Source organism: Procambarus clarkii, chromosome 9 (assembly GCF_040958095.1).
Source record: "Procambarus clarkii isolate CNS0578487 chromosome 9, FALCON_Pclarkii_2.0, whole genome shotgun sequence".
Lineage (NCBI taxonomy): Eukaryota > Metazoa > Arthropoda > Malacostraca > Decapoda > Cambaridae > Procambarus > Procambarus clarkii.
Genome location: NC_091158.1, coordinates 37,980,765 through 38,124,943, shown reverse-complemented (window position 1 = coordinate 38,124,943; position 144,179 = coordinate 37,980,765). Strand labels below are relative to the sequence as shown.

General features: G+C 34.8%; 1 protein-coding gene across 1 annotated transcript; it reads left to right on the top strand.

Moving 5' to 3' along the window:
* The first annotated feature begins 23,843 nt into the window (after positions 1-23,843).
* LOC138362881 (selection and upkeep of intraepithelial T-cells protein 5-like) lies at positions 23,844-122,878 on the top strand. The gene is made up of 23 exons (XM_069321456.1): positions 23,844-23,896; positions 24,085-24,271; positions 26,084-26,209; positions 28,177-28,302; positions 30,943-31,068; positions 33,033-33,158; positions 35,123-35,248; positions 37,219-37,344; positions 39,286-39,411; positions 41,382-41,507; positions 43,449-43,574; positions 45,517-45,642; positions 47,613-47,738; positions 49,680-49,805; positions 51,748-51,873; positions 53,817-53,942; positions 55,884-56,009; positions 57,944-58,069; positions 60,011-60,136; positions 62,077-62,202; positions 101,679-101,781; positions 122,639-122,781; positions 122,873-122,878. Exons 1-23 carry the CDS (start codon positions 23,844-23,846, stop codon positions 122,876-122,878), a joined length of 2,760 nt encoding a protein of 919 aa, XP_069177557.1.
* Positions 122,879-144,179: the final 21,301 nt, after the last annotated feature.

Here is a 144,179-nt window from a genome sequence, read left to right as displayed (position 1 = left end):
CACTAAACAGTAATACGGAAATATAAATTTTCAGGTTAAATTTTTATTTTACCTTACGTTTGTTAGGTAAAACGTGAGGTGTTAAGATAGTGATTACCTGTGGCAGTCATGTTCACTAACTCACATTGCTGTTTAAATCGAGGCAGACACCTCTATGTCCAGTGCCAAATAAATTGAGTTATCCTCAGCAGAAGCGGTGAGCTTTACTTAGGTCAAGCTGCCTCGCTGTTGCCGCGGCTGCCCTGATGACTTCATTCCTCCAACAGCTGATTTTTGACATCGGCCATGTTCTTAGTCTCCTGTCTCTCACTAATAATAACCTTGACGTCGCACTCACTCACTAAGGCTCCTCTCCAATGAAGTCTTCAAGTACTCTCGTTCCTATCATAGTAGTAAGAGCTGTATCCTCAGGCTGCTCCACTACCGCCAAATGTGTTGTATTCTCATAAGAGTACGTTGCCCCGCGGGACCTCCACCTTCCTCTGTAGTCTTTGAATTGTATAGCCTGCACTGTTAAACTATGCCAACATGTCCACTGTCTCCACTGGTTGTGTCAACATTTATCATATATAGTGTCACTGGAGATTAACATCTTTTCTGATTGTCTGATAAAATAATAGCAGCAATCACTGGTGTGGCTCTCGTGCTAAAAGGGTATTTGGCACTACACTTACCCGTCGTCCTGTTGAATGCTATAAATCTCTTCTTACCTTTATTTCCTTCTGTACAGCAACATATATGGCCACGACCCACTGGTTTATGGGTTGCGTCGGGACTGCCTCAAACACTTGACGGACGATCCTCACTCTTCGCATTATACACAAACATCTGAAAGGGATGTAATCACATCCCTATTCTGACCAAGGCTGCCCTCTTGGGTTCCACTAACGACAGTCGCTCCACCTTGTCACTTTTTGCTTTTCCACCCTGTCAAAAATGTTGTCAGCCTCTCTCTTGTTATGGTCAAAGTACTCTTAATGCTCCCTCTGGTAATGTTCAACTTCCCACACTATCGCAAAACTGGCGATCTTCTCCTGGAGTGCTGGCGCCTACGTCTGCCCTTGTCCTCAGCTGTGAGACATGTGATTCAATTCGCAAATCTGTTGTCCCGTCTTGGTGCTCGCTGATGACGTCACTGCATCACTATTGCTGATTGGCTGCGACTAGCTGCTTTACCCACTTTTGCCTCTCATTGTATAGCGACTAAGTCGGTGCCACAGCACTCGACGAACTCTCGTCCTCTTCCTCTGATCCTCGGTGCTATTTTGTTTGGCCATTCACCCGTTGCCAGTACTTTAAAACTACATTTACCTCACAGGTGTGCCTTGTGCACTTTTATTATAATTTTAAGCATTCTTTGGGCCGTCTAGTAGTTCATTCGGTGGGAATAAATCACTCTTGATGAATGTAAGGCCTTAATTTAGACGGTGATCATAATACAATATTTTCATAGTTGAAATATTTAGTCACAGTGGAACTGTGACTAAATATGACTAATGTTTAATCTACCATACGGATAAATAGCTTATTCTCCTGTTTAGACAGTATTTAGAGTACTGATGAGGCTCACCATTCATATATTGATGTAATGGACAATAAGAAAGCTGAATTTGCACACTGAATATGGGCAAACAGGATACATTTTGTATGTATGTTGATAACAAAACTTAAAGCCAAGTTTTCCTTAATTTATAAATTTTCATTTTTTTTTATGAAATGATAAAGCTTTCCATAATATTATATGTGATTTTGAGTTTTCTTAATTTGAGTTAAAATAACATAGAAATATGACAAAACCCAACCTACCTTACCTAACCTGAACTAACATAACTAAGCCAGTAATTCATATATATATATATATATATATATATATATATATATATATATATATATATATATATATATATATATATATATATATATATATGCGAACAAGCCTGAATGGTCCCCAGGACAATATGCAACTGAAAATTCACACCCCAGAAGTGACTCGAACCCATACTCCCAGGAGCAACGCAACTGGTATGTACAAGACGCCTTAATCCACTTGACCATCACGACCGGACATAATGAGGTGATAGCCTAAGCTATTTGAACCACCCCACCGCCGGCACTCGGATAGTAATCTTGGGCATAGCATTTTACCAAATCACCTCATTCTTTGGGGCACACGTGAGGAACACAAATGCGAACAAGCCTGAATGGTCCCCAGGACAATATGTAACTGAAAACTCACACCCCAGAAGTGACTCGAACCCATACTCCCAGGAGCAACGCAACTGGTATGTACAAGACGCCTTAATCCACTTGACCATCACGACCGGACATAATGAGGTGATAGCCTAAGCTATTTGAACCACCCCACCGCCGGCACTCGGATAGTAATCTTGGGCATAGCATTTTACCAAATCACCTCATTCTTTGGGGCACACGTGAGGAACACAAATGCGAACAAGCCTGAATGGTCCCCAGGACAATATGCAACTGAAAACTCACACCCCAGAAGTGACTCGAACCCATATTCCCAGGAGCAACGCAACTGGTATGTACAAGACGCCTTAATACACTTGACCATCACCACCGGACATAATGAGGTGATAGCCTAAGCTATTTGAACCATTCCACCGCCAGCACTCGGATAGTAATCTTGGGCATAGCATTTTACCAAATCACCTCATTCTTTGGGGCACACGTGAGGAACACAAATGCGAACAAGCCTGAATGGTCCCCAGGACACTATGCAACTGAAAACTCACACCCCAGAAGTGACTCGAACCCATACTCCCAGGAGCAACGCAACTGGTATGTACAAGACGCCTTAATCCACTTGACCATCACGACCGGACATAATGAGGTGATAGCCTAAGCTATTTGAACCACCCCACCGCCGGCACTCGGATAGTAATCTTGGGCATAGCATTTTACCAAATCACCACATTCTTTGGGGCACACGTGAGGAACACAAATGCGAACAAGCCTGAATGGTCCCCAGGACAATATGCAACTGAAAACTCACACCCCAGAAGTGATTCGAACCCATATTCCCAGGAGCAACGCAACTGGTATGTACAAGACGCCTTAATCCACTTGACCATCACGACCGGACATAATGAGGTGATAGCCTAAGCTATTTGAACCACCCCACCGCCGGCACTCGGATAGTAATCTTGGGCATAGCATTTTACCAAATCACCTCATTCTTTGGGGCACACGTGAGGAACACAAATGCTTGTTCCTCACGTGTGCCCCAAAGAATGAGGTGATTTGGTAAAATGCTATGCCCAAGATTACTATCCGAGTGCCGGCGGTGGGGTGGTTCAAATAGCTTAGGCTATCACCTCATTATGTCCGGTCGTGATGGTCAAGTGGATTAAGGCATCTTGTACATACCAGTTGCGTTGCTCCTGGGAGTATGGGTTCGAGTCACTTCTGGGGTGTGAGTTTTCAGTTGCATATGTCCTGGGGACCATTCAGGCTTGTTCGCATATATATATATATATATATATATATATATATATATATATATATATATATATATATATATATATATATATATCCTTCTGTAAAATCACTCCTGATGATGTATTAATATACGAAAGTACTTAAGGAAATTCCTGTTTCATTTTTCCTCCGTGGTGTATATATATTTATATATATATATATATATATATATATATATATATATATATATATATATATATATATATATATATATATATATATATATATATATACATGTCGTACCTAGTAGCCAGAACGCACTTCTCAGCCTACTATGCAAGGCCAGATTTGCCTAATAAGCCAAGTTTAAATGAATTAATTGTTTTTCGACTACCTAACCTACCTAACCTAACCTAACCTAACTTTTTTGGCTACCTAACCTAACCTAACCTATAGAAATAGGTTAGGTTAGGTTAGGTAGGGTTGGTTAGGTTCGGTCATATATCAACATTAATTTTAACTCCAATAAAAAAAATTGACCTCATACATAATGAAATGGTTCGCTTTATCATTTCATAAGAAAAAAATTTGAGAAAATATATTAATTCAGGAAAACTTGGCTTATTAGGCAAACCGGGCCGTGCATAGCAGGCAGAGTACGACGTTCTGGCTACTAGGTACAACATACATATATATATATATATATATATATATATATATATATATATATATATATATATATATATATATATATATATATATATATATATATATATATGACAATGTCAGACCACAGAGGAAAAATGAAACAGGAATTTCCTTAAGTACTTTCGTATATTAATACATCTTCAGAAGGAGTGATTTTACAGATCGAGTGATGGGCATAAATAGGCAGGAGAGAATGGTGAAGTGAGGTGAGGTACAAAACGTGGACAACGTAGACGGCCCATTGGCCCATCAGATGCAGCCAATTGGCCCATCTGATGTAGCCCAATGGCCCATCTGATACAGCAAACATACACAGGCAGAATACATAGATAATTATAGCATAAAATGGTAAATATATACAATGAATTAGTGAGACAAATGTGTTCCAATGATCATTGGAACACATTTGTCTCACTAATTCATTGTATTAATTGGCTGTTGATTGCAGGTGTTGACTTCTTAATGTGCAGTGCCTCGCAAACGTCAAGCCGCCTGCTATCGCTGTATCTATTGATGATTTCTGTGTTGTTTACTATGATTTCTCTGGCGATGGTTTGGTTGTGGGAAGAGATTATATGTTCCTTAATGGAGCCCTGTTGTTTATGCATCGTTAAACGCCTAGAAAGAGATGTTGTTGTCTTGCCTATATACTGTTTTTTTTGGAGCTTACAGTCCCCAAGTGGGCATTTGAAGGCATAGACGACGTTGGTCTCTTTTAAAGCGTTCTGCTTTGTGTCTGGAGAGTTTCTCATGAGTAGGCTGGCCGTTTTTCTGGTTTTATAGTAAATCGTCAGTTGTATCCTCTGATTTTTGTCTGTAGGGATAACGTTTCTATTAACAATATCTTTCAGGACCCTTTCCTCTGTTTTATGAGCTGTGGAAAAGAAGTTCCTGTAAAATAGTCTAATAGGGGGTATAGGAGTTGTGTTAGTTGTCTCTTCAGAGGTTGCATGGCGTTTCACTTTCCTTCTTATGATGTCTTCGACGAAACCATTGGAGAAGCCGTTGTTGACTAGGACCTGCCTTACCCTACAGAGTTCTTCGTCGACTTGCTTCCATTCTGAGCTGTGGCTTAGAGCACGGTCGACATATGCATTAACAACACTCCTCTTGTACCTGTCTGGGCAGTCGCTGTTGGCATTTAGGCACATTCCTATGTTCGTTTCCTTAGTGTAGACTGCAGTGTGGAAACCTCCGCTCTTTTCCATGACTGTTACATCTAGAAAGGGCAGCTTCCCATCCTTTCCCATCTCGTAAGTGAAACGCAGCACGGAACTCTGCTCAAATGCCTCCTTCAGCTCCTGCAGATGTCTGACATCAGGTACCTGTGTAAAAATGTCGTCAACATACCTGCAGTATTTGGCCGGTTTCAAGTTCATGTCGACTAAGACTTTTTGCTCGATGGTACCCATGTAGAAGTTTGCAAACAGGACACCTAGGGGAGAACCCATGGCGACCCCATCTACTTGCTCATTCATGTGCCCATCCGGGCTCAAGAAGGGTGCCTCTTTAGTACAAGCTTGGAGTAGTTTCCTTAGAATATTTTCGGGTATGTCAAGAGGAGTACAGGCTGGATCACGATACACTCTGTCGGCTATCATCCCGATTGTCTCGTCCACAGGTACGTTGGTAAACAGCGATTCTACGTCCAACGAGGCTCTTATCCCTGTGGCCCGTGTGCCCCGCAGTAAGTCAACAAATTCCTTTGGAGACTTCAGGCTGAAGGCGCAAGGAACATAAGGAGTCAGCAGGCCGTTGAGTCGCTTCGCCAGTCTGTACGTGGGTGTGGGTATCTGGCAAATGATTGGCCGAAGTGGGTTTCCAGGCTTGTGTGTCTTGACATTTCCATACGCATATCCAGGTTTATATTCCCCAATGATCTTCGGCAGGTGGATTCCGGATTTCTTGGCGTTCACAGTTTCGATCAGTTTGTTGACCTTTGCTTTCAATTCGGCTGTAGTGTCCTTCGTTACCCTTTGGAACTTAGTTTGGTCAGAGATTATGAGGTTCATTTTCGCCAGATATTCGTCTTTTTTAAGAATGACATATATTGGCGACTTGTCACCTCTCCTGACAACTATCTCCTTGTTCTCACGAAGGCTTTTAGCTGCCGCTTTGAGCTCGGGGGACAGTATGGTGCTTCTGTAATTGCCTCGATTCTTTCCTCCTTCTGCAATAAGTTCTGCTTGTAAGGTATCTTTGGCAGTGACCTTCGTTTGTGACTCGAGGTCGAATATGTCGTCCAACAGAATTTCCAACTCTACTTTCTGGGCCATCTCACACGGTCTGGACATAACGTGACAGGTTATGCCCAGATTTAGGAGAGTGACTTGGTCCTCAGTGAGGTTAATTCCTGCAAGGTTCAGGAAGCCATCTCTTGGTCGTGGAATTGCCATAGGTCCTCCATATAATGTTGTAAGTTTCTGGATAATCCTTGTTTCAGTGCTGAGGTGATGTCGGTCTGTGAGGATGTCGAGGTGTTGTTCAATGCGGGTATGGATACTTTCGTCGATGTTGCAATTTCTCCACTCGTTTGTAGCATGAAGTAGTTGCGTTTTGTTGTCTTTGATTTCATTCTCTGCCTTGTATATCTGATCACGAATCAGATCCTGGCGATATTTTATCGTGAAGGCTTGATTCCTTGCTGCTGGGTCGTGCGCTTTAATATTAGTATATTTTGGTAGCAGTCTTTCTTGTAGACATATATTATTAAATATGACCGAAAAAGTAAGATTAATAATTCTAACACGAATTTTCTCAATCTTTCGTACATTTCTTTTCACTGTTGGAGGTAATTCAAAAATGAATTCTCCAAAATTCATTTTTATTTCTAGTCTTATTAACCTTACTTTTTTGGTCATATTTAATAATATATATATAATCCGCTCCGCTCCGAGGACATTATCAGGTGGGGAGTTTGACTGGGGCGGTACATCTGTCAAATGATAACGCAGGTGTCCTAAGGCCAGCTCAGCGTGGACAGAAACCTCGCGTAGAGCAAAAGGGTAGACTAGATATATTTCGTACTAGACTAGATATATTTCTAGTCTAGTACGACATATTTATATATATATATATATATATATATATATATATATATATATATATATATATATATATATATATATATATATATATGTATATATATATATATATATATATATATATATATATATATATATGTATATATATATATATATATATATATATATATATATATATATATATATATATATATATATATATGTCGTACCTAGTAGCCAGAACGCACATGTCAGCCTGCTATGCAAGGCCCGATTTGCCTAACAAGCCAAGTTATCATGAAATAATTGTTTTTCGACTACCTAACCTACCTAACCTGACCTAACCTAACTTTTTCGGCTACCTAACCTAACCTAACCTATAAAGATAGGTTAGGTTAGGTTAGGTAGGGTTGGTTAGGTTCGGTCATATATCTACGTTAATTTTAACTCAAATAAAAAAAAATTGTCCTCATACTTAATGAAATGGGTAGCTTTATCATTTCATAAGAAAAAAATTAGAGAAAAAATATTATTTCAGGAAAACTTGGCTTATTACGCAAATCGGGCCTTGCATAGTAGGCTGAGTAGTGCGTTCTGGCTACTAGGTACGACATATATATATATAAATATATATATATATATTTTTTTTTCTAGTCTAGCACTACATATATATATATATATATATATATATATATATATATATATATATATATATATATATGTATATATATATATATATATATATATATATATATATATATATATATATATATATATATATATATATATATATGTCGTACCTAGTAGCCAGAATGCACTTCTCGGCCTACTATGCAAGGCCCGATTTGCCTAATAAGCCAAGTTTTCCTGAATTAATATATTTTCTCTAATTCTTTTCTTATAAAATGATAAAGCTACCCATTTCATTACGTATGAGGTCAATTTTTTTTTATTGGAGTTAAAATTAACGTAGATATATGACCGAACCTAACCAGCCCTACCTAACCTAACCTAACCTATCTTTAAGGTTAGGTTAGGCTAGGTAGTCGAAAAAGTTAGGTTAGGTTAGGTTAGGTAGGTTAGGTAGTCAAAAAACAATTAGTTCGTGAAAACTTGGCTTATTAGGCAAATTGGGCTTTGCATAGTAGGCTGAGAAGTGCGTTCTGGCTACTAGGTACGATATATATATATATATATATATATATATATATATATATATATATATATATATATATATATATATATATATATATATATATCAATCTTTGGACAACACCCACCAGTGGGACTCGATCCCAGAAAGCACAACTACCTTCCAGTAGCTGCCATAACTAGTACGCTTTAACCCACTACACCATCAGACCCTACAAAAGAAGTAGATACTTCGAGATATATATACATCTCAAATATCTCCACTTCCTGAGGGCACTAGACAAGTGTGAGGTTAGTCTGCGTTTTTCATCAAGCCACTGTCAATGTGAGAGAACTCGTGTCCATGCTATAAGCCTATACTTGCATAAACCACAAGTGAAGATTAACAATCTTTGGACAACACCCACCAGTGGGACTCGAACCCAGAAAGCACAACTACCTTCCAGTAGCTGCCATAACTAGTTCGCTTTAACCCACTACACCATCAGACCCTACAAAAGAAGTAGAGACTTCGAGATATATATACATCTCAAATATCTCCACTTCCCGAGGGCACTAGACAAGTGTGAGGTTAGTCTGCGTTTTTCATCAAGCCACTGTCAATGTGAGAGAACTCGTGTCCATGCTATAAGCCTATACTTGCATAAACCACAAGTGAAGATTAACAATCTTTGGACAACACCCACCAGTGAGACTCGAACCCAGAAAGCACAACTACCTACCAGTAGCTGCCATAACTAGTACGCTTTAACCCACTACACCATCAGACCCTACAAAAGAAGTAGATACTTCGAGATATATATACATCTCAAATATCTCCACTTCCCGAGGGCACTAGACAAGTGTGAGGTTAGTCTGCGTTTTTCATCAAGCCACTGTCAATGTGAGAGAACTCGTGTCCATGCTATAAGCCTATACTTGCATAAACCACAAGTGAAGATTAACAATCTTTGGACAACACCCACCAGTGGGACTCGAACTCAGAAAGCACAACTACCTTCCAGTAGCTGCCATAACTAGTACGCTTTAACCCACTACACCATGGGTTAAAGTAGAAGTCTCTACTTTTGAAGGGTCTGATGGTGTAGTGGGTTAAAGCGTACTAGTTATATATATATATATATATATATATATATATATATATATATATATATATATATATATATATATATATATACATATATATATATATATATATATATATATATATATATATATGTATATATATATATATATATATATATATATATATATATATATATATATATATGTATATATATATATATATATATATATATATATATATATGTATATATATATATATATATATATATATATATATATATATATATATATATATATATATGTATATATATATATATATATATATATATATATATATATATATATATATGTATATATATATATGTATATATATATATATATATATATATTTATATATACATATACATATATATATATATATATATATATATATATATATATATATATATATATATATATATACATATATATATATATATACATATATATATATATATATATATATATATATATATATATATATATATATATATATATATATGTCGTACCTAGTAGCCAGAATGCACTTCTCGGCCTACTATGCAAGGCCCGATTTGCCTAATAAGCCAAGTTTTCCTGAATTATTATATTTTCTCAATTTTTTTTCTTATGAGATGATAAAGCTACCCATTTCATTATGTATGAGGTCAATATTTTTTTATTGGAGTTAAAATTAACGTAGATATATAACCAAACCTAACCAACCCTACCTAACCTAACCTAACCTATCTTTTTAGGTTAGGTTAGGTTAGGTAGCCGAAAAAGTTAGGTTAGGTTGGGTTAGGTAGGTTAGGTAGTCGAAAAACAATTAATTCATGAAAACTTGGCTTATTAGGCAAATCGGGCCTTGCATAGTAGACAGAGAAGTGCGTTCTGGCTATTAGGTACGACATATATATATATATATATATATATATATATATATATATATATATATATATATATATATATATATATATATACATATATATATATTTATACATATATATATATTTATATATATATATATATATATATATATATATATATATATATATATATATATATATATATATATATATATATATATATATATATGTCGTACCAAATAGCCAGAACTCACTTCTTGGCCTACTATGCAGGGCTCTCTTCTTACTTAACTAAGTTAGCAAGGACTATGTTGTTTCTGGCTAAGTGTAAACATTTTGGCCTATTATGCAAATAATTATACTGGTTTTTTGGCCAAGAATGCAAACTGGCGATTGTTTGTTTGTGTATCACATGGTCACTGTAAAGTAAGATGTTGTCCATTGAATGTAGGAAGATATTTAGATAAAAATGTCAAATGGGGACGATGTACAGATTAATAATGGCCTTAGGAATTGTTTGTACTAGAAATCAGTAGCAAGTGGAGAGATATGGTGTTTGAACACTTAGCCGGCATACACTATTATTTAAAGCAATTTTGTGTTTATAGAGAGAAAGAGAGATATAGATTAATAGTTCTCAACTCCTTAAAACATACATAACTGAAACATGCTCATGTCTGAACATTTTGTCCTGCCTCAAAATCACATTGAACAAATAATGTCTAATCCCAGGCCAGCATCCTGTCTGATAAGGATCCTTGGTGGCTCGACCACCAGAAGTTACATCCTGTATACCACTACACTCTCATTTGAACCTAATAGTACTTACCTAACCTAACTTTTTATATAGTCTGTATATGGTAGCTTATCGCGAAGCGATAAGCTCCATCCCCTAGGATAGGTTAGGTTAGGTTCTCTAGGTTCAACGCAACCCCCTGTCCCATCATGCCTGGAGGAGACAGCTGGTTGCCCGGAGTAGATGGTAGCAGTGTCAGTTGAATTATATAAATATCAAGTAGTCGCAGGCTACTCTCACATTTTACATCCACTGACGGCCAACCAACACACGCTTCACTGCTCTTCCATCCAATAGAAATTTAGTAGCCACATTCCTACTAACATTTGGAATATTCAGGTGCACAAAGCTTTTAAAACCATGGTATCCATATTTCCCTTTAAATCTTTTACATCTTCGATTACATCAAGATCCCAAATAGAAAAATATGTAGATAAATATTGTTCAATTGGCATACCTTATACTTTAGAACCATTTATAATTAAATTAAGAATAGGCTATGACCTCAAAATTGTAAATGTTTATGCTATTAAAATATGGATGGGTTCTACTCAAGAAGGATATCCTGCAGCACCCCAATTTCAATTTATACTAAGAGTCGTTGTTGAGGAGGAAGAAAATTATTGTTCCTCTATGTTTGTGGAATTATTCTCTAACATTGACCAAAGAGACATCATGTTCTGTGAACATAATTTCAAGTATCCCCATGATCCAGTGCCTATCACGGGATATAGGTCCTACGCCAAAGATCCTTCCATATTTCTCATGATGATACAAGCTACCAATCAGGAACGAGAAGCTCTGAGAGAGATGATGATAGCAGACGGAATATCGATTCCATCGCCATGTAGCAAAGTTGATCAGGCAGCGGTGAAAAAACTTATGTCCATAAAACAATATTTTAATCGGCATTATTATTTTAGGTACATGATGTTTAAAAATATACGTTGGAAATTAACCCGAGATGTGAGAGATTACGAAGCATGGCTTAAAAATAAAAAATGGCTTAACTACGTTAATCGCAGGATGATTCGACATAAACCCTATTGTTTACATAAAAGCTATTTTTTGGTCGACCCTCATCAAGATATAATTTATAGGGACCCCAACTATGAACTTGAATCTTTTTGGGTACGGGAATGTGATAAATTGTTTAAAAACAATCAATTTCGGATTTTCAGTGATGGTGATAAAAAATGTAATGATATATGTTGTATTAACCTAGGAAACTTTGACCGAATTTATCATTTAAATTATGCAAAGAGCGAATTAATTGCTCGAATAGTGGTGAAAGAATATGGATCATTTTATGTAGAAAAGAAATATTTTGAATTTTTCATAACCCGAAATCCCCATCTCTTTATGGACATCATTCAAACGGGAGAAAAGGAAGAAATCTGTCGTTTTATTATAGAAGACGAAGGTTTATCATCATCACCACCACCACCATGTAAAAACACCAACAACCCAAATAGTTTGCAGGCAATGTGCGTCAATCAATTTGTGAATTCCTTTTTGGATATTACTAGAATGGGATATTGGACCATGGCATGCTTACGTAGAGCAATATACACCAACCCTAATATTCCTCATTTATTTAAACGCCAATTAATCAAGGAAGTTCAACGGAATCTAATAATTAGATCATGGGAAAGAGCAGTAGTAGAAAGCATTCTGTACTTTTTTAAGCTATTTTACTGAATTGATTATGTTATAAAATATTTGTTTATTATTCTTATAATAAATAAATCTAAGGTTGGGGGCAAATAATGAAAAAACATTGATGAATCTTAATAATGTAAAATAATGCCCAACCAATTAATTCACATATCTTTCTTTACATTAGAATGGGAACTTAAGTGACTGACTGGACTCTGGCCGATGGTAGATTTAACCAGTTCAGTTATCATTTTCTGTATTTCAGAGTTACGTACTTCTTCCGTTAGTCGCAAGGCAACATTTTGTAAATGATCCACACTGTCTTGAAGCCTCGACAATTTAGTTAGCACCTCAATAACAGTTATATGGGTGGTTAATTCATATTGGGGATATTTACTCAAATCTATTGAAGGTTTCGGTAATCTACCTTCGGTTTCCAGGTAATCAAGGCCTTTTAAAATACAAGTAACGTGTTCGTCTTTCGTTTTGTATATATCCTTGTAATCCATCTTATGTGGATAATTTTCTTCTAATTCTACCAATGGCCACCACTTACCATTATTATTACATGATACCAACATTTTTTTGGTAGCTAGGAGTTCATCATTTGAATAAAAGGTTACTAAAATATGTTTAAGTTTTGCAGCATCATATTCTTTTCTAAAGAATAAAATATAGTTGATCATTTCGTTTACTGACGACGTCATTATGTATTCGTTTTGGGTAAATGAATGGAATAGTTAAATGAAATTCTAAATTTTTATTACTTATATACACTTCTTGCAAAATTTTTATTTCTAATTAGTGATTTCGAACCGATTAATAATGTATATTTCATTAACCAAAACTGTTCAATGATGATGGTGATGGTGGTGGTGGTGATATTTCCTCTAAATTAAATAATTAGGGTAAAAAAAGGGAAAAGAATGAGATACTGAATATATTTTATTATATTATTTCCACAAATCAATTTATTGTATTATCTTACCCCAACCAAAATTTGGCCCAGACTTGATTTATTAAAAAAAAAAAAAAACTCAAATAGACAAACCGATAAAATAAAATTGACCCCTCCACCTCAATACAAAACAAAAAAAGATGGTGGATAAAGATTTTTTTTTTTTTTTACAAATCTGACTAATTAATTAACAATTTTTACATAAATTGGCAGCAGCATAAAAGAAACTGCACAAAGAGAAGTCCAGCTGACCCATCCCCCTACGTAAATTTAAGTGTTCTCGTTTTTGATAAATGAATGGATGGATAGTTAGTGAAATTGCCAATTTGTTTTTCCTAATTTGTGATAATATTTGCTGAAAACTTTGTTCTGGTTGAATCTATACTTAAATTTTTTTTCACACTCATTGTACATAAAGGGATTTACTCCTACTAACATTCGGAATATTCAGGTGCACAAAGCTTTTAAAACCATGGTATCCATGTTTCCCTTTAAATCTTTTACATCTTCGATTACATCAAGTTCCCAAATAAAAAAATATGTAGACAAATATTGTTCAGTTGGTTTAAATATTACTTTAGAACCATCTATAAGTAAATTAATACCGTTTAACCCCCAAATTGTAAATGTTTATGCTATTAAAATATGGATGGGATCTACTCAAGAAGGATATCCTGCAGCATCCCAATTGCAATTTATACTGCGAGTCGTAGTTAAGGAGGCTGAAAATTATTGTTCTTATATGTTTGCAGAATTCTTCTCTAACATTGACCAAAGAAGCATCATGTTCTGTGAACATAATTTCAAGTACCCCCGTGATCCGGATTACTTAATAGTGCCTATCAAGGGATATAGATCCTACGCCAAAGATCCTTCCATATTTCTAATGATGATACAAGCTTCCAAGCAGGAACGAGAAGCTCTGAGAGAGATGATGATAGCAGACGGAATATCGATTCCATCGTCATGTAGCAAAGTTGATCAGGCAGCGCTGAAAAAGCTTATATCCATAAAACAATATTTGAATCGGCATTATTATTTCAGGCACATGATGTTTAAAAATATACTTTGGAAATTAACCTGAGATGTGAGAGCTTACGAAGCATGGTTGAAAAATAAAAAATGGCTTAAATACTTTAATCGCAGGATGATTCGACATAAACCCTATTGTTTACATAATGGGAAGGCATATTATCATCAAGATAATATGCCTCGTCAAGATATAATTTATAGGGACCCCAGCTATAAACCTAATGCTTATAATTATGGGGTAGACGAATATTATAATAAATGGTCTGAAAATTATACATTTCGGGTTTTCAGTGATAGTGATAAAAGGTGCGATGATATATGTTGTATTAACATAGGAAAGCTTGACAGAATTTATCATTTAAATTCAGGGAAGAGCGAATTAATTGCTCGAATAGTGGCGAAAGACTATGGATCCTTTTATGTAGAAAAGGTAAACAGCGTACTTTTCATAACCCGAAATCCCCATCTCTTTATGGATCTCATTCAAACGGGAGAAAAGGAAGAAATCTGTCGTTTTATTATAGAAGACGAAGGTTTATCATCATCACCACCACCACCACCATGTAAAAGCACCTACAACCCAAATAGTTTGCAGGCAATGTGCGTCAATCAATTTGTGAATTCCTTTCTGGATATTACTAGAATAGGATATTGGACCGTGGCCTGCTTACGTAGAGCAATATACACCAACCCTAATATTCCTCATTTTTTAAAACGCCAATTAATCAATGAAGTTCAACGGAATCTAATGATTAGATCATGGGAAAGAGCAGTAGCAGATGAAACAACTACTGAACGTTTATTTCAAAATGTAAAATTTGGCAGCCTCATAAAAACTACACAAAGAGAAGAAGTGACGTCGTCAGTAAACGAAATGATCAACTATATTTTGTTCTTTAGAAAAGAATATGATGCTGCAAAACTTAAACATATTTTAGTAACCTTTTATTCAAATGATGAACTCCTAGCTACCAAAAAAATGTTGGTATCATGTAATAATAATGGTAAGTGGTGGCCATTGGAAGTAGAAGAATTTAATTATCTAAGAAAGATGGATTACAATGATCTATACAAAACGAAAGACGAACATGTTACTTGTATTTTAAAAGGCCTTGATTACCTGGAAACCGAAGGTAGATTACCGAAACCTTCAATAGATTTGAGTAAATATCCCCAATATGAATTAACCACCCATATAACTGTTATTGAGGTGCTAACTAAATTGTCGAGGCTTCAAGATAGTGTGGATCATTTACAAAATGTTGCCTTGCGACTAACGGAAGAAGTTCGTAACTCTGAAATACAGAAAATGATAACTGAACTGGTTAAATCTACCATCGGCCAGAGTCCAGTCAGTCACTTAAGTTCCCATTCTAATGTAAAGAAAGATATGTGAATTAATTGGTTGGGCATTATTTTACATTATTCAGATTCATCAATGTTTTTTTTATTATTTGCTCCCAACTTCAAGATTTATTTATTATAAGAATAATAAACAAATATTTTATAACATAATCAATTCAGTAAAATAGTATTTTCATTGAATCTGTTCTTATTTTCACATACAAAATATCAGTGCTTTGTGTCTCTTACACAATCCCAATAAATATGTCACCACTGTTTTAGACACGTGAACGAGTTTCATTAAATGGCAGTGGTCGTCACCGTCACTAAACCATACAAAATGTATGAATTGAGTTGGCCAATGCTCCTCAATGTGTGTATGTTACAAATACCTGGTAACGTTGGTTGAGTGATTTTTTTCTACATAGGCTGGGAGGGATGAGAGTAGAAGGCAAGGAGGGAGATACTGCACATTACCTCACCCCTAACACCTCCCCACCTCCTTCCCTCTCTCCTGCTTGATACCTGCTCCTTAAGATCCTTCCTTTCTTTTCTTTAGTATTAAAACCAACCATCCATCTATAGGGGTTCATATGTGGGCCACAATTTTTGTTACCAAGTTGTCCATACCTCTGGGCATCCTCTCTTTTTATTTTCTGGGGTAGAAGATATTTATCATTCTTCGATCGACGTGAACGACGACAGAGATGTTGAGAGACTTCTTTCATCTACGAAAAAACAAAATCAGTTACATCGTTATCCCTTTAGCATACTATCTAAATATTTTTAAAATTAATTAACAAAACGTCTGATACAGAACAAAAGCCTAGAATTATTAAAACAATCCTTTCTAAAGAATTAAATAGTGATACAAAAAATTAAACAAAACGTTAGTCGCAAGGCAACATTTTGTAAATGATCCACACTATCTTGAAGCCTTGACAATTTACTTAGCACCTCAATACCAGTTATATGGGTGGTTAATTCATATTGGGGATATTTAGCCAAATCTTTCATTTACTGACGACGTCATTTTGTATTCGTTTTTGGTAAATGAATGGAATAGTTAAGTGAAATTCTAAATTTTTATTACTTATATACTTCTTGCCCAAATTTTATTTCTAATTAGCACCGCCTTATAAGACAATATGCCGATTCCCAGTGAAAATGTAGTGTTTTTAGTAAAAGAAACTACACAAAGAGAAATCCAGCTGACCCATCCCCCTACGTAAATTTATGTGTTATCCTTTTTAGTTGAATGGATGGATAGTTAGTGAAATTCTAAATTTTTATTACTTTTATACTTCTTGTCAATTTATTTTTCCTAATTTGTGACAATAGTTGCTGAAAACTTTGTTTTCGTTGAATCTGTACTTAAATTTTTTTATCACTCATTGCACTTAAAGGGATTTTTTTTTTTGGCTTTAATGTACTCACAAATAGTTGATCAGCTAACATTTTAAACCTCAAATTCTAAAGTTATATATATATATATAGATATATAAATTTAGTAGCCACATTCCTACTAACATTCGGAATATTCAGGTGCACAAAGCTTTTAAAACCATGGTATCCATATTTCCCTTTAAATCTTTTACATTTTCGATTACATCAAGTTCCGAAATAAAAAAATATGTAGACAAATATTGTTCATTTTATATAAATATTACTTTAGAACCATTTATAATTAAATTAAGTCGATTCCATCGTCATGTAGCAAAGTTGATACACCTACAACCCAAATAGTTTGCAGGCAATGTGCGTCAATCAAATTGTGAATTTCTTTTTGGATACTACGAGAATGGGATATTGAACCGTGGCCTACTTATGTAGAGCAATCAACACCAACCCTAACATTCCTCATTTTTTAAAACACCAATTAATCAACGAAGTTCAACGGAATCTAATGATTAGATCGTGGGAAAAAGCAGTGGTAGATGAAACAACTACTGAACTTTTATTTTTTTAAGAACAAATTTAATGAAATTGTTTTTTACTGAATTGAAAATATTTGTTTATTATTTTTATAATAAATAAATCTAAAGTTGGGAGCAAATAATGAAAAAATATTGATGAATCTTAATAATGTAATAATGCCCAACCAATTAATTCACATATCATTCTTTATTAGAAAGGGAACTTAAGTGACTGACTGGACTCTGGCCGATGGTAGATTTAACCAGTTCAGTTATCATTTTCTGTATTTCAGAGTTACGTACTTCTTCCGTTAGTCGCAAGGCAACATTTTGTAAATGATCCACACTATCTTGAAGCCTCGACAATTTAGTTAGCACCTCAATAACAGTTATATGGGTGGTTAATTCATATTGGGGATATTTAGCCAAATCTATTGAAGGTTTCGGTAATCTACCTTTGGTTTCCAGGTAATCCAGACCTTTTAAAGAACAAGTAATGTGTTTGTCTTTCGTTTTGTATTTATAGTAATGATCCATATCTGGATCATTAAAGTTGTTTAATTCTTCATATCCCAATGGCCACTTTGGCCACTCGTCACCATTATTACATGATTTCACTATTTTGTTGGTAGTTTTGAGATCATCATTTGAATAAAAGGTTACTAAAATATTTTTAAGTTTTGCAGTATCATACTTTTTTCTAAAGAATAAAATATAGTTGATCATTTCATTTACTGACGACGTCATTATGTATTCGTTTTTGGTAAATGAATGGAATAGTTAAGTGAAATTCTAAATTTTTATTACTTATATACACTTCTTGCCCAAATTTTATTTTTAATTAGCACCGCCTTATAAGACAATATGCCGATTCCCAGCGAAAATGTAGTGTTTTTAGTAAAAGAAACTACACAAAGAAAAGTCCAGCTGACCCATCCCCCTACGTAAATTTATGTGTTCTCCTTTTTGGTTGAATGGATGGATAGTTAGTGAAATTCTAAATTTTTATTGCTTTTATACTTCTTGCTAATTAATTTGTGACAATAGTTGCTGAAAACTTTGTTTTCATTGAATCTGTACTTAATTTTCTTTTCTCACTCATTGCACATAAAGGTTTTTTTTTGCTTGAATGTACTTACAAATAGTTGATCAGCTAACATTTTTACCTCATTTTTTTTTTTAATTTCATTTAACAATTCCAAGGTTATATATATTATATAGAAATAGAAATTTAGTAGCGACATTCCTACTAACATTTGGAATATTCAGCTGCACAAACTTTTTAAAACCATGGTATCCATATTTCCCTTTAAATCTTTTACATCTTCGATTACATCAAGTTCCCAAATAAAAAAATATTTAGACAAATCATGTTCATATGGTGTAGATATTACTTTAGAACCATGTATAATTAAATTACAAGATATTGTAATTGTAAATGTTTATGCTATAAAAATATGGATGGGATCTACTCAAGAAGGATATCCTGCGGCATCCCAATTACAATTTATACTGCGAGTCGTAGTTAGGGAGGATGAAAATTATTGTTCTTATATGTTTGTGGAAATCTTCTTTAACATTGACCAAAGAACCAGCATGTTCTGTGAACATAGTTTTAAGTACCTCGATCATTACTTAAAATTGCCTATCACGGGATATAGGTCCTACGCCAAAGATCCTTCCATATTTCTGATGATGATACAAGCTTCCAATCAGGAACGAGAAGCTCTGAGAGAGATAATGATAGCAGACGGAATATCGATTCCATCTTCATTTTGTAAAGTTGATCAGGGTGCGCTGAAAAGGCTTATGTCCCTCAAACAATATTTGAATCGGCATTATTATTTTAGGTACATGATGTTTAAAAATATACGTTGGGAATTAACCCGAGATGTGAGAGATTACGAAGCATGGTTGAAAAATAAAAAATGGCTTAACTACGTTAATCACAGGATGATTCAACATAAACCCTGTTGTTTATATGATGAATATTTTTATGATATGTATGAAGATAGAATTTATAATACATGGTCTACACATTATACATTTCGGGTTTTCAGTGATGGTGATGAAAAGTGTGATGATATATGTTGTATTATGCTACGAAACCTTGACCGAATTTATCATTTAAATTCGGCGAAGAGCGAATTAATTGCTCGAATAGTGGCAAAAGAATATGGATTATTTTATATAGAAAAGGTAAAACGCATACTTTTCATAACCCGAAATCCCCATCTCTTTATGGACCTCATTCAAACGGGAGAAAAGGAAGAAATCTGTCGTTTTATTATAAAAGACGAAGGTTTATCATCACCACCACCACCATGTAAAAACACCTACAACCCAAAAAGTTTGCAGGCAATGTGCGTCAATCAATTTGTGAATTCCTTTTTGGATACTACTAGAATGGGATATTGGACCGTGGCCTAAATCTAAAGTTGGGAGCAAATGCTAAAAAAAACATTGATGAATCTTAATAATGTAATAATGCCCAATTAATTAATTCACATATCAATCTTTACATTAGAAAGGGAACTTAAGTGACTGTCTGGACTCTGGCCGATGGTAGATTTAAACAGTTCAGTTATCATTTTCTGAACTTTAGAGTTACGTACTTCTTCCGTTAGTCGCAAGGCAATATTTTGTAAATGATCCACATTATCTTGAAGCCTCGACAATTTAGTTAGCACCTCAATACCAGTTATATGGGTGGTTAATTCATATTTGGGATATTTAGCCAAATCGATTGAAGGTTTCGGTAATCTACCTATGGTTTCCAGGTAATTAAGACCTTTAAAAATACAAGTAACGAATTCGTCTTTCGTTTTGTATTGATCATTGTAATCCATCATATCTGGATAATTAAATTCGTATAATTCATATGGCCACTCATCACCATTATTACATGATGCCACTATTTTTTTGGTAGTTTGGAGATCATCATTTGAATAAAAGGTTACTAAAATATGTTTAAGTTTTGTAGTATCATACTTTTTTCTAAAGAATAAAATAAAGTTGATCATTTCATTTACTGACGTCGTCATTATGTATTCGTTTTTGGTAAATGAATGGAATAGTTAAGTGAAATTCGAAATTTTTATTACTTATATACTTCTGACCAAAATTTAATTTCTAATTAGCGACAATAGTTGCTGAAAACTTGTACTTTTGATAATGATTAGTTCCCCTTTTTATACCCTTCGACTTAATACTAAATAACCGCAATTTTTGTTATCTCAATATTTTATTGAGAATGCTCTTGGTCTTCTTTCATCTTTAACACAATATAAAAAAAATACAACTGTCTTCATCACACATATGGGCTTTTTTTGTTGCTGAGTGACTTCAAATATTCAGCCTGGTTGATTCTCTGACTGAATTCTTCACCACATATATTTATGAACAGTCAGTAGGTGTACGCAAACCAAAGTAATGGTTGAATCTGGATATAGGTTTTTTTTTGGTTGCCTCTGTAGTTCAATTTTCTCACACACCTCCCTTATATGTTTAAATGATTTTCACTGATATGGGTTCCTTAATAGGCGTTGGTGGTGATTGATAAAGAGAAAGTGGGGTTCTATGTGGCAACTACTTCATCTTGTAGTGTCAGACTTGGGGATAAAACGAAGGTGGGGGGAGGGGGGTTTATGATGGTGATAGTAGTGACGCCCACAAGTTAAGGGAAAGGAGGAGTTGATGATGAAGGTAGTGGTGGTGGTTCTTCTTCAACGATCCTGGAGAAGAAATTGCAGGTGCTGCCTCCATACGGGACAAGTCCAACTGACACTGATATGTATCAATTGACAGCACCCTATGTCATCACCTTCCTTCCCTCCCCCCCCCCCCCCATCTCAACATAAACAATGGGTCAAGTCATTTTTAATCGACCAATTAATGACCGACCCACTTTCTTTGCTAAAACGGCAGTTGATCAGCAAACATTTTTACCTCATTTTTTTTTCACATGATTCATGCTATTATTGACCAATTGAAGAATATCATTGTATTCTAATTTATATTATTAATATGTGCATATTAATTTTATTTAACAGTTCTAAAGTTATATGTATAGAAATATAAATTTAGTAACCACACTCCTACTAACATTCGGAATATTCAGTTGCACAAAGCTTTTAAAACCATGGTATCCATATTTCCCTTGAAATCTTTTACATCTTCGTTTACATCATATTCCCAAATAATTAAATATATCATCAAATATGGTTCATATGGTATAGATATTATTTTAGAACCATTTATAAATCAAATACCATTTAAACCCCAAATTGTAAATGTTTATGCTATAAAAATATGGATGAGATCTACTCAAGAAGGATATCCTGCGGCATCCCAATTACAATTTATACTGCGAGTCGCAAATAATGAGGATGGAAAATTTTATTGTTCCTATAGGTTTTTGGAAATCTTCTCTAACATTGACCAAAGAAGCATCATGTTCTGTGAACATAATTTCAAGTATCCCCATGATCCGGATTACTTAATAGTGCCTATCGCGGGATATAGGTCCTACGCCAAAGATCCTTCCATATTTCTGATGATGATACAAGCTTCCAATCAGGAACGAGAAGCTCTGAGAGAGATGATGATAGCAGATGGAATATCGATTCCATCTTCATTTTGTAAAGATGATCAGGCTGCGGTGAAAAGGCTTATGTCCCTCAAACAATATTTGAATCGGCATTATTATTTCAGGCACATGATGTTTAAAAATATACGTTGGGAATTAACCCGAGATGTGAGAGATTACGAAGCATGGTTGAAAAATAAAAAATGGCTTAACTACGTTTATCGCAGGATGAAACAACATAAACCCTATTGTTTATATGATGGATCTTTTTATAACGAGCCTCGTCAAGATATAATTTATAGGGACCCCAACTATGAAATTAGATCTCATTTGGGGGTACCCAAATATTGTAATGACTGGCGGGATAGAGATTCTATTTTTCGGGTTTTCAGTGATGGTGATAAAAAGTGTGATGATATATGTTGTATTAGGCTAGGAAACCTTGACCGAATTTATCATTTAAATTCGGCGAAGAGCGAATTAATTGCTCGTATAGTGGTGAAAGAATACGGATCATTTTATGTAGAAAAGGTAAAAGGCGTACTTTTCATAACCCAAAATCCCCATCTCCTTATGGACCTCATTCAAACGGGAGAAAAGGAAGAAATCTGTCGTTTTATTATAGAAGACGAAGGTTTATCATCATCATCATCACCACCACCACCACCATCACCATGTAAAAACACCTACAAGCCAAATAGTTTGCAGGCAATGTGCGTCAATCAATTTGTGAATTCCTTTTTGGATATTAATAGAATGGGATATTGGACCGTGGCCTGCTTACGTAGAGCAATATACACCAACCCTAATATTCCTCATTTTTTTAAACGCCAAATAATCAACGAAGTTCAACGGAATCTAATGATTAGATCTTGGGAAAGAGCAGTAGCAGATGAAACAACTACTGAATTTCCGGTAGAAATTAATGAGGGAAACCAAAGGTATGATATTTATGGTAGTATAATATATGGTTGGTAGTATAACACTGTAATTCAATCAAAACAATTTTTCAAAGAAAAACACCTGGCCTATTTGACAAATCTGGCCTTACAATACACAACTTCCATATATGAATTTAATCAGTTCCTAGAGACATGTTGTAGCAGTGCAGCCAAAGGAGAAGAAGAAGAAGAAGAAGAAGAAGAAGAAACACAATTAGATAATCCCAATTATTGTCGCTAATCAGAAATTAAATTTTGGTCAGAAGTATATAAGTAATAAAAATTTCGAATTTCACTTAACTATTCCATTCATTTACCAAAAACGAATACATAATGACGTCATCAGTAAATGAAATGATCAACTTTATTTTGTTCTTTAGAAAAAAGTATGTTAATACAAAACTTAGAAAGATTTTAGTAACCTTTTATTCAAATGATGAACTCATAGCAACCAAAAAAATAGTGGCATCATGTAATAATGGTGATAAGTGGCCATATGGATTAGACGAATTTAATTATCCAGATAGGATGGATTACATGGATCAATACACAATGAACCACGAATTTGTTACAGATATTTTATAGGTCTTAATTACCTGGAAACCAAAGGTAGATTACCGAAACCTTCAATAGATTTTGCTAAATATCCCAAATTTGAATTAACCACCCTTATAACTGGTATTGAGTTGCTAACTAAATTATCGAGGCTTCAAGATAGTGTGGATCATTTACAAAATGTTGCCTTGCGACTAACGGAAGAAGTACGTAAAACTCTGAAATACAGAAAATGATAACTGAACTGGTTAAATCTATCATCGGCCAGAGTTCAGTCAGTCACTTAAGTTCCCTATCTAATGTAAAGAATGATATGTGAATTAATTGATTGGGCATTATTATATTATTAAGATTCATCAATGGTTTTTATTTATACTTTTAGCATTTGCTTCCAACTTTAGATTTATTTATTAAAATAATAATAAACATATATATTTTATAACATAATCAATTCAGTAAAATAAAAGTCCAATAGTTGGTTCTTCTGCCACTGCTCTTTCCCATGATCTAATCGTTAGATTCCGTTGAACTTCGTTGATTAATTGGCGTTTTAAAAAAGAATGAATATTACGAATGGTGTTGATTGCTGTACGTAAGCAGGCCACGGTCCAATTATTAATATCCAAAAAGGAATTCACAAATTGATTGACGCACATTGCCTGCAAACTATTTGGAGGTGGTGGTGATGATGATGATGATAAACCTTCGTCTTCTTTAATAAAACGACAGATTTCTTCCTTTTCTCCCGTTTGAATGATGTCCATAAAGAGATGGGGATTTCGGGTTATGAAAAGTACGTGGTATACCATTTCTACATAAAATGATCTGTATTCTTTCACCACTATTCGAGCAATTAATTCGCTCTTCGCCGAATTTAAATGATAAATTCGGTCAAGATTTCGTAGCCTAATACAACATATATCATCACACTTTTCATTACCATCACTGAAAACCCGAAATGTATAATTTTTAGACCATTTATCACAATATTTGGGTAAAAAAAAAAAAGAATTACATTGACGTTCATAGTTGGGGTCCCTATAAATTATATCTTCACGAGGGTCGTTACAACCAAATTTTTTATGTAAACAATAGGGTCTATGTTGTTTCATCCTGTCATCAATGCAGGTAAGCCATTTTGTATTTTTCAACCATGCTTCGTAAGCTCTCAAATCTCGGGTTAATTCCCAACGTATATTTTTAAACATCATGTGCCTGAAATAATAATGCCGATTCAAATATTGTTTGAGGGACATAAGCCTTTTGACCGCAGCCTGATCAACTTTGCTACATGGCGATGGAATCGATATTCCATCTGCTATCATCATCTCTCTCAGAGCTTCTCGTTCCTGATTGGAAGCTTGTATCATCATCAGAAATATGGAAGGATCTTTGGCGTAGGACCTATATCCCGTGATAGGCCATAAGTCATAATGACAGGGGTCCTGGAAATTCTGTCCACAGAACATGATGCTTCTTTGGTCAATGTTAGAGAAGAGTTCCACAAACATATAAGAACAATATCTTTCATGCTCCTTAACTACGACTTGCAGTATAAATTGTAATTGGGATGCCGCAGGATATCTTTTTCGAGTAGATCCCATCCATATTTTTATAGCATAAACATTTACAATTACAATATTGTGTCTAAGAAATGGCTTTAATTTAATTATACATGGTTCTAAAGTAATATTTAAAAGATAAGAATTATCTTTGTCTAAATATTTTTCTATTGGGGAACTTGATGTAATCGAAGATGAAAAAGATTTAGAGGGAAACATTGATAAAATGTTTTTTTAAAAGCTTTGTGCAGCTGAATATTCCGAATGTTAGTAGGAGTGTGGCTACTAAATTTCTATTTCTATATATATAACTTTAGAACTGTTAAATAAAATTAATATACACGTATTAATAATATAAATTAGTCAATAATAGCATGAATCATGTAAAAAAAAAAAAAGGTAAATTTGGCTAAATATCCCCAATATAAGTTAACTACCCATATAACTGTTATTAAGGTGCTAACTAAAGATAGTGTGGATCATTTACAAAATGTTACCTTGCGATTAACGGAAGAAGTAGGTAACTCTGAAGTGCAGAAAATGATAACTGAACTGGTTAAATCTACCATCGGCCAGAGTCCAGTCAGTCACTTAAGTTCCCTTTCTAATGTAAAGAAATATGTGAATTAATTAGTTGAGCATTATTACATTACTAAGATTCATCAATGGTTTTTATTTATACTTTTAGCATTTGCTCCCAACTTCAAGATTTATTTATTATAAGAATAATAAACAAATATTTTATAACATAATCAATTCAGTATAATAACTTAAAATACTACACAGTGCTTTGTGTCTCTTACACAATCCCAATAAATATGTCACTACTGTTTTGGACATGTGAACGAGTTTCATTAAATGGCAGTGGTCGTCACCGTCACTAAACCATACAAAATATATGAATAGTGATCGTTATCCAATTTGCCAATGTTTCTCATCTCGGGGTCTGTGGTGTGTTTGAAATAAAAGTTCAGTAGTTGTTTCATCTGCTACTGCTCTTTCCCATGATCTAATCATTAGATTCCATTGAACTTCATTGATTAATTGGCGTTTTAAAAAATGAGGAATATTAGGGTTGGTGTTGATTGTTCTACGTAAGCAGGCCAGGGTCCAATATCCCATTCTATTAATATCCAAAAAGGAATTCACAAATTGATTGACGCACATTGCCTGCAAACTATTTGGCTTGTAGGTGTTTTTACATGGAGGTGGTGGTGATGATGATGATGATGATAAACCTTCGTCTTCTATAATAAAACGACAGATTTCTTCCTTTTCTCCCGTTTGAATGAGGTCCATAAAGAGATGGGGATTTCGGGATATGAAAAGTACGCGGTTTACCCTTTCTACATAAAAGGATCCATAGTCTTTCGCCACTATTCGAGCAATTAATTCTCTCTTCGCAGAATTTAAATGATAAATTCTTTCAAGCTTTCCTATGTTAATACAACATATATCATCACACTTTTTATCACCATCAATGAAAACCTGAAATGTATAATTTTTAGGCCATTTATTACAATATTCGGGTACCCCCAAATGATATCTAATTTTATAGTTGGGGTCCCTATAAATTATATCTTCACGAGGGTCGTTACAACCAAATTTTTTATGTAAACAATAGGGTCTATGTTGTTTCATCCTGTCATCAATGCAGGTAAGCCATTTTGTATTTTTCAACCATGCTTCGTAAGCTCTCAAATCTCGGGTTAATTCCCAACGTATATTTTTAAACATCATGTGCCTGAAATAATAATGCCGATTCAAATATTGTTTGAGGGACATAAGCCTTTTGATCGCAGCCTGATCAACTTTGCTACATGGCGATGGAATCGATATTCCATCTGCTATCATCATCTCTCTCAGAGCTTCTCGTTCCTGATTGGAAGCTTGTATCATCATCAGAAATGTGGAAGGATCTTTGGCGTAGGACCTATATCCCGTGATAGGCCATAAGTCATAATGACAGGGGTCCTGGAAATTCTGTCCACAGAACATGATGCTTCTTTGGTCAATGTTAGAGAAGAGTTCCACAAACATATAAGAACAATATCTTTCATGCTCCTTAACTACGACTTGCAGTATAAATTGTAATTGGGATGCCGCAGGATATCTTTTTCGAGTAGATCCCATCCATATTTTTATAGCATAAACATTTACAATTACAATATTGTGTCTAAGAAATGACTTTAATTTAATTATACATGGTTCTAAAGTAATATTTAAAAGATAAGAATTATCTTTGTCTAAATATTTTTCTATTGGGGAACTTGATGTAATCGAAGATGAAAAAGATTTAGAGGGAAACATTGATAAAATGTTTTTTTAAAAGCTTTGTGCAGCTGAATATTCCGAATGTTAGTAGGAGTGTGGCTACTAAATTTCTATTTCTATATATATAACTTTAGAACTGTTAAATAAAATTAATATACACGTATTAATAATATAAATTAGTCAATAATAGCATGAATCATGTAAAAAAAAAAAAATAGGTAAATTTGGCTAAATATCCCCAATATAAGTTAACTACCCATATAACTGTTATTAAGGTGCTAACTAAAGATAGTGTGGATCATTTACAAAATGTTACCTTGCGATTAACGGAAGAAGTAGGTAACTCTGAAGTGCAGAAAATGATAACTGAACTGGTTAAATCTACCATCGGCCAGAGTCCAGTCAGTCACTTAAGTTCCCTTTCTAATGTAAAGAAATATGTGAATTAATTGGTTGAGCATTATTACATTACTAAGATTCATCAATGGTTTTTATTTATACTTTTAGCATTTGCTCCCAACTTCAAGATTTATTTATTATAAGAATAATAAACAAATATTTTATAACATAATCAATTCAGTATAATAACTTAAAATACTACACAGTGCTTTGTGTCTCTTACACAATCCCAATAAATATGTCACTACTGTTTTGGACATGTGAACGAGTTTCATTAAATGGCAGTGGTCGTCACCGTCACTAAACCATACAAAATATATGAATAGTGATCGTTATCCAATTTGCCAATGTTTCTCATCTCGGGGTCTGTGGTGTGTTTGAAATAAAAGTTCAGTAGTTGTTTCATCTGCTACTGCTCTTTCCCATGATCTAATCATTAGATTCCATTGAACTTCATTGATTACTCAAATCTCTGAATATGTTAGATATTAAGTCACTGCACATTCTCTCTTGTGTATTATACATATATAAAACGCTGAACTGTAATGCCAATCCTGACCTCAAAAGCTTCATTGAAGGTTGTAACAGTACCCATGAGCACCACACCAGGAATAAATACAGTTTTGATATTCCTAGAGTACGACTTAATCAAACTAGAAATGCTCTACAAATCAAGGTACCCAGAATGTGGAATGACCTTCCCAACCATGTTAAAGACTGTACCTCTCTCAACCAGTTTAAGATAAAAACTAAACACTACCTAATAAATTCCCTGTAACCCACCTCACTCCTTTATTGTCAACCCATGTCTGTTATTTTATTTTATTATTATTATTTTTTTTTAATCAACACTGTTTGTCAACCTATTGTATTTGTGCTGCTTTTTCAGTCATGTTCCCCCTTTTTTTATCTTTATTTGTATTTGTTTTCAACACTTTTTATTCTTTATGCTCAATTAGTATTAAGTTCTAGATATTAATGTTTTTCTTGCCCGAAACGCATTGCGTAATAGTGGCTTTAGGCATTGTATGTACTAGCTCTATCTATATATCAATCCATTAATGTAACATCACTTGTATGTATGTACCTTACCTGAATAAACATATTTATTTATTTATTTTATTTTATTTTTATTAATTGGCGTTTTAAAAAATGAGGAATATTAGGGTTGGTGTTGATTGTTCTACGTAAGCAGGCCACGGTCCAATATCCCATTCTATTAATATCCAAAAAGGAATTCACAAATTGATTGACGCACATTGCCTGCAAACTATTTGGCTTGTAGGTGTTTTTACATGGAGGTGGTGGTGATGTTGATGATGATGATAAACCTTCGTCTTCTATAATAAAACGACAGATTTCTTCCTTTTCTCCCGTTTGAATGAGGTCCATAAAGAGATGGGGATTTCGGGATATGAAAAGTACGCGGTTTACCCTTTCTACATAAAAGGATCCATAGTCTTTCGCCACTATTCGAGCAATTAATTCTCTCTTCGCAGAATTTAAATGATAAATTCTGTCAAGCTTTCCTATGTTAATACAACATATGTCATCACACTTTTTATCACCATCAATGAAAACCTGAAATGTATAATTTTTAGGCCATTTATTACAATATTAGGGTACCCCCAAATGATATCTAATTTTATAGTTGGGGTCCCTCTAAATTATATCTTCACGAGGGTCGTTACAACCAAATTTTTTATGTAAACAATAGGGTCTATGTTGTTTCATCCTGTCATCAATGCAGGTAAGCCATTTTGTATTTTTCAACCATGCTTCGTAAGCTCTCAAATCTTGGGTTAATTCCCAACGTATATTTTTAAACATCATGTGACTGAAATAATAATGCCGATTCAAATATTGTTTGAGGGACATAAGCCTTTTGACCGCAGCCTGATCAACTTTGCTACATGGCGATGGAATCGATATTCCATCTGCTATCATCATCTCTCTCAGAGCTTCTCGTTCCTGATTGGAAGCTTGTATCATCATCAGAAATATGGAAGGATCTTTGGCGTAGGACCTATATCCCGTGATAGGCCATAAGTCATAATGACAGGGGTCCTGGAAATTCTGTCCACAGAACATGATGCTTCTTTGGTCAATATTAGAGAAGAGTTCCACAAACATATAAGAACAATATCTTTCATGCTCCTTAACTACGACTCGCAGTATAAATTGTAATTGGGATGCCGCAGGATATCTTTTTCGAGTAGATCCCATCCATATTTTTATAGCATAAACATTTACAATTACAATATTGTGTCTAAGAAATGGCTTTAATTTAATTATACATGGTTCTAAAGTAATATTTAAAAGAAAAGAATTATCTTTGTCTAAATATTTTTCTATTGGGGAACTTGATGTAATCGAAGATGAAAAAGATTTAAAGGGAAACATTGATAAAATGTTTTTTTAAAAGCTTTGCGCAGCTGAATATTCCGAATGTTAGTAGGAGTGTGGCTACTAAATTTCTATTTCTATATATATAACTTTAGAACTGTTAAATAAAATTAATATACACGTATTAATAATATAAATTAGTCAATAATAGCATGAATCATGTAAAAAAAAAAAAATAGGTAAATTTGGCTGAATATCCCCAATATAAGTTAACTACCCATATAACTGTTATTAAGGTGCTAACTAAAGATAGTGTGGATCATTTACAAAATGTTACCTTGCGATTAACGGAAGAAGTAGGTAACTCTGAAGTGCAGAAAATGATAACTGAACTGGTTAAATCTACCATCGGCCAGAGTCCAGTCAGTCACTTAAGTTCCCTTTCTAATGTAAAGAAATATGTGAATTAATTGGTTGAGCATTATTACATTACTAAGATTCATCAATGGTTTTTATTTATACTTTTAGCATTTGCTCCCAACTTCAAGATTTATTTATTATAAGAATAATAAACAAATATTTTATAACATAATCAATTCAGTATAATAACTTAAAATACCACACAGTGCTTTGTGTCTCTTACACAATCCCAATAAATATGTCACTACTGTTTTGGACATGTGAACGAGTTTCATTAAATGGCAGTGGTCGTCACCGTCACTAAACCATACAAAATATATGAATAGTGATCGTTATCCAATTTGCCAATGTTTCTCATCTCGGGGTCTGTGGTGTGTTTGAAATAAAAGTTCAGTAGTTGTTTCATCTGCTACTGCTCTTTCCCATGATCTAATCATTAGATTCCATTGAACTTCATTGATTAATTGGCGTTTTAAAAAATGAGGAATATTAGGGTTGGTGTTGATTGTTCTACGTAAGCATGCCACGGTCCAATATCCCATTCTATTAATATCCAAAAAGGAATTCACAAATTGATTGACGCACATTGCCTGCAAACTATTTGGCTTGTAGGTGTTTTTACATGGAGGTGGTGGTGATGATGATGATGATGATAAACCTTCGTCTTCTATAATAAAACGACAGATTTCTTCCTTTTCTCCCGTTTGAATGAGGTCCATAAAGAGATGGGGATTTCGGGATATGAAAAGTACGCGGTTTACCCTTTCTACACAAAAGGATCCATAGTCTTTCGCCACTATTCGAGCAATTAATTCTCTCTTCGCAGAATTTAAATGATAAATTCTGTCAAGCTTTCCTATGTTAATACAACATATATCATCACACTTTTTATCACCATCAATGAAAACCTGAAATGTATAATTTTTAGGCCATTTATTACAATATTCGGGTACCCCCAAATGATATCTAATTTTATAGTTGGGGTCCCTATAAATTATATCTTCACGAGGGTCGTTACAACCAAATTTTTTATGTAAACAATAGGGTCTATGTTGTTTCATCCTGTCATCAATGCAGGTAAGCCATTTTGTATTTTTCAACCATGCTTCGTAAGCTCTCAAATCTTGGGTTAATTCCCAATGTATATTTTTAAACATCATGTGCCTGAAATAATAATGCCGATTCAAATATTGTTTGAGGGACATAAGCCTTTTGACCGCAGCCTGATCAACTTTGCTACATGGCGATGGAATCGATATTCCATCTGCTATCATCATCTCTCTCAGAGCTTCTCGTTCCTGATTGGAAGCTTGTATCATCATCAGAAATATGGAAGGATCTTTGGCGTAGGACCTATATCCCGTGATAGGCCATAAGTCATAATGACAGGGGTCCTGGAAATTCTGTCCACAGAACATGATGCTTCTTTGGTCAATATTAGAGAAGAGTTCCACAAACATATAAGAACAATATCTTTCATGCTCCTTAACTACGACTCGCAGTATAAATTGTAATTGGGATGCCGCAGGATATCTTTTTCGAGTAGATCCCATCCATATTTTTATAGCATAAACATTTACAATTACAATATTGTGTCTAAGAAATGGCTTTAATTTAATTATACATGGTTCTAAAGTAATATTTTAAAGAAAAGAATTATCTTTGTCTAAATATTTTTCTATTGGGTAACTTGATGTAATCGAAGATGAAAAAGATTTAAAGGGAAACATTGATAAAATGTTTTTTTAAAAGCTTTGTGCAGCTGAATATTCCGAATGTTAGTAGGAGTGTGGCTACTAAATTTCTATTTCTATATATATAACTTTAGAACTGTTAAATAAAATTAATATACACGTATTAATAATATAAATTAGTCAATAATAGCATGAATCATGTAAAAAAAAAATAGGTAAATTTGGCTAAATATCGCCAATATAAATTAACTACCCATATAACTGTTATTAAGGTGCTAACTAAAGATAGTGTGGATCATTTACAAAATGTTACCTTGCGATTAACGGAAGAAGTAGGTAACTCTGAAGTGCAGAAAATGATAACTGAACTGGTTAAATCTACCATCGGCCAGAGTCCAGTCAGTCACTTAAGTTCCCTTTCTAATGTAAAGAAATATGTGAATTAATTGGTTGAGCATTATTACATTACTAAGATTCATCAATGGTTTTTATTTATACTTTTAGCATTTGCTCCCAACTTCAAGATTTATTTATTATAAGAATAATAAACAAATATTTTATAACATAATCAATTCAGTATAATAACTTAAAATACTACACAGTGCTTTGTGTCTCTTACACAATCCCAATAAATATGTCACTACTGTTTTGGACATGTGAACGAGTTTCATTAAATGGCAGTGGTCGTCACCGTCACTAAACCATACAAAATATATGAATAGTGATCGTTATCCAATTTGCCAATGTTTCTCATCTCGGGGTCTGTGGTGTGTTTGAAATAAAAGTTCAGTAGTTGTTTCATCTGCTACTGCTCTTTCCCATGATCTAATCATTAGATTCCATTGAACTTCATTGATTAATTGGCGTTTTAAAAAATGAGGAATATTAGGGTTGGTGTTGATTGTTCTACGTAAGCAGGCCACGGTCCAATATCCCATTCTATTAACATCCAAAAAGGAATTCACAAATTGATTGACGCACATTGCCTGCAAACTATTTGGCTTGTAGGTGTTTTTACATGGAGGGGGTGGTGATGATGATGATGATGATAAACCTTCGTCTTCTATAATAAAACGACAGATTTCTTCCTTTTCTCCCGTTTGAATGAGGTCCATAAAGAGATGGGGATTTCGGGTTATGAAAAGTACGCGGTTTACCCTTTCTACATAAAAGGATCCATAGTCTTTCGCCACTATTCGAGCAATTAATTCTCTCTTCGCATAATTTAAATGATAAATTCTGTCAAGCTTTCCTATGTTAATACAACATTTATCATCACACTTTTTATCACCATCAATGAAAACCTGAAATGTATAATTTTTAGGCCATTTATTACAATATTCGGGTACCCCCAAATGATATCTAATTTTATAGTTGGGGTCCCTATAAATTATATCTTCACGAGGGTCGTTACAACCAAATTTTTTATGTAAACAATAGGGTCTATGTTGTTTCATCCTGTCATCAATGCAGGTAAGCCATTTTGTATTTTTCAACCATGCTTCGTAAGCTCTCAAATCTTGGGTTAATTCCCAATGTATATTTTTAAACATCATGTGCCTGAAATAATAATGCCGATTCAAATATTGTTTGAGGGACATAAGCCTTTTGACCGCAGCCTGATCAACTTTGCTACATGGCGATGGAATCGATATTCCATCTGCTATCATCATCTCTCTCAGAGCTTCTCGTTCCTGATTGGAAGCTTGTATCATCATCAGAAATATGGAAGGATCTTTGGCGTAGGACCTATATCCCGCGATAGGCCATAAGTCATAATGACAGGGGTCCTGGAAATTCTGTCCACAGAACATGATGCTTCTTTGGTCAATATTAGAGAAGAGTTCCACAAACATATAAGAACAATATCTTTCATGCTCCTTAACTACGACTCGCAGTATAAATTGTAATTGGGATACCGCAGGATATCTTTTTCGAGTAGATCCCATCCATATTTTTATAGCATAAACATTTACAATTACAATATTGTGTCTAAGAAATGGCTTTAATTTAATTATACATGGTTCTAAAGTAATATTTAAAAGAAAAGAATTATCTTTGTCTAAATATTTTTCTATTGGGGAACTTGATGTAATTGAAGATGAAAAAGATTTAAAGGGAAACATTGATAAAATGTTTTTTTAAAAGCTTTGTGCAGCTGAATATTCCGAATGTTAGTAGGAGTTTGGCTACTAAATTTCTATTTCTATATATATAACTTTAGAACTGTTAAATAAAATTAATATACACGTATTAATAATATAAATTAGTCAATAATAGCATGAATCATGTAAAAAAAAAATAGGTAAATTTGGCTAAATATCCCCAATATAAATTAACTACCCATATAACTGTTATTAAGGTGCTAACTAAAGATAGTGTGGATCATTTACAAAATGTTACCTTGCGATTAACGGAAGAAGTAGGTAACTCTGAAGTGCAGAAAATGATAACTGAACTGGTTAAATCTACCATCGGCCAGAGTCCAGTCAGTCACTTAAGTTCCCTTTCTAATGTAAAGAAATATGTGAATTAATTGGTTGAGCATTATTACATTACTAAGATTCATCAATGGTTTTTATTTATACTTTTAGCATTTGCTCCCAACTTCAAGATTTATTTATTATAAGAATAATAAACAAATATTTTATAACATAATCAATTCAGTATAATAACTTAAAATACTACACAGTGCTTTGTGTCTCTTACACAATCCCAATAAATATGTCACTACTGTTTTGGACATGTGAACGAGTTTCATTAAATGGCAGTGGTCGTCACCGTCACTAAACCATACAAAATATATGAATAGTGATCGTTATCCAATTTGCCAATGTTTCTCATCTCGGGGTCTGTGGTGTGTTTGAAATAAAAGTTCAGTAGTTGTTTCATCTGCTACTGCTCTTTCCCATGATCTAATCATTAGATTCCATTGAACTTCATTGATTAATTGGCGTTTTAAAAAATGAGGAATATTAGGGTTGGTGTTGATTGTTCTACGTAAGCAGGCCACGGTCCAATATCCCATTCTATTAATATCCAAAAAGGAATTCACAAATTGATTGACGCACATTGCCTGCAAACTATTTGGCTTGTAGGTGTTTTTACATGGAGGGGGTGGTGATGATGATGATGATGATAAACCTTCGTCTTCTATAATAAAACGACAGATTTCTTCCTTTTCTCCCGTTTGAATGAGGTCCATAAAGAGATGGGGATTTCGGGTTATGAAAAGTATGCGGTTTACCCTTTCTACATAAAAGGATCCATAGTCTTTCGCCACTATTCGAGCAATTAATTCTCTCTTCGCATAATTTAAATGATAAATTCTGTCAAGCTTTCCTATGTTAATACAACATATATCATCACACTTTTTATCACCATCAATGAAAACCTGAAATGTATAATTTTTAGGCCATTTATTACAATATTCGGGTACCCCCAAATGATATCTAATTTTATAGTTGGGGTCCCTATAAATTATATCTTCACGAGGGTCGTTACAACCAAATTTTTTATGTAAACAATAGGGTCTATGTTGTTTCATCCTGTCATCAATGCAGGTAAGCCATTTTGTATTTTTCAACCATGCTTCGTAAGCTCTCAAATCTTGGGTTAATTCCCAACGTATATTTTTAAACATCATGTGCCTGAAATAATAATGCCGATTCAAATATTGTTTGAGGGACATAAGCCTTTTGACCGCAGCCTGATCAACTTTGCTACATGGCGATGGAATCGATATTCCATCTGCTATCATCATCTCTCTCAGAGCTTCTCGTTCCTGATTGGAAGCTTGTATCATCATCAGAAATATGGAAGGATCTTTGGCGTAGGACCTATATCCCGCGATAGGCCATAAGTCATAATGACAGGGGTCCTGGAAATTCTGTCCACAGAACATGATGCTTCTTTGGTCAATATTAGAGAAGAGTTCCACAAACATATAAGAACAATATCTTTCATGCTCCTTAACTACGACTCGCAGTATAAATTGTAATTGGGATACCGCAGGATATCTTTTTCGAGTAGATCCCATCCATATTTTTATAGCATAAACATTTACAATTACAATATTGTGTCTAAGAAATGGCTTTAATTTAATTATACATGGTTCTAAAGTAATATTTAAAAGAAAAGAATTATCTTTGTCTAAATATTTTTCTATTGGGGAACTTGATGTAATTGAAGATGAAAAAGATTTAAAGGGAAACATTGATAAAATGTTTTTTTAAAAGCTTTGTGCAGCTGAATATTTCCGAATGTTAGTAGGAGTTTGGCTACTAAATTTCTATTTCTATATATATAACTTTAGAACTGTTAAATAAAATTAATATACACGTATTAATAATATAAATTAGTCAATAATAGCATGAATCATGTAAAAAAAAAAAAAAATAGGTAAATTTGGCTAAATATCCCCAATATAAATTAACTACCCATATAACTGTTATTAAGGTGCTAACTAAAGATAGTGTGGATCATTTACAAAATGTTACCTTGCGATTAACGGAAGAAGTAGGTAACTCTGAAGTGCAGAAAATGATAACTGAACTGGTTAAATCTACCATCGGCCAGAGTCCAGTCAGACACTTAAGTTCCCTTTCTAATGTAAAGAAATATGTGAATTAATTGGTTGAGCATTATTACATTACTAAGATTCATCAATGGTTTTTATTTATACTTTCAGCATTTGCTCCCAACTTCAAGATTTATTTATTATAAGAATAATAAACAAATATTTTATAACATAATCAATTCAGTAAAATAACTTAAAATACTACACAGTGCTTTGTGTCTCTTACACAATCCCAATAAATATGTCACTACTGTTTTGGACATGTGAACGAGTTTCATTAAATGGCAGTGGTCGTCACCGTCACTAAACCATACAAAATATATGAATAGTGATCGCTATCCAATTTGCCAATGTTTCTCATCTCGGGGTCTGTGGTGTGTTTGAAATAAAAGTTCAGTAGTTGTTTCATCTGCTACTGCTCTTTCCCATGATCTAATCATTAGATTCCGTTGAACTTCATTGATTAATTGGCGTTTTAAAAAATGAGGAATATTAGGGTTGGTGTTGATTGTTCTACGTAAGCAGGCCACGGTCCAATATCCCATTCTATTAATATCCAAAAAGGAATTCACAAATTGATTGACGTACATTGCCTGCAAACTATTTGGAGGTGGTGGTGATGATGATGATGATAAACCTTCGTCTTCTATAATAAAACGACAGATTTCTTCCTTTTCTCCCATTTGAATGAAGTCCATAAAGAGATGGGGATTTCGGGTTATGAAAAGTACGCGGTTTACCCTTTCTACATAAAAGGATCCATAGTCTTTCGCCACTATTCGAGCAATTAATTCTCTCTTCGCAGAATTTAATTGATAAATTCGGTCAAGCTTTCCTATGTTAATACAACATATATCATCACACTTTTTATCACCATCACTGAAAACCCGAAATGTATAATTTTTAGGCCATTTATTACAATATTCGGGTACCCCCAAATGATATCTAATTTTATAGTTGGGGTCCCTATAAATTATATCTTCACGAGGGTCATTACAACCAAATTTTTTATGTAAACAATAGGGTCTATGTTGTTTCATCCTGTCATCAATGCAGGTAAGCCATTTTGTATTTTTCAACCATGCTTCGTAAGCTCTCAAATCTCGGGTTAATTCCCAACGTATATTTTTAAACATCATGTGCCTGAAATAATAATGCCGATTCAAATATTGTTTGAGGGACATAAGCCTTTTGACCGCAGCCTGATCAACTTTGCTACATGGCGATGGAATCGATATTCCATCTGCTATCATCATCTCTCTCAGAGCTTCTCGTTCCTGATTGGAAGCTTGTATCATCAGAAATATGGAAGGATCTTTGGCGTAGGACCTATATCCCATGATAGGCCATAAGTCATAATGACAGGGGTCCTGGAAATTCTGTCCACAGAACATGATGCTTCTTTGGTCAATGTTAGAGAAGTGTTCCACAAACATATAAGAACAATATCTTTCATGCTCCTTAACTACGACTCGCAGTATAAATTGTAATTGGGATGCCGCAGGATATCTTTTTCGAGTAGATCCCATCCATATTTTTATAGCATAAACATTTACAATTACAATATTGTGTCTAAGAAATGGCTTTAATTTAATTATACATGGTTCTAAAGTAATATTTAAAAGATAAGAATTATCTTTGTCTAAATATTTTTCTATTGGGGAACTTGATGTAATCGAAGATGAAAAAGATTTAAAGGGAAACATTGATAAAATGTTTTTTTAAAAGCTTTGTGCAGCTGAATATTCCGAATGTTAGTAGGAGTGTGGCTACTAAATTTCTATTTCTATATATATAACTTTAGAACTGTTAAATAAAATTAATATACACGTATTAATAATATAAATTAGTCAATAATAGCATGAATCATGTAAAAAAAAAAAAAATAGGTAAATTTGGCTAAATATCCCCAATATAAATTAACTACCCATATAACTGTTATTAAGGTGCTAACTAAAGATAGTGTGGATCATTTACAAAATGTTACCTTGCGATTAACGGAAGAAGTAGGTAACTCTGAAGTGAAGAAAATGATAACTGAACTGGTTAAATCTACCATCGGCCAGAGTCCAGTCAGTCACTTAAGTTCCCTTTCTAATGTAAAGAAATATGTGAATTAATTGGTTGAGCATTATTACATTACTAAGATTCATCAATGGTTTTTATTTATACTTTTAGCATTTGCTCCCAACTTCAAGATTTATTTATTATAAGAATAATAAACAAATATTTTATAACATAATCAATTCAGTATAATAACTTAAAATACTACACAGTGCTTTGTGTCTCTTACACAATCCCAATAAATATGTCACTACTGTTTTGGACATGTGAACGAGTTTCATTAAATGGCAGTGGTCGTCACCGTCACTAAACCATACAAAATATATGAATAGTGATCGTTATCCAATTTGCCAATGTTTCTCATCTCGGGGTCTGTGGTGTGTTTGAAATAAAAGTTCAGTAGTTGTTTCATCTGCTACTGCTCTTTCCCATGATCTAATCATTAGATTCCATTGAACTTCATTGATTAATTGGCGTTTTAAAAAATGAGGAATATTAGGGTTGGTGTTGATTGTTCTACGTAAGCAGGCCACGGTCCAATATCCCATTCTATTAATATCCAAAAAGGAATTCACAAATTGATTGACGCACATTGCCTGCAAACTATTTGGCTTGTAGGTGTTTTTACATGGAGGGGGTGGTGATGATGATGATGATGATAAACCTTCGTCTTCTATAATAAAACGACAGATTTCTTCCTTTTCTCCCGTTTGAATGAGGTCCATAAAGAGATGGGGATTTCGGGTTATGAAAAGTATGCGGTTTACCCTTTCTACATAAAAGGATCCATAGTCTTTCGCCACTATTCGAGCAATTAATTCTCTCTTCGCATAATTTAAATGATAAATTCTGTCAAGCTTTCCTATGTTAATACAACATATATCATCACACTTTTTATCACCATCAATGAAAACCTGAAATGTATAATTTTTAGGCCATTTATTACAATATTCGGGTACCCCCAAATGATATCTAATTTTATAGTTGGGGTCCCTATAAATTATATCTTCACGAGGGTCGTTACAACCAAATTTTTTATGTAAACAATAGGGTCTATGTTGTTTCATCCTGTCATCAATGCAGGTAAGCCATTTTGTATTTTTCAACCATGCTTCGTAAGCTCTCAAATCTTGGGTTAATTCCCAACGTATATTTTTAAACATCATGTGCCTGAAATAATAATGCCGATTCAAATATTGTTTGAGGGACATAAGCCTTTTGACCGCAGCCTGATCAACTTTGCTACATGGCGATGGAATCGATATTCCATCTGCTATCATCATCTCTCTCAGAGCTTCTCGTTCCTGATTGGAAGCTTGTATCATCATCAGAAATATGGAAGGATCTTTGGCGTAGGACCTATATCCCGCGATAGGCCATAAGTCATAATGACAGGGGTCCTGGAAATTCTGTCCACAGAACATGATGCTTCTTTGGTCAATATTAGAGAAGAGTTCCACAAACATATAAGAACAATATCTTTCATGCTCCTTAACTACGACTCGCAGTATAAATTGTAATTGGGATACCGCAGGATATCTTTTTCGAGTAGATCCCATCCATATTTTTATAGCATAAACATTTACAATTACAATATTGTGTCTAAGAAATGGCTTTAATTTAATTATACATGGTTCTAAAGTAATATTTAAAAGAAAAGAATTATCTTTGTCTAAATATTTTTCTATTGGGGAACTTGATGTAATTGAAGATGAAAAAGATTTAAAGGGAAACATTGATAAAATGTTTTTTTAAAAGCTTTGTGCAGCTGAATATTTCCGAATGTTAGTAGGAGTTTGGCTACTAAATTTCTATTTCTATATATATAACTTTAGAACTGTTAAATAAAATTAATATACACGTATTAATAATATAAATTAGTCAATAATAGCATGAATCATGTAAAAAAAAAAAAAAATAGGTAAATTTGGCTAAATATCCCCAATATAAATTAACTACCCATATAACTGTTATTAAGGTGCTAACTAAAGATAGTGTGGATCATTTACAAAATGTTACCTTGCGATTAACGGAAGAAGTAGGTAACTCTGAAGTGCAGAAAATGATAACTGAACTGGTTAAATCTACCATCGGCCAGAGTCCAGTCAGACACTTAAGTTCCCTTTCTAATGTAAAGAAATATGTGAATTAATTGGTTGAGCATTATTACATTACTAAGATTCATCAATGGTTTTTATTTATACTTTCAGCATTTGCTCCCAACTTCAAGATTTATTTATTATAAGAATAATAAACAAATATTTTATAACATAATCAATTCAGTAAAATAACTTAAAATACTACACAGTGCTTTGTGTCTCTTACACAATCCCAATAAATATGTCACTACTGTTTTGGACATGTGAACGAGTTTCATTAAATGGCAGTGGTCGTCACCGTCACTAAACCATACAAAATATATGAATAGTGATCGCTATCCAATTTGCCAATGTTTCTCATCTCGGGGTCTGTGGTGTGTTTGAAATAAAAGTTCAGTAGTTGTTTCATCTGCTACTGCTCTTTCCCATGATCTAATCATTAGATTCCGTTGAACTTCATTGATTAATTGGCGTTTTAAAAAATGAGGAATATTAGGGTTGGTGTTGATTGTTCTACGTAAGCAGGCCACGGTCCAATATCCCATTCTATTAATATCCAAAAAGGAATTCACAAATTGATTGACGTACATTGCCTGCAAACTATTTGGAGGTGGTGGTGATGATGATGATGATAAACCTTCGTCTTCTATAATAAAACGACAGATTTCTTCCTTTTCTCCCATTTGAATGAAGTCCATAAAGAGATGGGGATTTCGGGTTATGAAAAGTACGCGGTTTACCCTTTCTACATAAAAGGATCCATAGTCTTTCGCCACTATTCGAGCAATTAATTCTCTCTTCGCAGAATTTAATTGATAAATTCGGTCAAGCTTTCCTATGTTAATACAACATATATCATCACACTTTTTATCACCATCACTGAAAACCCGAAATGTATAATTTTTAGGCCATTTATTACAATATTCGGGTACCCCCAAATGATATCTAATTTTATAGTTGGGGTCCCTATAAATTATATCTTCACGAGGGTCATTACAACCAAATTTTTTATGTAAACAATAGGGTCTATGTTGTTTCATCCTGTCATCAATGCAGGTAAGCCATTTTGTATTTTTCAACCATGCTTCGTAAGCTCTCAAATCTCGGGTTAATTCCCAACGTATATTTTTAAACATCATGTGCCTGAAATAATAATGCCGATTCAAATATTGTTTGAGGGACATAAGCCTTTTGACCGCAGCCTGATCAACTTTGCTACATGGCGATGGAATCGATATTCCATCTGCTATCATCATCTCTCTCAGAGCTTCTCGTTCCTGATTGGAAGCTTGTATCATCAGAAATATGGAAGGATCTTTGGCGTAGGACCTATATCCCATGATAGGCCATAAGTCATAATGACAGGGGTCCTGGAAATTCTGTCCACAGAACATGATGCTTCTTTGGTCAATGTTAGAGAAGTGTTCCACAAACATATAAGAACAATATCTTTCATGCTCCTTAACTACGACTCGCAGTATAAATTGTAATTGGGATGCCGCAGGATATCTTTTTCGAGTAGATCCCATCCATATTTTTATAGCATAAACATTTACAATTACAATATTGTGTCTAAGAAATGGCTTTAATTTAATTATACATGGTTCTAAAGTAATATTTAAAAGATAAGAATTATCTTTGTCTAAATATTTTTCTATTGGGGAACTTGATGTAATCGAAGATGAAAAAGATTTAAAGGGAAACATTGATAAAATGTTTTTTTAAAAGCTTTGTGCAGCTGAATATTCCGAATGTTAGTAGGAGTGTGGCTACTAAATTTCTATTTCTATATATATAACTTTAGAACTGTTAAATAAAATTAATATACACGTATTAATAATATAAATTAGTCAATAATAGCATGAATCATGTAAAAAAAAAAAAAATAGGTAAATTTGGCTAAATATCCCCAATATAAATTAACTACCCATATAACTGTTATTAAGGTGCTAACTAAAGATAGTGTGGATCATTTACAAAATGTTACCTTGCGATTAACGGAAGAAGTAGGTAACTCTGAAGTGAAGAAAATGATAACTGAACTGGTTAAATCTACCATCGGCCAGAGTCCAGTCAGTCACTTAAGTTCCCTTTCTAATGTAAAGAAATATGTGAATTAATTGGTTGAGCACTATTACATTACTAAGATTCATCAATGGTTTTTATTTATACTTTTAGCATTTGCTCCCAACTTCAAGATTTATTTATTATAAGAATAATAAACAAATATTTTATAACATAATCAATTCAGTAAAATAACTTAAAATACTACACAGTGCTTTGTGTCTCTTACACAATCCCAATAAATATGTCACTACTGTTTTGGACATGTGAACGAGTTTCATTAAATGGCAGTGGTCGTCACCGTCACTAAACCATACAAAATATATGAATAGTGATCGCTATCCAATTTGCCAATGTTTCTCATCTCGGGGTCTGTGGTGTGTTTGAAATAAAAGTTCAGTAGTTGTTTCATCTGCTACTGCTCTTTCCCATGATCTAATCATTAGATTCCGTTGAACTTCATTGATTAATTGGCGTTTTAAAAAATGAGGAATATTAGGGTTGGTGTTGATTGTTCTACGTAAGCAGGCCACGGTCCAATATCACATTCTATTAATATCCAAAAAGGAATTCACAAATTGATTGACGCACATTGCCTGCAAACTATTTGGAGGTGGTGGTGATGATGATGATGATAAACCTTCGTCTTCTATAATAAAACGACAGATTTCTTCCTTTTCTCCCGTTTGAATGAGGTCCATAAAGAGATGGGGATTTCGGGATATGAAAAGTACGCGGTTTACCCTTTCTACATAAAAGGATCCATAGTCTTTCGCCACTATTCGAGCAATTAATTCTCTCTTCGCAGAATTTAAATGATAAATTCTGTCAAGCTTTCCTATGTTAATACAACATATATCATCACACTTTTTATCACCATCAATGAAAACCTGAAATGTATAATTTTTAGGCCATTTATTACAATATTCGGGTACCCCCAAATGATATCTAATTTTATAGTTGGGGTCCCTATAAATTATATCTTCATGAGGGTCGTTACAACCAAATTTTTTATGTAAACAATAGGGTCTATGTTGTTTCATCCTGTCATCAATGCAGGTAAGCCATTTTGTATTTTTCAACCATGCTTCGTAAGCTCTCAAATCTTGGGTTAATTCCCAACGTATATTTTTAAACATCATGTGCCTGAAATAATAATGCCGATTCAAATATTGTTTGAGGGACATAAGCCTTTTGACCGCAGCCTGATCAACTTTGCTACATGGCGATGGAACCGATATTCCATCTGCTATCATCATCTCTCTCAGAGCTTCTCGTTCCTGATTGGAAGCTTGTATCATCATCAAAAATATGGAAGGATCTTTGGCGTAGGACCTATATCCCGTGATAGGCCATAAGTCATAATGACAGGGGTCCTGGAAATTCTGTCCACAGAACATGATGCTTCTTTGGTCAATATTAGAGAAGAGTTCCACAAACATATAAGAACAATATCTTTCATGCTCCTTAACTACGACTCGCAGTATAAATTGTAATTGGGATGCCGCAGGATATCTTTTTCGAGTAGATCCCATCCATATTTTTATAGCATAAACATTTACAATTACAATATTGTGTCTAAGAAATGGCTTTAATTTAATTATACATGGTTCTAAAGTAATATTTAAAAGATAAGAATTATCTTTGTCTAAATATTTTTCTATTGGGGAACTTGATGTAATCGAAGATGAAAAAGATTTAAAGGGAAACATTGATAAAATGTTTTTTTAAAAGCTTTGTGCAGCTGAATATTCCGAATGTTAGTAGGAGTGTGGCTACTAAATTTCTATTTCTATATATATAACTTTAGAACTGTTAAATAAAATTAATATACACGTATTAATAATATAAATTAGTCAATAATAGCATGAATCATGTAAAAAAAAAAAATAGGTAAATTTGGCTAAATATCCCCAATATAAATTAACTACCCATATAACTGTTATTAAGGTGCTAACTAAAGATAGTGTGGATCATTTACAAAATGTTACCTTGCGATTAACGGAAGAAGTAGGTAACTCTGAAGTGCAGAAAATGATAACTGAACTGGTTAAATCTACCATCGGCCAGAGTCCAGTCAGTCACTTAAGTTCCCTTTCTAATGTAAAGAAATATGTGAATTAATTGGTTGAGCATTATTACATTACTAAGATTCATCAATGGTTTTTATTTATACTTTTAGCATTTGCTCCCAACTTCAAGAATTATTTATTATAAGAATAATAAACAAATATTTTATAACATAATCAATTCAGTATAATAACTTAAAATACTACACAGTGCTTTGTGTCTCTTACACAATCCCAATAAATATGTCACTACTGTTTTGGACATGTGAACGAGTTTCATTAAATGGCAGTGGTCGTCACCGTCACTAAACCATACAAAATATATGAATAGTGATCGTTATCCAATTTGCCAATGTTTTTCATCTCGGGGTCTGTGGTGTGTTTGAAATAAAAGTTCAGTAGTTGTTTCATCTGCTACTGCTCTTTCCCATGATCTAATCATTAGATTCCATTGAACTTCATTGATTAATTGGCGTTTTAAAAAATGAGGAATATTAGGGTTGGTGTTGATTGTTCTACGTAAGCAGGCCACGGTCCAATATCCCATTCTATTAATATCCAAAAAGGAATTCACAAATTGATTGACGCACATTGCCTGCAAACTATTTGGCTTGTAGGTGTTTTTACATGGAGGGGGTGGTGATGATGATGATGATGATAAACCTTCGTCTTCTATAATAAAACGACAGATTTCTTCCTTTTCTCCCGTTTGAATGAGGTCCATAAAGAGATGGGGATTTCGGGTTATGAAAAGTATGCGGTTTACCCTTTCTACATAAAAGGATCCATAGTCTTTCGCCACTATTCGAGCAATTAATTCTCTCTTCGCATAATTTAAATGATAAATTCTGTCAAGCTTTCCTATGTTAATACAACATATATCATCACACTTTTTATCACCATCAATGAAAACCTGAAATGTATAATTTTTAGGCCATTTATTACAATATTCGGGTACCCCCAAATGATATCTAATTTTATAGTTGGGGTCCCTATAAATTATATCTTCACGAGGGTCGTTACAACCAAATTTTTTATGTAAACAATAGGGTCTATGTTGTTTCATCCTGTCATCAATGCAGGTAAGCCATTTTGTATTTTTCAACCATGCTTCGTAAGCTCTCAAATCTTGGGTTAATTCCCAACGTATATTTTTAAACATCATGTGCCTGAAATAATAATGCCGATTCAAATATTGTTTGAGGGACATAAGCCTTTTGACCGCAGCCTGATCAACTTTGCTACATGGCGATGGAATCGATATTCCATCTGCTATCATCATCTCTCTCAGAGCTTCTCGTTCCTGATTGGAAGCTTGTATCATCATCAGAAATATGGAAGGATCTTTGGCGTAGGACCTATATCCCGCGATAGGCCATAAGTCATAATGACAGGGGTCCTGGAAATTCTGTCCACAGAACATGATGCTTCTTTGGTCAATATTAGAGAAGAGTTCCACAAACATATAAGAACAATATCTTTCATGCTCCTTAACTACGACTCGCAGTATAAATTGTAATTGGGATACCGCAGGATATCTTTTTCGAGTAGATCCCATCCATATTTTTATAGCATAAACATTTACAATTACAATATTGTGTCTAAGAAATGGCTTTAATTTAATTATACATGGTTCTAAAGTAATATTTAAAAGAAAAGAATTATCTTTGTCTAAATATTTTTCTATTGGGGAACTTGATGTAATTGAAGATGAAAAAGATTTAAAGGGAAACATTGATAAAATGTTTTTTTAAAAGCTTTGTGCAGCTGAATATTTCCGAATGTTAGTAGGAGTTTGGCTACTAAATTTCTATTTCTATATATATAACTTTAGAACTGTTAAATAAAATTAATATACACGTATTAATAATATAAATTAGTCAATAATAGCATGAATCATGTAAAAAAAAAAAAAAATAGGTAAATTTGGCTAAATATCCCCAATATAAATTAACTACCCATATAACTGTTATTAAGGTGCTAACTAAAGATAGTGTGGATCATTTACAAAATGTTACCTTGCGATTAACGGAAGAAGTAGGTAACTCTGAAGTGCAGAAAATGATAACTGAACTGGTTAAATCTACCATCGGCCAGAGTCCAGTCAGACACTTAAGTTCCCTTTCTAATGTAAAGAAATATGTGAATTAATTGGTTGAGCATTATTACATTACTAAGATTCATCAATGGTTTTTATTTATACTTTCAGCATTTGCTCCCAACTTCAAGATTTATTTATTATAAGAATAATAAACAAATATTTTATAACATAATCAATTCAGTAAAATAACTTAAAATACTACACAGTGCTTTGTGTCTCTTACACAATCCCAATAAATATGTCACTACTGTTTTGGACATGTGAACGAGTTTCATTAAATGGCAGTGGTCGTCACCGTCACTAAACCATACAAAATATATGAATAGTGATCGCTATCCAATTTGCCAATGTTTCTCATCTCGGGGTCTGTGGTGTGTTTGAAATAAAAGTTCAGTAGTTGTTTCATCTGCTACTGCTCTTTCCCATGATCTAATCATTAGATTCCGTTGAACTTCATTGATTAATTGGCGTTTTAAAAAATGAGGAATATTAGGGTTGGTGTTGATTGTTCTACGTAAGCAGGCCACGGTCCAATATCCCATTCTATTAATATCCAAAAAGGAATTCACAAATTGATTGACGTACATTGCCTGCAAACTATTTGGAGGTGGTGGTGATGATGATGATGATAAACCTTCGTCTTCTATAATAAAACGACAGATTTCTTCCTTTTCTCCCATTTGAATGAAGTCCATAAAGAGATGGGGATTTCGGGTTATGAAAAGTACGCGGTTTACCCTTTCTACATAAAAGGATCCATAGTCTTTCGCCACTATTCGAGCAATTAATTCTCTCTTCGCAGAATTTAATTGATAAATTCGGTCAAGCTTTCCTATGTTAATACAACATATATCATCACACTTTTTATCACCATCACTGAAAACCCGAAATGTATAATTTTTAGGCCATTTATTACAATATTCGGGTACCCCCAAATGATATCTAATTTTATAGTTGGGGTCCCTATAAATTATATCTTCACGAGGGTCATTACAACCAAATTTTTTATGTAAACAATAGGGTCTATGTTGTTTCATCCTGTCATCAATGCAGGTAAGCCATTTTGTATTTTTCAACCATGCTTCGTAAGCTCTCAAATCTCGGGTTAATTCCCAACGTATATTTTTAAACATCATGTGCCTGAAATAATAATGCCGATTCAAATATTGTTTGAGGGACATAAGCCTTTTGACCGCAGCCTGATCAACTTTGCTACATGGCGATGGAATCGATATTCCATCTGCTATCATCATCTCTCTCAGAGCTTCTCGTTCCTGATTGGAAGCTTGTATCATCAGAAATATGGAAGGATCTTTGGCGTAGGACCTATATCCCATGATAGGCCATAAGTCATAATGACAGGGGTCCTGGAAATTCTGTCCACAGAACATGATGCTTCTTTGGTCAATGTTAGAGAAGTGTTCCACAAACATATAAGAACAATATCTTTCATGCTCCTTAACTACGACTCGCAGTATAAATTGTAATTGGGATGCCGCAGGATATCTTTTTCGAGTAGATCCCATCCATATTTTTATAGCATAAACATTTACAATTACAATATTGTGTCTAAGAAATGGCTTTAATTTAATTATACATGGTTCTAAAGTAATATTTAAAAGATAAGAATTATCTTTGTCTAAATATTTTTCTATTGGGGAACTTGATGTAATCGAAGATGAAAAAGATTTAAAGGGAAACATTGATAAAATGTTTTTTTAAAAGCTTTGTGCAGCTGAATATTCCGAATGTTAGTAGGAGTGTGGCTACTAAATTTCTATTTCTATATATATAACTTTAGAACTGTTAAATAAAATTAATATACACGTATTAATAATATAAATTAGTCAATAATAGCATGAATCATGTAAAAAAAAAAAAAATAGGTAAATTTGGCTAAATATCCCCAATATAAATTAACTACCCATATAACTGTTATTAAGGTGCTAACTAAAGATAGTGTGGATCATTTACAAAATGTTACCTTGCGATTAACGGAAGAAGTAGGTAACTCTGAAGTGAAGAAAATGATAACTGAACTGGTTAAATCTACCATCGGCCAGAGTCCAGTCAGTCACTTAAGTTCCCTTTCTAATGTAAAGAAATATGTGAATTAATTGGTTGAGCACTATTACATTACTAAGATTCATCAATGGTTTTTATTTATACTTTTAGCATTTGCTCCCAACTTCAAGATTTATTTATTATAAGAATAATAAACAAATATTTTATAACATAATCAATTCAGTAAAATAACTTAAAATACTACACAGTGCTTTGTGTCTCTTACACAATCCCAATAAATATGTCACTACTGTTTTGGACATGTGAACGAGTTTCATTAAATGGCAGTGGTCGTCACCGTCACTAAACCATACAAAATATATGAATAGTGATCGCTATCCAATTTGCCAATGTTTCTCATCTCGGGGTCTGTGGTGTGTTTGAAATAAAAGTTCAGTAGTTGTTTCATCTGCTACTGCTCTTTCCCATGATCTAATCATTAGATTCCGTTGAACTTCATTGATTAATTGGCGTTTTAAAAAATGAGGAATATTAGGGTTGGTGTTGATTGTTCTACGTAAGCAGGCCACGGTCCAATATCACATTCTATTAATATCCAAAAAGGAATTCACAAATTGATTGACGCACATTGCCTGCAAACTATTTGGAGGTGGTGGTGATGATGATGATGATAAACCTTCGTCTTCTATAATAAAACGACAGATTTCTTCCTTTTCTCCCGTTTGAATGAGGTCCATAAAGAGATGGGGATTTCGGGATATGAAAAGTACGCGGTTTACCCTTTCTACATAAAAGGATCCATAGTCTTTCGCCACTATTCGAGCAATTAATTCTCTCTTCGCAGAATTTAAATGATAAATTCTGTCAAGCTTTCCTATGTTAATACAACATATATCATCACACTTTTTATCACCATCAATGAAAACCTGAAATGTATAATTTTTAGGCCATTTATTACAATATTCGGGTACCCCCAAATGATATCTAATTTTATAGTTGGGGTCCCTATAAATTATATCTTCATGAGGGTCGTTACAACCAAATTTTTTATGTAAACAATAGGGTCTATGTTGTTTCATCCTGTCATCAATGCAGGTAAGCCATTTTGTATTTTTCAACCATGCTTCGTAAGCTCTCAAATCTTGGGTTAATTCCCAACGTATATTTTTAAACATCATGTGCCTGAAATAATAATGCCGATTCAAATATTGTTTGAGGGACATAAGCCTTTTGACCGCAGCCTGATCAACTTTGCTACATGGCGATGGAATCGATATTCCATCTGCTATCATCATCTCTCTCAGAGCTTCTCGTTCCTGATTGGAAGCTTGTATCATCATCAAAAATATGGAAGGATCTTTGGCGTAGGACCTATATCCCGTGATAGGCCATAAGTCATAATGACAGGGGTCCTGGAAATTCTGTCCACAGAACATGATGCTTCTTTGGTCAATATTAGAGAAGAGTTCCACAAACATATAAGAACAATATCTTTCATGCTCCTTAACTACGACTCGCAGTATAAATTGTAATTGGGATGCCGCAGGATATCTTTTTCGAGTAGATCCCATCCATATTTTTATAGCATAAACATTTACAATTACAATATTGTGTCTAAGAAATGGCTTTAATTTAATTATACATGGTTCTAAAGTAATATTTAAAAGATAAGAATTATCTTTGTCTAAATATTTTTCTATTGGGGAACTTGATGTAATCGAAGATGAAAAAGATTTAAAGGGAAACATTGATAAAATGTTTTTTTAAAAGCTTTGTGCAGCTGAATATTCCGAATGTTAGTAGGAGTGTGGCTACTAAATTTCTATTTCTATGTATATAACTTTAGAACTGTTAAATAAAATTAATATACACGTATTAATAATATAAATTAGTCAATAATAGCATGAATCATGTAAAAAAAAAAAATAGGTAAATTTGGCTAAATATCCCCAATATAAATTAACTACCCATATAACTGTTATTAAGGTGCTAACTAAAGATAGTGTGGATCATTTACAAAATGTTACCTTGCGATTAACGGAAGAAGTAGGTAACTCTGAAGTGCAGAAAATGATAACTGAACTGGTTAAATCTACCATCGGCCAGAGTCCAGTCAGTCACTTAAGTTCCCTTTCTAATGTAAAGAAATATGTGAATTAATTGGTTGAGCATTATTACATTACTAAGATTCATCAATGGTTTTTATTTATACTTTTAGCATTTGCTCCCAACTTCAAGAATTATTTATTATAAGAATAATAAACAAATATTTTATAACATAATCAATTCAGTATAATAACTTAAAATACTACACAGTGCTTTGTGTCTCTTACACAATCCCAATAAATATGTCACTACTGTTTTGGACATGTGAACGAGTTTCATTAAATGGCAGTGGTCGTCACCGTCACTAAACCATACAAAATATATGAATAGTGATCGTTATCCAATTTGCCAATGTTTTTCATCTCGGGGTCTGTGGTGTGTTTGAAATAAAAGTTCAGTAGTTGTTTCATCTGCTACTGCTCTTTCCCATGATCTAATCATTAGATTCCATTGAACTTCATTGATTAATTGGCGTTTTAAAAAATGAGGAATATTAGGGTTGGTGTTGATTGTTCTACGTAAGCAGGCCACGGTCCAATATCCCATTCTATTAATATCCAAAAAGGAATTCACAAATTGATTGACGCACATTGCCTGCAAACTATTTGGAGGTGGTGGTGATGATGATGATGATAAACCTTCGTCTTCTGTAATAAAACGACAGATTTCTTCCTTTTCTCCCATTTGAATGAGGTCCTTAAAGAGATGGGGATTTCGGGTTATGAAAAGTACGCGGTTTACCCTTTCTACATAAAAGGATCCATAGTCTTTCGCCACTATTCGAGCAATTAATTCTCTCTTCGCAGAATTTAAATGATAAATTCGGTCAAGCTTTCCTATGTTAATACAACGTATATCATCACACTTTTTATCACCATCACTGAAAACCCGAAATGTATAATTTTAAGGCCATTTATTACAATATTCGGGTACCCCCAAATGATATCTAATTTTATAGTTGGGGTCCCTATAAATTATATCTTCACGTGGGTCGTTACAACCAAATTTTTTATGTAAACAATAGGGTCTATGTTGTTTCATCCTGTCATCAATGCAGGTAAGCCATTTTGTATTTTTCAACCATGCTTCGTAAGCTCTCAAATCTTGGGTTAATTCCCAACGTATATTTTTAAACATCATGTGCCTGAAATAATAATGCCGATTCAAATATTGTTTGAGGGACATAAGCCTTTTGACCGCAGCCTGATCAACTTTGCTACATGGCGATGGAATCGATATTCCATCTGCTATCATCATCTCTCTCAGAGCTTCTCGTTCCTGATTGGAAGCTTGTATCATCATCAGAAATATGGAAGGATCTTTGGCGTAGGACCTATATCCCGTGATAGGCCATAAGTCATAATGACAGGGGTCCTGGAAATTCTGTCCACAGAACATGATGCTTCTTTGGTCAATATTAGAGAAGAGTTCCACAAACATATAAGAACAATATCTTTCATGCTCCTTAACTACGACTCGCAGTATAAATTGTAATTGGGATGCCGCAGGATATCTTTTTCGAGTAGATCCCATCCATATTTTTATAGCATAAACATTTACAATTACAATATTGTGTCTAAGAAATGGCTTTAATTTAATTATACATGGTTCTAAAGTAATATTTAAAAGATAAGAATTATCTTTGTCTAAATATTTTTCTATTGGGGAACTTGATGTAATCGAAGATGAAAAAGATTTAAAGGGAAACATTGATAAAATGTTTTTTTAAAAGCTTTGTGCAGCTGAATATTCCGAATGTTAGTAGGAGTGTGGCTACTAAATTTCTATTTCTATATATATAACTTTAGAACTGTTAAATAAAATTAATATACACGTATTAATAATATAAATTAGTCAATAACAGCATGAATCATGTAAAAAAAAAAAAATAGGTAAATTTGGCTAAATATCCCCAATATAAATTAACTACCCATATAACTGTTATTAAGGTGCTAACTAAAGATAGTGTGGATCATTTACAAAATGTTACCTTGCGATTAACGGAAGAAGTAGGTAACTCTGAAGTGAAGAAAATGATAACTGAACTGGTTAAATCTACCATCGGCCAGAGTCCAGTCAGTCACTTAAGTTCCCTTTCTAATGTAAAGAAATATGTGAATTAATTGGTTGAGCACTATTACATTACTAAGATTCATCAATGGTTTTTATTTATACTTTTAGCATTTGCTCCCAACTTCAAGATTTATTTATTATAAGAATAATAAACAAATATTTTATAACATAATCAATTCAGTAAAATAACTTAAAATACTACACAGTGCTTTGTGTCTCTTACACAATCCCAATAAATATGTCACTACTGTTTTGGACATGTGAACGAGTTTCATTAAATGGCAGTGGTCGTCACCGTCACTAAACCATACAAAATATATGAATAGTGATCGCTATCCAATTTGCTAATGTTTCTCATCTCGGGGTCTGTGGTGTGTTTGAAATAAAAGTTCAGTAGTTGTTTCATCTGCTACTGCTCTTTCCCATGATCTAATCATTAGATTCCGTTGAACTTCATTGATTAATTGGCGTTTTAAAAAATGAGGAATATTAGGGTTGGTATTGATTGTTCTACATAAGCAGGCCACGGTCCAATATCACATTCTATTAATATCCAAAAAGGAATTCACAAATTGATTGACGCACATTGCCTGCAAACTATTTGGAGGTGGTGGTGATGATGATGATGATAAACCTTCGTCTTCTATAATAAAACGACAGATTTCTTCCTTTTCTCCCATTTGAATGAGGTCCATAAAGAGATGGGGATTTCGGGTTATGAAAAGTACGCGGTTTACCCTTTCTACATAAAAGGATCCATAGTCTTTCGCCACTATTCGAGCAATTAATTCTCTCTTCGCAGAATTTAATTGATAAATTCGGTCAAGCTTTCCTATGTTAATACAACATATATCATCACACTTTTTATCACCATCACTGAAGACCCGAAATGTATAATTTTTAGGCCATTTATTACAATATTCGGGTACCCCCAAATGATATCTAATTTTATAGTTGGGGTCCCTATAAATTATATCTTCACGAGGGTCGTTACAACCAAATTTTTTATGTAAACAATAGGGTCTATGTTGTTTCATCCTGTCATCAATGCAGGTAAGCCATTTTGTATTTTTCAACCATGCTTCGTAAGCTCTCAAATCTCAGGTTAATTCCCAAGTATATTTTTAAACATCATGTGCCTGAAATAATAATGCTGATTCAAATATTGTTTGAGGGACATAAGCCTTTTGACCGCAGCCTGATCAACTTTGCTACATGGCGATGGAATCGATTTTCCATCTGCTATCATCATCTCTCTCAGAGCTTCTCGTTCCTGATTGGAAGCTTGTATCATCATCAGAAATATGGAAGGATCTTTGGCGTAGGACCTATATCCCGTGATAGGCCATAAGTCATAATGACAGGGGTCCTGGAAATTCTGTCCACAAAACATGATGCTTCTTTGGTCAATGTTAGAGAAGAGTTCCACAAACATATAAGAACAATATCTTTCATGCTCCTTAACTACGACTCGCAGTATAAATTGTAATTGGGATGCCGCAGGATATCTTTTTCGAGTAGATCCCATCCATATTTTTATAGCATAAACATTTACAATTACAATATTGTGTCTAAGAAATGGCTTTAACTTAATTATACATGGTTCTAAAGTAATATTTAAAAGATAAGAATTATCTTTGTCTAAATATTTTTCTATTGGGGAACTTGATGTAATCGAAGATGAAAAAGATTTAAAGGGAAACATTGATAAAATGTTTTTTTAAAAGCTTTGTGCAGCTGAATATTCCGAATGTTAGTAGGAGTGTGGCTACTAAATTTCTATTTCTATATATATAACTTTAGAACTGTTAAATAAAATTAATATACACGTATTAATAATATAAATTAGTCAATAATAGCATGAATCATGTAAAAAAAAAAAATAGGTAAATTTGGCTAAATATCCCCAATATAAATTAACTACCCATATAACTGTTATTAAGGTGCTAACTAAAGATAGTGTGGATCATTTACAAAATGTTACCTTGCGATTAACGGAAGAAGTAGGTAACTCTGAAGTGCAGAAAATGATAACTGAACTGGTTAAATCTACCATCGGCCAGAGTCCAGTCAGTCACTTAAGTTCCCTTTCTAATGTAAAGAAATATGTGAATTAATTGGTTGAGCATTATTACATTACTAAGATTCATCAATGGTTTTTATTTATACTTTTAGCATTTGCTCCCAACTTCAAGATTTATTTATTATAAGAATAATAAACAAATATTTTATAACATAATCAATTTAGTATAATAACTTAAAATACTACACAGTGCTTTGTGTCTCTTACACAATCCCAATAAATATGTCACTACTGTTTTGGACATGTGAACGAGTTTCATTAAATGGCAGTGGTCGTCACCGTCACTAAACCATACAAAATATATGAATAGTGATCGTTATCCAATTTGCCAATGTTTCTCATCTCGGGGTCTGTGGTGTGTTTGAAATAAAAGTTCAGTAGTTGTTTCATCTGCTACTGCTCTTTCCCATGATCTAATCATTAGATTCCATTGAACTTCATTGATTAATTGGCGTTTTAAAAAATGAGGAATATTAGGGTTGGTGTTGATTGTGCTACGTAAGCAGGCCACGGTCCAATATCCCATTCTATTAATATCCAAAAAGGAATTCACAAATTGATTGACGCACATTGCCTGCAAACTATTTGGAGGTGGTGGTGATGATGATAAACCTTCGTCTTCTATAATAAAACGACAGATTTCTTCCTTTTCTCCCATTTGAATGAGGTCCATAAAGAGATGGGGATTTCGGGTTATGAAAAGTACGCGGTTTACCCTTTCTACATAAAAGGATCCATAGTCTTTCGCCACTATTCGAGCAATTAATTCTCTCTTCGCAGAATTTAAATGATAAATTCGGTCAAGCTTTCCTATGTTAATACAACATATATCATCACACTTTTTATCACCATCACTGAAAACCCGAAATGTATAATTTTTAGGCCATTTATTACAATATTCGGGTACCCCCAAATGATATCTAATTTTATAGTTGGGGTCCCTATAAATTATATCTTCACGAGGGTCGTTACAACCAAATTTTTTATGTAAACAATAGGGTCTATGTTGTTTCATCCTGTCATCAATGCAGGTAAGCCATTTTGTATTTTTCAACCATGCTTCGTAAGCTCTCAAATCTCGGGTTAATTCCCAACGTATATTTTTAAACATCATGTGCCTGAAATAATAATGCCGATTCAAATATTGTTTGAGGGACATAAGCCTTTTGACCGCAGCCTGATCAACTTTGCTACATGGCGATGGAATCGATATTCCATCTGCTATCATCATCTCTCTCAGAGCTTCTCGTTCCTGATTGGAAGCTTGTATCATCAGAAATATGGAAGGATCTTTGGCGTAGGACCAATATCCCGTGATAGGCCATAAGTCATAATGACAGGGGTCCTGGAAATTCTGTCCACAGAACATGATGCTTCTTTGGTCAATGTTAGAGAAGTGTTCCACAAACATATAAGAACAATATCTTTCATGCTCCTTAACTACGACTCGCAGTATAAATTGTAATTGGGATGCCGCAGGATATCTTTTTCGAGTAGATCCCATCCATATTTTTATAGCATAAACATTTACAATTACAATATTGTGTCTAAGAAATGGCTTTAATTTAATTATACATGGTTCTAAAGTAATATTTAAAAGATAAGAATTATCTTTGTCTAAATATTTTTCTATTGGGGAACTTGATGTAATCGAAGATGAAAAAGATTTAAAGGGAAACATTGATAAAATGTTTTTTTAAAAGCTTTGTGCAGCTGAATATTCCGAATGTTAGTAGGAGTGTGGCTACTAAATTTCTATTTCTATATATATAACTTTAGAACTGTTAAATAAAATTAATATACACGTATTAATAATATAAATTAGTCAATAATAGCATGAATCATGTAAAAAAAAAAAAATAGGTAAATTTGGCTAAATATCCCCAATATAAATTAACTACCCATATAACTGTTATTAAGGTGCTAACTAAAGATAGTGTGGATCATTTACAAAATGTTACCTTGCGATTAACGGAAGAAGTAGGTAACTCTGAAGTGCAGAAAATGATAACTGAACTGGTTAAATCTACCATCGGCCAGAGTCCAGTCAGTCACTTAAGTTCCCTTCCTAATGTAAAGAAATATGTGAATTAATTGGTTGAGCATTATTACATTACTAAGATTCATCAATGGTTTTTATTTATACTTTTAGCATTTGCTCCCAACTTCAAGATTTATTTATTATAAGAATAATAAACAAATATTTTATAACATAATCAATTCAGTAAAATAACTTAAAATACTACACAGTGCTTTGTGTCTCTTACACAATCCCAATAAATATGTCACTACTGTTTTGGACATGTGAACGAGTTTCATTAAATGGCAGTGGTCGTCACCGTCACTAAACCATACAAAATATATGAATAGTGATCGCTATCCAATTTGCCAATGTTTCTCATCTCGGGGTCTGTGGTGTGTTTGAAATAAAAGTTCAGTAGTTGTTTCATCTGCTACTGCTCTTTCCCATGATCTAATCATTAGATTCCGTTGAACTTCATTGATTAATTGGCGTTTTAAAAAATGAGGAATATTAGAGTTGGTGTTGATTGTTCTACGTAAGCAGGCCACGGTCCAATATCCCATTCTAATAATATCCAAAAAGGAATTCACAAATTGATTGACGCACATTGCCTGCAAACTATTTGGAGGTGGTGGTGATGATGATGATGATAAACCTTCGTCTTCTATAATAAAACGACAGATTTCTTCCTTTTCTCCCATTTGAATGAGGTCCATAAAGAGATGGGGATTTCGGGTTATGAAAAGTACGCGGTTTACCCTTTCTACATAAAAGGATCCATAGTCTTTCGCCACTATTCGAGCAATTAATTCACTCTTCCCAGAATTTAAATGATAAATTCGGTCAAGCTTTCCTATGTTAATACAACATATATCATCACACTTTTTATCACCATCACTGAAAACCCGAAATGTATAATTTTTAGGCCATTTATTACAATGTTCGGGTACCCCCAAATGATATCTAATTTTATAGTTGGGGTCCCTATAAATTATATCTTCACGAGGGTCGTTACAACCAAATTTTTTATGTAAACAATAGGGTCTATGTTGTTTCATCCTGTCATCAATGCAGGTAAGCCATTTTGTATTTTTCAACCATGCTTCGTAAGCTCTCAAATCTCGGGTTAATTCCCAACGTATATTTTTAAACATCATGTGCCTGAAATAATAATGCCGATTCAAATATTGTTTGAGGGACATAAGCCTTTTGACCGCAGCCTGATCAACTTTGCTACATGGCGATGGAATCGATATTCCATCTGCTATCATCATCTCTCTCAGAGCTTCTCGTTCCTGATTGGAAGCTTGTATCATCATCAGAAATATGGAAGGATCTTTGGCGTAGGACCTATATCCCGTGATAGGCCATAAGTCATAATGACAGGGGTCCTGGAAATTCTGTCCACAGAACATGATGCTTCTTTGGTCAATATTAGAGAAGAGTTCCACAAACATATAAGAACAATATCTTTCATGCTCCTTAACTACGACTCGCAGTATAAATTGTAATTGGGATGCCGCAGGATATCTTTTTCGAGTAGATCCCATCCATATTTTTATAGCATAAACATTTACAATTACAATATTGTGTCTAAGAAATGGCTTTAATTTAATTATACATGGTTCTAAAGTAATATTTAAAAGATAAGAATTATCTTTGTCTAAATATTTTTCTATTGGGGAACTTGATGTAATCGAAGATGAAAAAGATTTAAAGGGAAACATTGATAAAATGTTTTTTTAAAAGCTTTGTGCAGCTGAATATTCCGAATGTTAGTAGGAGTGTGGCTATTAAATTTCTATTTCTATATATATAACTTTAGAACTGTTAAATAAAATTAATATACACGTATTAATAATATAAATTAGTCAATAATAGCATGAATCATGTAAAAAAAAAAATAGGTAAATTTGGCTAAATATCCCCAATATAAATTAACTACCCATATAACTGTTATTAAGGTGCTAACTAAAGATAGTGTGGATCATTTACAAAATGTTACCTTGCGATTAACGGAAGAAGTAGGTAACTCTGAAGTGCAGAAAATGATAACTGAACTGGTTAAATCTACCATCGGCCAGAGTCCAGTCAGTCACTTAAGTTCCCTTTCTAATGTAAAGAAATATGTGAATTAATTGGTTGAGCATTATTACATTACTAAGATTCATCAATGGTTTTTATTTATACTTTTAGCATTTGCTCCCAACTTCAAGAATTATTTATTATAAGAATAATAAACAAATATTTTATAACATAATCAATTCAGTATAATAACTTAAAATACTACACAGTGCTTTGTGTCTCTTACACAATCCCAATAAATATGTCACTACTGTTTTGGACATGTGAACGAGTTTCATTAAATGGCAGTGGTCGTCACCGTCACTAAACCATACAAAATATATGAATAGTGATCGTTATCCAATTTGCCAATGTTTTTCATCTCGGGGTCTGTGGTGTGTTTGAAATAAAAGTTCAGTAGTTGTTTCATCTGCTACTGCTCTTTCCCATGATCTAATCATTAGATTCCATTGAACTTCATTGATTAATTGGCGTTTTAAAAAATGAGGAATATTAGGGTTGGTGTTGATTGTTCTACGTAAGCAGGCCACGGTCCAATATCCCATTCTATTAATATCCAAAAAGGAATTCACAAATTGATTGACGCACATTGCCTGCAAACTATTTGGAGGTGGTGGTGATGATGATGATGATAAACCTTCGTCTTCTATAATAAAACGACAGATTTCTTCCTTTTCTCCCATTTGAATGAGGTCCATAAAGAGATGGGGATTTCGGGTTATGAAAAGTACGCGGTTTACCCTTTCTACATAAAAGGATCCATAGTCTTTCGCCACTATTCGAGCAATTAATTCTCTCTTCGCAGAATTTAAATGATAAATTCGGTCAAGCTTTCCTATGTTAATACAACATATATCATCACACTTTTTATCACCATCACTGAAAACCCGAAATGTATAATTTTTAGGCCATTTATTACAATATTCGGGTACCCCCAAATGATATCTAATTTTATAGTTGGGGTCCCTATAAATTATATCTTCACGAGGGTCGTTACAACCAAATTTTTTATGTAAACAATAGGGTCTATGTTGTTTCATCCTGTCATCAATGCAGGTAAGCCATTTTGTATTTTTCAACCATGCTTCGTAAGCTCTCAAATCTCGGGTTAATTCCCAACGTATATTTTTAAACATCATGTGCCTGAAATAATAATGCCGATTCAAATATTGTTTGAGGGACATAAGCCTTTTGACCGCAGCCTGATCAACTTTGCTACATGGCGATGGAATCGATATTCCATCTGCTATCATCATCTCTCTCAGAGCTTCTCGTTCCTGATTGGAAGCTTGTATCATCAGAAATATGGAAGGATCTTTGGCGTAGGACCTATATCCCGTGATAGGCCATAAGTCATAATGACAGGGGTCCTGGAAATTCTGTCCACAGAACATGATGCTTCTTTGGTCAATGTTAGAGAAGTGTTCCACAAACATATAAGAACAATATCTTTCATGCTCCTTAACTACGACTCGCAGTATAAATTGTAATTGGGATGCCGCAGGATATCTTTTTCGAGTAGATCCCATCCATATTTTTATAGCATAAACATTTACAATTACAATATTGTGTCTAAGAAATGGCTTTAATTTAATTATACATGGTTCTAAAGTAATATTTAAAAGATAAGAATTATCTTTGTCTAAATATTTTTCTATTGGGGAACTTGATGTAATCGAAGATGAAAAAGATTTAAAGGGAAACATTGATAAAATGTTTTTTTAAAAGCTTTGTGCAGCTGAATATTCCGAATGTTAGTAGGAGTGTGGCTACTAAATTTCTATTTCTATATATATAACTTTAGAACTGTTAAATAAAATTAATATACACGTATTAATAATATAAATTAGTCAATAATAGCATGAATCATGTAAAAAAAAAAAAATAGGTAAATTTGGTTAAATATCCCCAATATAAATTAACTACCCATATAACTGTTATTAAGGTGCTAACTAAAGATAGTGTGGATCATTTACAAAATGTTACCTTGCGATTAACGGAAGAAGTAGGTAACTCTGAAGTGCAGAAAATGATAACTGAACTGGTTAAATCTACCATCGGCCAGAGTCCAGTCAGTCACTTAAGTTCCCTTTCTAATGTAAAGAAATATGTGAATTAATTGGTTGAGCATTATTACATTACTAAGATTCATCAATGGTTTTTATTTATACTTTTAGCATTTGCTCCCAACTTCAAGATTTATTTATTATAAGAATAATAAACAAATATTTTATAACATAATCAATTCAGTAAAATAACTTAAAATACTACACAGTGCTTTGTGTCTCTTACACAATCCCAATAAATATGTCACTACTGTTTTGGACATGTGAACGAGTTTCATTAAATGGCAGTGGTCGTCACCGTCACTAAACCATACAAAATATATGAATAGTGATCGCTATCCAATTTGCCAATGTTTCTCATCTCGGGGTCTGTGGTGTGTTTGAAATAAAAGTTCAGTAGTTGTTTCATCTGCTACTGCTCTTTCCCATGATCTAATCATTAGATTCCGTTGAACTTCATTGATTAATTGGCGTTTTAAAAAATGAGGAATATTAGAGTTGGTGTTGATTGTTCTACGTAAGCAGGCCACGGTCCAATATCCCATTCTAATAATATCCAAAAAGGAATTCACAAATTGATTGACGCACATTGCCTGCAAACTATTTGGAGGTGGTGGTGATGATGATGATGATAAACCTTCGTCTTCTATAATAAAACGACAGATTTCTTCCTTTTCTCCCATTTGAATGAGGTCCATAAAGAGATGGGGATTTCGGGTTATGAAAAGTACGCGGTTTACCCTTTCTACATAAAAGGATCCATAGTCTTTCGCCACTATTCGAGCAATTAATTCACTCTTCCCAGAATTTAAATGATAAATTCGGTCAAGCTTTCCTATGTTAATACAACATATATCATCACACTTTTTATCACCATCACTGAAAACCCGAAATGTATAATTTTTAGGCCATTTATTACAATGTTCGGGTACCCCCAAATGATATCTAATTTTATAGTTGGGGTCCCTATAAATTATATCTTCACGAGGGTCGTTACAACCAAATTTTTTATGTAAACAATAGGGTCTATGTTGTTTCATCCTGTCATCAATGCAGGTAAGCCATTTTGTATTTTTCAACCATGCTTCGTAAGCTCTCAAATCTCGGGTTAATTCCCAACGTATATTTTTAAACATCATGTGCCTGAAATAATAATGCCGATTCAAATATTGTTTGAGGGACATAAGCCTTTTGACCGCAGCCTGATCAACTTTGCTACATGGCGATGGAATCGATATTCCATCTGCTATCATCATCTCTCTCAGAGCTTCTCGTTCCTGATTGGAAGCTTGTATCATCATCAGAAATATGGAAGGATCTTTGGCGTAGGACCTATATCCCGCGATAGGCCATAAGTCATAATGACAGGGGTCCTGGAAATTCTGTCCACAGAACATGATGCTTCTTTGGTCAATATTAGAGAAGAGTTCCACAAACATATAAGAACAATATCTTTCATGCTCCTTAACTACGACTCGCAGTATAAATTGTAATTGGGATGCCGCAGGATATCTTTTTCGAGTAGATCCCATCCATATTTTTATAGCATAAACATTTACAATTACAATATTGTGTCTAAGAAATGGCTTTAATTTAATTATACATGGTTCTAAAGTAATATTTAAAAGAAAAGAATTATCTTTGTCTAAATATTTTTCTATTGGGGAACTTGATGTAATCGAAGATGAAAAAGATTTAAAGGGAAACATTGATAAAATGTTTTTTTAAAAGCTTTGTGCAGCTGAATATTCCGAATGTTAGTAGGAGTGTGGCTACTAAATTTCTATTTCTATATATATAACTTTAGAACTGTTAAATAAAATTAATATACACGTATTAATAATATAAATTAGTCAATAATAGCATGTATCATGTAAAAAAAAAAAAAAAATAGGTAAATTTGGCTAAATATCCCCAATATAAATTAACTACCCATATAACTGTTATTAAGGTGCTAACTAAAGATAGTGTGGATCATTTATAAAATGTTACCTTGCGATTAACGGAAGAAGTAGGTAACTCTGAAGTGCAGAAAATGATAACTGAACTGGTTAAATCTACCATCGGCCAGAGTCCAGTCAGTCACTTAAGTTCCCTTTCTAATGTAAAGAAATATGTGAATTAATTGGTTGAGCATTATTACATTACTAAGATTCATCAATGGTTTTTATTTATACTTTTAGCATTTGCTCCCAACTTCAAGATTTATTTATTATAAGAATAATAAACAAATATTTTATAACATAATCAATTCAGTAAAATAACTTAAAATACTACACAGTGCTTTGTGTCTCTTACACAATCCCAATAAATATGTCACTACTGTTTTGGACGTGTGAACGAGTTTCATTAAATGGCAGTGGTCGTCACCGTCACTAAACCATACAAAATGTATGAATTGAGTTGGCCAATGCTCCTCAATGTGTGTATGTTACAAAAACCTGGTAACGTTGGTTGAGTGATTTTTTTCTACATAGGCTGGGAGGGATGAGAGTAGAAGGCAAGGAGGGAGATACTGCACATTACCTCACCCCTAACACCTCCCCACCTACCCACCTCCTTCCTTCTCTCCTGCTTGATACCTGCCTTCCTCAAGCATAATCAACCAGGCGGCGACGCGACCGTGTTTCCTCAAGACACGAACACTCGAGCAAATCACGTTGGCTTCTCCCGGAAAAAGGGCTTGCAAGCTTTTCAATCTCTTTACTCCTGGAGAGGCTTAACTGATACTATCTGCGGGCAAAGCGTGTCTACCGCACACGCACACACGCACACGGGGAATTGATAAGGTAGAAAAGGATGAATTATTTAACATGGGTGGTACACACACAAGGGAACACAGGTGGGTATTGAGTACCCACATGAGCCACAGGGACGTTAGAAAGAACTTTTTCAATGTCAGTAGTTAACGGATGGAATGCACTAGGCAGTGGTGTGGTGGAGGCTGACTCCATACACAGTTTTAAAGTAGATATGATAGAGCCCAATAGGCTCAGGAATCTGTACACCAGTTGATTGACAGTTGAGAGGCGGGACCAAAGAGTCAGAGCTCAACCCCCGCAAGGCAAGCACAATTAGGCGAGTACACAGGGCCTGGCGGCTGAGTGGACAGCGCTCTAGGGTGGTAGTCCTAAGGGCCCGGGTTTGATCCCCAGAAAAAAAAGCAGAAACAAATGGTCATTTTCTTTCACCCTGGTGCCCCTGTTCACCCGGTAGTAAATAGGGAACCACCACGGACAGGAGTACACCCATACACATGTTTCACCTCCCTACTGAGAGAGCGGGAAGATGCCCCCCCCCCCTTCCCCTCCTTCCCTACTGTGAGAGTGGGAAGATGGCCCCCCCTCCCCTCCTTCCCTACTGTGAGAGCGGGAAGATGCCCCAGCGCCCTCATTTATTGTTCTTTAATGGTTCCCCATATTATGATTGAATTATACAGAAGATAATTTACTCCAACTCAAATCATCTTTTTCTTTACCACTTCTCGGCCAAAGAAGCATAATCCAAGTTTATAATAGGATCTTTTACTAAAGAAGCATAAAATAATGTATATATATCCAACTCATCAAGACATCCCTGCTGGCTCAAGTACTCCAGTGTGACGGCTATTTTTTCATCTATCAATTTATCCAGTTTTTGTGATTTAGCCATAAATGCAGCCTTGCTCCGTTCAGCTATATTATCATCTAATGTCAAATCTTCCACGGCTCTCTTCCAGGAACTAACCATTAGACTCCATTTAAGTTCATCATCGATAAATTGATATTTAAAGAAATCCGGGATCTGGAGGGTGGAAGCCATTTCTTCGCACAGAGTGGCCGCTGTCCAACCCCATTCTGTTGTTCTAACATCCAAAAAATAACTTGTAACTGCCCGAGTACATATAGCTCGTAAACGATTGTCATATTTGTGCGGAGATGATGATAAACCCTCGTCTCGAACGATAAAACTATAAATTTCATCCTTGTTCCCCGTTTGAATAATATCCACAAAGAGTTTGAGATCTCGGGTTAGAAAAAGAATACATTCAGATAGTACGTCAAATGGGGTGCTATAAGTTACTATGATCATTTTGAAATAAATTTCTCCATAATTTTTCACATGCATGCGTGCAATTAGTTCACCATATGAATTCACACATGGTTCCATGTTTCTTCCATCACCATCATCATGCCACCAGTTACCAAATTGATTCACATGATACACTCTGTCGATGTGATTTAACAAATGATCAGTACCACAAAAAATTTCAGAGTATTCTTCCTCACAATCGCTAAATACCCGATATGTGGTAGTAGTGTCCTTATTCCAAAGTATGGTGTAACCAATTTTCCCACAGTCATACATATGCATGAACCTTCTAAAAAAAAACTTAAAACTGGGTTTCATGTGCAACTTTGTTAGTTGAAACTCTCTGTCGTTGAACAAGCAATATTTTTCGTGTTGAATTCTCTTTTCATGAGCGTATTCAGACCATTCTTGGCCATATAAACATTCTTCGAAAGCAATAGTATCTCTGGTTAATTACCACTGTATATTGTCGAACATCATATACCTAAAGTAATAATGTCGATTGAAATATCGTTACAATCTCAAAAGCTTCTCTTTTGCAGTTTGACAAACTTTATTATATGAATAAGATGATGATGATGATGATAAAGGGATTCTTATTCCCTCGGCTCTCATCATCTCTTTCAGAGCTTCTCTTTCTTCGTTAGACGCTTGTATCATCGTCAGAAATACAAGCGGATCTTTAGCATAGGATCGATATCCATTTACATGAGTTTGGCATTTGAGTCTTTCATTTTGGCCATACAAAGAAGATTTATTTAAATTGAATTTACAGAACATTGTACGCCGTTCGTCGCGGTTAGCGATAAGTTCTACAAACAAATAATAATATTTTCCCGTTTTCCTGTCAGTTACCATAACTCGCATTATAAATTGCAATTGTGATGCCACGGGATACCCTTTTTTATTCGTTCCCATCCAAAATTTTATCGAATAAAGAGTTACTGGCGTTATTGATATACTGTATGTTTTATGCACACGATGTACCATTGGTGGTGGTACATTGCAATGTAATTCCAGAGTAATATCAAGTCTATCGGCATAATATAGATATATCATTCTTGTTAGTTCATCGTCGTATTTAATCGAAGATATAAAAGTTCTCCATGGTCTTCTTAATCTGGCTAGTTGTGCCATGGTTATGTCATCGTAGACGGACATTATTTCTTATAAATATAAATTATTATTTAATTTTTATATCAATGTTTATGCTCGAGATGTTTTTATTATTTTTGTATAGCATCAAAGACACAGTAATAAGTTCTTAACCACATTTAACATAATGTAGGTCAATATTGTAGTACACATTGTAATAATGTAATTGTCGTTCAATGTAAAAATTTAAATCACAAACTCATTGCGTTCTTTGTCTTGTATACAACTATTACCTTGCTCTTGTCTTTTTTTTTTTTGACATGCTGATGATGAAGATAAATGTTTTGTTGTGTAAAATTAAACAGTGACTTTAGTTTCCCTTTCCTTCGTTTGAATGAGAGAGGTCTATGAAGAATATGTTTCAGAAAAATGAATATTCTTTCACCACCATTTAAACATTTAATTAATTTGTACGGCAAACATAAAATAAATTACACTTTGGAATACTTCCTCTCCTTTCAAAAAAGGGAATGAACTATTCATTATTCATTAATTATATATTATGTAATATTTTCATCTTCTTAAGGGGGCTTATCATCGCAAAAATTCGGAAAAATCGAATCTTTTTGAAAAATTTATAAAAATACTACAACGTTCTGGCAACACTTTGGCGCAAACCCGAGAATGTTATGATATAAATTAAAGTATTTATGGTACATTTCCATGCGTAATTGTGCAGAATCCGGTGCCCCGCGGCTGTGGCGCGCCAAGAGTATTGCGTCGTACGTTCTAAACGTCAATTTTTCCGTAATAACGTCGGAAATAACTCTGTATATATGACAACAAATATACACTCAATGGCAACCGTCTCCTAGCGGGGGTGGGAGAGGCAGCCAGTTACCAGTCACATGTTGTGTCCTGTTGAGAGTGGAGGGTGTTGATGTGCACCTCCATTTTTGCTCCTGGAATCTCGCTTTTGTAGCGTCTAGCGCACAATGACCTATAAACGGAAGGGTCTGAATGCAAGAGTAGCCAATTTGACACGTGGTCGCCGTCGTTGGCTGGAAAGGAGAGACGCTGTAGCACAAGGGAGGTTATTATCAAGTGAAGATACAGGCGGCCTCCCCGCCTCAGCTGTGGGAGGCATGACGCAGCAGCCACACCCCGCTTCGACCCTCCTCACACATCCTCAACCCCTCGATGTTACTCAGGTAAGTAATTTACAACTTCAAGGTGTTTCTCAGCTTTCATTTATTAATCAATTTACATGCAAATTACACCTTATAGAGTTTGTGCTTCTACAAACCTATTGAGACATTTTAGTCCAAAGTCCATTTGTTGATTAAACATCAAATATTGCATATTTTTGGAAGGGTAACTTTGAATAATTATATTATTGCACTAAACATTTCTTTTCATAAAACTGATCAATAGAATCCTTTATTATGTGCTAAATTTAATATCTGATTGTTATAGAAATATTTTTGTTGACACATGTGTTCCCTGAAATTATTTGAAAATGTTGAAAATTCGTTGCATAATACGTTGTGTATTTTTTTTCTCCTTTTCTGTTTAGGGTGTGATGCTGAAACTTGGACCAGTTGCAGCTCTTTCTATAACCATTTCATAAATAAATTTATAAACAAATTGAACAACATTTACTTTACCCCTTAATACTACTACTCATTTTTCAGTAAACATTATCTCTCTTTTTTTTACAATAATATGGAGGACTTTAGAGCTTTTGTAGTGGTGGTATATAAAAAAAATATATTTCAATGTAAACCCCCAAACCTCATCAATCAATCAGCACAAATCCAACTTAGTACCAAATTACATACACTGTTATTTACCAAGCAAATACTCCAATTTAGTAACAATGACAGGTTTGAATAGAACACTAAAAAAATTTGAAAATCTACACCTATACTTTTCAATTGTGAAAAGACTTTTAATCTTTTCAGTATGCTTTAAAACCTTTTCATCTTTAAAGGATGTGATTATTTTGAATATTTTGGATAGCTCGACTTCTGGGAGAATATATATTATTCTTTTAAATATCTCCTTGAGATCAGTTAGTCCAAAATGTCCTCTCAGATCCACAAAATCACATTCTGAATCCTGGCCTTCAAATTGAATTTCAAGGCAGGATGTATTTAAATTACGTTCTATCTCAATGTTAATATCCCAGTCTAATAGTCCATCTTCATGTGGATTAAATGGATCGAATGTGATAAATAAGGTGCATATATAAGAACATGGTTTGCTCCTTAAGATCCTTCCTTTCTTTTCTTCAGTATTAAAACCAACCATCCATCTATAGGGGTTCATATGTGGGCCACAATTTTTGTTACCAAGTTGTCCATACCTCTGGGCATCCTCTCTTTTTATTTTCTGGGGTAGAAGATATTTATCATTCTTCGATCGACGTGAACGACGACAGCGATGTTGAGAGACTTCTTTCATCTACGAAAAAACAAAATCAGTTAAATCGTTATCCTAAATATTTTTAAAATTAGTTAACAAAAACGTCTGATACAGAACAAAAGCCTAGAATTATAATAATAATAATAATAATTTTTATTTAGGCAAAGGTACATACATAAAGAGATTTTACAAAGTTTGTTGGCTTTATAGATAAGAGCTAGTACATACAATGCCTAAAGCCACTATTACGCAAAGCGTTTCGGGCAGGAAAAAACACTACTGACTAAAGCTTAAAACTAATGGGTAAAAAGAAAAAAATGCGTTGAGTACAAATAAAAATAGAGGTAAAAGAGGGGGGAACATTGTTGAAAAAACAGCACAAATACAATTACAAATTATTACAGAAAATTACATTAAAACAGCGTTGAATTGTAAAACAAAAAAAACAAAAACAAAAAACATACATGGGTTGACAATAGAGAGGTAAGGTAGGTTACAGGGAATTTATTAGGTATAGCTTCGTTTTTAACTTAAACTGGTTGAGAGAGGTACTGTCTTTAACATGGTTGGGAAGGTCATTCCACATCCTGGGCCCCTTGATTTGTAGAGCATTTCTGGTTTGATTAAGTCGTACTCTAGGAATATCAAAACTGTATTTATTTCTGGTGTGGTGCTCATGGGTTCTGTTACAACCTTCTATGAAGCTTTTGAGGTCAGGATTGGCATTACAATTTAGCGTTTTGTATATGTATAGTACACATGAGAGAATGTGCAGTGACTTAATGTCTAACATATTCAGGGATTTGAATAGGGGTACCGAGTGATGTCTGGGGCCAGAATTGGATATTGTCCTAATAGCAGCTTTGTGTTGAGTAAATAGAGGACGTAAGTGATTTTGGGTAGTAGAGCCCCAAGCACAAATACCATAGTTGAGATATGGATAGATAAGGGAGTAATAGAGAGTCACCAGGGCAGGGCGTGGTACATAATATCTGATCTTAGAAAGAATGCCCACAGTTTTTTAAACTTTTTTTGATATGTTTAGAATGTGTCCCTGGAAATTCAGCTTGTGGTCAATGAGAATGCCAAGGAATTTGCCATCTAATTTGTTACAAATTTGGGTATTGTTTATTTTGAGATTTATTTGATTAGAGGATTTATTGCCAAACAGAATATAGAAAGTTTTGTCAATGTTAAGGGTGAGTTTGTTGGCAGTTAGCCACAGATGGACTTTATTTAGCTCAGTATTTACTGTGGCATTTAGAGCAAGGGGATCAGGACTGGAGTAAATGAAGGTTGTGTCGTCAGCAAATAGGATTGGTTTGAGGTGTTGGGAGGCATTTGGAAGGTCATTAATGTAGATGAGAAAGAGGAGAGGGCCAAGTATGCTGCCCTGGGGAACACCAATGTTGATGGGTAGGGTGGGCGAAATTGTATTATTCACAGAAACACATTGGAGCCTGTCAGTAAGGTAGGATTTGAGGTATTGTAGGGAGTGTCCTCTGACACCATAATGATGTAATTTAAGAAGAAGGTTTTGGTGGTTGACAGTATCGAAAGCTTTATGCAGGTCCACAAATAACCCAACAGGGAACTCATTTTTATCAAGAGCTGTATGAATCGAGTTAAGCATACTAATAAGTGCATCGTTAGTGCTTTTTTTGGGCCTGAAGCCATATTGGCAAGGGCTAAGTATATTGAGTTTGGCTAGATATGAGTAAAGCTGCTTATAGATTAGTTTTTCAAAAATTTTTGACAAGTTTGGCAGGATTGATATAGGTCTGTAGTTGTTAACATCTGTGAGATCACCACATTTGTGGACAGGCGTTACTCTCGCTTTTTTTAGAATATCTGGAAAGGTTTGGAGTTCAAGTGACTTGTTGAAGAGCAAAGCAATAGCAGGGGCTAAAGATCTGGAGGCTTTTTCGTAGATTAAATTTGGTATCTCCTCAAGGGCACCAGACTTGGTTTTAAGGGAAAGGATTATCTCATTGACGTCAATGGAATTAATAGGCTTTAGGTACAGAGACTGGGGATAGTTCCCTGTAAGATAGTCCTTAATGTCAGTACTGGAAGATGGAATATCATTAGCAAGGGATGAACCAATGGAAGAGAAGAACCTATTGAACTCAATAGCAGAATCAGAGGCTGAAAGCTGACCATCGTTATTAGACAGGAGAGTCGGTTTGTTATTTAAAGACTTCTTTGATCCCAATATTTGTGAAATTGTTCTCCATGTTTGTTTAATGTTGCTCTTTATTTGGGTAAATTTATCTTCGTAGTATTTAGTTTTGGCTCGTCTAATTATCTTAGATAGCAATAATGAGTAATTCTTTGAGAATTCTTTGGAGACAATTCCTAACCTATACTTTTTCTCAAGGTCATGTCTTTTATTAATAGATTTAAGTATTCCCTTTGTAAGCCAGGGATTGTTAAGCCTTTTGGTTGTGACTTGTTTTGTAAGCATAGGACAGTGGGTATTATAAAGGCTAAGAGTTTTTTGAAGAAAAGATTGAACTGCTAGGTTGATGTCCTCTATGTTACCTAACTCGGACTCCCAGTTGACATTATCAGTAGCAGTTATAAAATTGTCTATAGCAGTTTCATTGTGTAGTCTAAAACGTATCTCTCTTGACTCAAGAGGTGGTTTGCTAATGTTAGTTAAGAGAAATGTGGGGTAATGGTCTGTAGTGCTATCGGTGATTATACCTGAAGTAAGCGGAGAGGTTATATTTGTCCAGATGTGATCTAGAGTCGTGGCAGTGCTATCAGTGATTCTAGTAGGTCTAGTGATTAAGGGTATGAGGAAGCAGGAATTCATACAGTTGAGGAAGCTAACAGCAGTAGGGTGTTCTGGCTCGCAGAGGTCAATATTAAAGTCCCCTGCGATAATTAGGTGGTTTTTGTTCAGTCTGTTATCAAGTATTAGATTTCTAAGGTTTGAGTTGAATTCGGACACATCAGTGTTAGGAATTCTATAAACTGCACCCACAGACAGGATAGACTCGGCACCCTTGACTCTGAAGCTGGCGAAGATATACTCCCCATAGCAGTCTCTAGTTCTAATTTCTTTTAAGCATGTTAGTTCTTGGTGGTAGTAAAGAGCAGTGCCACCACCTCTCTAAAGTTGACGACAGTTGTGGATTGCTGAGTAGTTAGGCATGTTAAAGAGTTGAGTAGTATCATCTTTCAACCATGTTTCAGTAAGTATAATAAAAGAGAATTTGTTGTCAATAGCTTCAATCAAGGCACTAACATCATCGAAGTGTTTACCTAGGGATCTAACGTTCAAATTGATTACAGAGATATTGTGACTATGAGTTAATACATTGTTTACATCATGTGCTGCAAAATATCTGCAATTTAGATCATTAAAGTGATTATTGTCATAGATAGTGGATAAGAGGTTAAGTTCTGGGTCTATACTTGACTGCATAAAAAAAGATGATTGCAGGAAAAACAAGAAAAACAAAAAGAAATAAATGTACACAATACTGTACCAAACAAACACAAAAGGGGCTTACAGGGATACAATGGAGTAAGGGAGTATGGCTAGGCTAGGAAACCTAGGTAATGAATGAGATTAAAGAAAAAAACATATAAACATGGACTATACAAAACACAAGATATAGATATACAAAACAAAAATATAAATAAGACTAAGCAATACAAAAAAAAATTGAGCAAAAATGAAAAATGAGGTAGATTGCTTACAGGTACTCTCAGGTACACTGTAAGTAACAATAGACAGAAAATATATATCAATATAGAAAAGAATGTCACAATACAATAAGATAAGCAATTACATGAACAGATGAAAAACAAATCTGCTGTAAAATAGGAAGTAATTATAGCAAAACACAATATAATAATATAACAATACAATAAGAGCTTACAAAGTATTGAGTCTGCTAAATTAGAGAATAATTATGGCAAGACACAACAATAAATGCAAGCAAACAAGGAATTGAAACAATTAGAGGTAGAATTAAGGTCACTAGATAGCCATGGAGGATACACAAGTTTGGTGGAGAGAACAAAAAATCAGTAGAGACTGTCAAGATGAATATATAAAAAAATTTGACAAATGATAATTGTAAAGTAAAATAATCTTAAAGATAATAAATTTTATTAAGCTTAGTTTTAACTTATAATTAGTATGAACTTAATTAAAAGAACAAAAATGAGATCAATAATTGATTTCAATAAATGACATAGATCAATACAAATAAATTTAAAATATAAATGGAATAGGGTAAGATTAGATTTAAGAGTAAAATTTTACAATGAAACTGAGGTAGATGCTTGCATAAACTGCACCCATAAATTAAATTATTAAATTATTAAAACAATCCTTTCTAAAGAATTAAATAGTGATACAAAAAATTAAACAAAAAGTTTTTAAAATATACCTTATGTTTCAAAATGAACCAAATAAAGTCTCAAACAATAAACAATGACAAAATTAAATAAAAAAAAAATAAAAAAAAAACATACTTTATGTTTCAAGTGAGCAACTCTTCAGTTGTAAAGATGGATAAGCTTTATAGTCAGTCAAAGACTTGTTGAGTAGTGCTGGTTAAGCTGTAACAGTCATCTGTTTATATACTCTGGACAAGTTTTGTTATCATCTGACGTTACCACATCCTTTAAAATATGATGTCACCTCTCTCTCTCTCTCTCCCAAATATTTAAACCCTTTCCGCTCAGCTATATATATCCCAAGCACCCCTCGACTTTAGCCACCATCACCATCATCACCACCGGTTATCAACACCCCAACTACTAAATCATCAACATTGTCCAGTAATGTTTAAAATCAACACTATGATTTTTGCTATGTTCAGATAATTTACAGTTCTTTTACCACCTATTTTAAACAATATTTTTTTCTTCCTCGGCTTTGATACCTTTTGATAATTACTTACTTGATCTGGAGATTTTTCATCCTATGAGTCCACTCCACTTTTGGACGATTTTTCAGATGAATTTTCACATGAATCATTGTCACTGTTGGATCTTGTTATTTCTGCTGATCTAATCGATTTTCTATGTTCTTTTAGAGGGTGGGTTAAGATCATTAGTTGATGAGGTGATTGTTACAGAGTTCAGCTGGAGTAATTGGGGGACTTTGGATTGGTGAACAAGATAATGGGAGGGGGGGATTGGATGTCTCAGGAGCATGTAAAGTTGGGTTGTTGATAGGAAACCGGTTTGGGTCAATTATGTTCAGAGTGTCCGGTGTTATATTTATTGGGCGAAGGTTGTTATCGACCCTGAGGCTGTTCCAAATATTTAGTAGGCGAATAGGATCTATGTTGCTACAACCAGATATAGTTCTGGAATATTCCAGCAAGCAATCGGCTACAGGATGAAGATGGGGTTGTTGGTTCATAATTGACTTATGATTCTAATGGGCAAATCCTATACTGCACTTTTTGGTTGTGACTACTGTACTTAGTTAGTTCTAGAATGTGGACCGCCAAGTTGTCGGAGTCTCTTTATATAACGTCCTTTCCAAGGTTATCCTTGCCAGGTTTCCCCTGTCTCCCTAATACCAGATTAGTTTTTGACTAAAGCTCATCCTTCTTTACAACTTTTAGTTTGTTTTTCTAATTCTAGGCTCAAAAGTGATTATCTATTTGAATTATTCATTATTAAAGGTTTAGTTTTGTCATCATTCATTATTAAAGGTTTAGTTTTGTCATCAAGATGTTATGATTGGAAAGTTGTAACGGAATAAAAATCTGGAGAAGATTGAACAAACTGACATAACCATTAAAAATATCTTTCATCATTATTTCATCATTGCTATGTTGTACAAATGTAATCTTTGTCTTCTTCTTCTTCTTCTACCTCCCTTTCTACAACTTGATCTTTCAAATGCAGGCGATGAGTCACAATAACGTGGCTGAAGTATGTTGACCAGACCACACACTAGAAATTGAAGGGACGACGACGTTTCGGTCCGTCCTGGACCATTCTCAAGTCGATTGTGATAAGGAGATTGATTGATGATGAAGATTAAGCCACCCTAAAGCGATGAGGAGGTAGGGACAGGCATTAAATAGGCAAGAGAGAGCTGAGGAGGAAAGTCAGGTGTAGGGGATAGTAGTAATGAGAACTGCAGCAGGCCTATTGGCCCATACGAGGCAGCTCCTATTATAACCACCGAAGCAGATAGTAATAGGAAAAAGAAGAGGATAGCAAGGGAGCGTAGAAGACAATGAACAGAAAAAGGGAGAAGAGAAAAAGAAAGGGAAAGAGAAAGAAAGAAATGGAAGGGGGAAAGTTTACGTTAAGTCACGTTTGTTAGAAAGATTAGAGCATTTGAGTATATACTGTGAAAGGGAAGAGTCCACAGCAATAAAGCCAGGACTCAAGTTCATGTTGGGTACATTGTTAATAAGAGCCGATTCTACAAGACGGCGTCTGTGTAGAGTAGAGGCAGGAAAGATTATTTTGGAGGAAGACCAATCAATGGGATGATTAGAATTAGATGATTTGATCTTTCAACACCCCCCGATTTCTCCTCTTTTTAATAATGCCATTCTTTTTTATGGAGTAGTTTTGGTACTGATTTTTCCAAATAGTAATATTTTCCCTTTTTGGTGAGAGGTAAGCCACCATTTTAGTTACTACATAATCAGGGGAAAGATAAGAATAAAATTTGGCATCTCTTGGTATTGTTTCTATTGGATTTTTAATTTTATTTATAATACTAGTAAATTGTTCTAATAAATCACAATGCATGTCCCATGCTGTAGATAGTGATATATTTCTTAGTTTTGACCAATTATTATTTTTTTCATAATTACTAATAAGATGCTCAATTATATTCTCATCATATCTCATGACTTCATCGATTTTAATGTACATATCAATATTTGTAATTGATTTTTTGTTTACTTCAAATGTTTGTTCATAAGTTAAACAATTTCTAATAATATACTCACTTAAACTTTGCTCAACATTTCTTACCCCATCTAGAAGAAAAAACCATAAATCTACCACAGTGTTAATATATATTATCATTTTGGCCTCTTCAATTTTAAATGGGGAATATACCCCAAAAACTTCGTCAATTACAATATCCTGATTGTGAAATTGTGTAAAAAAAATTTCATACCAGATAAATTTATTATCAGCTGTTAATCCTGACATATCGTAAATTTTCCAATAAATTAACTGTCTTCTGCTAAGATTGGGCGGATAATTAAATTTAATGTGGGAATCATTAATATTATCATTTATTAACTTGTATAACTTATAAGCTATAAATAAGTATCTTATTAGATTATGTCTCAGGGGTAAATAATGTAATCCAGGAATTTTTTTGGTGTTAAATTTTTCATTATTTATATGTTCGATATCTATATTAATGAAAAGTTCCTCTTTTTTGTTCATATTTTTTTAAATCCTTTAAATATTCAATTCTAATACTTTCTCGAAATGATCTGCCCTAGCAACAAATAGGGAATTAATTATTGGCTAAGATTTATTGTCATATGAATTTTTTATTATATATTTGTGATAGAATTTAATCAAATAAATCCCAATAACATATGGTCTTTGTTTCAAGGTTATACTCCTACACATGATGAATCTTATACTATACTATAATGTAATGATGCCCAACCAATTAATTCACATATCATTCTTTACATTAGAAAGGGAACTTAAGTGATTGACTGGACTCTGGCCGATGGTAAATTTAACCAGTTCAGTTATCATTTTCTGTATTTCAGAGTTACGTACTTCTTCCGTTAGTCGCAAGGCAACATTTTGTAAATGATCCACATTATCTTGAAGCCTCGACAATTTAGTTAGCACCTCAATAACAGTTATATGGGTGGTTAATTCATATTGGGGATATTTACTCAAATCTATTGAAGGTTTCGGTAATCTACCTTCGGTTTCCAGGTAATCATGGCCTTTAAAAATAGAAGTAACGTGTTCGTCTTTCGTTTTGTATAGATCATTGTAATCCATCTTATGTGGATAATTAAATTCTTCTACTCCCAATGGCCACCACTTACCATTATTACATGATACCAAAATTTTTTTGGTAGCTAGGAGTTCATCATTTGAATAAAAGGTTACTAAGATATGTTTAAGTTTTGCAGCATCATACTCTTTTCTAAAGAATAAAATATAGTTGATCATTTCGTTTACTGACGACGTCATTCTTATTATTACTGTGCTCGTTTTGGGCAAATGAATGTAATAGTTAAGTGAAATTCAAAATTTTTATTACTTTTATACACTTCTTACAAAAATTTAATTTCTAATTAGTGACAATAGTTGTTGAAAACTTGTACTTTTAATAATGATTAGTTCCCCTTTTTATACCATTTGACTTAATTTTAGTTATCTCAAATAATATGAGAGGAGGGGGTAATAATGATGGTGGGGGCATTGAAGCCAAGTATAATGACGTCGTCAGTAAATGAAATGATCAACAGGATCTATACAAAACGAAAGACGAATACGTTTTTAAAGGCCTTGATTTCGGCCAGAGTCCATTCAGTTACTTAAGTTTCCTTTGTAATGTAAAGAAATATGTGAATTAATTGGTTTGGCATTATTACGTTATAGTATATTATAAGATTCATCAATGGTTTTTATTTATACCTTTAGCATTTGCTCCTAACTTCAAGATTTATTTATTATAAGAATAATAAACAAATATTTTATAACAAAATCAATTCAGTAAAATAACTTAAAATACTACACAGTGCTTTGTGTCTCTTACACAATCCCAATAAATATGTCACTACTGTTTTGGACATGTGAACGAGTTTCATTAAATGGCAGTGGTCATCACCGTCACTAAACCATACAAAATGTATGAATAGTGATCGCTATCCAGTTTGCCAATGTTTCTCATCTCGGGGTCTGTGGTGTGTTTGAAATAAAAGTTCAGTAGTTGTTTCATCTGCTACTGCTCTTTCCCATGATCTAATCATTAGATTCCGTTGAACTTCATTGATTAATTGGCGTTTTAAAAAATGAGGAATATTAGGGTTGGTGTCGATTGTTCTACGTAAGCAGGCCACGGTCCAATATCCCATTCTATTAATATCCAAAAAGGAATTCACAAATTGATTGACGCACATTGCCTGCAAACTATTTGGCTTGTAGGTGTTTTTACATGGAGGTGGTGGTGATGATGATGATGATGATAAACCTTCGTCTTCTATAATAAAACGACAGATTTCTTCCTTTTCTCCCGTTTGAATGAGGTCCATAAAGAGATGGGGATTTCGGGTTATGAAAAGTACGCGGTTTACCCTTTCTACATAAAAGGATCCATAGTCTTTCGCCACTATTCGAGCAATTAATTCTCTCTTCGCAGAATTTAAATGATAAATTCTGTCAAGCTTTCCTATGTTAATACAACATATATCATCACACTTTTTATCACCATCACTGAAAACCCGAAATGTATAATTTTCAGACCATTTATTACAATATTCGGGTACCCCATAAGGATAACCACGTTTATAGTTGGGGTCCCTATAAATTATATCTTGACGAGGCTTGTGATGATAATATGCAAACCCATCATGTAAACAATAGGGTTTATGTCGAATCATCCTGCGATTAATGTATTTAAGCCATTTTGTATTTTTAAACCATGCTTCGTAATCTCTCACATCTCGGGTTAATTTCCAACGTATATTTTTAAACATCATGTGCCTGAAATAATAATGCCGATTCAAATATTGTTTTATAGACATAAGCTTTTTCAGCGCTGCCTGATCAACTTTGCTACATGACGATGGAATCGATATTCCGTCTGCTATCATCATCTCTCTCAGAGCTTCTCGTTCCTGCTTGGAAGCTTGTATCATCATTAGAAATATGGAAGGATCTATGGCGTAGGACCTATATCCCTTGATAGGCACTATTAAGTAATCCGGATCATGGGGGTACTTGAAATTATGTTCACAGAACATGATGCTTATTTGGTCAATGTTAGAGAAGAATTCTACAAACATATAAGAACAATAATTTTCAGCCTCATTAAATAAGACTCGCAGAATAAATTGCAATTGGGATGCCGCAGGATATCCTTCTTGAGTAGATCCCATCCATATTTTAATAGCATAAACATTTACAATTTGGGGGTTAAATTGTATTAATTTACTTATAGATGGTTCTAAAGTAATATTTAAACCAATTGAAAAATATTTGTCAACATATTTTTTTATTTGGGAACTTGATGTAATCGAAGATGTAAAAGATTTAAAGGGTAACATGGATACCATGGTTTTAAAAGCTTTGTGCAAATGAGTATTCCGAATGTTAGTAGGAGTAAATCCCTTTATGTACAATGAGTGTGAAAAAAAATTTAAGTATAGATTCAACCAGAACAAAGTTTTCAGCAAATATTATCACAAATTAGGAAAAACAAATTGACAAGAAGTATAAAAGTAATAAAAATTTAGAATTTCACTAACTATCCATCCATTCATTTACCAAAAACGAGAACATATTTTAGTAACCTTTTATTCAAATGATGAAATCTTCTGAATTGCAGAAAATGATAACTGAACTGGTTAAATCTACCATCGGCCAGAGTTCAGTCAGTCACTTTGATCTTTGATCTAATAGTACATTAACATCGACACGTTATGCCACGGAAAAAAAAGTAGTCTTTGTTTGTCTATGCCATGGTCAGATAACCTTGAAACAAAGACTATATGTTATTGGGATTTATTTGATTAAATTCTATCACAAATATATAATAAAAAATTCATATGACAATAAATCTTAGCCAATAATTAATTCCCTATTTGTTGCTAGGGCAGATCATTTCGAGAAAGTATTAGAATTGAATATTTAAAGGATTTAAAAAAATATGAACAAAAAAGAGGAATTTTTCATTAATATAGATATTGAACATATAAATAATGAAAAATTTAACATAAAAAAAAAATTCCTGGATTATATTATTTACCCCTGAGACATAATCTAATAAGATAATTATTTATAGCTTATAAGTTATATAAGTTAATAAATGATAATATTAATGATTCCCACATTAAATTTAATTATCATGAAATAATGATGAGAGATATTTTTTAATGGTTTTGTCAGTTTGTTCAATCCTCTCCAGATTTTTATTCCGTTACAACCAATCATAACATCCTAATGATATTCTCTCTAAGGCCTGGTGATTTTCTTTGAAAAATTGTTTTGATTCAATTCATCTGCCACTGCTCTTTCCCACGATCTAATCATTAGATTCCGTTGAATTTCGTTGATTAATTGGAGTTTAAATAAATGAGGAACATTACGGTTGGTGTTGATTGCTCTAGGCCATGGTCCAATATCCCATTCTAGTAATAATAAAAAAGGAATTCACAAATTGATTGACGCACATTGCCTGCAAAGTATTTGGGTTGTAGGTGCTTTTACATGGTGGTGGTGGTGGTGATGATGATAAACCTTCGTCTTCTATAATAAAACGACAGATTTCTTCCTTTTCTCCCGTTTTAATGAGGTCCATAAATAGATGTGGATTTCGGGTTATGAAAAGTATGCGGTTTACCTTTTCTACATAAAATGATCCGTATTCTTTCGCCACTATTCGAGCAATTAATTCGCTCTTCGCCGAATTTAAATGATAAATTCGGTCAAGGTTTCCTAGTCTAATACAACATATATCATCACACTTTGTACACCTGAATATTCCAAATATTAGTAAGAATGTGGCTACTAAATTTCTATTGGATGGAAGAGTAGCGAAGCGTGTGTTGGTTGGCCGTCAGTGGATGTAAAATGTGAGAGTAGCCTGCCACTACTTGATATTTATATAATTCAGCTGATACTGCTACCATCTACTCCGGGCAACCAGCTGTCTCCTCCACTCTTTGAGCAATGTTTTGTAATTTTTACTGCCCTTCTTTTTTTTTTTTTTTTTTTTTACTAAATTTTGATAGCAGGATGATTTATTGATTTAAAGTGGTGAGACCACAAAAAAAATATTAGTGCATGCTCTACTTGGTGGAGGTTTCCAGGTAAGCAATCAAGTCTGCACGCTTATTCTTCTTCTTAAGACCAACGAACACCATCTTTGTGCCTGGAATAAATTTCTTGGGGTTGGTCAAGTAGATATCCAGATTATCTTTGTCCCACGTGATACTCTTAGCCTTGTTGGCATAAGTGTAAATATAGCCAGAAGCCTGACCAGTTTGGCGGCCGAAGAGGCCATTTAGATTGGGTCCAGTTTTGTGCTTGCCGTTTAATTCAACAGTGTGACACTGTGCACACCTCTGCATAAAGATCTTCTTACCTTTTTCCCTCTCACCCATCTTCTGAAAAAAAAACACATAAACTTAAAAGGTTAAGGTGTATGCTATTTATTTATTTATTTATTTATATGTTTCATATACTTACTTACAAAAAGAGCACACTGCACAACCTTGAGTCAAAACACACTCACAGATGGACTAAAAAATACTGTAGATACAGATTTGGATAATGTATCTAACCAGCTACAACTTCAACCAAACACAGTTTCAAATGAGAAAACATAAGAAATAAATAATTACACCCTCCTCCTCCTCATCAGCATCATCATCATCATCATTATCCAAAAAAAAAAAGAAAAAAAATATATATATAAAATGAATAAAAATATGATATGGAAATGTGGTAAAGATGACATTTTAACTTTTCGGACTAGAGTTTTTATAGCATTGGTGCCTGAGCTGGGCCCTGAGGTGGGCCCTGGGGTGGCAACTGTGACTGTACCTGCGGTGGACCTTGCAACTGAAGTGGTGATGGCTGGCCTTGGGTTGTCATATGAATATGAACGCTAGGTGGTACCTGTTGCTGCCTGAGAAATTGATGCCCTCTGATTGAAACCCAAACAGAGGTACAAATAACACATACATATACATTTATTTACAAAAAAACATTTTTTTTAATTGTTTTATTTAATGAATGTTGGTCTCAGGATTGGTTCACCCCCCTTTCTATGACAAAGTTGGTTAAAGAATAATAAGTATTTTCTATTTGATGGATCATTAGAATTTTTTGAGGCTAGTTTTAATAAATATGGCTGTAAACTCTTAAAAACAAGTTTCATCTCTGAAAGTGTTTCATTAAAGTTAAGGTATAGGGGTAACTGGTGTCACATATTCGTCAAAAATCCAACTGTTTTCCATAATATATCTTTCTATATACAAATCAGTGACTGCCAATTGCTCCACTCCATATATAAAACTAGTTGCGGCTTCTAAAAACAGCCTGTCAGTTTGATTACCCCAAAATAAGATTTGTGCATACTTACGAGAAAATTCCCTAATGCTACATTTTAGATGATGCATATTCAACACAAACACACTTTTTACTATTTGCTTACAAAGTGGACACAATATTTCATCTTTGTAGATAATATTTGATAAAAAAGAGTACATCCCATAAGAATTATTCATATATCTAAGGCAGCCATAATTATTATAATCAAATTTCCCTGTAGATTTTTTACCCAACAAAATTTTGGCTGATAATGTAAACATACATTGAGGACAAATACTGTGACCACATCCAACCATATAATCATCAAACATAAAAACCATGTCACCTGACCCATTCATATCTAAACAAATGGGGCAAGATACAATTTGATGACGAATGACATTTTTCTTGATAGTTTTAAGGGAACCGTGTTTAATTGATATATCAATGACAACGTCCTTATTATCAGGTCCCCAGAGTCGGTTGGACACCAGGTTTGTTTGATATTTTTTCAAAAATGGTATTTTAACCAGGACTGTAGAATTATTCTTAGTTTCAGAACACTCGTCTTGTCTAAAATCATGTTCATTTTCAAACAGATTTATATCAGTATCAATTGATCTGATATTTGGTGAACAATTAAATATAATAGTTAATGATGCCTTTTCTGCTTCTGTCATAATTTCTATGATGTTTCTCACTTTGATATTCTGCTGTAATCTTGACCTTGTAGGAGAAATCTTACAAGTCAAAAAAAGTTGACAACCTCTTGAGTTTTTTGAATTTGATATTTTGTATATATATTTTTTTTAAATGTCTTCTCTTTGGACATTTCCCCAGGAATAATTCCATATTAAACCTAGAAGAAATATGAAAGATAACATTAATATTAATTAAAAAAAAAGGGGAAGAAATGGAGTTGTAAGGAAGGGGAAAAAAGCTCTTTATTCCATAGTTAACTATTCTAAAAAAAATAAACAAAACAACACTTTTCTCGGGTTTGGTGTGTAGAAAGATGTCTGAAAAGTGATAGGGTAAATAAGAGAAGGATGGAAGTAGTAGTAGCAGTAGTGGTAGAAGGGTAGAGATAAAATTTCTTCAATTAGTAACTGTGGTCTCTCTCACCTCAATCAGTTCATAAAGTTTTAGGGAACATATCTAAACCCACTGACTGGTTCATTCTGTTGTCAGGATTAAATCATCACACAACAACAATTGACCAGGGAGGGTGGAGGTCTGTCTTATTTATGTTAATGACACTGTCCTGGTTTTTTTTTTTTTTGTCAGGAACCTATGAAAAAAATATATATATAAATTAGGAGGTTTAACTATTCTTTTCATTGTTATGATGTCTTTGACATAATTTTGTTTATAATTTTAACTCTGACACCAAAGGGGTAGACCTGTCTAGAAAATTTTATAATTGCTGGTAAGTAGTCTCTTTCCCAGTTTCCACCAGCCAATCCACACCCAATTAACGATGGAAAAATTACCAAACTGTATTTTCCATTAGATACTTGCACTGCTAATTTATTTAGACCTTCATTAAACCAATAAATCCTGTTTTGGGATGTATCTTTTAAAAGGCCAGATAAAAGTTGATGATCGAAAGGTTCTAAATGTCTAGGATTTCTTCCTTTAGGTCCAACATCAACAGTACACGACTGCTGTATGAGTCTTTTAGTATAAAGGTTTTGATTTTTCTCCTTCCCCATATAAAACTGCCCAAAAACATTTATAACTACTGGTCTCTTTGTTACAGTGTTAGGATGACAAATCTCAATATTTCCTGGTTGAGGTCTATCTTCAAGCATAGCACGGTTTAAAGTGCCTATTGCCCGGCGTCGTGTATAAGAACCACAGTATGGATATATCTCAGCAAGAATCTGAGAAAGTCCATGAGATTTAACAGCTACACAGTTGAGTATTTGTACAAGCGCTATATTGGGGCTTCTATATACAGGGTCAGTAATGTCTCCATTAATAAACTCCAAGTTATCTACAAAGAAGAAAGAAACATTGGTTATACCATTACAGTCCATAATTATCTTCTAATATATGTTGCCAAAGAATATATTTTTAAGAGATTAGGATATGTTTGATTACCTTTCTTGATAAATTCCTCCATTTCAGTCCAATAGTTTGTGAATTACTTCAAATATTTTCAGTTGTATTTGTCATGACCGTGTTTGTATTATAATATATGAAAAACAAAAACTGTTGCATTATATATAGTTATGATATATTTAATATATATACGTTTTTCTTTTTTTATACCGTCTATCAAAATTTCATAAGACTTATAAGAGTTGGGTTTGGTATCCGTTTTCAAGTTGGGATTATATCATAAATAATTAAAAAATGGAAGTCATTAAGGGGAAAAACAAATTGACTAAGCCTGATGAATGTGAAACACTAAATAATAGAATATCTAATCATATTCGTTTTACATTTAATACCCACAAACGTCATTTAGGGAAAGGTGCCTATGGTAAAGTTGATCTTGTCCAAGTACCTACTATTGAACTTCTTGATCCTAGATTACCACATCAAATACATGTGTTTCAAAATATTTACCCACACACGGCTTCCAAACTTTTTAAATCTTCTAAGAAGTAGCACAAACGAGGAAAAAAGTATCTACAAACATTTGTGGCTCGAAAGAGTTTTTGCTGGAAAAGGGATTTTTTAATGGAGATTGAAAACATTGCACGTCTTGATGAAAATATCAGAAAGGCATTCTTTGTTCAAGTGTATCGTGTGTTTATGGTCGAAACTGCCTATAATGTAATACACTGTCCACAAGGTAAATTTCTAGAGTCATCACAACCTACAAAAGTTCCTCATTCTTTGAATAATATTGAGTATAAATGTCCTTTCAAATCTAAATCTATAGGCTACTTTATCGAAATGGAATACTTAAACCCACGCGATTGGATCCTACTAAGGAAAAAAGTCGACTTATTGAAAAATGATCAGTATTGTCGTCAACAATTGCTTACTACAGTTCTTAGACAAATTATTGATGTTCAATTAGTCTTATATAATACTACTGACAAATATATATCAGGTACTTATTACGATATTAATCCTCAAAATATATTTGTATCCAATGATGACATTCATCGAATTAAATTAATTGATTACGGAGGCCTTTTTCTTCCTTCTTTAAATATATATTCTATAATCACAGAACCGATGCCAGTATTTCATTCCGAAAATATCTGTGATGTCTTTTCTAAACAAATATCTAAATCAAAACTCAATTATAAAAGATATGTTCAATATCTTTCTAACCGATATTTTACACGTTTGCCTAAACGAGATAAATACAGTGTCATTCCTACTATGTATGGTATCATTGTAACCGTGACAATGTGTGTGATGTTAATGTGGGGTTGTGAAAGACGAGATAAAGTACGCCACATTTTAAGAAAAATTATTCACTCATATAATCCAACATTGATTTTGAATGATGTCTATAAAAGTCAAGAGATACAAAAAAATATTATAGAATTGCTTAAAACCTCAAACATCGTTGAAAACCTAACCCTTTAGATAAAAAATGAATGCCAATTTTGATTTCGATAATATGGAATTACATAATTTTGATACTTTTATGGAACCTCTCTTAAAGTACATTTCTCCAGAACACCTTTTAAAAACAGTCCATCAGAATTTATCAATATACCAGAGAATTGAAAAATGGCGTCAATTGGAAAAAATTAAGAATGTAGCATGTTGTTATAAATGTCATCAGTCAAATAAACCACTACACCTCCTCCAAATACCAACATTACGAAGACTTGCAGATGAGTCAATCGAATCTCATCACTTTTGTGATGACTGTATTAAAAAATGACGATTTATGTTTATTCCAATAAACTCTTAAACTCATCTACTAACTTGTATATAACACAAAATAAAAAGAAATATAAAACTATAGCCTATGTCATTCCAATAAATTCATTTAACATTGATTATGAAACTGTAAATTTTAATAATACCCATAAACACAAACAACAACAACAACAACAACAGTATAAAATTGTTTTGCCTCATTTACAATATATTATAATTTGGTACTTACACAAATCTTATGTTCCTATTGACCAGGTTAAATTTCAACAATTAGTGAGTGTAGCTTCTACTTTATTATTCAGAATTAATATAGAAAAAGGAAAAGGAAAACTCCCATCCTTAGAAACATGTATATCATCCATGTTAACTTCTGTTTTGGGGCATTCACTACCTTTCTTGATGCCATCTTTTATCAAACTCATCTATCAAATTCCACATATTGTAATAGAATGGGATAATGAAAAGATTTTATCACATCAGTTACTAAAAGAAGGGAACCAAAATTTATTTTCACCACAAATATTTAAGGCATTTGATATAGATATATGTTAATTATACTATTGTTGTACAACAGTCACAGTTGTTCCTGCCTGTTTATCCCATTTGGATAAAGCGTTGAAAATCTTGTGATCATGAGAAAATGGAGACCACAGAGTTCTCCCTTGTCAAATGAGTGGGAGGTATGATAGAACATTTATTTTTAAAGAGGATAATTTTGTCAGGTTGTATATAAGACAAGAGCAGCTTCATACTTGCTCAGTTGCTCTCTATCCACGTGACCAGGTTAGTGATTTTTAATGTATTTTTAGGAGATGTGTTGGCAGCTCAAGCAGACCAAAGAGGTAGCATCACAATATTATTTCAAACTTAGATGAAAGATATACAATATTTTGTGATTATAATTTTGATGGAAAATTGGAAATAACAAGCAATAAAAGTGGATATAAATCCTTTATCAAGGACCCTATCCTATTTCTAAAGATGGTTCAAGCTTCAGAAGAGGAAAAAGAAGCTTTAGTGCAAATCGACGGAATATCGATTCCACCTTTGTCAACATACTACAAAAGTTATTATGAAGAAGAACTTTTGTTAAGAGAAGCACAAAGCTATTTTGGGCGAGATAAATATTTTAGTTATTTGATGTTTGAACCCATTCATTGGAATTCAACTGGACAATTGATACCAGGGATGATCATCCTCTTTTTCTTCATGTGAAACAAAAAATTGTCGGACTATAACATGGAACAAGACATGAAAAAATGGATACCACCATTCCAATTCATTTACAACATTTAATTTTTAAAAATTAATCTCAAGACTGTATGAAAAATGTTGATTGAAATAAGGAGGACTCAACGAGCGAGAAGTGACTGTTTTTTTTTTTTTTTTTTAAGAGTTTCCTGTTTCCTGTCAATATAAGACAGAGCCGCCCTCTCTTGCTTCATAGTTGCTCTCCATTCACGCGAGCAGGTCAGTGTTCTCATTTCATTTGTGAGGGGGGGGGGTGGATCTCCTGATGGTGTGGCTGTCATATCTGTTATTATATTGAAAAAGGGAGAGTGACTATTGTTTGCTCATGGTTCTCACACAACTAGGTCAGTCAGTGTCCTTATTTCTTCTACTATAACGGATTTTTTTTAACAGACTGTGACAGGCCGAGATGTAAGAGAGCTGTGAGGATACTAACCAACTAAGGAAGAGTCGTTAAGTTTCTTGTGGATTCCTCTCCCATAGCAATCCAGGATGTTGCGGGAAAGAATCAAAATTAATAGAGGAGGAGAAAAACAATCTGGGATACCAATATCCACATACACAGCTTTAACCAAAAAAATTTGAGATAATTTTCAACATTCTTTTGCCAGAGAGGCCATTTAGGGTAAATTGACATTTTATTAGAGATCTTTTTTTTTTTTTTTTTGCATAATGAATCCTTTCGACAAGATGATGTTTACTACGGAATGTGAGAATTTCAAATCTTTGGTACCTTCAATTACATCAAGTTTGCAATTGTCTAACTATATTCAATACTTTTATAATTGTGGACTAAATATTACATTAGAACGAGATTTAAAATTACCATCAAATTTTTTGTTTGAAACAGAAATACAAACTCTTTATTCCTTGAAAATATGGATGGGATCTAACGAGGAAGGGAAACCACTAGCATCACAATTTCAATTTATACTACGATGTCAAATAGAAAACGAAGGATTCTTCCTCGAACTTATTTCAAATATAGATGAAAGATATACAATATTATGTGTTCATGACGAAAATTTTAATATAAGAAGCAATAACAATGGATATAAATCCTTTACCAAGGACCCTCTTACCTAAAGATGGTTCAAGCTTCAGAAGAGGAAAAAGAAACTTTAAGAGAGATGATGCGAATCGATGGAATATCAATTCCACTTTGGTCGACATACTACAAATGTGATGAAGAAGAATTTCTGTTAACAAAAAACTATTTCAAGCGAGATTTTTATTTTAGGTACCTGATGTTTGAACACATTAATTGGAAATCAACTGGACAATATGATGTTTATGAAAAATGGGTGAAATGTTTTGAAAAAGAGGTTGATAATTCCTGGTATCAAATCAACCAATATAGTTTATGTAAAACCAAAAAATGTCAGACCATAAAATATATGGAACCATACATGAAAAATTTATATGAAACTTTGGTTAATGAAATTAATGACAGATGGTTTAAATATGAAAACTATTCTTGTCGCATTTTTAGTGATGGTGATGAAGACTGTGACAATATATACATCATTGACTTAAAATTTTGTAATGACTTCAAAAGCATTGACAGAGTTTATCATGTGGAAAAAACTAAAAAATATAATGCACTAATTGCTCGCTTAGGGGTGAAAGAATATGGATCATTTTTTATCGAAATGATTATCATCTATTACTCTTATTATAAGAGATAATGTATAATTTTTGTAACCCGTAATCCCAAACTCTTTATAAATATAATTCAAACTGGGGAAAAGGATAAAATTTGTAGTTTTATCTTGAAAGATGAGGGTTTATTATCATCTCAGATGAGGAAAAATTGTAGTTTAGTTGCCCAATGCACTCGGAATATTGTAAAAAGTTTGGTTTCGGATACTGAAACAGAATGTTGGAATGTAGCCACATTGCATGAAAAGATAGATACCACCATCCAAATTCCCCATTTACACCTTAAACAATTCATACTTAATGAAGGTCTAGAACATCTAATGATTGGATTCTGGAAGAGAGATGTGGAAGATTTAAAAGTATTATGTATTTAAATAATTATAAGTTGATAATGGAAATAGTCTCCCAAAGAACAACTGATGTCTGAAGAATGGGAAATTAGTGATACTTGCCGCTTTCACCAGTTGCTTTCTTAAGAGACTTTCCTAGATTAAACAACCGACCCACAATGATAAATTAGAGTGATCTCACCGAGGTGGTTGGGAGCTGCTTTTTTTTTGGGGGGGGGAACCAGATTTAAATTGGCCACCAAAGTGTAGAGAAACATGCTGGTGCAACTCTCGAATGTGTACTTAAGTGGGATAAAAAAAACAAGCTCATTCTCACTATGGAACTAAACGAGGACAGACGGATGGTGGGTAGCATTGTGAGATAAAATAAATAAAATAATAATAATAATAATAATAAACAGTGTAATTGTAAATCACTCCTTCTTCAGTCAGGAATGGCACAGATTAGTGATGACAACACTATATGTGAGTCTGCTCCCGATCCCTCCCCCTCCAAATGGACAGCAGCACCACCACCATCAGGTGAGGATTCTCCCGAAACTTCCCCCTCCAAATGGACAGCAGCAGCACCACCACCATCAAGTGAGGATTCTCCTGAAACCCACCCCCCCTCCAAATGGACAGCAGCAGCACCACCACCATCAAGTGAGGATTCTCCCGAAACTTCCCCCTCCAAATGGACAGCAGCAGCACCACCACCATCAAGTGAGGATTCTCCCGAAACCCACCCCCCCTCCAAATGGACAGCAGCAGCACCACCACCATCAAGTGAGGATTCTCCCGAAACTTCCCCCTCCAAATGGACAGCAGCAGCACCACCACCATCAAGTGAGGATTCTCCCGAAACTTCCCCCTCCAAATGGACAGCAGCAGCGGCGCCATCAAGTGAGGATTCTCCCGAAACCCACCCACCCCCCCTCCAAATGGACAGCAGCACCACCACCATCAAGTAAGGATTCTCCTGAAACCCCCCCCCCTCCAAATGGACAGCAGCGGCGCCATCAAGTAAGGATTATCCTGAACCCCCCCCCCTCCAAATGGACAGCGGCGCCATCAAGTAAGGATTCTCCTGAAACCCACCCCCCCTCCAAATTGACAGCGGCTCCATCAAGTAAGGATTCTCCTGAAACCCACCCCCCCTCCAAATGGACAGCGGCGCCATCAAGTAAGGATTCTCCCGAAACCCACCCCTCCAAATGGACAGTGGCGCCATCAAGTGAGAACGGGATGTACCGGCCACAGGTGCTGGATGACTCTTTTTATCCAGCCTCTGTTAATGATGTGATTGTGACTATCGCCGTTGGGCATTGTGTAGTGGATTATGAAGATATCCCCTACTTTATTGCACGCATAAGGAGCATAGCGGAGATTGAAAAGCAGCAGTATGAGGCTACAAATCCAAAAAAAAAAAAAACTTCAATAATTTAGTTGAAAGAATGATGAAAATACGAGCAGTAGAAATATTATATGATAACTTCCGTTTGGAGTCACAGATCATAACGCCTGTTCACCTCGGTTTGGGAAGAATAGAAGTATGCTACAGTAAAATTGAAAGTGTTATAGAATGGGTTAAGGTAATGGCAGAGATTGCCAAAAAATATGCAGGAGTGGATTTAAGCTTACCTGAACATTTGAGATTACTCAATCAGAAAGTTTATTTACAGAATGAGTTTACAGCTCTCTACAACCCTGATTATAAAGGATGTTGCACTGAGGTAAAACAAGATGGAGAAAATGAACATTGGACGATGACTTCTATATGGAAGTGTATTAACTAGCTACAACAGTACAACAAAGCCTTAAGAAGATTGGTCCAAGAAATACATTATTATTTTTTTTAAATTAATTATTCTGTTCTGAATCTTGTTGTAATCATATGATTTTTTACAACACAACACACAACACAACACAACACAATTTTATTTAGGTAAGGTACATACATACAAAAAAATATTTACAAGGATTGTTTGACTTATAGGTAGATCTAGTACATACAATACCTAAAGCCACTATTACGCAAAGCGTTTCGGGCATAAAATACTAATTAACAACTAACTAATTAACAACTAACTAATTAACGTTTTACTAATAATTAACAATTTTTTTTTAATAAAAAATTACAATAATGGTCATAACCAGTGAAAATGTTTTCTAATGTGGTAGGAATGACATCTTTTGGAATTAATCATATCTTACCACAAAAGTTGATACATAAACAATGTAAATAAACTATTAAAATAACCGATCTTCAGCACAAAATGATAAGGCTTATCTTTTTTTTTCCTCTGATTGAAATATGAAATATATATAAACATTAATTTGCACAATATGTCTGTTAAAAATTTAACCTATCATACATTTGATTTTACAGGTGGTAGATTGGATTGAACATTATGACTGGCACCAACATATGGAGAAAAGTAATTTCTGTTTTTAACAAGTTTATTGAAAATGAAAATCATCAGTTTAGGCCACTAGGCAATGATATTATAACCAAAATAACAGACACTAGCAAAATATGGGAAAGTCCGGTTGCAAAGATTATGTGGCGAAATCTGACTTATGAACAAAAAAAATATATAGTGAGACCAGATACAAAACCAGAATATGAGATGGGTTCAACCATTCAAAAATTTATTATGGATCAAAATGTTCGACTACTCATATCATCACCCTCTAATGGTTGGACTCAACTTGAACAAGAACTACGTCAATTGGAATGGAGAGGTGAAGCCTTTGTGAATGGTGAAGAGATTACTAATGGTGGAACTGACTGTTATAATCAAGTGCTGATAATGACATCTCCTAAAAGTTTTTTTAAGAATATTTCAACATACAAGGGTGATAAAGTTATTTTTTTATTTGATCATCAGTCTTACCTGACCCATACAAAATGTGATTGGTGTGAGAGAGAAATCTGCAATGGTAATTATCTGTCCAAAATTTTGACAAGAAAATGTTTTGTCTGTGATATTTGCCAGAAAAAGTTCTTTGCAATGTACTACTTAGTAATACATTTCAACACACAACATGCATATGAAATACCGTGCCATGTGTGTGGGACAGTTTTATTGAACAGAGGCTGTCGAAAAGTCCTTTTTGATAGTTTTTTTTTCAGAATTTGATGAAATTCCCACTCGTGGTGGAAAGTTACCAAAGTTATTTATAAGAAAATTCAAAGATAAAATATCATCTTCGAACGCTGCAGAGTGGTGGAATTTTATCTTGAATGCAGATGAAAAGAAGATATACACAATAATAACACCAGATGAAGAAAAAAGGCAGTTGGAGAAACAGATTGATTTCTCACTAGATGTAAAAAGGAATAAAATATCCAAGAAGTTTTCTTCAATTTACCCATTGGAAGAAGAAATTTTGTATATAATTAACTGTCTTCATATTTTTCCTGATTTGTGTAGAATGCTACGAGGAGTATTTGATCATTATTTGCCACTAGAAATAGAAATAGATGCAATTATTAAATTCACAGGTGAAGGTTCTCTTGTAAGTGTTTTTGCTGGCACTGCATTCATTGAAAATCTATTGAGATTAAGAAATGTGGACGTGAAAGCTACTGATAATTACTCAAACATAAATTCTATATCATGGATGGAGGTTGATAATATAAATATCTCTGAGGCAATTAATAATAAATATCATCCAGATGTTCTTTTAATGACATGGCCACTAGAAAAAAAGAGTTCAATCCCAAGTGCAATGGCTGAGGGTAGTTTTTATATGAGCACTTCAGGATATTGTGAAATGATAGATGAACTCAACCTAAGTGAAAGAGAACCTTTAAAGTATGAATATTATAGTGATGCCTTATATGCTATTAAAGAGTTTAAGGGAAACAAGTTCATTTATGTTGGAGATAAAATGTTTTGTTGTGAGTGTAATGCTCTTTTTTCCCATTATCTAGAGGAAAATTTTGAAAAGGTGAATAGTGGAATTACATTATCCAAAATTCACTTCTATATCAGGAAACCAACAAATTGATCAAACTGTTCTAATAGACTATATTATTAAGGATTAGTTTTTAACTAGAAGTTTAATGCTATTATTATACTTTGGATGTGTAAAAATGTGTAATAAATGCTGTTTTTATATCATAGCCTACCTAAATTTGAGAAGTATGACACACTTTTTTTTTATTAGAAATTATAAGTGTTTAAAATTATTTTAAATATTAAAATTGAATTCACATCAGGTACTGACTCTGTACGTTTTTAATTAGAAATTATCGAATAATTATTCAAATTATTTTGTATATGTGATAACAAATAAGGGGTTATGCATTCATAAATTTTTCTATTTACCATATTATCTCCAAGAATATATAAAACTGTACCAAAAACAGATGTCATAAGTGTAATTGTAATTAGTTTTAATATAACTTTTGTTTGGCGATTATTTATAATGTTATTTGAATTTTGATTATTAGGTTAGTTAAGGTTGGTGGAGTTGGAGGTAGGACTTGAGATCGGGTTGGTGTTGCTGGGATTAGGGTTGTTGCTGGAATTATTAGGGTTGTCACTTGAATTATTAGGGTTGTCACTTGAATTATTAGGGTTGTTGCTAGAATTAGGGTTAGGGGTGTTGCTGGGGTTAGGGGTGTTGTTGGGGTTAGGGTCGTTGCTGGGGTTAGGGTCGTTGCTGGAGTTAGGGTTGTTGCTGAGGTTAGGGTTAGGGTTGTTGCTGGGGTTAGGGTTAGGGGTGTTGCTGGGGTTAGGGTTGTTGCTGAGGTTAGGGTTAGGGTTGTTGCTGAGGTTAGGGTTAGAGTTGTTGCTAGGGGTAATAGTTTCTATACTAACTATAGTCATTATATATTTTTATATATGTATAAATAAAAGTAAACAATTAATATTATTATTATGATAAATAACAAAAGTATAATAGTATTATGGTAATTAAATATATTTGTGGGATGTATAACGGTGTAATGTCTAAGAGAATGTTCTTGAAGTTCCAATGATATTAACCTCAAAATCGACCCAGTTTCACAAACATAAATAAATTTTTTATTAAAATTTGGGTCAATGGGATGTATTTTTGAATTAGGATATAAGTAGGTTTTAGCTAAATTATAATTATGTGGATTACATAGAGCTTTACATCCTTTATTAAAAACTGCTTTCTCAAAAGATGAAGTTTCCAATAAACTTTCAATACCCATTGAATTACTACAGTTCCAATATAACTGCTCATCTGGAATGGTAGCTAAAGGATGGGAAGCATCTTCTATAATATTTTTTTTTTCATTGTGTACTAAATTTTCATTACAAAATCTTCGTTTATATTTGTCTCTTATGAGAAAAATTCGATCTCCAAAATTTACAAGACTATATCGAAAACATCCAGTATTAATTTTATTATGTAAACGCATAAATTCTATAAAACTCTCACTTGTTTCTAATTTGGAAATTTGTTTTAGAATGGAACAGTATGGATAAATTTTAAACCACTCTTTAAATCTTGTCCAAGTTAGAATTGCCTGGATATTATTATATATATTATCATCATTAAATATTGTACATAGAGATTTTTCATCATATATTTCACAATCATTAAGACACGTAAGCAACATATTTACATCTTGTAAATAATTACAATAAATATAATATGGATATTTAGTCTGAATATGTATCCGGAACATTTCTCGTACTTTTGTTCCATATATAAATGTTAATTTTCTTAAAAAATAAAGGTCACCACAAAAAAGTGCTTCTATATTTGCTTTGAAATTTTGAATATTAGTTTTGTTAGAAAATGCTAAGAGATTTGGATCAATGATTTTTTTAATATTTTCATCTCCTTTAATACTAATATCATTAAAATCATCTAAAATCTTCTTTATAATAGCTGTATCATTTATATCTTGAATTTGTCCATATAATTTACCTATAGGAAGCAATAATAATTGATCCAAGGTATTAATAATTTTAGTTTCTTCCTGTTTATTCATTTTTTATTTGAAATTCCATTACTTTAAGTTTTACAATATACAATTTTTTCAGTAATATATACCATATCTTTTTCAAGAACTGTTTTTGAATGGTTACGAAGAAATGGAATAAAATCAAAGAACTGAGCAACGTTAACCAATTTTTCAAAATTCGAAGGTGTAGTAACATCACTGAAACCTAGTATTTGATGTTTTCTGTATGGAGACTGACTTATTAGTTGACGCATTTGTGAAACTGTCAGAAATACTTGACCAACAAATATACGATTGAGCTGTAAATCTTCAGACCTAATCCACATTGTATAATCCAAATTTGGAGTTAACATGTTACCTAGGGCAAAACTTCCCGATATATGGCTAATATCACCTAATTTTTTTTTGAAATTCTTGATAATATCTGTTAACACCTGTATCACCCATGAGGTAATGTCCTAATACATACTGAGGCGAGCAAGATAAAAAATGTTTATCAAATTTTTCAATAATAGCTACATTACTTCCTAATTTAGATTTGTATTCTTTTACATATGTGATAAACTTATATAACTCTGAATCATAAACTAACGGAAATTCTTCCAAATCCCTATTTTTATTACTTCCAATATTTTGGGGATTGTATAAATGTAACAAATGGGTATTGACATTTTGATGTTTCTGTGCCTCATGTAATTTTAAAATATCACACTTTGATAAACTGATCATTGTCTTATTTGATCTTATTATTTTTATATTTGAAATATGAAAGTGTTACCACCTCCTCCAGCCTTTGGGTCATCTAATCTCACCACCTCACAGTCGATATTAGGGAATCCAAAGAAGTTTTTAAAAATTACAAAACATGATGAAAATATAACTAAAATATTTGAAAAACTTTTCCAAGATAATGAATTGAAAATAAAGGAGGGTATTGAACATTTATCTACAACTATGATTCAAACTTCGTTGGAACACGTCCGTATTATTAGTCCACCTAGTACACTGCAATGGGATATAGAGAGTGTGAAATGTGCTATGAATAAAAACAATTGTCCTACACATGAGAGAGAGAATGGAGAAAAAAAAGAAGGATTACAGTTAACTCCACGAGAAGCTCAAATGGTATTATCAGATATATCATCATGTAATGCTAATGATAATGATAATATATTTTATCAATTATTTTTAAAAAGTCTTACCTCTCCAGATTTACCATCGCGAAGAATAGTCACTAGACTAAATATTTAATTATACCAAAAATGTGTATGTATTATGATATTTTATTTTTCGTTATTCTGACTATTCTTAGTATTATTATTTGGTTTTATTTATTTATATATTTTTCACCAAATCAGATTGAAGTAAGTAAAAATCTGATACTAAACAATAAAAGAAAGACAATAGAAAAAGAATCTTTACCACTCATACCATACTCTATGGCTGTATATAAACACAATAATAAAAATACTAAAAATGAACGTGAAAATGTTTTTGTTCATATTATGCCTCAAAATTATCATTTTTTTGTAGAACAAGGCCAACTCATCTACCATCCTACTTCCCCCCCAAAGAATAATATATGTTGTACATTATCAGAATTTCCTGAAATAGCATATGTTTTTTTCTGTGGAAGAGTCAACTACTTCTTTAACTATTCCCCAAAAAAACAAAATGTGTCGCCGACCTCTTGAGTATTTAAAAAGTAACATATATACACTAATGACATATCGTTTACAGACACACCATTTAAAAAATCCACTAAAACTTCTCCATCATCTCGCACTCACAGGACGTATAAAATTAATAAAAAATGATAACTAAAGGAGAAAATATTTATTTACTTTATTTACAAGATCCCAAAAGAAATCGACATTATCTTAAACGAAAACGAAAAAGAAAAAAACGTAATAAGGATAAAAGAAGATCATCATTACAAATGTACAGTAAATTCCATGAATTATCTAACATCAATAATTGTTATGTTGATAATAAAAACTTGGTAGAAGCTGAAGTATATATTTTATGGAATTATGATCACATCACTATAAAAAATGAAGACCAGGAAGACTGTTATCTCCAATAGCAAAATCTTCCAGAAGCTTTAGCCATATATTCCAAATATGTCCGCTTTACTTGTCCAATTTGTTTAAATGAAAATAGCGATAAAGATCTTATAATGTTACATTGTGGGCATGGTATATGTATTTCTTGTTACCAGATGGATAACTTTGACAAGTTATTTTGTGCCATATGTCGATGTAATAATCCACAAGTTTTAAAGGGTATTGGTTCCTCTCAATAATTGTTTAAATATTTCCAAGTGGCTGTATACTGAAAAGTTGGTATAGATATAGCTTTTACGAAATTGGGAAAGTTGTTGATTAAAAAATTTTCCTCTTTTAATATGATTTTTTAAAATACATACTACACTAATACTATTATCTTCGACCGATATAATAACATATGTTTTTCCAATTGATTTAATAAATAGTATAGCTACTAATAAAATTTCTCCAATTTCCTGAGAAACATTTATTTTTAAAATACCGTTACTGGTGATACTCAACATATTTGTATCACTTTTATTTAAATAGATTACAGATATTGTTTGTAATGAGGATAAATTTGGTTGTGTTACCACATTCTGTTGAAATTTTAATCTATCCTCAGGTGCTACAGGGGGGGATGAGAATAAGAGAAAACATTCTTCTTCCAGATTGGGAACTTTTTTCCATAAATGAGGTATAATCTGAGTGTTTAGTACATTCATGAAGTTTGAATTCTTTATTAGTATTTCCTCGCTCGCAAATTTCATTAGTAATTGACGCATCCAATAAGAACTTGGCATCTTGAATGTAGACATTAATTGTGGCTGTTGAAAAACACTTGGGGCAATATTTATACTCGATGGGAATATTAAGAATCCAACAGATAAATCCTGAACATTGTAAACAATAGTAAATTTTTGTATTAGATATATCCAACATTATATTTTTAAATAATACAAAAAATAACTACAATGAATAGTAATAACGGCTTACAACATGAAAATAACATACTTTTAGAATTAGATAATTTAATAATTGAACAATATATTGATGAAATTGATAAAATTTATAAAAATTATGAAAATTTTTGTTCAATATCTCGATTATATTCGTTATGTTCTAAAATTATGAATATATTTAATATAGCCTCTATATTTTTATCTATTTTATTACCATCACAAAATTATAGTTTAATTTTTAGTTTAGTCGGTATATCATTAAATAGCATGTTTAGTATTGATTTGCGTAAAGAAAAACTTCAACAAATTGTATCTGTATATTATCTCTATATTATTCCTGATTTAGAAAAGTTTATTTATGATAATATAAGCAAAGATATACGACAAATTCGGAATTTTCAACATGAGATAACTGCAGGGAACATTAATAACAAAATTAGTAATATAACCAATAATAATAATAATAATAATAATAATAATCCTAGTCTTTCTTGTTTAGATAAAATTGCTCAAATGAAAGAAATTATAACAAATAATTATACAAAATATATGGGTGAAATGTTTTCTGTGCCTGTAAGCTTAACTTATGTAAATTATACAAGTATTATATTGTGCTTCAGCACATATATATTCCTATTCATTACTATTCCTCTAATACACATATACTTACCCCCTCTAATATAAAATTTTTGGTAAATATATAAAAAAATGGATGAACATGTTATTGATCAAATATTTAGTAAATACCTAAACCAAAGTGATTTGGAATGTATAAAACAGGAATTCAATCGTCCTATTTTTAATCCACATACGCAACGAGAAATTATAACATATGTCGAAAATGAAGATGAAGAAACCAATAAACAACAATCTTCTCCTCCTATATCCACACTACAAAGGCGCAAAAAACGTTTATTACTTAACCCATCTAGTTTGAAGAATTACAAGTGTACGTTTGAAAAATTTGGCCGTTTTAAGCTTCAGCAAGTCGGTCGGGAGGCACCGGTTACACCAGATTTGATAAATATATATAATGTATATTTAAATCGGGATGCTAATTTAAAATATATGACGCGTCTAACCAACGTTCGAACACTAAACAAGTACATCGTAGGTCCCATTCTTGGACAAGAAATGCGTCTTCCTCGTACATCGGTTAATTTACGCCGTAACAATAAGCCTATTTTAGATAGCCGTTTGATCGCTCAGACGGTTGCTAGAATATGGAATTTTTCTCAGTCTGAACATGCTTACAAAATTTTACTTATATACCATACAGGTCTTCGAGCCAAAGAAGCCAACAATGTAACTTATCGTAATGTTGTAGATGCATATTACCCAGCCACTCAGACTGTCGTTTTGCCAGTAGTATACAGTAAACACGGTAAGGATCGCAACATTCCCTTATTAAAAGGAGGGGCTTCCACTTTTTTTATTCAATACCTCATTCCCTATGCAAATAAGAAGATGTTACGATTAACTCTACTGAAATATCCTGGGACAAATATAGCTGATCATTTGGATAAACCTATTTTTGATTCTAGTTACCAGAGTACACATAAAGTTTTTAAAAGTTATCTTTGGAAAGTTGCTAAAGAAAGAAATCAGAAATTATCTCCTAATGAAGAATATAGTGTTCAAGAAGATTTAAAAGGGGCAGGTCTCCATTCACTCCGAGCTGATTTTGCTACACGTACTTTTAACAGTCTTTCAAGACAATTAGGTAAGAATCATATTTTACCTTTTAAAATTATTAGTGAAATTTTAGGACATTCAAACGTTAAGGAATTTTTAAAAAGTTATATTAATCAAGGTGAAATAATAATGGAAGGTGGAAATGAAGAAGATGAAGAACTTAGTGGTGAGGGTGGCGTTGGTGAAGTTAACCAATTGCTTACAAATGATGAAAGTATTCACTGGGGTAGCAATGCACGAATGGCCCTACGACACCATTATCGTCATATGAATGTAAATACAATCTCTAATTTGGAAGATCACACTTACCCATTGGCATCTAAAGAAGCTTCACCAACCATAAATAATAATTCTCTATCAATATCTAATAATAATAATAATAATAATAATAATATACTTACTAATACAATTACAAATAACCCTATTGATAATATTGGTACAACTATTACTATTGATACTGCTACGACTAATGCTGCAGTTAATAATATTAATAATAATATTATTAATAATAATAATAATGATGATAATAATAATAATAATAATCTAATCGTTTATATATAAATAAAACAAATATGTAAATAAATAATTAAATATATATTATACTATATATAACATGCAATCTTCTAACATTTATAATATATATATATATATAAAATGGACAATAATTGTTTATTGTTAGCTTTCAACTACATTCAAAAAACATCTTATGAACCAAATGATAGTTACTATAATCCCCGTCTTTATAAAAATCATATTCTTTATGAAGCTTCTGTTTTAGTAGTAAATATGTCTAATGGTTTTTGTAATGTAGATAAATAAGCTTTTCATTTCCCTCTTAAAAATATTTATACATCTCTACATTTAAAGGCAGATGAAGATGAAATGATTAGTGATGATGACGATGATGATTTGAATAAGTGCCTAGAATTGTTAGTAACCAAGTTTAATGTAAAATATGCTTGGGTTTATGGTATTAATCAAATCCTTTTTAAATTACCGGTATTGCAGTATCTTACTGTCTTTAATATAAGGAGTTCAACTATCTATAAATTTGGAGAAGAAATTAAATTAGATGAATATTCCATACCAAGACCTATACAAGTTTATAATAAACGTAATAATTTTCCACCACCTTCACATAGTATAACTAATCTTTGTCAAATGCTCTCCCAAAATTTAATTAGAGGATATCAAGATTCTTTGAAGACTATTAATTTTTATGCAGATAGTAAAAAGAACCCAGATTGTAGACATTTACATTGTTCTTTACATTTTCAAAGCCACCAAGAGTAATTCAACGTGTGCATGTTTGTTAAATGAAATAAATCGCCTCATTCCCATGTTTTTATCCGCCAGTCAAGATCTATATTTAACCGAATACAAAGAATATATTAAATGCAATCCAAATCACAATGAATGCTTCTGTCAATTCATGGCTGGACGTGAAGTTGAATTCAAACTACAAACGCTACTACTCAGTATGATTTATCCCGAAAAATTTCATTGGGACTGTTATAGAAATGAAAATGGGATTTATGTGTTAGTAAAACTAATAGATTATCCAAGGAAAAATATAGATAAATATAAATTAATTAAATGGCAAACTAGTCAATTTTCTAAGCTTATTATGATGGAAAAATCAATCAACCATCGAGATTCTAATTTCATTCAAAATATTATGATATTTTTGGGGTTTGATGAAATATATAATGTACATTTATTACCTTAGTAAATAAAAATGGAATCTATTATTAATAGTAATTTATATTTACCTACATCATCTGATGATTACTCAAGAATACTATCTTCAGATTCAATATCGTCATTACCTTTATTTTCACAAATTTCTTTACAACCCGAACCCGAACCCATACTTGAACCTGAACCCATACTTGAACCTGAACCCATACTTGAACTTGAACCCGAACCCATACTTGAACCTGAATCCATACTTGAACTTGAACCAAGACCTAAACCTAAAATGGAACCAGAATCAAAACTAGAACAACAAAAACAACCAGAACTAACAGATTTGCCATCTCCTAGACCACATTTCCCCAAAAAAGATAGAGGTAGTTTATATAGTCATGTATTTGATTATAAAGTGAAAAAGAATAATAAAGAATTACGACGATATCTATTGAAAATATACATTCAACAAAAATGTTCTCCTAAAAACAATGATGATGAAATGTCTAAATTTATTTATGAATTTGGTAATCAAAATCTAGAGGATATGGACGATGAAGAATTGAGAAATATTATAAATATGATAACTTTGGTACAAAATATATTATCAGATCACTCTTATGTTAAAGACTTCTTTCAATTATTTAAAAATGTTTCTGAACAAATTAAAGACATTGCTCTCCAGAAATATCCTCAGTATTTATCGTCAATAAACTTGATTTTTAAGCAGATTATAATTAGTTTACAACGCATTGAAAATAACAAGAATGAACATGTTGACAAATTATTAATGCTTCTTTCATTAGACATGAAAGATATGAAACACTATCAACCAACTTCTTCTAGTACAATAATAATACATGCCTTGGTTCAAACTGGAATAAGTTTAATTATGTGTGGTATAATAGAATTTATTAATAATCGGGGTAAGGTTCAGGCAGAATACGATGCCAATCAATTCTTTAATTTAAAAGAACATGATGAAGAATTAATGGAAAATGTTGAAGACAATGATGATAATCCAATAAGAAAAAAATTCAAACCTTCTTCATAAAAAAAAATATTTAAACATCATATGTGTTCAAACATCAGGTACCTTAGAAAAATCTTACAATACATTATGCCTACTATACAGTCCATCTTGGATACATCAGTGACAATGAAACAGAAGTGAAGTGCATGTTGTATGATTATATAAAAGGAGTTGAATATCATCTGAGCCTTCAGTTTATTAGCAGTCAGGATGCCCTCCGCATCTTCTCCTTAAAGACAAACTGACATAATGGGAAATTACTTGGAGAAAGCTGAAACGAACCCCAAATCTAGAAGTCCAAGTCCCTTTTTAGAAGAGGAAACAATGGATGGTAGGTAATAATACGAATATATAGATGTTTATATACATTTTTTACAATATACCTTTTTTTTCTTATTTTAATATATGTTTATGTTTTTTTTTTTTAGAACAATCTACACAGCAGTTAATGTTGCCCCCCCCTCCCGCCTGAAATGGTTATAATAGAGGAAGATGATGAACAAGAGACGAATGATTTTGGGATATTGGAAATGGAACTCTGTATTATTAAAGAGAAGAATGTCGAAGGTGAAGAGAAGACTCACATAGTGTTCCAGATGCCAGCTAAAGTACCAGATTTATTATTAACGGGAGCGGATCCAAAGAATAATGTAATAATAATAATTTTTATTTAGGCAAAGGTACATACATAAAGAGATTTTACAAAGTTTGTTGGCTTTATAGATATGAGCTAGTACATACAATGCCTAAAGCCACTATTACGCAAAGCGTTTCGGGCAGGAAAAAACACTACTGCCTAAAGCTTAAAACTAATGGGTAAAAAGAAAAAAATGCGTTGAGTACAAATAAAAATAGAGGTAAAAGAGGGGGGAACATTGTTGAAAAAACAGCACAAATACAATTACAAATTATTACAGAAAATTACATTAAAACAGCGTTCATTTGTAAAACAAAACAAAAAAAACAAAAAACATACATGGGTTGACAATAGAGAGGTAAGGTAGGTTACAGGGAATTTATTAGGTATAGCTTCGTTTTTAACTTAAACTGGTTGAGAGAGGTACTGTCTTTAACATTGTTGGGAAGGTCATTCCACATCCTGGGCCCCTTGATTTGTAGAGCATTTCTGGTTTGATTAAGTCGTACTCTAGGAATATCAAAACTGTATTTATTTCTGGTGTGGTGCTCATGGGTTCTGTTACAACCTTCTATGAAGCTTTTGAGATCAGGATTGGCATTACAATTTAGCATTTTGTATATGTATAGTACACATGAGAGAATGTGCAGTGACTTAATGTCTAACATATTCAGGGATTTGAATAGGGGTACCGAGTGATGTCTGGGGCCAGAATTGGATATTGTCCTAATAGCAGCTTTGTGTTGAGTAATTAGAGGACGTAAGTGATTTTGGGTAGTAGAGCCCCAAGCACAAATACCATAGTTGAGATATGGATAGATAAGGGAGTAATAGAGAGTCACCAGGGCAGGGCGTGGTACATAATATCTGATCTTAGAAAGAATGCCCACAGTTTTTGAAACTTTTTTTGATATGTTTAGAATGTGTCCCTGGAAATTCAGCTTGTGGTCAATGAGAATGCCAAGGAATTTGCCATCTAATTTGTTACAAATTTGGGTATTGTTTATTTTGAGATTTATTTGATTAGAGGATTTATTGCCAAACAGAATATAGAAAGTTTTGTCAATGTTAAGGGTGAGTTTGTTGGCAGTTAGCCACAGATGGACTTTATTTAGCTCAGTATTTACTGTGGCATTTAGAGCAAGGGGATCAGGACTGGAGTAAATGAAGGTTGTGTCGTCAGCAAATAGGATTGGTTTGAGGTGTTGGGAGGCATTTGGAAGGTCATTAATGTAGATGAGAAAGAGGAGAGGGCCAAGTATGCTGCCCTGGGGAACACCAATGTTGATGGGTAGGGTGGGCGAAATTGTATTATTCACAGAAACACATTGGAGCCTGTCAGTAAGGTAGGATTTGAGGTATTGTAGGGAGTGTCCTCTGACACCATAATGATGTAATTTAAGAAGAAGGTTTTGGTGGTTGACAGTATCGAAAGCTTTACGCAGGTCCACAAAAAACCCAACAGGGAACTCATTTTTATCAAGAGCTGTATGAATCGAGTTAAGCATACTAATAAGTGCATCGTTAGTGCTTTTTTTGGGCCTGAAGCCATATTGGCAAGGGCTAAGTATATTGAGTTTGGCTAGATATGAGTAAAGCTGCTTATAGATTAGTTTTTCAAAAATTTTTGACAAGTTTGGGAGGATTGATATAGGTCTGTAGTTGTTAACATCTGTGAGATCACCACATTTGTGGACAGGCCGTACTCTCGCTTTTTTTAGAATATCTGGAAAGGTTTGGAGTTCAAGTGACTTGTTGAAGAGCAAAGCAATAGCAGGGGCTAAAGATCTGGAGGCTTTTTTGTAGATTAAAATTGGTATCTCCTCAAGGGCACCAGACTTGGTTTTAAGGGAAAGGATTATCTCATTGACGTCAATGGAATTAATAGGCTTTAGGTACAGAGACTGGGGATAGTTCTCTGTAAGAAAGTCCTTAATGTCAGTACTGGAAGATGGAATATCATTAGCAAGGGATGAACCAATGGAAGAGAAGAACCTATTGAACTCAATAGCAGAATCAGAGGCTGAAAGCTGACCATCGTTATTAGACAGGAGAGTCGGTTTGTTATTTAAAGACTTTTTTGATCCCAATATTTGTGAAATTGTTCTCCATGTTTGTTTAATGTTGCTCTTTATTTGGGTAAATTTATCTTCGTAGTATTTAGTTTTGGCTCGGGTAATTATCTTAGATAGCAATAATGAGTAATTCTTTGAGAATTCTTTGGAGACAATCCCTAACCTATACTTTTTCTCAAGGTCATGTTTTTTATTAATAGATTTAAGTATTCCCTTTGTAAGCCAGGGATTGTTAAGCCTTTTGGTTGTGACTTGTTTTGTAAGCATATGACAGTGGGTATTATAAAGGCTAAGAGTTATTTGAAGAAAAGATTGAACTGCTAGGTTGATGTCCTCTATGTTACCTAACTCGGACTCCCAGATGACTTTATCAGCAGCAGTTATAAAATTGTCTATAGCAGTTTCATTGTGTAGTCTAAAACGTATCTCTCTTGACTCAAGAGGTGGTTTGCTAATGTTAGTTAAGAGAAATGTGGGGTAATGGTCTGTAGTGCTATCGGTGATTATACCTGAAGTAAGCGGAGAGGTTATATTTGTCCAGATGTGATCAAGAGTCGTGGCAGTGCTATCAGTGATTCTAGTAGGTCTAGTGATTAAGGGTATGAGGAAGCAGGAATTCATACAGTTGAGGAAGCTAACAGCAGTAGGGTGTTCTGGCTCGCAGAGGTCAATATTAAAGTCCCCTGCGATAATTAGGTGGTTTTTGTTCAGTCTGTTATCAAGTATTAGATTTCTAAGGTTTGAGTTGAATTCGGACACATCAGTGTTAGGAATTCTATAAACTGCACCCACAGACAGGATAGACTCGGCACCCTTGACTCTGAAGCTGGCGAAGATATACTCCCCATAGCAGTCTCTAGTTCTAATTTCTTTTAAGCATGTTAGTTCTTGGTGGTAGTAAAGAGCAGTGCCACCACCTCTCTGAAGTTGACGACAGTTGTGGATTGCTGAGTAGTTAGGCATGTTAAAGAGTTGAGTAGTATCATCTTTCAACCATGTTTCAGTAAGTATAATAAAAGAGAAATTGTTGTCAATAGCTTCAATCAAGGCACTAACATCATCGAAGTGTTTGCCTAGGGATCTAACGTTCAAATTGATTACAGAGATATTGTGACTATGAGTTAATACATTGTTTACATCATGTGCTGCAAAATATCTGCAATTTAGATCATTAAAGTGATTATTGTCATAGATAGTGGATAAGAGGTTAAGTTCTGGGTCTATACTTGACTGCATAAAAAAAGCTGATTGCCGGAAAAACAAGAAAAACAAAAAGAAATAAATGTACACAATACTGTACCAAACAAACACAAAAGGGGCTTACAGGGGTAAAATGGAGTAAGGGAGTATGGCTAGGCTAGGAAACCTAGGTAATGAATGAGATTAAAGAAAAAAACATATAAACATGGACTGTACAAAACACAAGATATAGATATACAAAACAAAAATATAAACAAGACTAAGCAATACCAAAAAAATTGAGCAAAAATGAAAAATGAGGTAGATTGCTTACAGGTACTCTCAGGTACACTGTAAGTAACAATAGACAGAAAATATATATCAATATAGAAAAGAATGTCACAATACAAAAAGATAAGCAATTACATGAACAGATGAAAAACAAATCTGCTGTAAAATAGGAAGTAATTATAACAAAACACAATATAATAATATAACAATACAATAAGAGCTTACAAAGTATTGAGTCTGCTAAATTAGAGAATAATTATGGCAAGACACAACAATAAATGCAAGCAAACAAGGAATTGAAACAATTAGAGGTAGAATTAAGGTCACTAGATAGCCATGGAGGATACACAAGTTTGGCGGAGAGAACAAAAAATCAGTAGAGACTGTCAAGATGAATATATAAAAAAATTTGACAAATGATAATTGTAAAGTAAAATAATCTTAAAGATAATAAATTTTATTAGGCTTAGTTTTAACTTATAATTAGTATGAACTTAATTAAAAGAACAAAAATGAGATCAATAATTGATTTCAATAAATGACATAGATCAATACAAATAAATTTAAAATATAAATGGAATAGGGTAAGATTAGATTTAAGAGTAAAATTTTACAATGAAACTGAGGTAGATGCTTGCAAAAGTGCATGGAGACTTGATGGATTATTTAGGAAATTATATGAATAGGAGAACATCAGGTAAATGGTAAGGCAGAGACAGCACCTTAGACAAAGTTAGATTAAGTTAGGTTAGGCTCAGGCACTGAAAGAGTTATTTTAAGTACTGGCATTGGTCGGGTTCAGGTTTTCAGATATACCACAATCACTTAAGAAGGCCAGGAGTTGTTGGTCACATTTTATTTCATATCTTTTTCCTGTAGCTTCTTTCTTCGCAAAAATCGTACCATTCCTTGTGTAGCACTGCTTGATAAGACCAAGGTTTTGTTTGCGAACTTGGCGCAGCCTGTAGAGGAGGGATCCACGCTGCTTAGTAAGACACTCATTTATATAGAGGTTGGTTTTTTGCTGAGCAGCTGTTTGCATGAGGTCAAACTTCGCAGAGGGATTTGCAAGTTTGATGAGCATTCTCCTACAGTTACGGGGATTGTTTTTATCTATCCTAATAGCCGATTTGATTTGAACATTGACGCTGATCTTTGAATTAATTAGGGTTTTGGCTATGTTACAGCAATCCTCACCTTGTTGTTCAACAGGTAGATCAGTAGAGCTAATTATCAGGGAGTCATGAAGTTGTTGTTGCTCTTGGTCATCTTTGGAAGCCGCCTGGTGAGTCTGAAGGAGATTGATCTGTTTTTCCAGCTTTTTAAGGAGGTCACTTTGAGCTGTGAGGGTTTCTTCAGCCTGAATCTTACGTATTTGATCCATTGCATCATTTGCAACAGTTTGTATGTTGAGAATTTCTTGGTTGTTGTTCATCGACGATTTAAGGAGGCAGTCTATGGTATGTTGTTGTCGGGTGACTGTGTCTTGGAGGGCCAAAATAGCTTCTGATTGCATTTTCACAAGGTTGTGCAGTTTCTGGAGCCATGGATTACTTCGGAGAGGTTTGAAGTTTAAACAGGGAGCCATAGATTGAGTGAATTCTAAAGCTAGAGATCCGAGGTGAGTTGAAGGGGGGGAGTGAGGAGGGGGAGCAGATGCTGTGTTTACAAACATCGGCGAGGGTTGCGGCGTTGCCAGTGTTTCATTCAGAGCTCTAGGAGTAATGGAACCAGAGCGAGAGGCACCCCTACCTTGCTTATTGTTATGTTTGGTGTTTGATGTGTCTCATCAAGCAAGTACCTACAATATTCTCATGGCAGATGTGTCAGGATCCATGCTCATTTACTGGAATGGTGTAATGACAGGGTGGAACGAATATGTGGCACCTCATTTGGTAGGGAGAACGAATCTGTTCGTGTTTGGCAGTAAAGTTGAATTAAAACGATCAGAAACAAACCTAATAAATAGTGATTTTGCTAATGGTCAAACAGATTTGACTGGTGCCCTACAAACTATTGTACATGAAGTTTACCAATGTAAGGAGAGGTATATCAAAGTGTTTCTTATTACTGACGGCCATCATAATACAACATTGATTCAGCCAAGTCATGTTATTGACAAAATGAATGAGGTTGAGAATAAGATTTGTGAGGTTTTTGTGTTAGGTGTGGGATGTGACTTTCCCGTTCAGTATAGCCTGGATATAAGGTCGCGTTTGCACAATGGTAGTACCAATATGCCTTCACTTTTCTGGGCGAAAACGTCAGATGAATTAGAGGAAGAGATGAAGAAAATTGGTGGATACATATCTGATGGAACTTCACCGATCCGGAAGTTGTCAGTGAAAGGTTTCTTACTGCCAGGGGGTATAGCCAAGGACAAATTCTACCTGAATGAGTGGGTATATTTTCCCTGTGAACAAGAACAAGTGAAACAACTTAGATTAATATATGGTAATAATGGATGTCACATTTCACCCCAGTTTCGTCGTATATCATTATTTTAGTTGAATGAAGTATTTCGACAATGGAATTCTGTTATTATTCAAATTAATAATAAGAAAGAACCAGTTCCTTCAGATGTATTACCTTTAATGGAAAGAATTTTGAAATCAATTCAAGCTAGTGAGGAACTCAGTAGTAGATCTATTCGAGATCGGTTAGAACAAAAAGAATTTAAAAAATATGAATAAGAGTTAAGATCCTTGCTTAATAAAATAAGAGTAATATTAACCACTGAAAAATTCCAAAATGAAAAAGATCTGGCTGAAACTATTCTGCGTACAACAGTAAGAGGATAAATCCATGAAACTTTTCAGAAAGCTACATTCCGGATTCCATTGAATATGAAGAAGTAGAGGCTTGTCAGAAATGTCAAAATTCCATAGCCCAAGATTACAAAAAGCACATTTCACATGATCACTAAGACCTGTATAAAAGAATCCAGCTGAACTTAGATCTTCTGAGTTTGGTAATGTAAGTGGCCATGTGCTAAAACTTTCCAGGCGATTTTTACAATCTTCATATGTTCGATCGACACTGGGACAATAAGGTGACAATGAGAGGACTAAATTGGATTGCAGAATAACTTCACATAACTTAAAAGGGACATTACCAACGGGTTTTCCCATGATAAATGGACAATAAGGAACTCTTTGTCTATGTTCATTATGTGGAATATCGTTTATTTGCCAGTTCTTGATAACTGTATTGCAGAAAATACATGCACATGCATCGTTTCTTTTAAGATAAAAAAAATCCATCCCTAGCTAAATTTAGAGGGGAAATCCATGGGAATTTCCAATTGTTAAATGTGTCTAGACGTGCACTTTCAAACTTAAAAAAAAAAATGTTGTTAAACATTCTGATAGGTGTTTTAATTTGTGAAATAAATGTACAATTATGTTCTGGATATACAATTGTATTACTATTTATATTGAATGTAAGTGACAAATGACACTTTATACATTTCCATAGATTTTCTTGTTTGTTATAATAAAACCCATTTCGTTTTAAAATGTTTAAATTTATTTTGAAATTTAAACCTTCTAATGTTTTCATGCTATGTTGTCCACTCATTTTGGTATGTAATTAATGAATGGTAAATTTATTAAATCCGTCTGACCATATTATATATTTACTAGGCATAGCATTATATATATATATTTTTTTTTATTTATATTTCGAGATTCTTCAGGTTTACAGTAAAGGCTTCAAACTCTTCTTTTCAATTCAAATTCCATTATCACCACTAGTGTTCTAGGCGATTTGTAAAAAAAAAAACTTGGTGGTTATATAATAAACATATTGAAATAAAATTAAAATAGTGATAGGATGATATCAAAGCAAAAGAAAAACGAAGAATTTTGCAGCAAACATGAATTTGAATTAAAAATTAGCCAAATGTTGGAAAAAGGTGGGCCTGGGAGTCGGAAAATTTTCACTCGAGAAAAATTAGCACAATACATTGAGGAAGTCAAAAATGCTAAATTGAAACTGAATTGGAAATCTTCTCATGAATATGATCTATTGTCTCGATATGATGTCAAAAATCTATTTGGGGATGACGTCTTAGTAACCATCGACGAAACTGAACGAAGAATGAAGCGGGGGACCAAGCGTAAACTGACCAGTGACAATCGTCATTCTACTACGGCTGTAACAACAACAACAGGAACAACAACAGCTGATCCTGGCTGGATGTGTCGTCGTTTCATACATCAAGGGCAATTGTATGATACGATTTATGATGCACACAGAGCAGTTTGTCACGGAGGAGAAAAAAGAACTTATTTTGAAGCAAGTAAAACTATCGCTAACGTCACTCAACAATCGGTGAAACTCTTTATTTCACTCTGCCACATATGCAATTTGAAACGACTTCCTCGACGAAAAAAGGGGGTAATACGGCCCATTGTATCGACCAGTTTTGCGGAGCGAGGACAAATGGACTTAATAAATATGCAAAAAGAAGGAGGATGTGTGTATAAATATATTTTACATTATCAGGATCATTTAACAAAGTTTTCGGTTTTACGAGCTCTTCGCAGTAAACGGGCGATTGAAGTGGCACGCCACTTACTCGATATATTTGCTCTCTTGGGAGCCCCACGAATTCTGCAGAGCGATAACGGCCGTGAATTTGTGGCAGAGGTCATTCAAGAGCTAAAAAACGAAATGTGGCCCAACATGCTCCTCATTAATAGCAAACCTCGTCATCCACAGAGCCAAGGGAGCATTGAATGTACAAAAGAAAATGTAATCAAAATGCTTGGCAGTTGGATGTGTGAAAATCAAACGCGAGATTGGTCAGCTGGACTTCCCTTTGTGCAATTCACCAAAAACACAGCATATTCACGTGGAATTGGCGTATCGCCTTACAAGGCAGTTTTTGGTATAGAACCACCAATATATATGAATAATAATACACCTTCATTAATAAAGATGATGCAATTGAAATTAAGAGAAAAATAGAGGTGATGAGGTAATAGTACATTATTTCTTCAAATTTATTTATGTTAGTTAAAATGCACGTGCTAAATATCAAGGTTCATTATTAATTTATTTTTGTTTTTGTTTTTGTTTTTGTTTTAGGATACGAGAAGTTTGACTGAACTGAAAGTTGGTTGGGAATGAAAAAGACTAAATGAAACTAGTACTAGTGTAAAAAAAAAAAAAAAAGATATGAAAAACATACCTCATAAACACAAAATGGTTCTGGATGGGTTCTACTGAAAATGGATGGGTACCCAGCATCATCACAATTGAAATTCATAATGCAAATATTGGATATAGGTTCGATGATAACTAAATTGTTTGTTGAACTAGTTTCCAACATTGACCATCATATATAGTAATCAACTCAAAAGTGGCATGGACTAGGGGAATCCGACTGTCTAATTAAAACAAAGCAAAGCAATGCGATGGTCAGAGATAGATGTTGATGTAATGTGATTTCTGCCCAGTGCTCTGAATGTCAAAGTGAAGAAATTCAAAGAAGCGCGGGTAAACGGCGTGAGTTATATATCATACAGTGGGGCGTTGATGATTGAGATTCATTCAATAGGCCGTTACTTAACATATATTATATTAACCTAACCTAACCTAGGTTAGGTTAGGTTATGTAGGGTTGGTTAGGTTCGGTCATATATCTACGTTAATTTTAACTCTAATAAATTTTTTTTTACCTCATACATAATGAAATGGGTAGCTTTATCATTTCATAAGAAAAAAATTAGAGAAAACATATAAATTCGTGAAAACTTGGCTTATTAGGCAAATCAGGCCTTACATAGTAGGCTGAGAAGTCCGTTCTGGCTACTAGGTACCACATATATCCAACTCGAATTGATATACTCTCTGTAGTGATGCTTTTTTTTAAATAATATTTACAATAAGAATAAAGGTATTAAAAAAAATATATATATATCATTTCTATACTACTTATTATTAAAATACTTATTTGTCAATTTAATTATATGGAGAATAAATGTGAATTGCTATATTCAATATCATAATTAGATTGTATTAACATGTGATACAAATAATACAACTGTAAATTATTTAAATTTGTGGTGTCAATTTTCCAATTTGGTGATAGATGAATAGGATTTTCTTTATAATAATTAATCAATGCATCATGAAAAATTTGCTCATTCGGCATTAAAATAAGTTGTTTGTAAATTGCATCTGAAATTTTATTTGGACATTTTGAAGAATTATAATACGGGATAACCATATTATTAATGATCATAAAAGCTAATTTGAAAGGTGAATTGGAATTATGAAAGTTGTTTTTATAATTTGAAACTTTTTCTTGTATAAATTGAACATATTTTCGTTTTTCTTCTTCATCATTTTGATTATTAATAAATATGTTTGTTTGATCCTCCACAATCATTAAATTTTCAGTATTATCTTCTTTGAATGGTGGCAGTGGTGATTGTTGCGGTGTCGGTTGCAGTGGTGATTGTTGCGGTGTCGGTTGCAGTGGTGATTGTTGCGGTGGTGATTGTTGCGGTGTCGGTTGCAGTGGTGATTGTGGCGGAGTCGGTGTCGGTGGTGATTGTGGTAGTGATGATGATGGTAGGTGTGATAGGTCAGAATCCATTTTAAGGATTGATTTGGGGATTTTTTTTTATACATTTTATATATATATATAAAAAAGAGGGGCTGGATTTTTATTATAGAAAGAAACATTATACTAAGATGCTGAACCAATGTTTTTAAGTAGGGGTGGTGGTGGTGGTGGTGGTGTTGCTGCTGCTTTTGGTAATAAACCTTCATCTTGATTGATAAACGTTACAATTTCATCCTTTTTTCCCGGTTTGAATGATGTCAGTTAAGAGATGGGGATTTCGGGTTCTTAAACAATATTATCATTGGTCATCAATATCACTAAAAATACGAAAGTAATTCCCTTCGTCACATGATTCCATGTTAATATGTCACAAAAAATTATTCCTGTTGGGTGTATTCATGTTTAGTCTTTTGCTGGTTTATATACCATTCTTCATAAACTTCCAACTTTCTAGTTAATTTCAAATGTATTTTTTTATACATTAGATGTCTATATGATTTAAAATAGTGTTGCCTTATCTAGATTTAAATAACCAAGTGTGTATATATGCTTGTGGGTGCCGGATGTCAAAGAGTGACTGAGGGGAGGAGCTGTGTGTGTGTGTGTGTGTGTGTGTGTGTGTGTGTGTGTGTCTGTGTGTGTCTGTGTGTGTGTGTGTGTGTGTGTGTCAGAATGTGTGTGTGTGTGTGTGTGTCTTTGTGTGTGAGTGTGTGTGTGTCTTTGTGTGTGTGTGTGTGTGTGTGTCTTTGTGTGTGTGTGTATGTGTGTGTGTGTGTGTAAGAATGAGTGTGTGTGTGTGTGTATATGTGTTTTGGTGTGTGTTTGTGAGAATGTGTGTGTGATTCCTGTGTGAGAATGCGTTTTGTGTGTCAGAATGTGTGTGTGTGTGTGTGTGTGTGTGTGTGTGTGTGTGTGTGTGTGTGTGTGTGTGTCTTTGTGTGTGTGTGTGTGTTGTGTGTCTTTGTGTGTGTGTGTCGTTGTGTGTGTGTGTGTGTGTGTGTAATTCCTGTGTGAGAATACGTTTTGTGTGTCAGAATATGTGTGTGTGTGTGTGTGTGTGTGTGTGTGTGTGTGTGTGTGTGTGTGTGTGTGTGTGATTCCTGTGTGAGAATGCGTTTTGTATGTGTGTGTGCGTGTGTGTGTGTGTCTTTGTGTGTGTGTGTGTCTTTGTATGTGTGTGTGTGTGTTGTGTGTCTTTGTGTGTGTGTGTCGTTGTGTGTGTGTGATTCCTGTGTGAGAATACGTTTTGTGTGTCAGAATATGTGTGTGTGTGTGTGTGTGTGTGTGTGTGTGTGTGTGTGTGTGATTCCTGTGTGAGAATGCGTTTTGTATGTGTGTGTGTGTGTGTGTACTCACCTAGTTGTACTCACCTAGTTGTGTTTGCGGGGGTGTGTGTCTTTGTGTTGTCTGTCTTTGTGTCTTTGTGTCACAAGTTGTGTGTCTTTGTGTGTGTGTGTCGTTGTGTGTGTGTGTGTGTGTGTGTGATTCCTGTGTGAGAATACGTTTTGTGTGTCAGAATATGTGTGTGTGTGTGTGTGTGTGTGTGTGTGTGTGTGTGTGTGTGTGTGTGTGTGTGTACTCACCTATATGTACTCACCTATATGTGCTTGCAGGATCGAGCATTGACTCTTGGATCCCGCCTTTCTAGCTATCGGTTGTTTACAGCAATGACTCCTGTCCCATTTCCCTATCATACCTAGTTTTAAAAGTATGAATAGTATTTGCTTCCACAACCTGTTCCCCAAGTGCATTCCATTTTTCTACTACTCTCACGCTAAAAGAAAACTTCCTAACATCTCTGTGACTCATCTGAGTTTCCAGTTTCCACCCATGTCCCCTCGTTCTGTTATTATTACGTGTGAACATTTCATCTATTTCCACTTTGTCAATTCCCCTGAGTATTTTATATGTCCCTATCATATCTCCTCTCTCCCTTCTTTTCTCTAGTGTCGTAAGGTTCAGTTCCTTCAGTCGCTCTTCGTATCCCATCCCTCGTAGCTCTGGGACAAGCCTCGTCGCAAACCTCTGAACCTTCTCCAGTTTCTTTATGTGTTTCTTCAGGTGGGGGCTCCATGATGGTGCGGCATACTCTAAGACGGGTCTCACGTAGGCAGTGTAAAGCGCCCTAAAAGCTTCCTCATTTAGGTTTCTGAATGAAGTTCTAATTTTCGCCAGTGTAGAGTACGCTGCTGTCGTTATCCTATTTATATGTGCCTCAGGAGTTAGATTAGGTGTCACATCCACTCCCAGGTCTCTTTCTCGAATCGTTACAGGTAGGCTGTTCCCCTTCATTGTGTACTGTCCCTTTCGTCTCCTGTCACCTGATCCCATTTCCATAACTTTACATTTACTGGTGTTAAACTCCAGTAGCCATTTCCCTGACCATCTCTGCAGCCTGTTTAAGTCCTCTTGAAGGATCCTACAATCCTCGTCTGTCACAACTCTTCTCATTAATTTTGCGTCATCTGCAAACATTGACATGTATGATTCCACTCCTGTAAACATATCATTTACGTAAATTAGAAAGAGGATTGGTCCCAGCACCGATCCTTGAGGTACTCCACTTGTTACTGTTCGCCAGTCCGACTTTTCGCCCCTTACCATTACCCTCTGGCTCCTTCCTGTTAGGTAGTTCTTCACCCATACTAGGGCCTTTCCGCTTACTCCTGCCTGCCTCTCAAGTTTGTATAGCAGTCTCATGTGCGGTACCGTATCAAAGGCCTTTTGGCAGTCAAGAAATATGCAGTCTGCCCAGCCTTCTCTGTCCTGCCTTATCCTTGTTACTTTATCATAGAATTCTAAAAGGTTTGTTAGGCATGATTTCCCTGTCCAGAACCCATGTTGGTGCTTGTTTACAAACCCAATGCTCTCCAGGTGCTCAACAAGTCTTAGCCTAATTATTCTTTCAAGTATTTTGCAGGGGATGCTTGTCAGTGATACGGGTCTGTAGTTAAGTGCCTCCTCCCTATCACCCTTTTTGAAAATCGGTACGACATTTGCCTCCTTCCAGCAACTGGGCAATTCTCCCGACATAAGTGACTCATTAAAGATCATTGCCAGAGGCACGCTGAGAGCCTGCGCTGCCTCTTTAAGTATCCACGGTGATACTTTGTCTGGTCCAACAGCTTTATTTGCATCCAGTGTTGTCAACTGTTTCATTACATCCTCTGCTGTCACCTCTATATCTGATAGTCTTTCATCTTGGGTAATCTCTTCTAACAATGGGAGCTGCTCAGGCTCGGTTGTGAACACTCCATGGAATTTTGCATTCAGTACCTCGCAGATTTCCTTGTCGCTTTCTGTATATGCCCCTTCTGTTTTCCTCAGTCTTGTCACTTGGTCATTTACCGACATCTTCCTTCTTATATGGCTATGTAGTAATTTTGGTTGCTTTTTCGCTTTGACTGCAATATCGTTCTCATAATTTCTTTCCGACACTCGTCTTATGTTGATGTAATCATTCCTAGCTCTGTTACATCTAATCCTGTTGTCCTCTGTCCTTTGTCTTCTGTACTTCCTCCACTCCCTCCTGCTTCTCACCTTTGCTTCCTGACACTGTCTATTAAACCATGGGTTATTATATTCCCTCCTGCTTTTTTCCTTTATTGTTGGAATAAATCTATCTTCAGCCTCCTTGCATTTCAATATGACTTGGTTCATCATACCTTGCACTGTTTTTCCTCTAAGTTCTTCCTCCCACTGCACTTCTCCCAGGTAGTCCCTTATCCTTCTGTAGTCCCCTTTTCTGTAATCAAGTCTCCTTTCCCGGACCTCTTGTCCTTTGGTCACAATTTTAAGCTCCATCATGTAGTCAAAGACTAGGACACAATGGTCACTAGCTCCTAGTGGTATTTCATGTTCCAACTGCTCGATGTCTTCTACATTCTGAGTGATAATGAGATCTAATAGGCTGGGCGTATCCCCTCCTCTTTCCCTAGTATCTTCTTTCACATGCTGTGTTAGGAAATTCCTGTCAATAACGTCTACCAGCTTCGCTCCCCAGGTCTCCTCCCCGCCATGGGGATTCCTCGTTTCCCAATCTATCTCTCCGTGATTTAGGTCCCCCATGACCAGCAGCTTCGCTCTCATTCTATGCGCTAAAGTTGCTGCCCTCTGCAGTTCATCCATACATGTCTTGTTGCTGTCCTCGTACTCCTGCCTGGGCCTTCTACTGTTTGGTGGGGGATTGTAGAGTATCAAGATTACAATCTTCTTCCCATCCACTGTCAGAGTTCCATGTATGAAGCTCGTGCTTTCATTGGTACCCGGATTTTCCAGCTCATCAAACTTCCATTTCCGCTTTATTAGTAGTGCCACTCCTCCTCCCTGTCTCTGTGTCCTTTCTTTTCTTATCACCTGGTACCCCTCTGGAAAGATTGCATCCGAGATCATGCCATTTATTTTAGTTTCCACTATTGCCACTATGTCTGGGTCTGCCTCACTAACTCTTTCTTTTATCTCTTCTGCTTTATTGGCTACCCCATCAGCATTGGTGTACCAAACCTTGAGACTCTTCTTGGAAACTCGGGTGTGTGTGTGTGTGTGTGTGTGTGTGTATGTGTGTGTGTGTGTGTGTGTCTTTGTGTGTGTGTGTGTGTGTGTGTGTGTGTGTGTGTGTGTGTGTCTTTGTGTGTGTGTGTGTGTGTTGTGTGTCTTTGTGTGTGTCTTTGTGTGTGTGTGTGTGTGTGTGTGTGTGTGTGTGTGTCTTTGTGTGTGTGTGTGTGTGTGTGTGTGTGTGTGTCTTTGTGTGTGTGTGTGTGTGTGTGTCTTTGTGTGTGTGTGTTGTGTGTCTTTGTGTGTGTGTGTGTGTGTGTGTGTGTGTGTGTGTGTGTGTCTTTGTGTGTGTGTGTGTGTGTGTCTTTGTGTGTGTGTGTTGTGTGTCTTTGTGTGTGTGTGTGTGTGTGTGTGTGTGTGTGTGTGTGTCTTTGTGTGTGTGTGTGTGTGTGTCTTTGTGTGTCTTTGTGTGTGTGTGTACTCACCTATTTGTACTCACCTATTTGTGCTTGCGGGGGTTGAGCTTTGGCTCTTTGGTCCCGCCTCTCAACTGTCAATCAACTGGTGTACAGATTCCTGAGCCTACTGGGCTCTATCATATCTACATTTAAAACTGTGTATGGAGTCAGCCTCCACCACATCACTGCCTAATGCATTCCATCCGTTAACTACTCTGACACTGAAAAAGTTCCTTCTAACGTCTCTGTGGCTCATGTGAGTACTCAGTTTCCACCTGTGTCCCCTTGTTCGCGTCCCACCAGTGTTGAATAGTTTATCCTTGTTTACCCGGTCGATTCCTCTGAGGATTTTGTAGGTTGTGATCATGTCTCCCCTTACTCTTCTGTCTTCCAGTGTCGTAAGGTGCATTTCCCGCAGCCTTCCCTCGTAACTCATGCCTCTTAGTTCTGGGACTAGTCTAGTGGCATACCTTTGGACTTTTTCCAGCTTCGTCTTGTGCTTGACAAGGTACGGGCTCCATGCTGGGGCCGCATACTCCAGGATTGGTCTTACATATGTGGTGTACAAGATTCTGAATGATTCCTTACACAGGTTCCTGAACGCTGTTCTGATGTTAGCCAGCCTCGCATATGCCGCAGACGTTATTCTTTTTATGTGGGCTTCAGGAGACAGGTTTGGTGTGATATCAACTCCTAGATCTTTCTCTCTGTTCGTTTCATTAAGTACTTCATCTCCTATTCTGTATCCTGTGTTTGGCCTCCTATTTCTACCACCTAGTTTCATTACTTTGCATTTACTTGGGTTGAACTTCAACAGCCATTTGTTGGACCATTCACTCAGTCTGTTTAGGTCATCTTGTAGCCTCCTACTATCGTCCTCAGTTTCAATCCTCCTCATAATTTTTGCATCATCGGCAAACATTGAGAGAAACGATTCTATACCCTCTGGAAGATCATTTACATATATCAGAAACAGTATAGGTCCAAGGACTGACCCCTGCGGTACTCCACTCGTAACGTCTCGCCAATCTGAGACCTCACCCCTCACACTGACTCGTTGTCTCCTGTTACTTAGGTATTCCTGTATCCAACGGAGTACCTTCCCTTTCACTCCAGCCTGCATCTCCAGTTTTTTCACTAGCCTCTTGTGTGGCACTGTGTCAAAGGCTTTCTGACAATCCAAAAATATGCAGTCTGCCCACCCTTCTCTTTCTTGCCTTATTTTTGTTGCCTGGTCGTAGAATTCAAGTAACCCTGTGAGGCAGGACCTGCCATCCCTGAATCCATGTTGATGCTGTGTTACAAAGTTCTTTCGCTCCAGATGTTCCACTAGCTTTCTTCGCACAATCTTCTCCATCAACTTGCATGGTATGCAGGTTAGGGACACTGGTCTGTAATTCAGTGCCTCCTGTCTATCCCCTTTCTTGTATATCGGGGCTACGTTAGCTGCTTTCCAAATTTCTGGCAGTTCCCCTGTTGCCAGTGATTTGTTATACACCATGGAGAGTGGGAGGCACAGTTCTTCTGCTCCTTCCTTTAGTATCCAAGGGGAGATTCCATCTGGACCTATAGCCTTTGTCACATCCAATTCTAGTAAACACTTCCTTACTTCCCCGCTGGTAATCTCAAACTCTTCCAGTGGTTCCTGGTTAGCTATTCCCTCTCTTATCTCTGGGATTTCTCCTTGCTCCAAGGTGAAGACCTCCTGGAATTTCTTATTCAGTTCCTCACACACTTCCTTGTCGTTTGTAGTGAATCCTTCTGCCCCTAACCTTAATTTCATAACCTGTTCCTTTACTGTTGTTTTTCTCCTGATGTGGCTATGCAGCAATTTAGGCTGAGTCTTTGCCTTGCTTGCGATGTCATTTTCGTATTGTCTTTCTGCCTCTCTTCTCATCCTAACATATTCATTCCTGGCATTCTGGTATCTTTCTCTGCTCTCCAGTGTCCTGTTATTCCTATAGTTTCTCCATGCCCTTTTACTTTGCTGCTTAGCTAGCCTACATCTCTGATTAAACCATGGGTTTCTCATCTTCATTTCACTGTTTTCCTTTTGGACTGGAACAAACTTGTTTGCTGTATCCTTGCATTTTTGTGTGATGTATTCCATCATATCTTGGGCCGTCTTTTCCCTGAGCTCTGTTTCCCATGCTATATCTGCTAGGCATTTTCTTATCTCCTCATAGTTTCCCTTTCGGTATGCTAACCTTTTGGTTTCGGTATCCCTTCTCGAGTTCAATAACCCTTCTTCAATCAGGTACTCAAACACCAATACACTGTGGTCACTCATTCCTACTGGGTCCTCAAAACTGATTTCTCTTATGTCAGAGTGTGTGTGTGTGTGTCTTTGTGTGTGTGTGTGTGTTGTGTGTCTTTGTGTGTGTCTTTGTGTCTTTGTGTGTGTGTGTCTTTGTGTGTGTGTGTGTGTGTCTTTGTGTGTGTGTGTGTGTCTTTGTGTGTGTGTGTGTGTGTGTCGTTGTGTGTGTCTTTATGTGTGTGTAAGTGTGTGTGTCTTTGTGTCTTTGTGTGTGTGTGTGTCTTTGTGTGAGTGTCTTTGTGTGTGTGTGTGTCTTTGTCTTTATGTGTGTGTGTGTGTGTGTGTGTGTGTCTTTGAGTGTGTAAGTGTACTCACCTGTGTGTGTGTGTGTGTCGTTGTGTGTGTATGTGTGTGTGTGTCTTTGTGTTGGTGTGGGTGTGTGTCTTTGTGTTGGTGTGGGTGTGTGTCTTTGTGTTGGTGTGGGTGTGTGTGTGTCGTTGTGTGTGTCTTTATGTGTGTGTGTCTTTGTGTCTTTGTGTGTGTGTGTGTCTTTGTGTGTGTGTCTCTGTGTGTGTGTGTGCGTGTGTCTTTGTGTGTGTGTGTGTGTGTGTCTTTGAGTGTGTAAGTGTGTGTGTATGAGTGTGTGTGTCTTTGTGTTGGTGTGGGTGTGTGTCTTTGTGTTGGTGTGGGTGTGTGTGTGTGTGTGTGTGTGTGTGTGTGTGTGTTGTATAAAAGGAGGTGGGATCCGAGCAGTATCTCAATTCTCATCCTGCCTTTCTTTGGATATTACTACAGTGAACTTCTAAAAGTTATAGCTTACAACCATTGTGGTGTAGTATATTAACACTTACTAAGGCGTAAATAAGGCGTGAGTATTTCAGTGTTTTTTTTTTTCTTTTTGTTTCTTTTTTCTTTAAGTAGTAGATAACTTTCAATTTTTGATTGAGATTGTTTCTGTTTCTCCTTGAATAGATTGATGATCATCTTAGTCTATTTCAATACACCAGACTATTTCAATTATAATATATATATTTTTCAGGTTGGGAAAAATGAACCAAATGGATATTGGTAATGGGGAAGCAGTTGGCATTGAGAAATTGGGAAATGATGAAGAGAGGAAAGTAAATGAAGAAGGAGTTGAAGATGAAAAGGGAGATGAAGAAAGGGGAGAAGATGAAGATAAAAAGGTAACTGAAGAGGAAGACGAAGATATAAATTTAATTGAAGAAGAAGATGAAGATATAAAGGTAATTGAAGAAGAAGATGAAGATAAAAAGGTAATTGAAGAGGAATATGAAAAAATCAAGTTTTTTAGAAATAAATTTGACACTCCATTTAAATATGACTCTAATTTTAAAAAATTTAAAGAATTGAAAAGTGAGCTAGATAGGATATTTCTTGAAACTAAATGTAAAGTTGAATGCTTAGAAAAATGTACATTCACTAAAGAAGAATTATCCGAATCCGGATTTCAAGATTTTATTAAATATGACCATATGGACCGGATATATAATTATTTCATTTATTATGGTTGGTATTTCACCATAACAGCAAGAATTAAGTATAATAATTGTTTGGTATATGTTCACATATATTATGTTTATGCAAACAATTGTTGTAATATGTGGGTTACTGAGGATGCTCAAATATTTCTTAAATTTCTTGTAAATGAATTTTTTCATCCAAGTAAACCCCATTCCGAAGAAATTTGGTTAGCTATGAAAAATGATAACTTAAATGTAGAGAAACCTCCACAATATACATATTGAGTTTTATCATGATGAGATGATGTAAAATAGGATTGAATGTTTTTTGAAGATAAAAAACACTAACACAATATTACCAGATTTTCTATGGTGGATGTGAAGGTCCTAATTTCACATACATCAAGTTAATATCTTGTGATGACCATGAATTCATCATTAAAAGGAAAGATGCCTTCACCTCAAATTTAATTCAAGCTATGATGTCAAGTTCAACAACGTGTATTGAAAATGAAAAAAATGAAATCCATTTTAAAACAATTCCGTAAGTATAAAGCTGTTAGAACAAAGTGTTATTATATAAACTGTTATATTTAGAGATAAACTGTTATTTAGAGAAACATATAAACTGTATATAATAAATAAATAATTATAATACTTTTATTTTTTTATTTTATTTCTTCAGATCATATCTTCTTCAAAAAGCGTGTACATATTTCACCTACAATACTCAATTCAAGAAAAATGAGATTACTACTGATCCTGAATTTCCAATTGAAAATAATATTGCTCTAGATCTGCTTTTGGTTGCTGATTTCCTTGATTGTTAATAATGACATCCATAACCATATATTTTTTACTAAATGTTGAAAGATTAAAATATAAAAACAAGCTTTAATGTTATATTATTTTTAGTTTATTTTGTGGCTTGAAAATGATTCCAACCCTTTTATTATTATTATTAATATTAATATTATTATTATTATTAATAATTATTCCAGTAATTCCAATGAATCAAGAGTATGATTGCAATGAAGTTATAGTATTGAAAGATTCAATTAAATACTGGTTTGATAGAGGTGATGAGCAAATTAAATATAAACATGAAGAACTTTTCAATATATATGATTTACTATCACAACAAGAATGGTTCGAGTTCCAGTTAAACTTTAAAGACACTATACAGGTATATATACTAATAGGACGAAATTCATCTATTATACTTCCAAACCAAATAAACATAACTAACTTAGCGTCAATTTTAATAGAATGCCGTTATTATAATAATGAAAATGTACAAAGTTATAATGAAAATGTACAAAATTTATTTTTTATTAAAGATACATATATGATTAGGACTCCTGTTAAATATATGAAATTTTCTGTATTGTGGGATTATAAAAATATACTACTATGTTGGAATCACTTGTCTATAATAGTAGGAGGTATCAATAACGAAACTCAGGTGTGTAATAATTTACAAGATAATTTGAATGTCATAATGTGTTGGTTATATGAAAAATATAACATTACAATCCTTGATAATAGTTTAAATATAAATAACAGTAAATATGTTACAAATGGGACCATTTATATAGGTATTACACACACGAAGAAAACGATATCATTATTTGTTAAGAAATTTTTCATTATATTAACAATTGTTTTCACAATTTTAAATGTTATAATTATTTTACATGGTGTTTTTAAATTGGTATGTTTTTTTTGTAATATCCCCTAAATTCCCATATATATCGTATATATGACTTGAAATTTTAAATTGGTAATTCCAATCATTCCAACATTGAAGGAAAATATATGGGTGGTGGGCTGTACTTTGGTGGTAGGTAGCATGGTAGGTAGCCTTGGCTATTGGCTAAGATATAATAACTTAATCCTCAATAAAGAGTTTTAATTTTTGGACTGACATTATTGTAAGAAGGGCCTTTTGATATACTACTATGTTAATCCCAATTACCTATTATTTGGGAAATTTGAGACAAAGATATGATGATACTACCCTATTCAAACCCCAACCCTAAATAAATTTTGTTAACAATGAGTGAGTATTTCTATTTCACGATTTATAAATATGGCTCTCATTGTAATTGTGTTATGGACCCGACGCCTCCACAGAGAATGGAGAAGCGATGGCAGCGCTGCTATCTATGAGCCGTCACCCACAAGTATGGGAAAAGAAGGCGCCCTCTTCTGGTCAAAAGTACAATTATCAGTGGTGAGTGACTCTTACTATGATTGGACACGGAATGGATTATTACAGTGCGATAGGTGTGGAGGAAGTGGACTCGACAAGGGTGTGGTCAGAGACAGTGTCCTGTGTGTGTCGCTCTACATAGCGACATTGACTCAATGATATTTTTTGGAGGCTACATTCAGTTTTATTATGTACATTAATGTACTTTCTATATATTTATATAATAAATAAAGAAGTAAGTAAATAAATAAACTTTTATATTATTTATCTCCATTCTTAGTGTTGTATTCCTTCCTATATGTTATGAACCTCATAAATTCCCCTTATGAAGCCAATGTACGTGATTTGTTAAAAACACTTGAGCCCTGAAGATATTAGATGTCTGGCTCAGACATCAACAGGTAATCATCGCCTTTCACCTAAAAGTTCTCAAGAGGCCCTAAATATAATTTTATGTTACACTTCAGACTTGAAACGCTTGTTTTCTTATCGACGTCTTACTGCCCAAAATCTTTTTAACTACCTCTATAAAAATCAAGTACCATCAATGCCTTTTGCTAAGAAAATGGAATTGGTAATAGCTGTAAAAGAGTTTTGGACAAAGCAGCATGGTAAAATAGGTATCGGATATTCAACTGAACAAGGAAGAGCACATTCAAACCCCCAAACCGAAATTACAAGTGCTATCCAACTCTCAATACCCGGAAATACGAACATCATTTTATGTTCCAATCCAAGTTTTATTCAATATACAACTGGTGAAACCAAGAATATAATTAAAAATCCTAAACAATGCAGTTTTATGGGTACTGCAGAACGTACAAATTTAGGAACAGTACAATGTGAATGTGATTCATATATAAGTACACTATTACAGCATCAGACAGAAGAGAGTGAAATTAAAACTTTTACTCAAACAAATAATGAAAAAAACCAACCTGTCTTATGTGATGATGTTCCTAAAACTTCTATTCGAACTGTTAACGAAAAAAACAAATTTGTATGTGGTGTTCTTTCCCCGGTAGAACATAAAATGGAAGTTATAAGAAGTGACGAGTTTATACAAAAATTTTGTAAGTGGTATTTTAGAATGATTAATCGTTTGCAGCCAGAGTATTTCCACCTACCCGGAGATACTTTTCGAGGTGATATTTTTTATGACAACAGTTACACTGATATTTACTTAATTGGCCAGTCAAATAGTGAGAGACATGCTTTTGGAGGAGGAAATACTTTCCAACTTTTAAAACAAACATTTCAAGAGTATAAGATTCAGTTCAGTCCTAATTTAGAAAATGGAATACAAGCTTATCAATCCAATTTTGGTATGGTCAAAATCAGTTGTTGTGGCACCATACATATCCGAAACTCATGTGTGGGAATTTTTGAACAAGAAACGGGTATGGTATGCAGTCCAAATGATCATGTATGGAAGATAATGTATATAAAGATAAATTTAAAACATGCTAGTACACATAAACCTCCAAGTCTACCTTCATGTCAAGTGTTTGAAATTAAAATTTGAAATGGGTTTTTTGATTAACAACGAATAAATAACAGAATAAGTGAAATCTATAGACTTTACTTCTCCGGGATGTAGACGTATTCTGTCAGGATATTCTTTTTGATTTATAAATATACTATTTTAATTGATATAATCGCAAAATAAAGATTGTGTAATAACATTATGTACTTTTGAATAATATTATATATATATTTTTTTTTTAACAAAGATATAAAATATGGGTTCTGTACCAAGATATAACCATTAAGGTTCCTAGACTCATCACAAGGATAACTAGTGGCACTAAAAGGCAAGTAGTTATTTCAGTCAAACTAAAATGGAATGGAATTGGTGTAAATATGACATGAATAGTATGGTTTGGTCCCATTTAGATCTATTTTCTAAACACGTTATGTTCATGTTTTTTTCAGGAGGATATTCTAGCAATAATCATCATGGTATCGTCCTCCAAAATCACCAAAATCAACAAATCCCCTAAAATTATCAAGAAAAATCCCACTTTTGATGATAAAATTTGTGAACTTTTAATTAATGAGCGAGTGAAGAAAGTGGTGGACATGCTTATCAGTGTCCATGGTATTCATGGTAAAAGGAAAATTTATATCATCTCCAAGTTGGAAGATTGCTGGAATATGAGATCAACTATTCCACTAAAGCGAGACACTTATATAAATTTATGTTTATCATTGTTAAGAGATCCAGCATATTCACATGATACTCTTAGGAAATTTAATGTTTTAACCCATAATGAATGTGGTGATTACATGTTTGGACATCCTGTTATAGTCAATGATAACCAACGAACAGGAAGTCAGATTGATATTCAATACTCATGTTCGGAAGTGATTATCGGGACAGTGACTACTGAACAAAGACTGGTCAATGGTTTCATAAATACAGGAAAAATTACATTTACAAGTGTTAGGTGTACTTTTCTTGAATATTCAAAGGCTAAAAAATTCTATGATATGTTCATTTTAAATTGAACTATAATGTTTTTTTTTTTTTTTTTTTAAATCAGTTCATATTTAGGTAGGGTTGATTTTAGGTTTGGTCATATATATTTAGGTAAGGCTGCGATATTGACACTACTAAATACCTAACCATAAAAATACCTTTATGGTTTATATGACTGACAATCTGTAAAATATTTTTTAATAAATGGAATCATCCAGTCTGCTATATCTATGTGGTTTTCATGTGAACCCTGTTTTGTTATAATAAGAATAACTTCATATATAATGAAACAATTCTAATACAAGCATATATTTATTTATTTACCATAAGTTTTGAAAATATATTTTCAATTTTCTTCTATAAATTTACCATGGTCTGTTACTGTAGGTGTTTACCACAGCTCTGTTTTTGTATATTTATACCAGGGGAGCCAGACAGATCACTGATAAGTGATCCAGTCACCAGAGACACTAGTGTGTTGTACCAGTCACCAGACACACTAGTGTGTTGCACCAGCTTCACACCAGTGGGCTATTTAGAATTTATTTCAGAAAAATTATGGTAAATCGTAAATACACAAATAAACAAAGAAAACAACTATATAATCATAGAAAGAAATTGGTATAGGTTATAAAAATAATGAATAAAAATCTTCTAATTGATAATAATAAGATCAATGACAAGTTTTTACTAGGCCTAACTCTATGAATCAAAATTTATGTTTAAAACTTTCAAATTTTTCTTCATTCCAATATTATAGAAAAGATAATATACTCCATATACATCCTGTATTATGTGAAATGAAGCCACTAGGTTTACTGGGCCAGTCATTAGATTCACTTTATCTTTCAAAGAAAATTATACCTAAAGAAATTCAGATAATATACATTAGCCCTCATCATATTTTTTCTCACGAAACCAATGGCCAAATTACAGCTGATTTACTCTTAGGTGGTTTCAAGAATAATATTACGCCACTTTATCTCTTAAATGAACATGATCTAAATTCCCTTGTTGCAAATCCCTCTCACAGATTTAGACTTATAGATGGTCGATCAGTAGAAATGTTTGATAATATGTGGAAGCTAGGAACTAATGATTGTGCAATTGATAGTAAAGATCATAATAATGATTTATTGGGAATTCGTCCCATTTTGGGCTTGTGTGATTTATTTTCTATTTCTAAGCGTTTAATATATTTAACCCAATTGAGCGATTTGATCAATAAAATTCACCAAGTATTTAATATAATTAAATATTTTCCCTATCTAATACATCCATATCGTTTGCTGGTTTCTGAAACAGGGAAATTTTATATTATGTCATTTAGTCTCCTTCATTATTTATTTTCACCTCATGCTGAAACCAAAAAAATTAAAGATATTGTGTTTTCTCATCCCCAATCTTTAATACTGAAAATACTGAATTTAATACTGAAAATATTGAAAATATTGAAAGTAATACTCTAAATAGAATCAAAGTTAAATGCAAAGAAAATTTAATAATAGCTAGCAAAGACTTCAAAATATATCATAATTATTTAGCTCAAAGTAATTGTCGTCTACTTCTCGATATGTTACACTCTCTATTTGTAACTGTTATATGGATTGCTAATGGTGGAGGAGTTATACATAAACAACATACATTGGTACGCAATTATTTGACCTTACAAGGGAATATTACCTTAAAACCCACTCACTCCCAAAATCCATATAAAGTTACATCACAAAAACCTATTCATAATCCTAGACTACCTTCTTCTTCCCAACCACCATCTCAACTTGAACTAACATCATCTCCACCATCACCATTATCTAATAATGTTAATCAACAACTGAATTGCCAGAATCCATATGGTTTATGTCATGCACAGATTATTTACAGCTCATTCCATACAGATAAAATCAAATGTAATGTGGCTCAACATGTTCATAATTATGGTTGCCTTCATTTGTTGAATTATACTCCAACAGTTCTTGAGGAAGCCTTTAGTGAAACATTAACATCACACAGAGATAATATTCTAACTGATGTAATTGAAAATGAGATCAATATAATTTTAGCATTTATATCACAGATAAAAAAGGAGCTCGAGTCAACAATAATTTAATATAAATATATATATATACATATATATATATATATATATATATATATATATTAGTATATTTTGGTAGCAGTCTTTCCTGTAGACATATATTATTAAATATGACCGAAAAAGTAAGATTAATAATTCTAACACGAATTTTCTCAATCTTTCGTACATTACGCTTCACTGTTGGAGGTAAATCAAAAATCACTTCTCCAAAATTCATTTTTATTTCTAGTCTGACGCGACACGGGCGCGTTTCGTAAAACTTATTACATTTTCAAAGACTTCACAAATACACAACTGATTAGAACTTACGTCTCTCTGATATTATATCTACATTTGAGTGAGGTGGGAAGGGTGATGTGGCATTAACACAAGACAGAACAGGAGGGGATATTAATAGGGTATTAAAAGTATCAACACAAGACAGAACAGAAACAATGGGTATTGAATAGAAGTGTTTGTAGAAAGCCTATTGGTCCATATTTCTTGATGCTTCTATATTGGAGCGGAGTCTTGAGGTGGGTAGAATATAGTTGTGCAATAATTGGCTGTTGATTGCTGGTGTTGACTTCTTGATGTGTAGTGCCTCGCAAACGATAGCAGGCGGCTTGACGTTTGCGAGGCACTACACATCAAGAAGTCAACACCAGCAATCAACAATGTGACGAGGCCCTGACCCCAGCTTTTGAAACAGCCGAACACCAACGCTTTACCGTCATAATATATATATATATATATATATATATATATATATATATATATGTATATATATATATATATATATATATATATATATATATATATATATATATATATATATATATATATATATATATATATATATATATATATATATGAATGAAAACTCACACCCCAGAAGTGACTCGAACCCATACTCCCAGGAGCAACGCAACTGGTAACTACAGGGCGCCTTAATCTGTAGGGCGCCTGTAGTTACCAGTTACGTTGCTCCTGGGAGTATGGGTTCGAGTCACTTCTGGGGTGTGAGTTTTCATTCGCATATAGTCCTGGGGACCATTCAGGCTTGTTTGCATATATATATATATATATATATATATATATATATATATATATATACTAAATATCCTGAGATTATCTTGATATGATTTAGGGACTATTTAGTGTCCCCGCGGACCAGTCCTAGACCAGGCCTATTTCTACCCCCAGGAAGCAGCCCCTGACAGCACTGCTATGAAACAGGGGTATCAGGGTGAAAGACGCTATCCAATGTTTGTATCCACTCAGCTGTGTGGTGGTCTAAATGGAAAATTATTCATGTGTAGATTAGAACTGAGGATAGTCGTGACCCCTGCAGGTAACCCCACATATTGACTAAATGACCGTCGTATCAAAACTAACACAACTAAGTCAACAAGAATGTTGTTTCGTTATATATATAATATAATCATTAGTATACATTATTAGTTTAGATGTGAGAGACATTTTTTTATATAAAATAAAATAATAATGTCACTATCAAATTCCTTATATATTATAATATTTATGATATTTTTAATTGTGATCTTTTTAATTATATATTTATATTATTCAAGAAATAGGTCAACAATTTCAACTCAGCATCCTCAACTGTCAATGAATTTCATTACAAAAACTAATACTAAACCTGCTGGTCTGTATGTTGTCTTTGAAAGTAAGTATTATATGGACCAAAATCGTGGTTACGATATGATTTCTCATGTAAATACAGTTAATTGTAATGATGATACAACGATTAATCCTAATGATGAAAATAATAATGTATTTTGTAAATTTGATACATCCATATTTGATCAATTTAGAAAAGAGAATTGGTATTTTAATACCTTAACACCGATAATTTTAGTATCTATTCGTAATCTTCCCAATTTTTTACCTATTGTATATGAGAATATTGAAGATCTTCCACCCTCTGCAGATTATGAGATTGCAAGCCTGCGTGAAAATATGAAGAAAAGCTCAATTGCTAATGGTAATAAGTTACCAAAATGTGTATGGGTATCTTGTTCACATATTTGGGTTAATAGTCCAAACAAATATACTCCGCAAGGTTTTCCTGTTTATTATTTTCCAACCAAGGAACATATAGATGGATATTATGCCCCACTTCTTCCTATTCAATTGAAACTTAGCCCAGGTGAAAATATTATAAAATGTAAAATGTGGGCAAAAAATATTAATATAATGAGTGATCCATTTGCTGTGGTTAAATTTAGGATCACGGTTAAAATGTAGGATTTATAATACTATAAAGCATGATATAGTAACCTGTTTAAATATTATTACTAAAAAGATAATTATACAAAAAATAAGGTATGTAGATTTGTTCTTGTGGAACAAATTATTCATTCTACTCTTGTATCAACACATCTTTATATATTTATGAGCTTATAATATACAAAGAACTATTTTTTTTTATCATTTTCAGATAATTATAAAGTGATGGTGATATTGGTTCTATTTGTTCTTCAAGATCCCAACTGTCAGCAAGGGTGGCGCAGTTGCTTTTTTTTTTTTGGAAACCATGAAAAAGCAATATGAAATCTACCCCAGAAAATATTCTGTTATAATACTAACAGCCCCAAAAAATATAATTCAAGTGTGGGATCAAATTGTCATATGGAGAAATAATTTAAAAATAAAAGTGGAATTTTTACAAAACTTTAATCCAACAATCAACTTGTATCATTTAGTGGAAAATTCATTTTTACTTATATTAGATAATGTTTCATCGATAAATGTAAGAAAAACATTTGCCGACGTATTAATTGATCTTCAAAACAGTGAAATAATTATTATAAAATGTGCTTCAATTACTTGGCCCTCAACAAATAAAGTGGAAAACTTTAATTTAAAACATTTTGAAGATGTTAAGATTATTTTAAGTATGAATGACTGGGAACGAAATTATGTATTGGTAAATAAGTATCTTTCATATGAATTTGCAGACATTAGTATTAATCATTTAAAATCTTTAAATATTTTAACAGAAGATATAGGGAGTATCAATTCAGAAAAATTGAGAGCAAATCTACTTGATACTTGGAACAATAACCTCTTGTTGAGTTCCTCACACACCTCTCTGTCATTCTCTGTATACCTGTCCTCGCCTGTTCTAAGTTTCAATACCTGTTCTTTCACTGTTGTTTTCCTTCTGATGTGACTGTGGAGTAGCTTTGGTTCGGTCTTGGCTTTGTTTGCTATATCATTTTCAAAATTTTTCTCTGCTTCTCTTCTCACCCTGACGTACTCATTCCTGGTTCTCTGGTATCTCTCCCTGCTTTCTGGTGTTCTGTTATTCCGGAAGTTCCTCCACGCCTTTTTGTTCAGTTTCTTCGCTTCCATACATGCCCTATTATACCATGGATTCTTCTGTTGCTTCTCGGATTTTTCCCTTTGGGCCGGGATGAACCTGTTTACTGCCTCCTGACACTTTTGGGTAACATAGTCCATCATACCCTGTACAGACTTGTCTCTGAGGTCTGTGTCCCAAGGTATTTCACTTAGGAAACTTCTCATCTGTTCATAATTCCCCTTTCGGTATGCCAGCCTTTTGATTCCTAGTTCTTTTTGGGGGGAGATAAGTCCTAGCTCTACCAGGTTCATTTCTCTCAATGTTTGCAGACGTTGCATAATGTGTGTGTCTTTGTGTGTGTGTGTGTGTGTCGTTGTGTGTCTTTGTGTGTGTGTGTGTGTGTGTGTCTTTATGTGTGTGTGTGTGTGTCTTTGTGTGTGTGTGTGTGTATGTCTTTGTGTGTGTTTTTGTGTGTGTGTGTGTGTGTTGTTGTGTGTCTTTGTGTGTGTGTGTGTCTTTATGTGTGTGTGTGTGTGTCTTTGTGTCTTTGTGTGTGTGTGTGTGTGTGTGTCTTTGTGTGTGTGTGTATGTGTCGTTGTGTGTCTTTGTGTGTGTGTGTGTGTGTGTCTTTATGTGTCTTTGTGTGTGTCTTTGTGTGTGTGTGTCTTTGTGTGTGTCTTTGTGTGTGTCTTTGTGTGTGTGTGTCTTTGTGTGTGTGTGTGTGTGTGTGTGTCTTTGTGTGTGTGTGTGTGTGTGTCTTTGTGTGTGTGTCTTTGTGTGTGTGTGTGTGTGTGTGTACTCACCTAGTTGTACTCACCTAGTTGTGTTTGCGGGTTTTGAGCTCTGGCTCTTTGGTCCCGCCTCTCAACCGTCAATCAACAGGTGTACAGATTCCTGAGCCTATCGGGCTCTGTCATATCTACATTTGAAACTGTGTATGGAGTCAGCCTCCACCACATCACCCCCTAATGCATTCCATTTGTCAACCACTCTGACACTAAAAAAGTTCTTTCTAATATCTCTGTGGCTCATTTGGGCGCTCAGTTTCCACCTGTGTCCCCTTGTGCGTGTTCCCCTTGTGTTAAATAGACTGTCTTTATCTACCCAATCAATTCCCTTCAGAATCTTGAATGTGGTGATCATGTCCCCCCTAACTCTTCTGTCTTCCAGCGAAGTGAGGTTTAATTCCCGTAGTCTCTCCTCGTAGCTCATACCTCTCAGCTCGGGTACTAGTCTGGTGGCAAACCTTTGAACCTTTTCCAGTTTAGTCTTATCCTTGACTAGATATGGACTCCATGCTGGGGCTGCATACTCCAGGATTGGCCTGACATATGTGGTATACAAAGTTCTGAATGATTCTTTACACAAGTTTCTGAATGCCGTTCGTATGTTGGCCAGCCTGGCATATGCCGCTGATGTTATGCGGTACTGTGTCAAAGGCTTTCCGACAATCCAAGAAAATGCAGTCCGCCCAGCCCTCTCTTTCTTGCTTAATCTGTGTCACCTGATCGTAGAATTCTATCAAGCCTGTAAGGCAAGATTTACCCTCCCTGAATCCATGTTGGCGATTTGTCACAAAGTCCCTTCTCTCCAGATGTGTTACCAGGTTTTTTCTCACGATCTTCTCCATCACCTTGCATGGTATACAAGTCAAGGACACTGGCCTGTAGTTCAGAGCCTCTTGTCTGTCGCCCTTTTTGTATATTGGGACCACATTCGCCGTCTTCCATATTTCTGGTAGGTCTCCCGTCTCTAGTGACTTACTATACACTATGGAGAGTGGCAAGCAAAGTGCCTCTGCACACTCTTTCAGTACCCATGGTGAGATCCCATCTGGACCAACCGCCTTTCTAACATCCAGATCCAGCAGGTGTCTCTTGACCTCCTCTCTCGTAATTTCGAACTCCTCCAAGGCCGCCTGGTTTACCTCCCTTTCTCCTAGCACAGTGACCTCACCCTGTTCTATTGTGAAGACCTCCTGGAACCTCTTGTTGAGTTCCTCACACACCTCTCTGTCATTCTCTGTATACCTGTCCTCGCCTGTTCTAAGTTTCAATACCTGTTCTTTCACTGTTGTTTTCCTTCTGATGTGACTGTGGAGTAGCTTTGGTTCGGTCTTGACTTTGTTTGCTATATCATTTTCAAAATTTTTCTCTGCTTCTCTTCTCACCCTGACGTACTCATTCCTGGTTCTCTGGTATCTCTCCTTGCTTTGTGTGTGTCTTTGTGTGTGTCTTTGTGTGTGTGTGTCTTTGTGTGTGTGTGTGTGTGTGTGTGTCTTTGTGTGTGTGTGTGTGTGTGTCTTTGTGTGTGTGTGTCTGTGTGTGTGTGTGTGTGTGTGTTCTCACCTAGTTGTACTCACCTAGTTGTGTTTGCGGGTTTTGAGCTCTGGCTCTTTGGTCCCGCCTCTCAACCGTCAATCAACAGGTGTACAGATTCCTGAGCCTATCGGGCTCTGTCATATCTACATTTGAAACTGTGTATGGAGCACAGAATCCACTGGAGCACCTTACCAGCTGGAGCACCTTATCCACTGGAGCACCTTACCAGCTACACCTGCCTGTCTCTCCAGCTTATGTACCAGCCTCTTATGCGGTACTGTGTCAAAGGCTTTCCGACAATCCAAGAAAATGCAGTCCGCCCAGCCCTCTCTTTCTTGCTTAATCTGTGTCACCTGATCGTAGAATTCTATCAAGTCTGTAAGGCAAGATTTACCCTCCCTGAATCCATGTTGGCGATTTGTCACGAAGTCCCTTCTCTCCAGATGTGTTACCAGGTTTTTTCTCACGATCTTCTCCATCACCTTGCATGGTATACAAGTCAAGGACACTGGCCTGTAGTTCAGTGCCTCTTGTCTGTCGCCCTTTTTGTATATTGGGACCACATTCGCTGTCTTCCATATTTCTGGTAGGTCTCCCGTCTCTAGTGACTTACTATACACTATGGAGAGTGGCGAGCAAAGTGCCTCTGCACACTCTTTCAGTACCCATGGTGAGATCCCATCTGGACCAACCGCCTTTCTAACATCCAGATCCAGCAGGTGTCTCTTGACCTCCTCTCTCGTAATTTTGAACTCCTCCAAGGCCGCCTGGTTTACCTCCCTTTCTCCTAGCACAGTGACCTCACCCTGTTCTATTGTGAAGACCTCCTGGAACCTCTTGTTGAGTTCCTCACACACCTCTCTGTCATTCTCTGTCTACCTGTCCTCGCCTGTTCTAAGTTTCAATACCTGTTCTTTCACTGTTGTTTTCCTTCTGATGTGACTGTGGAGTAGCTTTGGTTCGGTCTTGGCTTTGTTTGCTATATCATTTTCAAAATTTTTCTCTGCTTCTCTTCTCACCCTGACGTACTCATTCCTGGTTCTCTGGTATCTCTCCTTGCTTTCTGGTGTTCTGTTATTCCAGAAGTTCCTCCACGCCTTTTTGTTCAGTTTCTTCGCTTCCATACATGCCCTATTATACCATGGATTCTTCTGTTGCTTCTCGGATTTTTACCTTTGGGCCGGGATGAACCTGTTTACTGCCTCCTGACACTTTTGGGTAACATAGTCCATCATACCCTGTACAGACTTGTCTCTGAGGTCTGTGTCCCAAGGTATTTCACTTAGGAAACTTCTCATCTGTTCATAATTCCCCTTTCGGTATGCCAGCCTTTTGATTCCTAGTTCTTTTTGGGGGGAGATAAGTCCTAGCTCTACCAGGTACTCAAAGTTCAATACACTGTGGTCACTCATTCCCAAGGGCGCTTCCATCTTAACTTCCCTTATATCCCATTCATTTAGGGTAAATATCAAATCAAGCATTGCTGGTTCATCTTCTCCTCTCATTCTTGTTGGCTCTTTGGTATGCTGGCTTAGTGTGTGTGTGTCTTTGTGTGTGTGTGTCTTTGTGTGTGTGTGTGTGTGTGTGTCTTTGTGTGTGTCTTTGTGTGTGTGTGTGTCTTTGTGTGTGTGTGTGTGTCTTTGTGTGTGTCTTTGTGTGTGTCTTTGTGTATGTGTGTGTGTGTAAGTGTGTGTGTCTTTATGTGTGTGTTTTGGGTGTGTGTTTTTTGTGTTTGAGTGTGAGTTTGTGTGTGTATATGTTTTTGTATAAAAAAAGATGAATAAAAAGGATAAACTTTCAATTAACATACAAATCGAACATATAAATAATGAGAAGTTTAACATTAAAAAAAACCCTGGATTATATTATTTTCCCCTGAGATTTAATCTAACAAGACAATTATTTATAGCTGATAAATTATATTATAATAATAATATCGATGATTCTCATATTACTTTTACTTATCCAAACAATCTTAGCAGAAGACAATTAATATATCATAAAATTTATGACATGTCAGGACTAACAGCTGATAATAAATTTGTCTGGTATGAAAGATTTTTCACGCAAATTCATAATCAAAATATTCTATTTGAAGACGATGATCAGGATTTTTCACTTTCAGTTTATTCTAGAACTCATTCCCCTTTTAAATTTGAAAAAACCAAAATGATACTTTTTATCAACGAGGTTGTGTATTTAATGTTGTTTCTTTTAGATGGGGTAAGAGATATTACCCAAAGTTTAAAACAAAGTTCATTAAGGGAGTATATTATTAATAATTGTATAAATTATCAAAAAGTATTAAAAGCAAATAAAAAACTCTTAAAACTATTGATATGTACATTTGTATTGATGATGTAATTAAATATGATGAGCTTATCATTGAGCATCTTATTAAATATTTTGAAAAAGATAAAAATTGGTCAGAAAGAAAACATATATCATTATCCACTGCATGGCATATGCATTGTGAGTTATTGCAAGAATTTACTATTATTACACAAAATAAAAAGATTATATCAATACCAAGACTTGCAAAATTTAATTTACAACTTTTACCCGATTATCAAATAACTAAAGTGATAGCTTATCTTCCACAACAAACAATACATAAAAAAATTTGGCACAATCAGTACAAAAATTATTATATTTATAACAATGGTATTATTATTAAAAAGAGGAAGGCGTTGGATGAGATGGAGGAGGGAGGTTTGGAGGATGTGGAGGATGAAGCGGATCAGGCGTTGGAAGATCAAGTGGATCAAGAGATGGAGGAGGTAGTGGAAGAGATTGATGATGATGGAGAGGAAGAGGAGGAATATATTTGTTCAACATACCATGGTGCACGGCTTCGGGCTGAGAGAATATGATGGAGTCTGGTGGGATGATCGGTGATCATGAGTCTACCACAAAGACACACACACACACAAACACACACACACACACACACACACGCGCGGACACATACACACGCGCGGGAGTCGGTAGGAGACACGCGATTAGTGAGGTCCGCGGAAATTCGTCAATTTCTCGGGACATTGAAGGAGTATAGAGGCTAGATCATAGTATTTGGCCTCTCGCAGTGTGTAGCTAGCAGGGTGCAACATAGCATAGTCATATCGCTAGCGATAGTGCGAAGATTTGGCGAAGAAACGAAAAGTGGAGCTAGGGCATCACCGGTGCATGTAAGTGTGTGACCTGACCGGGTGGGACGACCCGCCGTGGAACCACCTGACTGTGCTGTTGAGTGGTGACTGTGATCAGTGGTACAGTGAATTAGTGACCTGTCACATAACGATACAGTGACTGACTCCAGAGCTTTGTGTAGACAGAGAAGAACCGACCTCATCAATCTACCAGCAATTAGAGAATCACCTAGTGGGAGACAACGACGGATATCCATCGTCAACATACATCGCCTGTGCCCTTACTCATCTGGTTGTGTGAGCGGGAGGCAGACTGGTATGTACCCCTCTCTGGTCAATTAATCAGGTGTACAGATTGAGGTAAAAGATTATCAAATTCTCGTTCAGGATATCAAATATATTTAAAAATCTCAGAGTGGCTCATTTAGGCAGAGGTAACGCATAAGGGATATCTTGACACATACAAGCACGCCCGCCCACGTACGTATACACGCACACAAGTGTGTACACGCTAAAACAGACACACACACACGTGCACGCACACACACACGTGCACGCACACACACACACACACAATTGTTCAGTCAGGGGAAAAGGCATTAACACCTGGGATAGGACCTTACTATCCCCCCCCCCCTCTTGACCCCACCACCTGACCTGACCTGACTTAGTCGCCATCTCCGCCCCCCCCCACCCCCAGTCCCCCGCATCGCCCATACACACACTCTTCCCCTCCCCACTCTCCCTCTCTCCCACTCCCTCTCTCCCACTCCCACTATCTCTCTCCTGCTCTCTCTCTCCTGCTCTCTCTCTCTCTCTCTCTCTCTCTCTCTCTCTCTCTCTCTCTCTCTCTCTCTCTCTCTCTCTCTCTCTCTCTCTCTCTCTCTCTCTCTCTCTCTCTCTCTCTCTCTCTCTCTCTCTCTCTCTCTCTCTCTCTCTCTCTCTCTCTCTCTCTCTCTCTCTCTCTCTCTCTCTCTCTCTCTCTCTCTCTCTCCCTCCCTCCCTCCCCCTCTCCCTCCCTCTCTTTCCTTCCCCCTCCCTCCCCCTCCCTCTCTTTCCTTCCCCCTCCCTCTCTGCCCACACACACACACACACACCTCCCCCCCCTCTCTCCCTCACCCGCTCTCTCCCTCACCCGCTCTCTCCCTCACCCGCTCTCTTCCTCATCCACTCTCTCCCTCTCCTCTTTCTCCCTCCCGCCTCTCTCTCCATCTCCTCCCCCCCCCCTCCCCTTCTACTTTCTTCTCACTTCAGTGGAAGGGTCGGATCCCCCCCCACCCACCCATTTATCTCTCCCTTTATCACTCCCTTTCTCTCTCTCTCTCTCTCTCTCTCTCTCTCTCTCTCTCTCTCTCTCTCTCTCTCTCTCTCTCTCTCTCTCTCTCTCCCTCTCTCTCTCTCTCCCTCCCCCATCCCAACAGGGTCAAGATGGCAGCCAGAGGTCCCAGGGGAGCAGGAAAGAGCCAAGGTGACGAGATGAAGGAAATGTTCGCCCAGTTTCTGGAGGACATCAAGAGTGAGATGCAAGAAATGATGCAGGAAATGAAGAACGAAATAAGCAACCTGAAAAGAGAGCTGACAGCAGCAAAGGAGGAGATTAGAACCCTCAAAGAGAATGGTATCGAGGCTGAGAATCAGAAAACCACCCAGGGAGAAAGTGGTAATAGTTTTCTGGATGAGAATGCCACAATAAAAGCAACATTTGCTGAAATACTAAAACAAAATAACTCTGAAGTAATGACTGCAGTGATGGAGGTGGCCATGAAAGCAGCCACCTCGCAGGAGGCGGCACGCTCCACTAGCCAACTGCTGGAAAGGAAAAGATCAGTGGTTGCTGTGGGTATTAAGGAACAGGAAGGATCCAATAGGACAGAGTGGAATGACAAGGACAAAGCAGCAGTGAATGAAGTACTAAAGGCACTAGACATGGAAGGGGCCGAGCATAGCATTGAGAAGGTTTTCAGGCTAGGCCGGTACAACAAAGACCGAGACCGAATGATAAAGATAGTGTTTGCAAACGAGAACACAAAGGAGAGGATCCTATCAAGGAAGAGCTCCCTGAAAAACGTGGGAAAATTAAAAAATGTATTCCTCCAGCGAGACATGACAAGGGAGGAGAGAGCCGTGGCGGCAGAAGCAAGGGAGAGGCGCAGGGCGAGAGGGGAAAACCAGGAAGTCACAGCTCCCAACACAACACCCCCAGAGGCGAGGGGGGAACCCACAACCAGCTACCCAGTAACACCAGAAGGGAGGACAACCCCGCCTCCCTCCTCTGCATAGAAAACCCCCCTACCCCAAACCCTCCCTGCCCCCACTCAAAAGTTCAGCCAAATCTCCCTCCCCCCAAACCCAATCCCCACCCTTCTACCCCTCCCCTCCTCCCGAGTCCTCCCTCCCCCCCTTTCCTTCCCGTCCTCCCTCCCCTTTCACCCCATACCCTCCCTGTCCCTCCCCCTTCACTGGATCCCCCGCCCCTCATTCCAGTATCCTCTGAGATCCTGTTACCCACCTCACAGGTCCTCACACCCATGGAACAGCCTCCCCCACCAGCAGAACACTCACCAAGGAGGCGATTTGAGAAGGGACAGAAGAAAGTGAGCCTCAAAGCGATGTACACTAACATAGATGGAATTACAAATAAAGCAAATGAGCTTGGAGAACTGGTACTAGAGGAAAACCCAGACATAATAGCCCTCACAGAAACAAAGATCACGAAAACAATAACAAATGCAGTGTTCCCACAGGACTATTATGTTATGCGGAAAGAGAGGGAAGGAAGAGGTGGGGGTGGTGTAGCTCTGCTGGTAAGAAAAGGCTGGGATTTTGAGGAGATGAATATTCAGGGCTGTGAAGGTTTCAGTGACTACATAGCAGGTACTGTAACAAATGGAGGGAAAAAAATTATAGTCGCAGTCATATATAATCCACCACCAAATGACAGAAGACCTAGACAGGAATATGATAGAAACAACATGGCCACCATTAACATAATAGAAAGAGCAGCTTCTGTTGCTAGCAGGAATGGATCTGGACTACTAATTATGGGAGACTTCAACCATGGGAAGATAGATTGGAAGAACAGAGACCCGCATGGAGGACCAGAAACATGGAGAGCTAAGCTGCTGGACGTGGCAACAAGAAACTTTCTAAGCCAGCATACCAAAGAGCCAACAAGAATGAGAGGAGAAGATGAACCAGCAATGCTTGATTTGATATTTACCCTAAATGAATGGGATATAAGGGAAGTTAAGATGGAAGCGCCCTTGGGAATGAGTGACCACAGTGTATTGAACTTTGAGTACCTGGTAGAGCTAGGACTTATCTCCCCCCAAAAAGAACTAGGAATCAAAAGGCTGGCATACCGAAAGGGGAATTATGAACAGATGAGAAGTTTCCTAAGTGAAATACCTTGGGACACAGACCTCAGAGACAAGTCTGTACAGGGTATGATGGACTATGTTACCCAAAAGTGTCAGGAGGCAGTAAACAGGTTCATCCCGGCCCAACGGGAAAAATCCGAGAAGCAACAGAAGAATCCATGGTATAATAGGGCATGTATGGAAGCGAAGAAACTGAACAAAAAGGCGTGGAGGAACTTCCGGAATAACAGAACACCAGAAAGCAGGGAGAGATACCAGAGAACCAGGAATGAGTACGTCAGGGTGAGAAGAGAAGCAGAGAAAAATTTTGAAAATGATATAGCAAACAAAGCCAAGACCGAACCAAAGCTACTCCACAGTCACATCAGAAGGAAAACAACAGTGAAAGAACAGGTATTGAAACTTAGAACAGGCGAGGACAGGTATACAGAGAATGACAGAGAGGTGTGTGAGGAACTCAACAAGAGGTTCCAGGAGGTCTTCACAATAGAACAGGGTGAGGTCACTGTGCTAGGAGAAAGGGAGGTAAACCAGGCGGCCTTGGAGGAGTTCGAAATTACGAGAGAGGAGGTCAAGAGACACCTGCTGGATCTGGATGTTAGAAAGGCGGTTGGTCCAGATGGGATCTCACCATGGGTACTGAAAGAGTGTGCAGAGGCACTTTGCTTGCCACTCTCCATAGTGTATAGTAAATCACTAGAGACGGGAGACCTACCAGAAATATGGAAGACGGCGAATGTGGTCCCAATATACAAAAAGGGCGACAGACAAGAGGCACTGAACTACAGGCCAGTGTCCTTGACTTGTATACCATGCAAGGTGATGGAGAAGATCGTGAGAAAAAACCTGGTAACACATCTGGAGAGAAGGGACTTCGTGACAAATCGCCAACATGGATTCAGGGAGGGTAAATCTTGCCTTACAGGCTTGATAGAATTCTACGATCAGGTGACACAGATTAAGCAAGAAAGAGAGGGCTGGGCGGACTGCATTTTCTTGGATTGTCGGAAAGCCTTTGACACAGTACCGCATAAGAGGCTGGTACATAAGCTGGAGAGACAGGCAGGTGTAGCTGGTAAGGTGCTCCAGTGGATAAGGGAGTATCTAAGCAATAGGAAGCAGAGAGTTACGGTGAGGGGTGAGACCTCCGATTGGCGTGAAGTCACCAGTGGAGTCCCACAGGGCTCTGTACTCGGTCCTATCTTGTTTCTGATATATGTAAATGATCTCCCGGAGGGTATCGATTCATTTCTCTCAATGTTTGCGGACGATGCTAAAATTATGAGAAGGATTAAAACAGAAGAGGACTGTTTGAGGCTTCAAGAAGACCTAGACAAGCTGAAGGAATGGTCGAACAAATGGTTGTTAGAGTTTAACCCAACCAAATGTAATGTAATGAAGATAGGTGTAGGGAGCAGGAGGCCAGATACACGGTATCATCTGGGAGAGGAAATTCTTCAGGAGTCAGAGAAGGAAAAAGACTTGGGGGTTGATATCACGCCAGACCTGTCTCCTGCAGCACATATCAAGCGGATAACATCAGCGGCATATGCCAGGCTGGCCAACATACGAACGGCATTCAGAAACTTGTGTAAAGAATCATTCAGAACTTTGTATACCACATATGTCAGGCCAATCCTGGAGTATGCAGCCCCAGCATGGAGTCCATATCTAGTCAAGGATAAGACTAAACTGGAAAAGGTTCAAAGGTTTGCCACCAGACTAGTACCCGAGCTGAGAGGTATGAGCTACGAGGAGAGACTACGGGAATTAAACCTCACTTCGCTGGAAGACAGAAGAGTTAGGGGGGACATGATCACCACATTCAAGATTCTGAAGGGGATTGATAGGGTAGATAAAGACAGTCTATTTAACACAAGGGGAACACGCACAAGGGGACACAGGTGGAAACTGAGTGCCCAAATGAGCCACAGAGATATTAGAAAGAACTTTTTTAGTGTCAGAGTGGTTGACAAATGGAATGCATTAGGGGGTGATGTGGTGGAGGCTCACTCCATACACAGTTTAAAGTGTAGATATGACAGAGCCCGATAGGCTCAGGAATCTGTACACCTGTTGATTGACGGTTGAGAGGCGGGACCAAAGAGCCAGAGCTCAACCCCCGCAAACACAACTAGGTGAGTACAACTAGGTGAGTACACACACACACACATTCTGACACACACACACACATTCTGACACACACACACACACACATTCTGACACACACACACAC

Excerpts from the sequence above, each read along its gene's own strand:
- LOC138362881 (XM_069321456.1), top strand. The coding sequence starts at position 23,844 with ATGACGTCATCAGTAAATGAAATGATCAACTTTATTTTGTTCTTTAGA. Across the intron at positions 26,210-28,176 it reads CTACCATCGGCCAGAGTCCA|GTGCTAACTAAAGATAGTGT; the intron begins GTCAGTCACTTA and ends ACTGTTATTAAG. Across the intron at positions 31,069-33,032 it reads CTACCATCGGCCAGAGTCCA|GTGCTAACTAAAGATAGTGT; the intron begins GTCAGTCACTTA and ends ACTGTTATTAAG.